The sequence below is a fragment of the Anomalospiza imberbis genome, chromosome 17, assembly GCF_031753505.1.
Source record: "Anomalospiza imberbis isolate Cuckoo-Finch-1a 21T00152 chromosome 17, ASM3175350v1, whole genome shotgun sequence".
NCBI lineage: Eukaryota > Metazoa > Chordata > Aves > Passeriformes > Viduidae > Anomalospiza > Anomalospiza imberbis.
The window spans coordinates 8,822,816-8,964,776 of record NC_089697.1 but is presented as its reverse complement, the minus strand read 5'-3'; the positions used below and the strand labels follow the sequence as shown (position 1 = coordinate 8,964,776).

At 46.2% G+C, this 141,961-nt stretch overlaps 3 protein-coding genes and 2 long non-coding RNA genes across 14 annotated transcripts; 2 read left to right on the top strand and 3 right to left on the bottom strand.

Moving 5' to 3' along the window:
- Positions 1-36,616: 36,616 nt before the first annotated feature.
- On the top strand, positions 36,617-41,525 carry LOC137484221 (uncharacterized). 2 transcript variants are annotated; one of them, XR_011004788.1, is made up of 2 exons: positions 36,617-39,306; positions 40,561-41,525. It is a non-coding gene; the product is annotated as an uncharacterized lncRNA (long non-coding RNA). The 2 variants fall into 2 exon arrangements; XR_011004789.1 differs by having other exon boundaries at positions 36,617-39,310.
- A 15,217-nt stretch (positions 41,526-56,742) lies between these two features.
- YTHDF1 (YTH N6-methyladenosine RNA binding protein F1) lies at positions 56,743-71,599 on the bottom strand. Of its 3 annotated transcripts, none has more exons than XR_011004786.1 (5): positions 71,205-71,599; positions 70,802-70,826; positions 69,255-69,334; positions 59,988-65,452; positions 56,743-58,245 (listed from the first exon to the last, which is right to left on the bottom strand). XR_011004786.1 is itself a non-coding variant. In XM_068207921.1 (5 exons), the coding sequence occupies exons 1-5, from the start codon at positions 71,229-71,231 to the stop codon at positions 58,219-58,221; spliced, it is 1,686 nt and encodes a 561-aa protein (XP_068064022.1). In that variant the 5' UTR covers positions 71,232-71,598; the 3' UTR covers positions 56,743-58,218. The 3 variants fall into 3 exon arrangements, 1 of the variants encoding a protein (XP_068064022.1); XM_068207921.1 differs by having other exon boundaries at positions 63,926-65,452; positions 71,205-71,598; XR_011004787.1 differs by lacking the exons at positions 70,802-70,826; positions 71,205-71,599 and adding an exon at positions 69,697-69,719.
- Positions 71,600-79,224: 7,625 nt separating this feature from the next.
- On the top strand, positions 79,225-87,755 carry BIRC7 (baculoviral IAP repeat containing 7). Of its 2 annotated transcripts, XM_068207916.1 has the most exons (8): positions 79,226-79,376; positions 81,609-82,137; positions 83,137-83,236; positions 83,825-83,906; positions 83,996-84,041; positions 84,950-85,168; positions 86,052-86,117; positions 86,618-87,755. In XM_068207916.1, the coding sequence occupies exons 1-8, from the start codon at positions 79,341-79,343 to the stop codon at positions 86,818-86,820; spliced, it is 1,281 nt and encodes a 426-aa protein (XP_068064017.1). In that variant the 5' UTR covers positions 79,226-79,340; the 3' UTR covers positions 86,821-87,755. The 2 variants fall into 2 exon arrangements, with proteins under 2 accessions (XP_068064018.1, XP_068064017.1); XM_068207917.1 differs by lacking the exon at positions 84,950-85,168 and having other exon boundaries at positions 79,225-79,376.
- A 2,648-nt stretch (positions 87,756-90,403) lies between these two features.
- Positions 90,404-141,101, bottom strand: NKAIN4 (sodium/potassium transporting ATPase interacting 4). Of its 5 annotated transcripts, none has more exons than XR_011004781.1 (8): positions 140,783-141,091; positions 116,548-116,685; positions 115,944-116,024; positions 107,540-107,737; positions 99,132-99,192; positions 96,015-96,099; positions 92,137-92,209; positions 90,404-91,687 (listed from the first exon to the last, which is right to left on the bottom strand). XR_011004781.1 is itself a non-coding variant. In XM_068207913.1 (8 exons), exons 1-7 carry the CDS (start codon positions 140,834-140,836, stop codon positions 92,181-92,183), a joined length of 642 nt encoding a protein of 213 aa, XP_068064014.1. In that variant the 5' UTR covers positions 140,837-141,092; the 3' UTR covers positions 90,404-91,687; positions 92,137-92,180. The 5 variants fall into 5 exon arrangements, 4 of the variants coding, with proteins under 4 accessions (XP_068064014.1, XP_068064015.1, XP_068064016.1 ...); XM_068207913.1 differs by having other exon boundaries at positions 92,137-92,205; positions 140,783-141,092; XM_068207914.1 differs by lacking the exon at positions 92,137-92,209 and having other exon boundaries at positions 140,783-141,089.
- On the bottom strand, positions 129,784-136,439 carry LOC137484215 (uncharacterized). 2 transcript variants are annotated; one of them, XR_011004782.1, is made up of 3 exons: positions 134,956-136,439; positions 132,307-132,411; positions 129,784-131,006 (listed from the first exon to the last, which is right to left on the bottom strand). It is a non-coding gene; the product is annotated as an uncharacterized lncRNA (long non-coding RNA). The 2 variants fall into 2 exon arrangements; XR_011004783.1 differs by lacking the exon at positions 134,956-136,439 and adding an exon at positions 132,576-133,113.
- Positions 141,102-141,961: the final 860 nt, after the last annotated feature.

Sequence of the window (141,961 nt, the reverse complement as noted above, 5' to 3'; positions counted from 1 at the left end):
TATGCTACCAAAATAACGGGTTTATACAGCAGGCATTGTGCCAGCTTTTTGGCTATAATTATAGTGTTTTCCTCTCTCAAGTTCTTTATTGATATCTGGATTTTTTTTTTTTTAAGGAGGAGGTGGAGAAGTGATTTTATACGTTCAACAAACTACAGCAACACTTGATGCAGTTAAAAAAAAAAGGGGGAAGTTTTAACAACCTGCCAGCCTCCAACTTCACAGGAAATGTCAGTGCCACTATCAGACTTTAGAGAAACCCCAGGGATCCATTACTGCAGTTTGAAGATGTCCCTGCACTTCCCTTTTAAGTAAACGCCGGAGCCGCTTGCTTCATTCGGCTGCTGCTGTGCTGCACAATATTCCTTTGAGGAGATGCTTTGCAGTGACAAAATAACTGCTGACAATGTGAATACCGACTTCATTTTAATTTTGTTTTACATTTTCTTTGGTATGTTTTGATCCTAAAAATCTTTAGAGCGCAATTTTTTTTATGATAATAAAGCAACTATTTATACAGTGCCACAGAGTCGTTGCTTCTCCCCACCACCCCTTTCCCTTTTCCTCCCCCATTTAAAGGGAGCAGGTTGTGAAGGAATGACACATCCTCAGCACAGGTTCAGTAAAGGAAAGAGGTGGAAGGGAAGAGAAGCACCCTAGAAAAAGCAGTGACACAAAATAGGGCAACACCTCTTTTTTTTTTTTTGCAAGCTGTAAAAACAAACACTGAAGATCATGACGTCAACGCAACTGTCAGGGAATTGAGCCCTTGCCACAGTCAGTTCTTGCAGAAAATGCTGCCTCTCCATCCTGTCTCCATCCCAAAACAGGCAGCCAAGGGCAGTAAGTCCCAGTTGAGGAATCTCTTCTTCAGGGATGCATTTGGCTGAAACCTTAAATTCTCTGAATCCAGGATATTAATAATATACCTCTGAAAACCACAGCTTTTCCATCATCTTTTATAATTCTGGGAAACTTCACAAGCACTTAAATTAAAATTCCATCAGCCCTGAACCCAGGAACAATTAGCCCAGCTGAGATGATTCCTGATAGTCTTCTGTATATAATAACCAATATCCAATATACCTCAACATTGTGAGGATCTCTGTAAATGAAGTGACATCTCTTGCTGGACAAAGCCTGGAAATGTTATCCTTGGGTGATAGGAATCCTAAGGGGACAACTATTCTCCCTTGTTCCAAGGCTTACTTAATTGTTCCAGTGGCTGGAAATTTTAAACAATTTCCCCAGCCGCTCTGCCAAGTTGCGTTAAGCTCTTTGTCTGGCTGATATGCCAACCAAAGGCACAGGGAGATAAGGAGGGCTCTGGGAATTGCACAAGCCGACTTACACAGCCAGAGTTCCCCCACCCCAGCTCCTGCCTTCAGCTTTGCCACTACTTCTACTACTTATTATTATTGTCACATCACTGGAACCAGCAGTTCTTTCACCTCCAGTGCCTCGGCTGCACTACATGAGGAGGACTCTAAAAGCAGGACACAGCATTTAACACCTTCTTTTTGTTAATTTCCTTTCTATATTTGCCTTATTTTCCAGCAAAAAAAATTCCTATTTATTTCAGTATTCCAACAGCAGAGTGGGCGTGTCTAAGCACAGATTCATTGACTGCATTGCACTTACTTTCCCAGGTCAGATTTTCAGTGGTGATAATGGGTGGGAAGCCTCTGTTTTTCCAAGAATTATCTGAGCCATAAATGAAACCAATCCTCTGGATTTTTGAGCAGATGGGCAGAGTTTGGGCTCACTCTCCTACGATGTTCAACAGCACAAGAGGTCAGGTGAGACCCTGCCCTACATCACTGATGAGAATACATTATTTTATGGCATTTGTTCTTAAAAATGATATTTTCTTGCAAAACAGGTCTTTATTGAGCACTTCAACACTTACCATCTTTGCCGCCATTTTCCAAGACCAAAAAAAGGTAACAAAACCCCTTTTCCAAGATTATCTTCTCCCAGGATCTACTTATGATGCAAAGGCCAGAGCATTTAGTAGAGGGTTGTATTCAGTAGCTCCGAGGAGCAAAGGTTGATCTATATTGGATTTCAGAAAGGCTAAATTTTGTCTGAGAAGCAGTTATGAGAATCACTGGGGGTTCTGCACTTTTAAATGGACCTTTCCCATTCAGATCCATGAGCAGGTCATTGACAGTATAGTGTGGGATCCTTGGAAGGGATTGATCACTGAAATTTCCAGCCCTAATTCTGGGCTTGCACGACTATTTCACTTGCAAGCTTGCTGGGAGCTTGGAGAAGACAGAGCAGGCTCTCAGACCTTCCCCTCCACTGACCTGCACTGTTGTTTGCCAGCACAGCCACACCACTTGTTTGCAACCAAACGACAGAGAAGCTGCTCTTTGGCACAAGACCTCCTTGCTCCAGTTTTGGCTAGATGAACTTGCCAAAGTGTTTAGCTTCCAGGCCAAAACAAACCTCTTTAGACTTCCTGACAGATTGCCCTTTACACACCCCATGGCTTTAGTTTCACCCCAAACCTTCATGTCAATATTCATATTTGTTTCAACATCAGCAAAGCAGAAGCATCCAGTCTCCTGGTAGTTCTGAAAATACTTATTTCTCCTAATCCGTTTTAGCACTGCATGAAGACAAACTTCAGGGCAGACCTTCAAACTGGCATGAACTTAAGCCTCTTCAGCACTGATAATATTTCTGAAGGTTTGAAGAATCAATATAATTTCGATATCATGTCCTGTTTTGCAGTATTATGTCCAGGTATCTTCTAGCTCTACACCATGAAAGGGAAAATTTCCTTTTCCATATCCCTTTTCCCCCATTATAACAATACCAGGATACAGAAGTGTGCAAAAAGGAAGCATCTTCTCTCTACAGTCATTTTTTCCTTCCTCCTCCAGGAAGAAAGTCAACAGGAGACAAGAAGGACCAGAAGAAATTGCTCTGCAGTCTGCCAGTTCAAGCTCGTTACTAAGTTAAAAATCAGAATTGATGTCAATACTGGTGGTACCGGCCCACAAGTGTTTCTCCTCCAGCAAAGTGGTTTTTTAGAACACCGTGATTTCCTATCTCTTTGAAATGTTTTCGAGCCTGAAAACTTTTTATAAAATATTTTGGGGCAACAAGTGGAACATTTGAGCTAAAAAAACCTTGAACTGTAGCTTGAAAAACCCCTTAACACTTTTTGCAAAAGCTGTTTTCAAAAGTGGGAGGTTTTCCTCCTCAGAAAATATGGAGAACATCATGTACAGGTACTTGTTCTGCTGCAAAGACATTTTCATTTTAAAAATTCCTAAAATATACTCCCTTCAGGAATCGGTTTTAAAAATACACTGATTTTTTGGATTTGTTTTGTTTCAGTGTGACACCAGCAGTGACTGAGCAGGGGTAGCAGTGCCTGCCCTCACAGCTACACACACAGCAGGGCATGTTCTCCACTGCAGATGCACCAGGCAGGACCACAATTATCCATACCTCTCCACTGCAGCAGAGCTATGGTGCTTTATAGCTGCAAACCTGACCCATGGTCCCTACTCCTGGACATTTAAAGCTCTGATTTGTGGCCTCCCATAGAAAAGAGCCCCACTGGTTTCACTGGGAGCATCCAGCCCAGTGGCATTAGAACCCTCCGTGCCCCCTGTGAGGTTTTCCCTGCGAATCAGTGACGCTCATCTCCCAGCCTTAAACCCATTTCATGGTAGGATGGAGGCAGCCTCTGACACTGGCCTCCACCACGGTGTCACAAGCTCTGCCACTTCAGCAGGATGGGTGTTTGCCAGCAGGAGCAGGCGGCTCAGGATGCAGCCTGTATTCCTTCCTTCAAAATAAAATATATTAGTTTTAAATGCAAGTCGCAGCTTACAAATGCCAAGAAATTCCTCTTGCCACATGAATGTTTCCAGAATGCTGTGCTGAATTAAGTGGATTCAGCTCAGTTTCAGATCTACACATACAAAGAGACAGCTTGATAGATAAATACATTTAGGGTGCAGACAGCTCTGGTCAGTGGACAATTAAGGATGGAAAGACAACGGTGCCCGGGTAGCTTCAGATCCAGAGCACAAATTATTCCTGCTAGAGAATTCTATTAGTAATATTTGCATCTTGCTAATAGAAATCCAATTACTCAGAATGACTCTGAGCACATTATCCATTTTTAGCAAAATTTGCCTTATTCTGCAAACAGATTTTTGCTTGATCGTCACTTTACTTTTGTTCCTGCAGTCCTCTGGGATGCAGCATCCTTCAAGGACATGTCAGAGGAGCGTGCTATCCCGTCAGCCCCTCGCTTTGAGGCCTAGCAGCTGAATCACCCCCAGCCCTATTTTCTTTTCCAGTGTTAGATTAGCGAGAGGGCTTATGACCTGCCATCTGTCACTGCAGTCTGCTGACTGTGAGGCTCTGCTCTCGCCACAACATTGCTGAGGAGGTGGAAGGCTCCGGCGGGGGAGGAGGGCAGGGGAAAGAGCCTTTCCATCCTGCTGCTGCTCCTTGCTCCAAAGCCATCCATAAAGCCAAGCCCAGCATCCTGGAGGATGCTCCAGGGAGGAGCAGCACCCAGCACGGAGGGGCTGTGCTTTGGCTGAGGGGATGCCGGCCGTGCTCGGTGACAAAGTGCGGCGGTACCTCGGAGGCAGGCGGCTCTGGACCTGCGGCTCCCGCATGCTGTTTGATCACACCTGCTGAAGCTTTCCCAGCCTTGCCAGGGAGAGCCAGGCAATGTGACCATGCATCTGGCTTCCTGGCAAGGAGAGGGCTGCCTCTGGCCCCGCGCCAGCACAGTCCATCTCCTCCTGAAAATAGTGCACCGTTTAAAAACAACCACCAGAAACCCGCACGCCCCGCTGCGCGCACAGAGCCAGGGCGCGGCTCTGTCACCCGCCAGGGATGGGTGACCCACGGGTGCTGCCACAGGAGCAGCAGTGCATCCACTGCTGAATTTTCCTGCCTGACTTAGAGAGTTCTGATTGCAAGGCTCCTGCCCTGAACAAGGAAATAACTTCTCATTGAAGCAAGGAGTCATAAGACAGCAACTCTCCTTGCAAGCCAAGGGAAGGAGTGTTCTCACCTCCTGTTGGTTTGCTTGGAAAAAAAAAAAAATCTCTGCAGAACTTCTCCAGTATTTTCCACTGAGTCTCAGTATAATTGTATCAAAGCTCACCAGCTCCATCCCTGCTACAGCAAATGGGACCTTTTCTGACCAACTTATTTCTTTCTTAAAAATAAGACAATGTACAACATAAGCAAAAACTAAAACGGTCCGTTTGTGGTATCAAATTTCTCCCCACAGAAGTTCCTTCACCCTTCTGTTACTGAAATGGTTTCTACTTCAATGTCCAGCCTAAATTCTGCTCTCAGTTTCTTAGCTGGGATGTGCTCAGGTCATTTCTCCCCAGCAACCTCTATTACTGTAAAACCACAAACATGTAAGGAAAACGCAGCAGTCTGAGGATGAGATCCTGATGTGGGATTTTGTGTGTCAGTAGCAAGAACAAACCCACCCATACATTGAGCTCTGGTGTTCAGGGAGGGGCAGCCCTCCAAACTGGCCTCCAAGAAGGTCCCCTGCCTTCTGACACCATTTGGGTCTGCCAGCACCGGGCTGCTCACATCCTCCCATACCACATGAGAAATCTCCAGAGATGTTTCCCTGGCTGAGAAAGAAGAAAGGACTCAGGAACCAAAGGAAGAGAGCAAGTCAAAATATTTCTCCAGCCTGAAATTCCCTGGGGTTTTTTCAGCAGAAGTTGACCCAGCTTTGGAGATCCAATCAGCCTCAGCCAGACCCCTAACCCCTGGAATAGGCTGGGACAGGGGTACACTGCCACCTGGCCAGAGCACTTCTTTATACAGAGACCCTTTTGTATCCACAGGTAAGCATGGCGATAAGCCTCACACGCCATGGTCAGATGCCACGTCCTGCCATCCCTTTCCAAGCAGTGATCCATCCAGCAGATGGTATTGTTGACAAGGAGCCTGTGAAACTGGCACTGCCAGTGCTGCCTTCCCTGCAGTGCTCTATGACCTCACCGCAGAGCTGCTCGGGATGTTGCGAAGGCACATGTGGGCAGTCTGATGTTCAGCAGCAGATATTTCCAGAGATAAGGTTATACCCCCTCCTAACTGATACCGGTATGTACCACCGAGCCAGGGCTAGCCTCCCCCTGGACACTGCCATCCCTCCTGTCTCCCAGAGCATTTTATCTGGATGTAGTATGAAGGTTTTTGGCCACATGGACACCCAGAAATCCCAGAGAAGTGGCCCCTGGACACACAGAGATCATCTCAGTGCATTCGGGTTTGCTCTAAGTGGTCAAGCTATTTTTGCAGCATATGTGCAGCAGGCCGAACACAGCTTGAAGAATCACTGGACATGTGTTACCCAGTGTTTGTGCACATATTTCTGCACCAGAAGCCTCCATCAGGAGCATGACACCTTTTATCATAAGGCAGCAGGACACAAACATCCAGCCCTGCTCCGAAGCCACACACACAATTTGAGTGCAGACACAGCAACAGTGTGCACAGGCATAAAATTAACTGAGCTGCATTATCCCCTCCAGCAACTCTGCATTCAGGGATGCTGCAAAAACACAATAGCAAAAGAGGACAAAGGACAAGGATGTGGGTTGTAGAATTTGGCATCAAACAGGAGCTGTTCAACTTCAGTTTTCCTAAGACAATCTGGCCTCTTGCAGCCCAAGGAGAACACAACAGGTACCGTGCAGAGCAGGCACTGAACAAAGCTGCTGTGGGAGATGCAGATTAGACCCATGCACAGGCTGTGGGACTCACTAGAGTGACTTGGACCTACATTTCTGGGCCCAGGCACCCTGTTTCAAACAGCTCCAGGAATTTCACTCAGGTGGGTGTTCAGGCACAGCTGCAGGCAGGGACACAGGTTTCCAGTGAGAACCTCAAGCTTCCTTGCCTGCCCAACACAAGGCTGATGCCACCCCAAGGGGTTGCATCCCACAGAACAGAAATGAGCTGGGGAGACTTTCTGGGGTGCAAGGCTGGAGGGGCAAAGACCACCGAGCCTCTCCTTCTCTCTTTGAGGGGCCATTACAGCCCGTTAAGCAATCCTGGCTCCTCTTTGCACCAAAGCCACTGGGGAAATCTGTGCCCTGGCTTTGCTGGTGGACATTCTGCAGCATGAACTGGGCACGTCAAATCCTTGTGCGTTAGACATGCAGAGAAGCCAAAAAGTCATTTGGAAAGAAGGAAGTGTATAAGTTACTCTAGCTTGAGGGCTCTAGTAATTTATGCACTGAGAATTTATACAGGTCATGTACCTATTTACATTGCTGTGCTCTAAAAAAATGCACAGTTACCTTAGCAACTTTAACATTGCAAGAGAGTACAGAGCTTTCTTAAAGAGACATTGTCCAGAGTGGTCAGCCTGACTAGCCACTGCCTCGCTTCCCTGTGTCTGCTGGATTCACATCCACATGTGCTTTTCCCCTCAAATATCCATGTTGTTATTTTAACAATGAAAAACCACCTCAGAATCTCTTGACATTGCCTAATAGTAAACAAAACCAAGCCTATCATGTGTAAGAATGAGGAAATGACATCAAAAAATAGACAGAATTTACTCATTTCATCATCCTGACATGTTCTGAAAGCTTAAAATGATTTTTCAATTTGTAGAAATTGCCTAGACTCTATAAAAACATAAAGCATGCTAGTTACACCTTGGGGCTTTCGGATTTAAAAAAAAAACATTGTCGAAGAAATCTAATAAGCTGACTAGGCAATAAGCACCCAACCTCTCTAATTTGTTTTAGTCAATTCTCCTCTCTCACCAGGATTTTTCACTAGATTTGTTCATACAGTGCTTTTCCCAAAGCCAAATTAACAGAGAGTCTCTATAAAATGTTCCCTAGTATCCAAATGCAAAAGTAGCTATTCAACAGATAAACATTTTCTCTGCCCATCACAAGAAGTCTGGTACAGTGAGGTCCCACCAAGTCTTTTGTCAGCCCTGTGACAAGTTTTACAAACTAGAAAATGATGTCTGATAAATCCCCCAAGCTGACAGCTGTGGAGAAGGACAGTGAAGTGGAAATCCAGGATGTGGAGGAGAGCACGGCCACCCTGCTCAGGGAACTGGGCAGCCCTTCCCTTTCTGACTGGAGTGCCCAAAGCAAGCAGTGACTGATCCCCAGCACACAGACACCAGCACAGTTCTCACTGGGGCTTCCAAAACACAAACTTGCCACCCCAGATGATTCAGGGTGCACTTCATCAGCTGCCAAAAGTCCTTCCTCATTTTCTGCAGCTTTCAAAAGCAGAGCAAAGCGATGGCAGGACTGTCAGGGAGGGACTGTGCTACAGAAAACAACTATGCTTTTTTAAAAAAACCTTTGGAACTACAATCCGAAATGGCCCAGAAATGCTGCACTGTGGCACTGCTGAAATTTTGAACCTTCTCCTCCTTCCTACTCACATCTACAAGCCATTGGAAACAGAAAACACACAATAAAATATCTCCTTTCCCTCCATACCTACATAACAACCATCCATCTTCCAGCGTTTAAAAAAAAAAAAAAAAAAAATGTTTCTCTTCCAAACAACTCTGGTTTTGCAAACCTTAGAGAGCACACAATAGATTTAAACAACAGCTTTTTTTCCCCCCAACAGCTATAAACGTGATATATTCCCTGCAGCATTCTGTGAATGGTGGAGGTGCCTCTTTTTTTTGCACACAAAGGTTGTGTGAGAGAGCAAGAGGAAAGCTATAAACCTCCTATTTTCTGGCATCCACTTTATTCCTACAGGATCAAAAAAAGAGTCAAACTGTGTCTCCTTGCAATCACAGGTACAAAAAAAAATGCAAAGAAGCAGGATATTGACTCTCCGTGATGAAAAGTGCATGTCCCCAATGGAATTCTACAGCTCTGGGCCCACACAGTTGGATTTTAAACCAGCTGGGCCAGAGAATTAGGGGAAAATCTACCACAAAACTCAGGGGGCTTGCATTTCCAACTGACCCTTTTCCTGGTAAGCATAGCACACCTTCAGGGCTCCATTTTAGGAAAAGATGTGGGACTGGATCTCAGAAATCACCTTCATAAGCAGCACAAGTAGACTCCCTCCAAAGCAATACAGCTGGGCTGGGAATTCATTCCTCTTTCCTCTTGCCCTTATGCTTATACACAACCAAACCTCAGTGATTTTCTTTTAATAATGCACCCAGTTGTCCCATCCACAGTGTGCTGCTGAGAGAGCTCAGCACAGGCTGGGCAGCAGCAGCTGAAGCTCTTATGACCTGCCCTGCCCCTGCAGAGTGAACCCCCCAAGGAAACCAGCAGAGGATAATGCAACTCTAAGCCATATCAGCCATTGCAAAGAAACCTCTCCTCTAAATCCAACTTCCAGACCTGCACTGAGGAACAAACTCCCCATGTTTCTGGGACTCCCACACAAACAGCACAGCCACTGTCCAAAGCAGCATCCCACCTGCCTTACAGGCTCCCTTCTCCCCCTGCCCTGCAGCAGCGGGGGTGTGGGAGCAGCCAGGAGGATGTGGAGATGGGGGCTGTGCAGAACCACTCCTCTCCCCATGCTCCACGCCGTGTCCTTCCCTGTTCTCCACAGAGGCAGTGCTGTGCCTGCCGAGCCCAGGTCCCACGGGCAGTGTGACACTTTGCCACGGCACTGTCAGCTCTGTGCTGCGTCACAACGAGCCCCTCCACATTAATTCAACTTGGTGGAATAAAAAAAAAAACAAACAAACAACCAAACAACCAACCAAAAAAAAAAAAACCACAAAAAAAAACTAGAGGGAAGGCAGGACGAGGCACAGCAGATGGCTGAGGACAGATACTGCATCCCCTTCTTTCTTGCTCTGCGAGGAAACAGCTTCACTCTCTGCTGTTTATCATGCTGCTCCTAGCTTTTTTCTTTCCACCTAAAAAAATGCAGAAATTGGTGTCCAGATACCCAAGGCCTTCATGTTTTTGTTGCCTCCACTGAAATTTTGTGGCTTTCTCTCCCCATTGCAGCTCTTGAGGCCACATGGCACAATGAGGGTGCGATTGCTATGAGATAATCACACCCTTGGGGTGTTATTAAGCACAAGGCTATGCCTCGTGCCTCTCACTCTCCAGGGATGTGATTATATCATGATAACCAAACTCCCCAGAGACACCTTATTGCAATTATGACATTTCTTTCAGGTTTATGTATGAATACATTATTCAAGGAAATTACTTTGATCACCAGAAACTTCCACTTAGTGTTCAAATACTTAAACTGGATGGTTTACCAGGATGAAGTTCCTTCCTTACAGTGTTTGACAGGGAGAGAAACGGGGCTTTTAATCTGAGCAGAGCAGCAGCAGGGCCTAATCACCAACATGCAGATGCACTCTCTCTTACTTAGGATGGCAGTTTTTCAAATATCCCAACTAATCCAAATATTCAATCCATACTTTGGCAATTCCAAGCCTTGGAGAACTCATCCCACAAAACATTTCTCTAAAGAAATGTTTAAGATAAAAAGAATTGAAGATGAAGCTGTTGCCTTCTGGCTTCTTAAGCAACTCACACCTGCTGGTTCAAGGATCAGAGAGAAGTAACAGCTCCTCTTACTGACTTCATAAACTCAGCTGGGCCACTGAACTGGCGTAGCCTCACCTATGTAAGGCACCTAGCATCCCACCAAGTCTTTCCAATGACATCTAGTGACTCTTTGCAGTGACTGGCCCAAATGCTCCAGCAAAACTTGTTAGTTTAATGTTCCCATCTGCCCCCCTTAGTTATGGACATGGCAGCAGCAGCAGGAGCTGTTTGTACAGCTGGTTTTCCACTTCCACTGGGGTGCAAGAACAATCAGATCTGCAGTGCTGAAGGGTTAAATAGTTGAGGAGCCAGAACTGGCTCTACAGATTAGTGGTGGGGCAAAATCAAGGTCGCACAGCAGACAGGTCACAGGAAAGGCCAGCGCTGTGTCACAGATGGATAGTGTCAGCTGATAAAAGGTGCAGTCAGAAGGTCTCCAAAGCCCATCAGATCCTTCAGGGACCAACTGAATTAAAACAAAGAAACAGAAATAACAGCTGCACCCCAATAGCAATGAACATTCCCTAGGGACACATGGGCTTAGCAGGAGGGTACTGTGGGCCTGTTCCTGTGTTTGTTTGAGTGACCTTGGCTGAGTGTTTATGAAATACATATTGGTTATCGATCACTGTCCCATCCCTCACCAGAGAGAACCCACAGTTAATGGCATTGCTCTGGTGTCAGAGAAACACAGAAAACACACAGAAGAGGGCAGAACCTTAGTGATTCATGGGAGGGATCAGAAAATACACATCCAAAATCAGTGGCATCATCCACGGGCTTTTTTCCATCATTTCTGTACAGCTGGGCTGTGTTCCACAGCAACATTCCTTGCTCCAAACACGCCTGCTATAACTGCTTCTTTGACGGCCAGCAATTCCAAATGTCTGTGCCACCTTCTACTGAAACAAAGATCAGACCAAGGGCTACAAAAAATATGTACCTAATTTCTTACGCTCTCTTTCAAACGAAAAGAAAAAGGGGGGGAAATGGTTGTGCCAGAAAAAAAAAAAAGCTCTTATTGACCAAATTCTGTCAGTTTGGTTAAATAGCTTGTTTTTTAAAAAGTCCTGAATGAGATGGGAATTTTAACAAGAGCTCAGTGTGTACAGTACAGCTGAACAACCTACAGGAACATTCCCACTCTGGGTACTGAGTTAATATCTTAATGATGTTATTCCTCCACTTGTGACCAACAGCCAAGGAAGAAATCTCATCATTGTTCCCAATTTCCTATGCCAAGCCTGTCTTTCCTATGCAAAGTATTAGTCCCTGATCACCTGTCTCTGCTAAACATAATTGCATCCTGTCATGAGCTTTGATCTCTAAAATAGAGATCATCTCTAAAATTGCCAGTGCTCGGGGGCCTCTGCCTTGCTGACACGTGCTGCAGCAGAGCTCCCTCACAGAGTGCTTTAGAACAGCAGGAATTTGGCCGTGCTGGCTGTGAGGTGGTTCAACCTTTTATTTGGGGCTTTAAAGAACAGAATTTCTGTGAAGCTCCCGACACCCTTGTCCATGATGGGATTCAGTTCCGTGGAAGTGCCTGCGCTGATGTCTCTTCAGCCCCAGATGGCTTCCAGGAAAAGGTTTCTGCAGGTACCAGAGGTCACAGACCATGCTCTGGTGCTCTTAAGGCTTTGGAAAGCCCTGTCCTGCTGGGCAATAGCACTGCCATGCACCTGCAAGCCCACCTGCAAATGGGGAATGCAAATGCTTCCAGTCTGCACAGGACCTTCTGAGAGCTGCTGCAATTCTCCTGTGCCTTCCTCAGCCTTTCCACCACCTTCAGAGCCCATCACACTCACACCTCTTCCTCTGAATTTGAGAAGCAAAGTGGAAGCGTCAGAAAATCTGTTACACAGGTGATGCTTCACTTACAACAGCCATGAGAACGTTTCTGCCACAGGAGCCAAATATATATATAAAGTGCTAAAGATAATGACAGAGTGTGCATTACCAGCCTCTCAACACTGTATAGTTATTGGTGATAAATATGAATCTGTGGTGAACTTCATATATCTCACATCCTTTACTGACTATCAGTAAAGGTGACTCCAGGCAGGGGCAGCTTATCTCCAGCAGTGTACCAAGTTAATTGAAATGAGCTTAAAACCAGCTCAAATGATCAAATTCCTACACACACGACTTTGTTTCTATCTCTTCAACAACGTGACAGGCGACCTGCAGAATTACAATGTGATGGAAAGTGCCAAGAGAGCTGGTCAGGCACATTTGAGGGGGGAAAAGAATGGGGAATTTGGTTAAGAAGTACATTTTATCGCTAAACAATCCCTGCTGTTTGAAAGCTCTGGATGATGATAAACAAAAATACTAATGCAGAATAGATTCATTAGTAACATCGCTATGAATTGTATTTACAACATTTGCACTGCTGTTCACCCAGCCTTCCTCAAACAGTGTTTTTCTTTACACCATGAATTTGAGCAGAAACCAAACATTTATGTGTTATCAGGAAAATTGCCTCTTGCTTATCCTGTTATCACAGCACGTGGGGAGTGACGCTGGGAGGCTGAAGCAGCCGGTCCCACAGAATAATTGACAAAGAGCATCCTTGGGGTTTCTGTGCACCAGGACTTGCTGATGGAAGCAAATGTGAATTATGGTAGAGCCCAGCCCTCCACAACTCTCTATATCAATTTTAGTACTGATTCACCCATCAATTCTTCCCCTTTATTTGACCCAAACTTTCTTTTTGTACATCAATACCTTTATTCATGTCCCCCACTAACCAGACGTGTAGTCCAGGCTTAAGCTGGGTAAACTGAGGCTGAGGAAGATCATGTGTAGAAACAGCCCTTTCTGTGATAAAAGAGAGTGGGAGACCCTGGTTTGTTTGGCCTCAAAAACATGAGGCTGTGGATGATGTCACTGACTCTCCGCTGGTTTGGAAAAAAAACCACACACCTTGGAAAGCTGCTTGGACCTTCCCTCAGAGCACCCAGTGCCCATCGGGAAGAGCCTCCCGTGTTCATCATGAATGCAAATTATAAATGCAATTTGTATACAACAAACAGTTCTTTGGACAATCAGCAAGAGCAATAATTATATTTCTAAAAATCACCCATGAATCAGATCCTCTCTTTGCAATGGTTGTATTGCTCAAGAGGAGGTTTTAGATCACTCTATTTCTCCAAGCTAAACCACTCTCCTCATGGTAACAAATAAATGCACTTGTTGGAGTGCACTTGGTTCTCATAAGGACAATTACGCAAGGACGGCATCAGTGCTGCCAGAAAACGAAATCAAGGCAGGCGGCAGTGGGTGCCAAAGCTGAGCCTGTACTTTATGAAATCTGATTCTCTCCCAAAGACACAACTCCAGCCCGGCAATATTTGCAGAGGTGACACAACTCACAACATATTCCCATGTTGTAAAATTCATTGAGGGCAGAAGAAGACAAAAAAAAAAATTAAAAAATAAAAAATTCCAACACTCCACCATTTAAGGAGCGGACTTTAAAATAAATGCACAATGAAAGGTTATGCTGTCATTAAAGGAGTAGCCAACACTTTCCAGCATGAGTTAACACAGTGCTGCACAGGCACTTTGCATTTGCAGCAAATCTGCCAATGATTAAATGAGCTGTTATTGAGCATTTGCCCTGTTGAACTAGGTTTTTCTTATCCTTATTAATCATTCATTTTACACTACAGTAGCCTCCTGTCTTTCAGCAAAACATCTTTTTTTTTCCTATTTTTTTTTCACTAAGGCAAATTTAACTTTTTTTTTTCTTTTCTTTCCTCTGGTGATGCCCTTTCTGATCCTAACAGCAGATAGCTGAGCAAAAGCATGGACAAAACCTGGGAGAGCCCTAAAGAGCGTGGGGAAGCAAATTCTTTTTGCACTCAAACTTCGGGAGTTGAAAGTAGAGGACATGGCTGGAGCCACTAAGCTGTGGTGTAAACACGGCCATTTAAGAGGATTTGCATACCATTTATTAACCTTCCAGAGGAACTACACAGACCCCAGTCAGGGAAAACAACTGTGTACACATGTTCCTTCCATTCTTGCTATCGAAATACAGCTTCTTCCAGCCACCCCCAGTATTTTCCACAGGCAGATAAATACTGAGAATGGGAAGGGGGTGGGTGGATCCAGCCTCATCCCTGTCCCCTTTGGGCTTCATGCGGTCTGGAGTTTATTTTTAACTACATTTTAAGAAGAAAGGTGTGAGCAGGCACCTGCTGTGCTTCAGGTATTTGTTAATGCCCAGAAAGGAAGGTGATCCCGTGATCCAGGCAGCCCTGTCCTGTCAGGAAGGATTCTGGATGTGAGTGCTGGGTGCTGGTGTGGATCATCTGCAGTGCTGGGGGCTGTCACAGAGCCTGCAGCACCTCACGTGTCCTCAGGTCCCTCCACCAGGCCCCAGTCTCACCTTCATCCTGATTTAGGATTTCTCCCTGTACCACCACAGTTTGTACCTCAGTTTCCTCAGGATCAAGTGGGGACACCAAGGCCTCTCTTGGGCACTCCCAGATCCCTCCTGGCCCTATAAGCACCATCCCTTGTGCTCTTTTTGCTGTATTTACTGCATACATTTCAAGGGGCTTAAAAAAAATTCTCAACAGCGAATTTCACAGCCTGCTGGAAAGACAATCCTCTCTATTCAGACATATTACTGACATTTCTTTTTGAGAAATACGGATGAAACAAAAGCAAAAAAAAAACCTGTCTCCACAGCAGTAAATAAATAGTGCATCCACACAGGGTAAGAGCAGACAGCAGGCACACAGCCACAAATGAGGTGGATGGAGAAATTCCAAAGGCACCAACTGCCCCAGCTCCCACAGAGCTGGAGCTGCATCTCCCCAAAACCTCCCAGCCTGATTTCTTTTGGGATGGCTGTGCTTCACAGAGAGCCACCATGTGCGAGGGGGTACAAAATACCCTGGGACTTAGGAGATACAGATTCTTTTCCCCATCCTACCACATATTTGCACAGCTCCAGAGTCCCTCCAGTTTCATCTGCACCACCAGGAGAAATGGCCAGAGCCTTGATCCTGCAGCCTGCACTTTGTTGGAACCATTGGTGGCTTTTAGCATGGCAGAGTCTTGGTGTCCCTGTGCCTTAGCAGGAGTCCTGGTGTGCTGGGTCTGCATGAAGATGGATGAATTTCCACAAATTGCCCTGGAAAGCCCAGATTTCTATCCCTGAGAGTTCTCTGTACCTTTCCAAAGAGTAAAGGCATGAGCTGAGTTTGGAGCTGGGGGTGAGTGGGGATGAAGATCAAACATCCTCATAAAGGCATCAGGGAGCCCTCGAGCCCCTGCTCCTTCCCCACCACACACACAAACACTCTCGTGCTTCAAAGCTTCGTACAAGGATGCTATTAGCTTTAAATAAATAAGTAGACAAATAAATAAAAACAGAAAAGAAAGCTTGTTAGAAGAAATTTTTTTTCCTCTGCATTTTTTTCTGTTTTTTCACTTTAAATACATGCTTCATTCACTTTACTCTTTGGTTTAGAAGTTGGATTTTTTTTTCCATATAACAGCATGTTGTAAAGTTAATCTGCAAGCACTGCATAGGAAAAGCTTTAAAATAAGGCTCTATAATTGATTTTTCATTGATTTTTTGTTAAACTATGGGACCTATGCTATTGTTATAGGGTTTAACAAAACCCTATTGTTACGTGTTTGTTATTCGGGTTATAATTTATTTTAAGAATAACTTCTTTATACTCTTAATGTAATAAAATCCACCTTCATAATAGCTAAGCTACCACTAAAAATCCAACAACACCTTCCAAAACCCAAGGTGATCATGCAATTGAGGAAGAAATCCTGCCATCCAATATGTTAAAGATATGTTTGGAAAGTGTAATTAATGTAAGACAGAAAGCAAAAAGGAAAGTTCTGAAATCCCTCCCAGCAATCACATACTTCACAGTGTAGTACAAATGCAGTTCCAAGAGCTATTTTTAGCCTGGCACACACGGGTATATTGTTACCCAGCCTGCTGCTAGAAGTAATTTAAAATATCTTTCTGATCAAAGAAGATGCTATATTCAAGAGCAGGCACAGAAGTCATCCTTATCTTGCATTCTCCATGAGAACATTTGACCTTCCTGATTTGGGTTCATTTGACAAGCATTTGCTGGCTGCTGGAAGATCTGCATCTCATGTAGAATGATTATAATAAAAGTTGGTATCACAAACCCTACACAGAGCAGCATTCTCTTTACCTACCAAAAGGTGACATTTTCCAAGCTGTTACCTAGAGAGCAAAGGACAAATGGAAAAGATCAGTCACATAAAAGCAGCATTATCATAACATCCCATGGCAATTTCAGGGTCCTTTGAAGGCCAGATGCTTCTGCTCCATATCTAAATTTCCTATAATAAGAGACTCAATGGAAACACAAACGTCGCAAAGTAAAAAATCCTGGCTAACCTGCAATTTCAAGTAATTTTCTCTTTAGAATTGGACAATGTTTTCCAGTGTGAGAGAGGGACGTTTTCCCTGCTGTGCCAAGGAGAGACAACAAAATATTGAGAGTGAAGTTGTACAAAACGCTATGGACAGATTGGAACTGTTGGACTGGCTCAGCTGGGTGGGAGCTGCAGCTGAGGAGCTGCAGGTGAGGCTGAATTCCCTCAAAGGGCAGGAATTGTCTGGCAGGATCCCACCTCATCCCTGACAGCTGCTTCACAGCAAACACAAGACACCCTAGGACTGATAATCCAAAACCAACCTGGACACAGGAAAAGCTTTGTGGCAGTTTCTTCCCACGCCAAAGTAGACAACTTCCAATGCTTTTTAAAAACCTTTGGTTCCACTGCAACGTATTGGGTATATCTGCTGATGGTATTCAGTGCTCAGACTCTTCTGAAGGCTCCAAAGTTTGCAAATCAAGGTTTAGAGTGAAACCCAAGAAAAGCCAGTGCCTCACAAGCCCTGAGTGTGGTTTGGGCTCAGCAATGAGCAGCCTCTGGGTACACCCCCAGCAAGCTGACATATTCCAAACTCTGCGAGCTCCATTTCCCTGCACAGATGGCAACCTTGCATGGAAGGTCCACAGCGAACTCTAAAACTGTCACTTCAACCAAACCCTCATGTCGGCCCTGCCTTTCTTAGGCCAAAATCATGCCAGACTATCTGCAGGAGCTGGGGAAAGAGACTGGCTTTAGGAGAGTGCAAACTGACTTCATTGGAACTACTGCCAAGCCAGGCTGATGGAAATAAGAGGAAAATCACTGTCCTCCAGCCTGAATTCCCAAAGGAAGCAGAGCCTTTGCACAGCCCTTGTTCCCACTTGCGCAGCCAAAAGAGAGCAAAAACAAATAAGGAAGGCAGGGGACAGCATCCACAGAGTCTGACCAATGTACGGATCTACCTGGCCTTGCTCTGCTAAATCATCTTAAAATATAGGCTGGTTTCTTGGTTGTTGTTCTTTATTTATATATTTTTTTGGGGAAAAAAAAAAGGAAAAAGAAAAAATCGATTCTTCTATGATTTACGGTGGGGTTAAGGCAAACGTGAAGCCCATGTTAAGGCTGTTCATCTCATGATAAGGCAGCAAAAAGGTCAACAAATTACTCTCTCCCTAATGGTTCATTTGAACCAATGAAAACAGGATATTTTATCCTCCCGGGTCAGGCCTCCTTAGAAATCCTACGTCCTCTTCCCTCCTTCCCTCCTCAGCCTCCCCCTATACCCCCTCCCTCTCTCCCACTCCCAGCCCCTTTCTTTTAATTCTCTATCTCTGATCCTCCAAGGTGACCTTTTCTCCCACTCCTAATACCAAGTTTTCTGGCTGAGTGCCTCTGAGCGCTGCTGCCGCCCTGGCCGGGGCTCCCTGGGCTGCAGGGGCCGGTTTGGAGCTGCAGCCCAGCCTCGGCACGGGCTGTGCCCCACTGCTGCTGCTGCTGCTGCTGCTGCTGCTGCTGCTGCTGCTGCTGCTGCTGCTGCTGCTGCTGCTGTGCGAGCAGCAAGGGAACCCAGAGCCGGAGCCATGGAGAGGGGAAAGCCCTGCGGTTCCTGCCCCGCTTGGGAGAGGTTTATTTGGCCATCGGAGCCTCATCAGTTGTAACCTCGCAGGGGATGATCCAGGGTTCTCCTGCTCTGGCCAGAGCTGGAGCAGCGAGTGCTAACTGCTGCCTATTAGGAATAACTATCACATCTAATTGTTATCCTTGCTGCTGATTGAGGGGGGATGTGGAGGGATGGGAAGTTCAGCCGGGTGACATGATGCAGTTTTAATGAGTCTCTCTTTTTCTTTCCCTTTTCTTCCTCCATTCCCCCCCCACCCCCTCCCCGGCCTGGCTGTTTTAATATGGAAATATAGTAAATTCTAACAAAATCAGGCTGGCACGCAGAGCACAGACCCAAGGCAAACCTCCAGGAGGCTTTCAGCAGCGGCTGGGCAGCAATAGCAATACAGAAGCAATTAGTTCCTTTAAGTTCTTTAGTGCAGGGCCTTTGGAAGGGGGTGGACACAAGATTAAGCCCTGCTTCATTTGCCTATTTATTCAACTGTCAGGAGGCTGAAAGGGTTAAATCGCGTGTTGGAGCAGAAAGCCTCCCCGGAGCCCTCTCCGAGTGACCGTCCCCGGCACACAGCGCAGCCCCGCCGCTCGCTGCAGCCTGGCCTCACGCATCAAACAGTTAAAAATGCACTTTTCCCCCTCTCCCAGCAGATGCAGAGCTGCGAGGTGGGGCGGCAGCGCAACCTGACTCAGCAAAGGCTCCTGGTGTCAGCGCAGCCCCATCGGTGCTGGAATTCACCCCAGCAGAGGCGAGCGGAGCCCGGGGCTGCTCCCAAAGCCAAACACGCTCTCTGCAGCATTAGCCTCACTTTAGAAAAAGAGGATTTCTGAGCTGGGGTGCATGTCTGACACCGGGAGAGGCTGGTACACAGCGACGGACTCTCCGTCTCTAAATAATGGAGAGATTAGGCTCCACGTTGGGATCTGGTGTGTATTTGTTCCTTGCCTTGCTCCCGTCCCCGCAGCCGTGCGTGTGTCCGAGCCGTGCATCCCAGGGCTGTCCTGCACATCCCAGCTCCTATTTTCCACATTTCATCCGAACTGGATTAAAAAAGTTAACTCTCCCAGTGCAGTTGTTTTGCTTTGTATGCCTCGACGCGCACACTGGGCATCAACTGTGTCTGTACCAGGGAAGGTTTTAATTACAGAATCATGTTTGTGGTGCATGACCAGTTTATCCCCAATATAGGTCACTAATTTGGATTCTCTTTTGGCTGAAGGATCCTGTAGTGCTGCTCTCTGTGATGTCTGGCAGCTCATACCCAACCCCAGAGCTTTTGCTCTTTCTCTCCGCGTTGAGATACAATTTTGAGAGAATCTGTTTGCACAATCTAAGAAATGTATGCTTGGCTGGTTGTTGTTCCAGGATTTTGGCTTTTTTTTTTTTTTCCTTGAAGAATTAAAAATGTAACATATCTGAAATGTATTTAGAGACAGGGCTCACATACAATCACACACTCAGAGGAGGGATGCCACTGCGTATGGACTATGATAGCTCAAAACACAGAGAGAGCATGTAATGTAATTTTGTTGCAGCATATCACTGAATTTTGTTGATATAATAACCTGAAATAAAGTATTAAGACAGATTGACATGCTTAGGTAGCACAGCTGAGGGTTCAGATATTTAAATCTAACATGTTCTAGCTTGTTCCTGCTGAAATCGATGGAAGTTCTCCTTCACAGCTGATTGCAGTGGAGAAAAATGGATCCAGCTTATGCAGAATAATGACAGGAAGGGGAATGGGTAAGTTCAGCTGAGTTTTCAAATGTTGATTTCTCAGCTCAAATCAGCTCTAATTTCCAGTTGGCTTTTGGTGGGGTTTGGGGGTGGGTTTTGGGAGTTTTTTTGTTAGAGGAAAAAAAGGAAGCTGTTTTCTTCAACATTCATAAATAAAATAGAAATCATCCCAATGCAAGGAAAGAGAGGGGGAAGTGAGTGAAAAACCTGTTTAATCTGCATCTTCCTTTCATGCCTTTCACTTCCTTTGCCACTCCTCTATTGACACTCTATCTCCCCAAAGGATGAGACCATATCCTGCAAGAACCTGGAGATTCTCTAAGTCTGCTCACAACGGACACAAAAACTTCAAACCCCATTTTTGAGCTCCAGATCTGAAAACACAAATATTGCAAAAAATGTTGTAGCCTCACGCTCAATTTATGGGTGGTCACATTCTCATTCCAGTCACCTATCTCTGTTCCAAGACCATCCTAAGCAGGCAGTCGCTCTTTTAGCTGCCTGATAACATAATTTTAAATTTTTTTCCAGGATTCTGCAGCTTCACATTAGCAATGTGTGTCTGGGCATTCAACCTCCAAACTGACTTCAAAGGATTTTAGCAACAAGGCACTGGTTTATACTTCCATCAATACAACACAGATGCCCCAGTTGATCACAGGAGAAGGAGGCTCCAACCCAGATCCCAAAAATCTGAAATCTTTCAAAAAATACTAAACCTATTGAAATTATTTCTACAGAGGGTATTTTCCATCACCCTTCCACAGGACTATCTCCTTTGATTGACTTTAAACATCAGGAAAGTTCTGGGAAATAGAAAACTTCTGTAATAAGACTCACACAAACACATTTAAAGCTCATTTATAGCAAATTCAAATTTCCATACTAAAAATCTGCCACTTCAAAATGCTTTCTCAGATTAAAAGTCGAGTTTTCAAAAATAAAGCTGCAGCAACTACAAAAGCAGACTGGAGAATTTTGCTGGAAAAAAGGAGGAAACACCTCCTTTCCTTCAAATAAAACTAAATCAAATGGATTAATGAATGGCAAGGAAAATCGACAGGAAGGGTCTTAACGTTTCCAATAGGAGCTTTGAAGGGAAAGAAAATAGCAATTCCCAGACCTCCCAAAACAAGCCAAAGGAATCCTTTCTGTGGCAGAAGTCTGGAAAGAGGAAAAATGCATAACCCAAAATACTGCAACACCGCTCAGGGAAGGGCAAGAGAAAACTCTTCCACTATTTCCAATCTCCTGACTGAAAACTCAAACTCTAAATAATTTCAGGTTTTATCCACAGTGTTCCTCCGGTTTGTTTTGCTCAGGTGGGGGGTTGGTTTGGTTTAGTGTTGGTTTTTGTTCCAATTGCGCTTGACAAAAACCACAAACTCTTCAGCTGCTGAATCCTTCCTGCACTGCCCGCAGCATTGCCGGCAAGGTTCATCTTTTGTGGGAAACAAAGACTTGGGGGAGGCAGGCGGGAGCAGCAGCCCAGCCCTGCTGCCCCATTCCCCATCCAGGGGAAGGCACAAACCCCTTGCAGGGTACGACCTTGCTCGGGATGTTCCCTTTGCATCTTGCCGGGAAAGGAAAATGCCATTCCCTGCCCGGGATGGCTCCTTCGGGCTCGCTTTTACATTCCAATCATCCTCCCAGGGCACGGGGCTGGGCGCTGACCCCAAGCCACGAGCCAAAGTGTAACTGTGTGTTCCTCAGCTGCAGGAAAACACTGGGAATACAGATTGGACCCCAATCGTTCCCTGGCGTTATTTCACTGTAAATTTAAATGGCCCTGGCATTGTGAAGCTCTCTCATTTATTTTAAAAGCAGGGAAGATTTATTCTACCCAGAAATCGTTCAGAGTGGGATGGAGAACAACCAGGACTTGGGGTTTGCTGTTTTCCTAGCAACAACCAAAGTCAGGGCTGCCTCTGGGGTGAAATTGCAGAGGGGTTTGGGGTACTTTTATTTCTCTTCCAAAACACTCTCACATTTTTCCTGGTTTTCCTACACATCATCTTCTGACATAACTCCTGGTAATCTGATGTGCCATTTAGCCCTTTAAAACCCACCTGGGTTTTAAGCAGCAGCTTCCAGAGCCATCCCTGTATTTCTTGTACATGCTAAACATAAAAGTCTCTTCACAGGAATTCAGGTTATTTCGGCAGACGTGGGGTCAAGCTCCTGGTCACAAACAAAGTGTTGCCGTTGAGGACTGTTCTGAGACACAAATAAATACTTAGCATTAACCTCCTCACTTTCAGAGATGGAAGAACAGGCTGGGGAAGGAAAAAATGACCCAAAGACAAAGAACAGACCTGCAGGGAAGCTGAGCTTACTGCTCATGCTCCTGGCTAGCAGCCCCATCCCTGTACCACTACTCAAGCTCTACATCTTTGCAGGGTATGCAACTGGCATATGGGATTTTCAAAAGCAATTTTGTAAAGATGGGCTTCTATTTCTGTGCATGCCATAGCTTTTAATCCTGAGGCAGAAACAACCAATGCCTGAGTTTTGCATGCATGCATATGCATTACCTGGAAAAGGCAGGCGAATGTCAGTTTTGGGTTTCTACCAAAATCTTCCCTTAGCTGAGTTTTTCTCAGAAACTAAAGAACAGACAGAAGCAGAGCCCTTAAAATATGTTTTCAGGATTTAAAATGCAAACTGCAGCTTTCTTCCCTTCTCCACTTGTATCTGGGGTGACATTCAGTGCTCTGGAGACACGCAGATTGTCCCCTGGATGCAGCACAAAGTGGCCAAGGTGGACATCACCCCACAGAGGTGAATGCTTAACTTGGGCATGAGCTCTCTGCTGGATAAAAAACATGTGCAGAGAGAGGCTGGAGAGGAATAAAAACAGGGATGAGAGATATTCTTGACTGACCTGCTGTTATTTGAATACACAGACTCAGCTGTGCAGAGAGGCCAGTGCTGGATATTAACACAGAGGAGATTTCAAGCTCTGCCTTCAGGGTTGGAGCTGGACTCTCTTTTGTCATATATTCACATCTCCCTTGTGTATAACCCATTAACTGAGGCTGTGCCCAGGCTGTCAGGGGTAGGAACAGAGCCACACACATGTTGGGTCAGGAGAGTGCAGCATCTCTGGTTTTCATGGATACTCAGCAGCCAGCCAGAGACACCCATTGTTGGACTCAGTTGTACATCACTGAGAAATTCCAGCACCACAACCATCTGAGTCACTCATTTACTGCCCACTCCAACAGGAACTGGCCCTGAAATCTGGGAGAGCTGTAAACAGCTCTTCTATGAACTAAGATGGATGTTTGCTCATATCTATTCTTTCAGATGTTTATTGCCCTAACTGGCTTTTCATTAACTCAAGAGCTCTGCTATTAATTTTAGTATTCATAGTATTTATGACCTTGTAGCTATATCATCTGATTCTCTCCATAGATACATTCTAGGTCATGAACAGTTTGTTTCATTTTCCCAACATTGGCATTTAAAACTATCTGACCAGGTCATGCAAATTCCTACAGAGGAGTTCTGAAAAATATTCAGAGCTTGATCTTTTCTGGGCACAGACACCTCACTGAAATTTGGGGTATGTATTCAGGTGTAGAAATTAGATTTGTTGAAATCATGCACCAAAAAAATAATGTTTTCCCTTTTTAAAAGAAATTTTAGAATTTCATGGTCCACTTCCACAGGGCTATGTCCAGTTTAGACTTTGGAGTATGTATAAACTTCATTCTTCAGACACAGAGGTCAGAAAGAAAGTAAAAAGAAAAAATACTCATATATTTGTGAGTGAACATCTTTTTTTCTGGTACTATTTACTCTGACTCCGACAAATCACTTATTTTTTAACCTTTTAAAGGTTTCTATCACCAAGACAGAAGCAGGTATTTAAAGTATGGATAACCATCACTTTTCCATTTGTGGCCTGTCTAGAAGCTTCCAGTCTTTGGATCAAACACCCCAGAGATATCGGTGTGGCCCAGGTGTCACCTTCCATCCTCGGCTCGCAGGAGCTGGTTAAGCTCTGCAGATTTCATTGGTATCTGCGTTCACTGATGTGAGGTTTTTAATCTTGTCCTTGGGTTGGCTCTAACTATGATCTGAGCTAAGTGGCAGCAAGGTGAAAGGAAGTGATTAATATTGTTTTCAGTGGTGACTGCATCGAGCCTCCCACTCTGAGGGTCTGTGAGCGATGGCCATGGTCAACTCTGCACCATGTAGGATTTAGCTCTGCTAATTCACAATTATCTTGAATTATCACACATGCGAGAGAACAACAGAGTCTGAGGGGAAGGAAAAGTCCAGGAATTAAATCAGGCCACAAAAGAATGAATTTTCTGCTGGGTTAGAACTGTCATGTCATGGGAAAGGAGCAAACTGAAGAGGCTGAAAATACAACTCCTCTCTCTTCATCAGAAGGGCGGTGGGGATGCAGAGACGGAGAGCTCTGGCTACCCCAGCTACCCCTAACACAGACCATCAGGCATGGAAAACACCCTTCAGACCTTCCACATCTTCAGCTTTCTTCTCACTATCTTCAGCCTCTCTCCTTGATTTGAGAGGGAGAAAAATCCACTTGGCATTTGCAAATGGCTGTGATTCAGTGCAGCGAAGGGTCTCTACCGCCGCCAGCCTCGCTGAGCCTTGGGAACTCCTTGTGCCATAATGAAATCACATCTGCTGCCGAGTAGGGAGTCAGTGAAGGATGGATGAGTGGGGAGATGCTTTCTCAGGCAGGCTGGGCTCTACTACTTCCCGAATTTAACATCCATGTGCTGCACCATCTGGGGTGTGTGTTGGCCCAGGCATCTGCCCCAGTTACAGTGACTCTTGGACAGGTGAGGGGGTGAAGCAGGGTGGCACAAGGACCTTTTTGCAATGGGGAGCGAAGGTCCTGATCCTTATAGGCACTCAGAAAACCCAGTGTCACAAATGGATGCCCTGATTCCAAGGAGAGGCTGCAGCAGGCTTGGGAAAGCCCAGAGAAGGGGATGTAAAGGCAAACAATGAATCTCATCATGAATTCATGGTAACAAGTGCCTACAGAAGTAGCACTCTTAACAAATTTCTCCAAGCTCTTAGAGCATCTTAAGAGGAGATCACTCTGTCACTTGCTTTATGGGTCTGTGGAGGATCCTACAGGGTAAGAAATGCACATATTTAAGTTTATGGGAAGATAAACTTAACATTTAGTGCCTGGCTCTGTTCATATTTAGCTCTGTGCGTTCTGGGGTATATTCCTGCCATATGGGGCATTCTGGCTGACCAGACCAGAATGGGTTCTGTAATTGTTTAATTGCTATAGCAGGATGATACCTGTTATTAATATTATAAATAATAAACAATATGTCTTAAACTATAAACCCCAAAGAGCAAGTCAGACAAATGCGTGGGAGAAAAAAAAAACAGCCATGTGAAAAATACATCTCTCCAGTAAAGATGAAACAGTGGCACTGTAGGAGTCAGGGAAGTGGAAATACTGGGAAAATAACAGTGTGGTCGCTGCCTTGTGCTGAATCTGCACAAACACACACGGTATGAAATAGACTCTGTCCTGAGGACTTAAAATTCATGGCTTAGGCTGAGTGAGAAAATGCCTTTATGATCTCTCTCTCACTTGTGTTTCACTGGGGAAAGATCTGCAGGGGTTGAAAGAGCCAAGCCAGTGGATTTTACCATCTCCATGCCCGCCGAGAGCAGCTCACTCACAGGAAAGGTTTGCAGAGGTTCAGAGGGCAGGGACTGCCAGAGAGAAGTGCAGGAGCAGAGACCAATGCAAGGGAAAGAGAGAAAGAAAAGAAAGAGGCAGGACAAGGTGTCTGCTCATCTTTTTACGAGGGACAATGGAAATGGTTTAGGGGGACAGGGCTGGAGAAGCCAAGCAGGGTAAGAGGCAGGGCTGGAAGTGATAAAGAAAGGTTTCATTGCCAGAGAGGGTGACATTCAGCTAATCTTTCCCTGCTGGCAGTGAGCCGAGCCTGGACCTGACATCTCCACAGGCAGGTCCTGCATGGGCTCCCTGCCACAGCCACCTCCCCAGCTCTCCCTTCCTCTCATGTCTGTGCAGAGCAAGAGAAGGGACAACATTTACTACGCTTTTGTTATGTAAAAAAACTACTCAATATCACTTTACCTCCCACCCCATCTCCTCTCCTAGAAAAACTCTTGCTTTTTTACTTTTTACTACCTCCATCAAATGAGAAGCAGAATTTGCCTCAGTGCTGGAGAGCCTGGTGTGGATTCCCATTCCTCTGCCCCTTCCAGCTCTGGAGGCACCAGCCCACATCTCTAGCAGCAAAGCCAAGGAAAGTGCTTTAACCCTGAGGATTTTCCCTGAGTACCTTGGGAGAGGCTGGGAATTTTGACAATGAGGAGGTAAAGAAGAGGAGATAATAATATGAGGAATAAGAATAGCCAAGCACAGAACTCCACATGAATGAACTGCTCCAAGGTCACCTGATAAATGGCATGGAGACAGGTGGGACAGATTTCCTCCCTGCTCCCTGTCCTCTAATGAAAGATGCACTTTAATGTGCTGATTTCATTTGCACCAACTTCTTTTAAGTGCAAAGCAAATGCAGAAACTCCAGAGATTTGCTGCACTGCTAAAAAAAAATCTTTAGTAAATAATTAGCTAAATCATGCATTTATGTATGTAAGTTTTGTGGAGTTTACAGATTAATAATAGAAAGAGACTTTGTGTGGTAAGGTCGGGGCAGCGGGTTTACACCTCATCCTCGATTTCATCAAAATTGTCCAGCAAAATATGTACTATTTTATCCTAGGGTGTTGGTAATGACACAAGCAGAGTGAAGAAATAAATCTCACCGGGACAGTGTGGACAGGAGTGCCTGTTTGCTCTGGAAAGAATTGGAAGAAGAAGAAAAGAAGTGGATTGCTGCAGTACATTAATTGTACAAGAACTGCAAAATGGCTGAAAACAGAGGGATGATATTTATAAAGCTGTCTAGTTTTGAAAAGATCAAAGGCAGAGGTAGAGAAATAATCCATTGGACGTGTGTAATTGCAAAGCGTGTATTGTTAAAAAAAAATAAAAAATAAAGAAATATCCCTGGCTGTTTGCTTTGGCTCCTGCCTCTGCCCAGGCTCGGTCCGCACGGCTGGGCAGGCGCTCGCCGGCAGCCGAGGCTGCAGCGCTCCCTGCACGCCCTGCCCGCTGGGACAGCGCGGTCACCGCGGGAAGGACAAACCCCGAGCGTCTTTGGAGGAGACAGCCTGGAGCAGGTCACCGGGCCACTGGCTGTGACACTCAGGGCTGTCACTCTGGGGACACACCAGCCTCGTCCACTCAGGGCTCGATTTAGGGAAAAAGCCAAGAACCCTTTGATGGGTGATGGGCAGAGGCCGGATCCCCTCGAAAGCCACCCCCGGGTGCTCGATGGCTGCGTGGGCTCTGCGCTTTATCCATCCCAAAGTGCAGCCGATCTCCATCCAACCCCACCCACGGCTGTCCCCACGGCTGTCCCGCGAGCAGGACAGCGGCCACTGGCTGGAGGGGACCTCCGAGGCTCAGGGAGGGGACAGGGACAGGCAGGGACAGGCAGGGCAGGGGCAGGTTGGGACAGCAAGGGCAGGACAGGGTCACAAACAGGCAGGACAGGGACAGGCAGAGCAAGGACAGGGCGGGGACAGCAAGGCAGGGAGAGCAGAGACAGGCGCGGGGGAGGCTCGGGTGGGGGGGGAAATAGGGTCTCTGTCCCTGCATTTTGGGCCAAGGACGGTGTCCGGGGCCGGCTGTGCGAGCCGAGCGGCAGAGCCCCCTCTGTGTCCGCAGGCGGCTGCGGAGGGCAGGGAGCGACGCCCGCAGCCCCTGGGCACCGCGGGGACAGGAGAACGCCCTGTGCCCACTCAGCGCTGCTGTTCCCCAGCTGCAAAGCGGTGAAAGCCGCTTCCCTGGGCCCTCCCCGAGCCCTCCCCGAGCCGGGAGCGGGGAGGGTCCCCCCGAGGGTCCCCCCGGCCCCGGGGCTCCCGTGGCCGCCGCCCCCTCACCCCGGCGCGGAGCTGAGGCACAGACTCAAAAGAGCAATTTCACAATCGCCTATTAAAATGAGGCTGGGCGGAATTGCATTTCCCCGTCCCTTTAATCCAATAAGTCAGAACTTCTTAACTGATTAATTACAAAATTAATGAGTAAAATGGCAGCGTTTGGGTGAGGCGGGATGGTGGGGGATTTTATTTTTTTTTAATGTTGTGCAAAGTTACCTCAAAGCATCAGGGTGCTTTGATGCCTATAATAGCAATTTAGTTATTACATTAATAGATTTCCTCTTTATTTTTAACAAGGCATTGTTAAATACGGTCTTGTTTTGTCTGAAGGAGGAACACTGGAGTTTGAATTTCCCATTATACGAATCCTCCCCGTGCAAAGAATTAGTTTGCATTATTTCTCTGCCTTGGATCTCGGCATTAATGTGAGATTATCATCGCATTTCACGGAGGGGAGCAGGATTGGCAAACCCCCACACCCGAGCATCCCCCGGCGTCCCAGCACCCCTCCCGCAGCACCGGGGCTTGTGTTCACATGCACACTTTTCCCTCTGGAAACTACAACACCCAACTCAGCCCAAGCAACCCCTGGGATGAACCCCTCTACCCACAATTCCAATTAGGGCTGATGGTTGGAGGCAGCACCAAAGCAGCAGTTCAGTGCACACAAAATGTTTTCCCCCGCTAAAACTCCGCTGGAGAAAATACGGAGGTGACGCTTCAGCAGCAGAGATGAGAGTTTTACTCTGTCTTAATCAACTCCGAGGTGCGTTCCTTTCGCTCAGATTGTCGCTGTTGTCACAGAGGAACGCCAGGCAGAGGTGTCTGCGGGGTGGTACCCGCAGGTACCTGCGCTGCCTTTTCCCCACCGCGGCCCCAGCTCAGGATGCTGCGGCTCAGGCGCTGCTGCAGCGGCTCGGAGCAGTGCCGGCAGCCGCTGCCGGGCTGCTCACACCAGCTGAAGGTGTTTGGGAAGCTCTCTTGGATCAAACAGGCTTCTACCTCCGTTAGGAGCTCGTATTTTTAGGGTAAATATATAAGGAGAGGTGAAACTTGAGGTGGGTGGGAGATCTTTTTTCTCCCTCTAAGTGCTTTTGGTAAATAAAGGAAGGGTGAAAGAGGAAGACAGGAATGCTCAGGAAAGCACTAATGAGTATTTGTCCCCTCAGCAGTTGCTTGGAGAGTGGCATCAGACACAGGAACGTGCCTGATCCCTTTACTGGGACCTTTGCTAGAGATGGGCTGATTCAGTAAGACAGGAGGAAACCCACAATGCCAACCCTGTTTTTACCCCCTTCCTTAGGGTAAAACGATCTCTCCAAAGCCCTCATGGCCAGGACCACATTCCTAGGGGTGGCTCAGGATAAACACATTTCCTAAGAGCAAAAAAACCAATCAGAAATGTGGTGCTTTTCTATTTTTTTTTCTTTTTTTCCTAGGAAAAAGCTCTTCCCATAGCATACCTGGGGGCACTCCCTAATATCAGGCTGCTCTCCCAGACACTGAGTATTGAGATACCTGCAGGAAGGGATGTGGGGTTAGAGGGAGGGGGCACAGGGCTGCTCCAGCCCCACTGAGTGGGGGTCTCCAGCTCAGCCTTGGCTCAGCCCCTGCTCAGTCACCACTCCCAAGTGGAGGAATGACCGAGCTGCTCAACTTCTGCAGGGGAAGCTGAGAGAACAACACCAGAATTCACACATGAAATGGGGAAATGACACCTCTGAGGGCAAGACATGTCCTTGTGTCTGGACAGATGGACAGCAGCACAGCCAGCCCGGCTCAGAGCCCACGGGAGCTGTAGGGATTTTACAGATCCATTCTGTAAAATACCTCCATGAAGTAGATGTGTCCTTCAGGCTCTGAGTGAGCCTTGCAGGCTGCACCAACACAGCTGGGGGGATGTGGAGCATGCAGGGTGTCACAACATGAACTCACACACAGCCTGGCCATGCAGGGAGATGTGCCACCCCACTATCTCTGTGTTATATAAGTATACAAATAAACTCCAGTTCACTCAGCATTCCCATGAGGAAGGAGGTGTAAAGCTGCCCCAACACATGGGCAGTGTCACATGCATGGGAGAGAGGCTGTGGCGGTGCCCACCAGAGCCATGAGGGAATTTGTTCCCATTTTCCCCCCCTAAGGCAGATCTGTGCTTGGCTGTGGGGTGCCCTGAGCAGAGAGTAGGGCAGGGGCACCAGGCCTGGGGCATCAAAGGCTGTGACAAGGGATGGGGGGAGCCCTGACCACCCCCCTCCTGCACCTCCCCACCCTGAATGAACATCCACAGCTGGGCTCAGTTTGGGGGAGTGCAGTGGAAAGCAAAAGTCAGAGGGATAGGGATGGGGATGTGGGGCAGGGAATTGTGAGGGTCCTTGAGTTGCGGGGGGCAGCACCAGCCAGGGATGTCTCCAGCCCTCGCACCCCCTTTCCCAGCATTCAGGACCCATTCACAGCCAGACCCCCCTCCCACAGCCCTCAGTGCAGGCAGAACCTGCACCCACTTTCCCAGAGCCATCTCCCAGCATTTTCCAGAAACCCTGTTAAATAAGGGGAGAGTGCAGTATTTAAACACAGCACTGTAATCATCAATTCCCCCCACACACCCCCCCACCCCAAACGTGAGGGTTTAATTGGCTCCAAGATGAGGGAGCCACAAGCAGTGTTATAAAATGAACTGACCCCGCGAAATGATGCAACATCTGGAGGCAGGGCAGGCGGGGAGGCAAGAGCCTCTCAGCGGAGCATCCGTACGTGCAGCCTTCCCTGCGCCGATGGGAAGGGCCCTGCAGAGCTGCAGCCCAGCTCCTGCCTCGGCAACCCCGTGCTAAGAAAGAGAAGCCCCTCGGTGCTTACCTGCCCGCAGCGAGGCACGTCCCCTCAGCACCTGCAGAACAGGAGCTCTCTCCTTTCAAACAGCCCTCAAAAATTTCCCCCAAGTCCACCCGGGTGATTATTTTTTTAGAGCTAATCAAGGAAATAAAGTTAAAGAGGAGGAGAGTTCCTCTTGTTTGGGGTCTGATTTGGGAGAAGGAGGGGGTGGGGGGAGTTAAAGAGACCAGTTGCTGCCCACTGCTTTGACCAGTGAGGGATTCAACCCTTATTACCATTTTGTTTTTGTCCAGATTTGCAAGTAGGGCCCCCTGCATTCAAATCATCTCCCTCCATCCTTATTGTAAAGGACAGGCCTTAGTGGGCCCCCTTTGGATTGTCCTCCATTAACAATCCCTTCTTTTGTGGAGGTGTTTCTTTTTCTATTCACACACATTGCTGATGGTACTTCAGGCCCAGCTCTTAAAGAAACTGTTTGCAAAATTATACCTTTCCACACACTACTCCACAAGGAAGCAGGGAACTGTAGTTAGGAAAACATTATTGAAGCTTGTAATTTAATTAAAAATGTTAAAGCTGGCAAAGGGGAAGGAAAAGAGGGGAAAAGAGCATAAGGGTGCAAAAGGAGGAACCAGGTTTATTTTCTTTTGAGCCCTGCGCAGGCAGGGCTGGGGGTGTGGGGCAGTGCGCACACTCCTGCCCGTGCACACCCAGAGTGTGCCAGCCTGCACAGGGACACGGGCTGCCCGCGGCTGTCTGTGTGCCACGCTCCCGGGCCAGGCACAGATGAGGCAGCCAGACACCCTTAAGCAAAAGATGTTTTTAAAATGTGAATGCAAGCTCGGACATGCGTGGACAGAGCCCGAGGGGCGCGGCTGTGCAGCGGGCGCCTGCAGCTGCCGGGTGCTTGGGGCAAAGCTCTGGCCTGTGCTGGCTGTGGGGGGTTGCACATTGCACCCCGGCAGCCTCCTCCTGAAAACCTCTCTCTTTACGAGTTCTGGCTGAAAGCAAGCTGGAGGAGCTGCATCCCGCTCAGCATCCTCGCTCTCAGAAAGGCTCAGAAGCGTGTCTGCAGTGAGGACGCCCTTCCTTTGGTTATTGTTGTTATCCCCACCACCAACAGATCTGTAAATGTTCAAAGAACAACACGACTTTAAAAAAAAAATCATAATAATTCAGCTGGCGAAGCAGGGCAGAGCCTGACCTCCGGCTCCATGGATGAGTGCTTCGCTGGGACCCCTGCTGAGCCAATGTGGACCTTCAACATCAACTCAGAAATTGGTGTGATTTGCCTGGGAAACCAGCAGTCATAGAGCAACTGGCCTTGACAAGATGAAGAGGAAATGTATAGAAGACGTTTAATGGGTCGCAAAAGGAGGGGGGAGAAACTCAGCCTTGAGTGCTGCATTTTAGATGTCTGGAGGGGCCCTTCTGCAGGAAGGGAAGGAGCAGGGCTGGGGAGGGGAGACTTTTTCAGGTTGGGCTTCATTTCCTAGCCGTCAGAAGCCATCCAGGAACGCTCTGCCCTGCAAAAGGTTATTTCCCTGTCCCTGGCTGGGACTCAGGCCCAGGCTGGGCTTGCAATAAACCCGGTGATTTCTTTAATGTCAGTGAATAGCTGAAGGCAGCCCGGCTGGCGAGGCTTTGTACGTAGACGCGCTGGGCTCGGATTATGCACGCCTAATCGCCTAATTTTCTTCGAGTGATCTGGATGCCGTACTCTTGGGCTGTGGAACATTTTATAAATAGCTGTGCTTGGAGTTAATATGATTTACTGGAGAAAGACCAGTTAAGCAATTCCCCACCTAAGTAGAGCAGTAATGAACAGGCTCTGGAGAAGATGCCTTCCCCACCGGCTCCAAGAGGGGGTGGGCAGGGAAGCAGGGATGCAGAGAGGTGATGTTTATTTGTGTGCGTGCACAGAGTGTCATTGATTTTTAATTGTATTAAAAGAATTGCAGTAGCCACAGGCTGCCTCTAGGACTGGACTTTTCCCTTAAATATGTGCAGTGAAGCTGTGGCCTCCCCCTCCTGCTAATGCTTGTACTACTGCAAAATCCCACAGTGGGAGCGAGCAGGGACAGCAGAGCCCTGCCCCACTGCACATCCCTTCCCCTTCCCCTTCCCCTTCCCCTTCTCCTTCCCCTTCCCCTTCCTCTTCCCTCAGCCCTTTCTCCTTCCCTTTCTGAAGCCATACCAAACCAGGAGGTCTCTCTGCTGCCCTGTTCCCCACTCTGAGGAAACCCCATTGTCAGGGGGTGCCAGCAGAGCCAGGCTGAGCCTTGAGGGACAGGAGAATCACTTGGCCTGTCCCCTCCACCAGCGAGGGGACAGTGGCTGCAGCCTTGGCCAGGGGAGTCAGCAGTGCCTGGAAACCCAGTGAGGCCACTGCTGAGCGCAGTGACCCCCTGCCACCACCACTGAAGTCCTGAACCAAAACCACCAGGATTTCAGTGAGAACCCCACTGGGGACTCATGCAGACTCTCTCCTCCCCATTCCTGGGAAAGATACACCCTGGGACAATGTCTTGGAGCTTGGGAGAGCATTGCTGGGATCAGGGGTGCCCCTTGGGGAAGAAGGGTAGATCAGCAGGTTGAGATGATGAAAACAACATTCTTCTCCCAGAAAATGCAAAGAGGAGAAATACACAAGCTTCAAACCTTGGGGGTGTTGGTGTGGGGAATCTGTGCCCAAGGCTGGTCCTGGCTCTGTGCAGCAGCCAGCAGAGGCTGGAGATGGAGACAAAGTGGTCAGGCCTGATGTCCCTAGCCCAGGCTGGCAGGGGCAGGGCAGGGGCAACACTGGTTGGTGGCTCATTGGTCACATCCCATCTGAGAGGCAGGAGACACCTCCCCCATGGTGGGGCAAGAGAGGGCCCCCCATCCCTGCCAGAACAAACCCCACACCCCAGTCGTGCCACCTCAGCAGGGAAGGAGCTGTGCACCCCCTGACACCAGCACAGGGGTGCCCCCAGGCACAGGGGAGACCCCAGGACAGCTCCTGCTCCCCCCACACCGGGGGATGTCAGACCCCACTCCCAACCCCACACCAGCGCAGCACACAATACCCAGGACCCCACCACGCCCCCAGCACCTCCCCGCCCTCGGCTGTGCCTTCCCGAGGTGACCAGGAAAAATTAGGCTGGAAAGTATCCTGGTGATTGATCCGACCAAATAAACATCTCTAGGGAAAGGGGGGAAGGAAGAAAAAAGCCTTTCTGCAGCGTGGAGCCCAAGAGGGGAAGCAGGTAATTAGCTATGTGATGGAGCAATCCTCTCCTGCCGAGGAAATATCTTGACACCAGAATTCTGCCCTGAGAAACCAAGTGTGACCCAAGTGAGGACTTTTTTTTTCCCCCTTCCCCTTTTTAAAATTAAGATCATTATATGTTTTTTAAATGTCAAGCCTAGGAAGAAGTGGCGGGGGTGGGGGTTGGGGAGCTGCGGGCATTCTTCACTTCAGAAGCTTGAATGTTTCAAAGTTGCTGCTGTGCTGTTAGCTGACGGCTATTGTGTGCGTTTAAGGCTGGGGGGGCCTGGGGAGGGGGCTCGGACCCCCCGTTGGTGTGGATTTGCTGTCCAAAGACCGTTAGAAAGAGGCAAGAATGAATGAGATTGAATGGAATTGTAATGCACAAGGCCCTCCTCTTTTCTCAAGGAGCTGGGAGGCCAGGAAAGCGAGTCGTGGGGAGAGCAGGCAGCTTTCCTCCACATAGGAAGAGGCTTTGCAAATCAGCAAATTGTATATTTCTAGGGGAAGAGGGGAAGGAGGGGGGTTATTTTTTTTTTTTTTTTTATTACAGATCTGGAAAAAAAAAATTTAAAAGCCCTGCAGCAGCTAAGAAGACCAAAAGGAGACAGAGAGAGAAAAGAGGGAGAGGAGACTTGATAGAAAAATCTGATTCCCAAACCTCTTGTAAGTGTAATTACTTTCTAAGAAAATGAATTGCTTTCTAAGAAAGATAAAAAAATTGTAGACGAATGTCTGAAATTATATCAGGGACCAAACTCTGCTGATGCCTTTCCTACACTGAGAGATTTCTGGGGCAGGAACCAGAGGCCTAGAACCCGCGAAACCTTTGTCTGAGACTTGAAAGAGATCTGGGCTTCATTTGAAAGAGATTTTGCTTTCTCCTCCAGGCTGTGGGTCAGCTCCGAGGCGATGCTCGGGCTGGCGACGGGGCAGCGGTCGCTCGGCGCTGCTCCGGTGCCTGGGCCGCGTCCCGGTGGCTACAGACAGACAAAGGCTGGTTATTATTGACTTATTCAGCAGAAATGAGGAGGGGGATGAGATTTTGGGGTGGTTTTTAGCACTCTGCAATGTGTGTGTGTGTGTGAGAGAGCACGTGTGTGGTGTCTGTGAGTGTGCGTGCGTGTCACGTTGTCCAGGACGGGGCTGAGCGCACGTTTTCCTCCGTTTGTTGTGCCGCAGTTGATTTGGGGTTCAATCTTGTATATTTTTCTAATGTGGTCATCTATGCATGGTGGAGCAGGGGCTTGGAAAGGGAAAGGAAAGTGGAGGCATGTTGCTTGTCTCTGGGATTTCTTTGTTCGGGCAACAGTAGGTGGTAGGTTTAAAAAGGCAGAGAGCGACAGAGGAGGAGAAGAAGAAAGAAACGAAAAAGGAAAAAAAAAAATGGCCCTTTACGGATCATCTGACTATTTTCTTCTGGGCTGGAGAAATGCTGCATTAGAGATTAAGGAAGGGCTGTGCTTAAGACAAAATGTCTCACTGGAAGTGTTGGTAAAATAGCAACCAAACCCAGCCTGCCTTTAAAGCCCGGGATCAGGAAAAGGCTGCAGGGCCGCACAAGCGGGGGATGAGCTGATGAGGGTATTTAATGGCAAACTTTAGAGGGGCTGAGCCGGTGGTGGGTTTGTTTTAAAGGAGAAATAAACCCTGCTGCCAGCCTGCCGAGCAGCAGCGCTCCCCCCCCCCCCCACCATATGACACCGCTCAGTCACTACCACGGGGCTTCGCATTGACAGGAGGCTCAAAATACCCCAACCCCGCTCCACCGGGGGAGGAGAGAGCAAAATCAGCCCCTCGGGTGTTCGGGGAGGATTCGCGGGGGGACGGGGGCAGGTGGAGGAGCGAGCGCTCGGAGACAGACAGACCGACAGAGCGAGCTCCCCGCAGGGCCCTCCGGCCGGGTGCGAACCTGTCGGGAAGGGCACGGAGCGAAACACCGCCTCGTCTTAGGCGAGGGACAAGCCGGGGGTGTCCCGTGTGTCCCCCCAGGGCTGACCCGGGCGCCCCCGCGCCGCTGCTGCGGCTCCGCGCCTTCAACACCATGGACAGCGAAGCGGGGCCGGGCCGGGCCGGGCCGGGGGGAGGACGGGGACCGCCGGGCTGGCACCGGGGACACAGGGCAGGGGACCGCTGACAGAGTGACCGGGGGGCTCGGGCAGGCCGGGCCCGGGCCGGATGGGAGGCCAGGGGTCGGGGCTGGGCAGGGGGGAGGCTGCCCAGCCGTCCCCGCATCCCGAGCATCCCTAGAGCCCCTCGGCATCCCTCGTCCTCGGCTCGGAGCAGAACTCTCGGGGCTGGGTGCGGGTACCGGGTCCGAGCCTCTCCCGGGGACAGGCCCCGTGCAAACGGTAAACCTGAGCGTTTTCCTCCGTGTTAATTTGTTTAGGTTGTTTCCTTTTAAATCGATAAAAGATTGAGAGCCTCGGTCTGGTGGAGTAAATAGGTCAATATGGAACAGGCTCTAAATAAGCAGATTTTTTTTTTTTTTTTTTGAGTTTCAGAAGATGAAAAGCGAAGGTAAAATTCCTTTTGCTGTGTAATGTCAAACGCTGATTGTCCCTGGTTTGGGCTTGTTATGAACCGCAGCATTATAAAAGAGGAAGAGGAAAAGGCACACAAACAGGGACAGGGGCTCTCAATGCTGCTGATGCCTTGTAAATATGGCTCTTGAGTTTGGGAGGTGATATTTCACCTCCCTGCAGAGTATTTCAGTAGGCAACGGGGCCCACCAGTTTTTTACGAGCTGCTATTTGGAGGCGGCTTCCCCTTCGGAGCCTGGCCTGGCATGGCACGGGAGCGAGGGAGACAACAGCCTCAAAACAATTGTTTTGCTCCAGCGGGGAAGGGAATAAATAGATACCACTTCCAGCGGTTGTTGCCCAGCTGTCCTGGAAATGCTCATAGTGCTGCAGCAGGGAGAGATTTCCAGCACTGGAGCAAGATACCTTCCATCAAAACAATTGTATCCTGCCTTCCCCCACCTTACACCATTCCTACCATGAAGGAAAATACCACAGTGTATAGAAATCCACCCAGGCAAATAAATCCTCACCTGAAAGCTCTGCCAGCGAACACGCACAGCACTGCTGGCCATGAAAGTTACTCTAGGTAGGGAATAAGGGCATGTAGAAAGCCACAGACCTGCACATCCTGTCACAGAAATGAGTGTGAATGTGCCTGTATACAGTTTTTTTGGGGGGACGTGTGTTTGGAGTGGGAGGGATAGATAACTAGCACTGAAGAAGAAGGGTGCTTACCAAAAAATTAAACAGATGCAAGGCTTCTAAGCAAGACCTCTACTCACTGGACATAGTCTGCTTGTTATTAAACATGATTTCTTTTCCCAGAGATTAAATTTGGTGGCCTGAGATAAATTAATAAATCTCAGAGCCTATTCCCATTGTAGCAGCCGCCCTGTGATGAGGTCTGTAAGTTTAACCAAGAGCTGCAGCAAACCTATCTCTGCTTCCCAGCTCACAAAATGGATGTGGTGGAAGGATATAGTGAGGCACCAGCTAAACTGCAAGTGCAGGATGCCTGAGAGGGACAGGGAGAGACGCCTGGATGCCACGGCATAGGTTAGAGCAGGTTGAGGGCAGCAAATCTATATGTGTTTTTGGCGTTTTCCAGTGTGGAAGTTTTAGCTTAAAGAAAAAAAATATACTCTCTCAGTTTTTCACTTGGAAGTCAAACCCATTTCCTTCCAGGTCCTCGCTCCTGTGAATCTGAGCTCATGCAGCGTTGAGAAAAATCTAGCATTAAACCCCAAAATATAAAATTCGTATTGTATATTTAAAGGGAGCCTCTTACTTTATATAACTCAGGACACATTGTCTCTTGTCGGAGAGAACGGGGGTGAAATCCTACACATTACTTAAAAAAAAAAAAAAAAAAAGGAAAGAAAACACGTTTTAAAATTACATCCATGTCAGCTCTAAAGAAAATTATCGCTGATGTCTTTTTGAGCTTGGAAATATAACTGTAGGATTCAGCTTTCCCCTCCCCCTCTGCCCCTCCACCCCCTCCCTTCCCAAGAAAAAAAAAAAAAAAAAAAGGGAAAAAAAAAAAGAAAAAGCAACAGAATATATAAAGCTCCTCTGATTAACAGTTTAGGTGCAGAACCCTATTTATAGGGTACACGTTCTCCTGTGCCGCCTCGATCCTCCAGCCCGGAGCGGTGCATTATTGATGCAGCTGCAAGTGCTCAAAGCTTAAACAATATTTTTTCCGAAAGCCCCAGCAGCCCGCCCGGGAGGAAGGTGGGGACGGGCTGGCGATGGAGTCCTGAATGTTACTCCTCCAGTTTCAAGGACATCTTGCTGATGAGGATTTGGTTAATGGAGGAGAACTTATGTCCTAGCGGTGACGTCATTGGGTCCCAATGTAATCCTCTTGTGCTGAACCCAATCAGCAGATGTGCTGAGAGCCGGGATGCGGAGAAGAAGCTCTAATCCCTTAGACTGGATGAGATCAGCTGAAACAGCCAGGACTAGACCCCAAACCCCTCTGCTAGGAAGATCAAGAGAAAAGGGATAAATTGAGAGAGACGCCTCATAACCCCTTTAAAGAGCTTCGGAGAAGAGAAGAGAAAGATGGGTGGTGCACCAAGTTCATCTTGCTTTTAAAGCCTAGCGGGAGCCTGGTTTTCACTCTGATGAGGTCCTTCTGCATTGTTCCAGGGCAGGAGGAGAAAAGAGGAAAAAAAAAGAGAGAGAGAGAAAAGGGGGGAAAAAAATGAGAGGGAAAAGAAAAGTCTGAAATTCAAAGATAATGAGAGACTAGGCGCCTTTCTTATTCATCTCCAGCTTGCCTACACAAAAACAAGCGTCCTGAGCCACGGGAGGGCGTTTGCACTGGATCTGAGCGAGGAGCGGAGTTTGTGCCGCCGGAGCCGCCGGGCGCCGCGTCCACGAGTGGGTAAATCCGCTACGAGCGGGGCTCCGGCTGTGAGCGCGGGGTGCGGGCGACAGTGGCGGGGAGCGACCGGCTTTATCGCTGACTTGGAACAGCATCAGGATTTTTTCCTCCCCTTGTGCAAGCGACCTTAATGGGCTTGTGATTTTTTGATTTTTTTTTGTTCTTTTTTTTTTTTTTTTTTGCTTTTTTTTTTTTTTTTTTTTTTGCTTTTGGACAAAAAAGAGGGGAGCAAGGGGAGGGGGTGAGAATTTTTCAGACGCGATATCTAGAGAGAGAAATCGTCCTAAATTCATAAGGCATCTCTAAATCTGACGGCGATCAACGAAACCGGTATAATTGCTTTACCCGTTTTCAATCCCTCTCAATTTTAATTTTTTTTTTCCTTTTTGCACTGCTATTAATTTTTTAAATGAAGCTATTATTGTGCCAACCGCGGCGGAGCGGAGAGATGGGAAACGCATGTTTAACCTCCACCGGTTTCCCTTCAAGAGGAGAGAAATCGGCTCCTTTGCCTGGCCAGCAAAGACAAACACACGAGCGGGATTTTCATTTCGCTCTGGGGAGGGAGCGGGGGTCCCCCGCATTCCCCGCATTCCCCCCCCGGCTGCCCGGGGCTCGGACGGCGGCGGCCTGGCGTGGAGGGGAGAGCCGCTCCCGCAGCCCCGGGACCGGGGGGGGCTGTGAAGCATCTCCGGGCGCTTTGCCGCCGCTCCTGCCTCCGTGCCGGGACGCGCCGCACGGCACCGGCAGCAGGAGGCTTGTTGCGAGATGTCCTCGGCGCTACCGGCTCCGTTGTTATTATTATTAATATTAATATTATTATTATTACTATTATTATTACTATTATATTATTATCACTACCAGCCACATTTTTCTCGCTGGTAGGGCCGGAGCTCGGGATGTGTCCGTCTGTCCGCCCCTCCGCCCCCGGGGCTGCTCCCCGCCCGGCGCTCCACATCAGCCCGGGCGCGCTGCAGCGGTGCGGCTGGGAGGAGGTCCGGGGGACGCTGCCGGCTCCGGCAAGGCGAGGAGCGGGGGGAAAAGGACGGCAGCGGCTCCCGGCCTCAAGGCAGCCCCTCCTCGCCGCCCTCCTCCGCTCCCCGCCGCCCCCGGCCCCGCCGCGCCCCCGCGGCCGCCCCGGCGGAGGGGGGCCCCGGGCGGCGGGGAGGGCGGCCGGCGGTCCCGGCGGGGTGGACCCTGCACTGACAGCCTCTCTCTCTCTTTCTCTCCCCCCGGCTCTCTCCCGCAAGCCCCGCTCGCCGCCTGCCCTGCTCCGAGCGGGGACAGCCCGAGCCCCTCTCTGCGTGTTCACAGCGGACCTTGATTTAATGTCCATACAATTAAGGCACGCGGTGAATGCCAAGAGAGGAGCCTCACAGCTTCATTTTCATGGAAATTGGGGACATAAACCCTCTAATTACACTTAACAACAGCCACGGAGCGATCTATGGAGCATCCTCGGCCTTTTGACAAATAGGAGTAACAATGCGCCAGCGCCCGGCGGGGCAGCTGTCTCCTCGCATTAACGGGGGCACGGGGGGGGGGCGGGGGGAGGCCCCGCTCCGGCCCCGCCGGGGCTTGCGGGGGCTCCCGGCGTACAAAGGGCAGGAGGAGCGGCAGGACAATGCGGGCAGAGCTGGGGGGGCCGCGGGCAGGGAGCGCTCCCAGGAGCGGGGCGTGGGCGGGGGGTGACAAGCGGCCCCTCGTTGCAGAGCGAGGGACCCCCCTCCCCTGCAAAGGGACACCCCCCACTTCTCAGCCTCCACAATGCCGTTCACCAGCTCCCTGAAAAAACACCCCTCTGCGGGATTTTAGGAAGGGGGGCGCTTTTTGCTTCATTTTTTCAGTCGCTCTTTTTTTGGTTTTATTTTTGCCGTTGCCCCTGCAATGCTCCTCAGTCGCATGGGGGCTCGGCTATGTGGCTCCTGCTGCTCTGCGGAACCGCAAGACAGGTCCAGGGTCCTGTCCTGCCCCTCTGAGCCCCTCTGCAACTCAACTATTCACAGAACTAAATGATGAGCCTGCTTTTTTTCCAAAAGCAGGGCTGGCAAGGTGAGGGGCTGCAGCACTGCAGCCTCCCCAGTGCCACCTCCGGCCCTGTCACCGCAGCCTGCAAGGTGGCACACATCCCCTTTCGCAGTCTCCAGCGAGACTGCAGCAGCCCACATGGGTTCTCAGGTTAGGCTTTAGACCTCAATAAATCTCTGTTGTAAGACTCGTGTATTCAACTTCCTACAGACATAGCGAGCCCTAAGTTTGAGCTCCCTGAGGACGGTGCTTGGGCAAGGGACGATTTGATTATTTGGCAGCAAAAAGCCACAGAGCCGGATTGAGCCGCATACACCCAATTTTCTATGCCCCCTCCCCACTCCATCTCTGCTCCACTTTTGTCAGCATTGTGCCTGTCCAAGGAACCCAGGCCATGGATGGCTCCATCCTCCATCCCTGCAGTGCTTGTGTGGGACACACGACCTTGTCTGCAGTGGAAATGTCAGTGGCAGAACACCCGCATTGCTTAGGATGGGGGGAAAGGAAAACCTTCCCGTACTTTGTGGGATTACTTGACTTCAAGCTGGTCTGTGAAAAGCAGGGACTCTCAGGTAGGTCTCCTGGGGGAAGCAGGGCGAGGGAAGAAGCAGAGGACACGGGCCGTGTAGGACAGGAGCGTGGTGTTGAGCTGTTCTGCTGCAGGGGCATTGCACAACTGAGAAATTGTGGACGGGTCATGCCTCCAAACCTGTCAGGAGACAGGAGTGAGGAAGCACCCAGTGCCTACAGGGTTCCATCGAGCTCTCCAGCCACCCATCCCTCTTCTGGACCTGATCCTGAGCGCTGCTCCATCAGTACCCTGTACCTGCAGCAGCTCATGGGGCAAGAGGCTGCGAGGTGCAGGATGGCCCAGCTTCACCAGGAGGGGCACAGAGATCCTTAAAAGAAGCTGGATTGTTCTCCTCCCTCTTTCCCAAAAGATCAGCACAGGTACTGAGGTGTTGGAGACCTGCTTGCTCTGACATCCATCCTGTGCTGCAATGTCACAGGACACATTCTGACCTCATTTGCCCCCGGGCTATGCGGTGAATGGATTCACTGATGTGGGATGGAAACACCCCACAATCTCTTCCATGCAACCCTGTGGGGGCAGAGCTCCAGCCACAGGGCAGTTCTACTCTTGAACAAGTCCTTGGCTCTTTGCAAAGCTGGTAGGGAGGAATAAGAGCCCAAGTGCAGGGAGACACATCCTGGTAAATCTAAAATTGACATTGAGAGAAGGGAGCGAGCCACTCCAAGGTAATCTGCAGTGCAGCAGGAAAGCTGCTGGCTTCCTCTGGGGCCACCAAGAGGCCAAGGACAGCTCTGGAGGAATGCAGGTAACTGATGGGAGCTGTGTGCGGCCGGCCCAATGGAGCAGACTGGGCCCAGTCCCCAGATTGGGATTGAGAATCAAGATTGGCTGTGCCAAAACTGTGCAAACCAGATGCTTATCCTGGAGCAGCTCTCTCTCCAGGTCTGCTGGGGAGGGTTTTGCACAGACTCCTCAGCAAACAGGACTGCCTCAATTCCCAAATGTTCTCCCTCAGGCTTTCTGTGTGCGCCCTTCTTAGACAAGAGGGGATTCATTAAATTTGATCACTTAGATGTAGCCCTCTTCACACAAAGCCCCCTCCTGTGCTACCACGCCTACTGCTCCAGAGTGCCTGGCAGGTGCCATCCCCATCCCTGCTCTGTGAGAGCCACACTAGGGGGGCCACACAAACCCCACCAAGCTCTGGGGCCACCAGGCTGCAAGGAGCCCTCCCCGTGTCACCGATGTGACACCCAGGGAGGCAGCAGCAGCCACATGGGCTGCGGCTGGAGGAGCGGGGAGGGCTGGCAGCGCGGCCGGCCGCGGTTTCATGTTGCACGTTGCCTGCTCCTACACTGACCCCTCTCTAGGTAAGTCAAGGCTCAGTCACGGGGAGCAGAGAGTTCCTGCAGAGAGCTCCGTGTGCCATGAACTGCTCTCCCAGGCCTTCTCCATCGTCTTTGCTGCTCGGTGTGGATTCACAGGTCCCTCGAGGATATGGTCCCACTTCAGTGCCAGCTCCTCAGCTGTGGTTGGTGGTGATCCTGCAGTGATTCCTGGTCGGCTCAGAGCCTCAGCTCTGCTGTGGTTCAGCTGAAGGCACCTCCTCCAGGAAGTCACACATCCCACAGGCTGCTCAGCTGAAAAAAGCCCCAGAGCAACACCATTAGTCACACAGCAAGGACAGCACTGCCACCAAGTCACCTCCAGTCACAGGCACCACCTCCTTGACATTCAGAAGGAGGATTTATCCAAGATCAGATATTCTCCTGTGCCAGTCACAGCTTTAGTCCAGTTTCCTGGTGGGAAAGCCTTGGGGAAAATATGAGCTGCAACAATGGGTCTGGATCAGGCCATTCTATGATAGAGTCACCACGGAGCAGAAATCATCTTCTTATTTCCCCTGTACAGTTCCCCCACACTCAGGAGTGACAGAATTTCCTCCCCACAGGGAAAAGCATGGCTGGAGCCAAGTTGGGGTGCGAAGGAAGCGTTACCTTCCACCCTCTAAGCACCTCTTGGTTGTAGATGTACACAAAGCACCAATCTCCACATCCACATGACAACTGCTCAGGGAATGGCTCTGCACATGACAGGCTCGTCCTGTACAAGTCCTGACATCAGCCACCAAGGATAGGTTAAAAAATAGGCGTCTTTTACTCCCAAATCACCACAGGGCAGATGGAGCCTCGTCAGCCCACCGTGTGTGCCAGGGAGGCCTTGGATTTGAGCTAAATTAAGAAATACAGGCACCACTTGCAAATAGGATAAGGAGAAACCAATGTGGGCAGAGGCCTGACTTTTGATGACATGAGGGTAAACCTAAGAAAGCAAGAGGGTAAGAGTGAAGAGCATAAAAGGCTGCTGCAAGGAGAGGGAACCAGCAGCAACCTGCAGCAAGAATAACTCAGGTAATAAGAAAATTCCTTCTGGTGGAAAGGATAGAGAAGCAGTGGAACAGCCTGAGAAGAAGGAGAAATTCCTGCCCTGGGAGGATAACTGGGAAAGCACCTAGCAGGAGTCCCAAGGTAGCACTGGTCCCTTCAGCCTTAAAGTGCCACAAGCAGAAGGTGGCATCACACATCTGTTTCTCCTGAAAACATGGCAGAGCCCCCAAACATCTTCATGTCTTTTCCTAAACCCAGAGGGTTCATCAGTGTCTCCACAGGGACCAGAAAAGTGCCACTGTTCAAGTGACAATAAAAGAATGCAGTGCCTTGTTGTCCTCATACAAAAAACAATGTTGAGACATCACAACAGAAGAGGTCAAATTCAAGCATCATTTTTTCCTAAAAAGATAGGAATGGGATGTATCTTCATCAGTCCTATGGAAACAATCCTATTTGGGATTACTTCCTCACATGGTTTGTCCCAAGCCAGCTCTAAACCAATTGAGAGCATTACCAAGGTATAATACCCTCAGGTGACAGCCCAGAGGGATTGACATTTTTCTGTCAGCTCCTAATAGCTCCCTTTCAATTGACTGCACACCTTCCTGGGTACATCTGCAGAAACACAGGAAAACATCGATAATCTGATGTGTGTAGCACTGTATGTCTATTATACAGGTGCATCTGAAATTAGATACTTATTATATATATAAATATATATGTATATATTCATATACATAATATATATAATTTGCAGCTGTCTCTTTGTCCAGAGGACTTGCAAAGGGATTCAGAGCACTCACTCAAGGACCCTGAACCATGCCCTACCCTCAAGGGAAGGGAGAGGTGATTTCTTTAGGCTGTCAGGACAATTCACCTCACCTGCAGCACAGCTTTCCCAGCCTGGGCTGCCAGATTTTTTGCCACCAGAAAGTGAGGGACCCTGAGCACAGCAGCCTCCCTCCTGCAGAGCTTGCCTGTATGTTACAGCTCTCCCGTGTTGTTTGTGGAGCTTCTCTGGGCCGGGGGGAGCGCAGGGATGGCTTTCCCAGCCCGCTCTCCCAACCCTCTCAGCAGCCCCAGGGCAGCTGCCGCCCAGCCCGAGCTGCAGCACCTCTTTAAACTTCTGTCACCTGTAGCACAAAGGGACAGCCGAGGCAGAAGCGGCTCCTGCAGGACAGAGAGGACAAGAGCGGGACAAAGCCCCCGTGCCTCCTGCAAAGGGCCAGGTGGCCGCGGGATGGCACCACTGTCGCTTCTCCTGCGGGACAGCAGGGACACGGTGCCAGGGCCGGGTGGCGTTCGTGTCACCGAGCCGCCGATGAATGATTCAGTATCCTGCGCCTGCACACGCCCTGGGCTACGAATTTGGTTTCATGACTGTGGCTCGAATTAAATTTCATTCTGAACTGAGGAGGCAACTCTGCCTCCTCCTGCCAGTCCAGCCCCGCTTCCCTCTCCTCTGGCATTTATCGAAACAACCAAAAGGGATCTTCTCCTACATTCTCACACCCTCAGCATCTTAGCCCATCGCCCCTGTCTGCCTCTGGCTTTGCCGCTCTGACTCGGCTCCATCCCGCTCTGCCCGGCAGCGCAGCACGCTGCAGCCCGGCTCCCACCCCTCCTGTCTCCGGGGCTGCTGGCCCCTCTGCAAGGGCAGGAGGCGCCTGGGGAAGGGACAGGGACCCCGTGCTCGGGAGGAGCCATGGCTGCTGCTGGGCACACGGTGGCACTCGCTCTCCATCCCAGCGGAGGCTGCGGGAGGCGGCAGCCGATGCAGGATGCGCAGCAGGCGCTGAGTTGCTCTGTCAGAAGATGTGTGCTCGGCTCCTTCCCTGCATCCCCCGGCCCTCTCTGGACCTTCCAGACACGGCCGATCTGCTCCTGCCCCGGGCATTTCTCTCACACGCAGCGGTTCTGGATGCCAGGGATGTTGGATGTTCGGGATGTTGGCCAGGAGCTGGTGTCTGAAATGGCACAGTCGGGATCGTGCAAGGAGCGAAGCCTTTCTTGCTGGTCTGCAAATAAACCAGACCCCATTAAAAATCACCTTTCTCCCCGTAGGGACGGGTGAAAGTTAGAATCTTCGCCTAAAAACTAGTTCTCCCTCCTCTCCCTCGTTTCCACAGGCCTCCCATCGCAGCTGAGACCCACACGAACACGCTCCTTCTCCATCCCCAGCGGCAGCACAAGCCTCCTCTTCCCCAGCCTTGCCCCCGACAAGTTAACACAGCCTCCAGGGAGAATGGATGTGCTGCTCCTCAGCAGTTCATTGCACAGCGGTAACATCCAGCCTTCCCCCACCTCATTCCATACAATCTTGCATCCCTTCCCATATGGAAATGCCAGCTGATTCAGAGAGGTTCATGTTTTGTGCAAAGCAGTGATCAAAGGCTTGCTTGCAGCTGCTGAGCCTGATTTGAGCTGTTGCACAACACACGAAGCTGCCTCCGAGCCCACCTTATCCCCAACAGCATCTCCAAACGAGGAGTGGTATTTAAATGAGACCTACAGAAATCACCTAATATGATGTGTCAAATCTCTTGCATTCACATGGGGGGGAAAAAAGGCAGAAGCAAGGGAGAGGAGGAGGTGGCATGTGCACATGAGAGAATTTGTCAGAAGCTTGTACGTCAACTCACAGAGAGAAGGCTTTTATCCCATGCTTGGAAATGGGCAATTTCCATTTTAGAGGGGTTACTTGTAGTGTGGCACCCTCATAAAAGACATCCCACGGGGTCCTGCAGCAGGAGAGGTTGTGCAGTGCTCATGCCAAGGCACAGGGATGCCAGATCCAGGGGCAGCCAAGCTGTAGGCTTGGAGCAAAAGGCACGAGGAGCTGACACCCAAGTGTCTGCAAATAAATCAAAGCAGGGAAAGGGAGGTGGAACTGGGATGGAGCAAAGCAGCACTGCAAACTGGCCGGTGAAAGCAGGAGGACATGGGGGCTGTTTTCCTGGGCTGCCCAGCAGTTTTCTGCTCTAAACCCTGCTGGCAGCACAAACTCTTCCCAGCCAAGGCTACTCCTTTTCCCAGTGCAAGTAACAGCCAGCAAATCAGACATCTACACTGTCAAATCCTGGTGCAAAGCCTTGCCACTGGAAACCTGTCATTCCAAAGCTACACTCAGGTGCAGGCCCCAGAGACAGAAAAGCTTTTGGCACTGTTACAGGAAAAGATCTGGAAATGCTGTAGGAAGTTATATCCCAATTAGCTTCACGTCAAGGTGGGGTAAGCATTACAAAGCATTTAAAAGATCAAATGCAAAAGCACAGCTTGAGTAATAGGGACCAAGGTGATTTCAGCAAGGAACAGTTGTGGTTAATCAGGTGGAGCTCTTTGAGGCTGGAACTGCTGCAGCAGCCAAAGGGGAGGGAACAGCACAGCACAATTAGGTTTGCTGCATAGAGTGGACAGGGCTTTGCAAAAGAAGCTAATGACTGAGATGTGGAGTCCCAGAATAAGTGGATGTGCTGTGGCTTAATGCTGTGGAAATTGCCCAGAAACAAAGATGCAAGCAGGAAGGTATTAATGGAAGCCCTCTGTGTTAGAAGGAAATTCCAGGGATGCAGCAGTGCAGGCAGCTTGTCTGGAGCAGAACAAAAGGCAGTGAGGGAGGACAGAGATTCCCAGGGCCCTCTGGCTGCATTTCAGTCCTGAACATCGTATTCTGTGACCGCTCATACTCCAAATGAAAAAAAAAAACAAAACTCCCCCTTTTTAACTAAAAAAAAAAAAAAAAAAAAAAAAAAAAAAACCCAAAAAAATCCCAAAGCAGAGCTGCTGGGACTTTGCTTGTTTATATTTTTTTCCATTTGGTCTTGGGTTTTTTTATTTGGCTGTGTTTTTGGATTTTTTTTTTTTTAATAAAATCAGAAACTACTTTCAGAACAAACTGTGCCAGTAGCACCCACAGGCCCCACCAATGTGGGGATGGAACAGTTGCATGGCTGTGATCACATCCTATACTTGGAAGACCAGGCATCAGCTATGCCAGATGGTGCCAACTGGGAGCTACATTCCCCATATCCTTCCCTGCATTCTGCAAATCTGCAGAGAAATGGGAATGGCAGGTGAGGAACAGAAAAGCCTCATTTTGTACCCTTTAGCTTTGCTAAGAGCCTTGCAATGCAATAATCTGACACATGTGAAAACAAATTCCAAGCAAATGGCACCTAAGAACCATCTCAATTCCCACGACTCAGCAATCCAGAGCAGGGACTTAAGAGAATACTCCAACATGACTAAGACTGGAGTTGAATTTTTGATCTAGTCCTTGAATTCACTGCTTGGTTGTAATTTTCACAAGCCAGGCTGACTCTCAGCTCGAGCGACATCCCTGCAAAGACCCCAGTCTGAGAGGTTCCCACCTTGTGGGAGCCACATCTGGAAGTCAGAGCTGAGCATGGCATAAGCTCAGGAAAAGAAACAAAGGGTAAAATACTCTTGGCTCCTGAAGCACTCAGCCCACAGGGAACAGAAAGCCAACCTGCCCTGAGAGCAGCAGAGCACACACAGGTTAAGGAATCTGTTTGCCAGAGGAGGATGCAAAGCACTCTGAGGGGGTCAGCACACTTACACAATTTACCACAAACCAGTTTATTTCCACTTCTCCACTTCACAGAACTCTGGGAACAATTTACCAACTACATCACATGACCTCAGAGTGATCCACACATACATTTAAACTAATTCAAAGGCGTTCTAAATATGCAGTTGGACCTATGGAAGGAGCCAATGCCCTGCCCAGCTCTCTTAGGCTCATTTAACTGAGCTCTGCTGATGGCCACTGAAATGGCAATGCTGTGAACTGCAGCAGCAACACCAAATTAGCACCATGGAGATGATCAGGATCTCTGCAGTTGGCTTCTTGGCATGAATTTGCTATTACATTTCCTCCAGCTTTGCTAATTCTGATCCTTTACCCTCCACTAGCTGTGCTAACTGTGCAGCCTGGAGTGAAGATCCAATCACTGAAATAAGGTATTTTGGGTTTTATAGTTAGAGTTCAATTAAAAAACAAAGTGTGGGCAGGATTGTAATGGGGAAGGGAGCAGCTCTCTGTGACAGAGAGCCTGTTCTGTAAGCCAGTGCTGCTATTAGAGAAAAGGTAACACTGAATAAAGCCCTTATCTTCCCAGCACTCTTACACTGTAAAAGAACTGCAGAGCTCCCCAAACCCATTGCTTTTTTTATTTATTGGCAAGTTCTTGCAGGAAGGAGAACCCACCCTTGCAGAATCCCTTTGTTGGGCTGGAACCACCCAACGTGGGATGTGCTTTTACAGCATGGGCAACCGGGCAGGCATCACACCAGACCAACTGTCTGAGAAAAGCTGTGAAAAAGGGGTTGCTTTCCCTGGTTTGCATCTCTGAGAACAGTCTCTGATGTGCACTGAGCCTTCCAGACCTCCTCCCTCCTCTGCTATTTCATTTCATTGTTAATCATCCCACTTTCCTCTTTGTTAGCATCATTAATACCTTTAATGCATTCTTATAAAAAGCACAATGAGATTGCCAGCTAGTGGAAATCAGCAGCATCTGGGGCTGTGCCAATTCCCTTCAGCTTAGACACACAGTGATAGTTACCACCTTCCCATTTGTGTGAAGAAAAAGCCATCACTATTTGTCCATGCACATCTCCTCTTGGAAGCAAATGCATGGATATGTGTACATAAATGTAATATACACACTGATGTACATAAAGCCATTATACAGCAGAAAAATCCCAGTGCTTATTCCAGAGTGTGATCTGTTTGAGAAACTAATAGCTTATTACATGCAGAACAATCTTATTCTGCTGAGGATGAAAAGTACCTTGGAGAATCATGTCTGAGAAAGCTGCAAAAGCAACTGCACAGGAAAGGATGACATTAGATCACAAAGAAAATCCATTTTAACTGTCCAGGACCCTAGGTCTGTGTTTGTACAACATTTCCTGTGGGCAGGGGTGTCAGAGTGGTACTGCCTGTAAACCTCCTTTTTTCTGTGCTGTGACAGCTCCTGTAACTAATCTTTCAAAGAGACTGAATGCTTGCTGCAGTCACCAGGCTAGAGATGCTCTGTGCCTCTGGACAAACCTCACCAGGCTGACTAATGGCACAGCTGGGATCCTGGGAATAATTCAAACACCACCTTTACTGCTCCATGAGCCACAACTGAGGGAGGCTGCAGCAGCCACAAGCCTCTCAGGAAAGCCCATGTGGGCTTCTCACTGCAGGTGTGCTGGGGAAGCTGATGACAGCACATACTGTGCACCACTTGTTTTCCCTCCCCTCCTCCTGTCTTTCCATTCATCTCTGACATAACCACACCCTGACACTTTAAAAAACAAATAGGAACAAAAACCGCAGGGTTGCTTTCACATTTGCCACCTTCCTCCTTCCCTCTGCTCAGGTTTCTCTTATTTTCTCTCTTCTCTTCTCTCCCACTTGCAGCACAGGATTTCCACAGACTGCTACTGACCTCCCTGCTCAGAGTATTTCTGAGGGAAAACCTACATCTGTTCCCTGACTGAAAGCACAACTTCACAAATGCCTGGTATGTTTTACTCACCCTCAATGGGCCACTCACTTTGTGGAGCATCAGCCCATCAGGAGGTGACAAGGAAAGGGGCTGTGGGCTGTCTGGAGTCCCAACATGGATCACAGTCCCCAGAAAAGATGACAATTTGGATTGTTTCTGAGGATGGCTGTGCCTCACAACCCACTCTCATTTCACCAGGAGGGTTTTGGAATTCAACAAGAGGAACCTCTGTGCAATTTGTGACCTGCAGGTCTACATCCTTGCTTGTATTTATTATTTAAAATAAAGCCTGATGGATAAATAATTTTTAAAAATCTGTCTAAAGATCACCCCATTTGCTGGTCTTTTATTAATACCCTCCTTTTCATCTTCCACTCTAATGCTCTTTGAAATAACTGAATTAGCAACATGCAGTGTTTTCCCGTCCTCAGCAAGGTCAGTAAGTTCAGGAAAAATCTGAAATTATACCTGACTCATAAAATTACTCCTCTTCCCCACCTACCATTTTACTCACTACAGGGAAATTACCTTTCCCATGGGGAGTCATTAGTGTTGTTCTTTCCTCAGCATCAGGAAATCTTCTGGAGTTATCTTCACTCCCAGTTGACAAAAATTGCTCTTTATTTCTTCTCCCAACTCATTGACCACGACTCCCTGATTCTGAAGTGGCATTTTCAGAAAGACAAAGATTTTGGACCAAAACACCCCACCATGCTTCTAACCTTGATGCTACTGCCGAGTGAATGAACGAGCTGTCGAGTTCTGCAAATCAAGCATTCAGCCAAGGCACCCTGAAAGAGTGTTCTTTAAGAGACTAACAGATTAAAACTAGGAATTCCTGTTCCTTGTCAGAGCAAACAAGGAATTGCTGCAGTTATAATGTTTTAGTTGTAATTTCTCTTTTACAGAGATCAAATATATAAAACTGGAGGATACAAAGCAGCATCCTTTGCTTTCATTTTTAAAATGCTGCACACCAGTGATACAACGCACAGCTACACCTCTGTAATTGCTTCCTTTGTTCCAAATTCCTGGCGGCTGATCTAGCATTAGTGAAAAAAAAGCATAGATCCCTGAACACTGTGACATAAGCCAGCTCAGTTAAGCAGGTACTACATATAAAGAACAGAATTTGGTGTGATTAAGTGTCTGACCATCCAACTGCTGCCAACAGCTCAATTTCAGTACAACACAATTTAATATTTTGATTCAAAGGGAGATCTCAAAGTGACAGAGTGAGGACTGAAAAGGATAAAATATGAGAAGAATCTCAACAATTTGCCAGTGGCTTAAGAAGTAAAACCTGCTTTTATACCTCAGAATCTAATACTGTCCCAGAAATGGGGTCCTTACCAGTAACTGCTCCTTCCTGACACCTCCAGAGCCTCCATGCTCAGCCTTTTTGGCTCATACCCCTGGTTTCTGCTCTGCCAGTGGGAAAGTACAAAATAGCTCCTTTAAGGATTAAACCTGTACTCTTTAAACAAAAGGTTCAAAAATCCTCAGCGGTGGCATAGTTTTGTTATCAGTCCTACCCTGCACCCCACTTCCAGCCCTTGTCCTACCCCAGTCCTGAGCAGCAGAGCTGGGAAGGATCTCAGCTTTTGTGTATCTCAGAGCACCTTTCAGAGGAGCTCAGCACAAGTTAAAGATTGGAACGGAGGTCTAGAAACTTTACAGATAGTTGCACTTCACAAATGTGAATTTTCAAGCCAGGTAACAAATGTCATTGATGTATTTATGGAATACAGGCCAAGACACCAAAGCACCTTGTCTTTTCACCCAAGTGTTTTCAAGGGCTCTGGGTAATCAGCTGTTTTACAAGTGGCCAAAAACCTCTGCTGACAGTTTTTGATGTTACAAGCAGGAGCTCTTTGCAGACCTCTGAGGAGGTCTTCCCCCAACAAATCAGACTATCTGTACTTAGATAAATGTGTACTGTCAATATTTTACAAATTTGTATGAAACAGATTTATATTAGAAAATGATTTTCATACACACCAATGGACTACGAAAGCTGAACAGTCTCCATAAATCCCCACACCTTCAAAAATCCATTCTTTCCTGAATGGGCTGATTATCCACAAAGGGGGTGAAGAAGAAGCCACTCTCCACCAGTAAGTTTAACTGCAAACTTGCTAAATCTGGGCCCACTGCAGGGAATGTGCAGTCTTGAATTAAAAAGTGACTCTCCATCCAGGTGTAGACAATGATCTGATTTGCTACTTCTGAGCCTAGTGACTCCCAGCTCCCCAAAGTTTTATCAGAACTGACTAAATACTATTTCAGCAAAGTGCCTTCAGCTGCAAGAACCTGAACATTCAATTTCTCTGCCCTCAAGTGCTTTCAGCTGAAATGTGTTGTCACAGGAGAGCAGCAGCAGCAGGAACGGTCCCTACTACATCAGTAGTTTCTAACTCAGGTGGGTTTGCAGAACACACCTTCCTTCCAGGGAGATGCTGAGCTGTCCTAGAGACTGAAACGTTATCACTCATCAAATTGCTCAACTTACAATTTGCAGGCCCACAGAGCAAAGCACAGAAATCAAAGTAGATATAAATAATGAAGAAAGCTCCCTAATAATATCCATATAAATCAATGTATCCTTTATTGATAAAAATTATTTTCTTCCTATTCTCACATCCAGATGGTGGTGGTGGGGGGGGGGGGAAATATTTAAGCATGTTGCCTGCAATATATATTACTGTCCAAGGCATTGCATTAATAATCTAAAAATACCTGGAGAATGTATATTTGGTAAAACAAGTATTTACACCTCTTTCCCACTGTCTTCATTATTGAAACCACAGCAAAACACCAGATCCTACTGATTTAGAAGCAGTTGGACATTAGAAATGCATTTGGTGAAGACTTTACTGTCTGTCTGTTGTCATGGTAACATACCAGGTAAAAATAATTTCTTGAATAACTTATAAACAGACAGATGGCATAAAACCTCCTACGCTCTCCAAACTGAAGGATATTCAGTAAAAGACAGTGATGCTGCCAGTTCCATGAAGTCCTGCATGTTGAAGAAGGCACATCTCCAAGGTCTTGCTCGTGCTGGCAGAAACTCACCTCAGGATGTGAACAAAAGAGAGATCAGGGATGCTACAGGAAGCAAATCGAGGAGACACAAGTTAAGTCAGCACTCTTGTGTGTAGCCTTTCCCAAAGGATTACAAAGGTGCCCTGAAATGATGCTCCTACATAAAACAAGGAAATTAATCCCATATTGTACCAGGGAACAAAAGCTGTTCTTGTAATTGCTGAAGCCCTGCCCTGCTCATGCTCTGACAGGGAAATGAGAAACATCCCTGACTGCCACCACACTGCACGTGCTAAGCAGCTCTGCATCTGCAATAGGCAATTTGAAAGCTTTTTTTAATCAACATAAGTTTTCTGAAGACAGGAAAGCTGTGAAATTGATAACATTCATACCCAAGACATCTTCCTTCACTCTCACATTAGGTCAAAGCACCAGGAGATGTGAATTGGGAAGATGCACTGTGGGAATGATGTCAGCTATAGAACAGTCCATCGGGCTGAACCACGTTTCTCGTGAAATCCAAAATCTCCCTTTGCCAAGTCACCCCCCAATTATGTCATTTCAACATTCTGAGTCAACTCTCTTAATTCTAAAAATAGGCTGAACAAGAGCTGTTCCTTCTCAAAGGAGCGGTGGACAAGGCAGGCTACAGCCAAGGCAGTGATCACAGCCCCAGCCACAGCTACACTTGCTCTGTTCTTGGGCAGGATCACAAATCCCAATTAGAAACCTGCACTTTCCCAAAAATAGTGACCAGCTTTCTCCTGAAATGAGCAGATGCTGAGCACTGTTGTCAGCAAGAACCAGAGCTTTTTCCAAGAGAAACAGATTGTTCAACATAAAGAATTCAAAGTAGCTGAGAGACCAAGAAAAGGAGCATTACATCAAAACACACCTCCCTCCATCAGATGTTTGTGCTTAGTTTTGCATTTATCTGCTATTTTAACTAAATTTCCCTTACTCCTCTCAGCTTCTTTTCTCAAGAGGTGCAGAAACCAGAAAAAGGCAGTAACATTGCATCAGTTATTTTCTTTTGATAGTTTTGTCCTATCTCTGCATACAATTTTTTATGGCCACATTTATTGGAATTTCCATCTTCTCTAGCCAAATAAAATCCTTCAGTTTTAAAGAGGAAAAGCAAAACACTTCCCATGCTCTGTAGTGCACTGTGGTCAGTAATGCTTAGAAATAAATACGGCTCTCTTCTTCACTGAGCTCTCACTAACACCCTTAGAGCAACTTCATAAATACCTTTAAGTTCTTCAAAGAAATATCAAGTATTTTGTGAAGAAACACATCTTTGAATATCAACAGCAGTGTAAATGGTGAAACAAACAAACAAAAAAAAAAGTAGAATTTTAAATTTTACATCTGCCATTTCCATCTCCCAAAAATGAGAAGTAAAAAATCATTCTGGCCTTATGAGCACGATGTGTTATGGAAGAGAAGTAATCTTGAATTTCTGCCCTCACATCTCAGTGTAGGTTTAACTTCATTGTTTTCTCTACAAGCTCAAGTCACTCCCAGTGACAAAAAATAATCTCCATAAAGATTTAATTATTCAGTACTATTACTTTTGGTGTGGCTACCTGCAAACAAATAGGTTTTTTCCCCCTGATGATGCATATTCACAGCTTTAGAGCAGTGCAATGTGCTGCCATCACCAACCAGTAATTGAACCAGAGACATACTTTTTAATCAGCATTTGGTGCTACCAGCTCCATTTGGCTTAAAAGTGAAAGGCAGCAGAGTTACTGTCCCACCCAAACTCCAGAAACATCAAGCAAAGCAGCTCATTTGAGTTTAAGCACCAATTCCAAAAGCCCACAGAACATTCCTTCAGAACTATTACTTGGACTAAATAAAGAATAAGCAACACTTGTGACATGAAGTTATTCTTCAAGAGACACTGGAAGAATGTTTCTTCCCCCTCACAGTGAAATGTGAACTCTGTGAAACACAAAAAGTGAGTCATCCCTTGGAATTGCAGTGGCAGGGGATTGAAAATCAGGACCAGCAGCCAGCACTGCAGTTATCTGAGCACCCAACGTGCTTGTGATGAACAGGATTATTTTACCCACTGTTAAATCTTCTCCCACCTCTCTGATAGGGCTGTACAACACTGCAGTGCCAGTAACAAATCTCCTCTTACTGAAGCTGTTTTCTGTTGCCTACTAAGCCAGACAGCTGAAACACATCATCCTATAATACTGTCAAACCAGTTTCAGCTGAAGGCTCCAATTATTATTATTTTTTTAGAAAACATTTACCTGAAGTCTATTGGTGTATCACAGCAAAGAGTGTTTAGATCTGAAAAAAAAAAAAGTAATGAAGTTGTCTAATTAACTTTTCAGGGTCCAGATGCAGCATTCTTTTTGGCCCTATGGAAGTGTTCTGATGTAACAACTGAAACTAACAGCAGGAGCTTTTATTGGATGGCAACACCTTTATAAAATGCACAATTGCTTCAATAAGTCAGTTAAAAAAATATATCAAAGCAAATGACTGCAGTTAGAGCTGAGAAACACAGCCAAGTGCTGGGAACGAAACCGGCCGGGGCGTTACTGGATTTGGGAAGTTCTTTTCTCACCCTGGTGACCCAAGGCTGTGCTGCTGCCTCCTCAAGGATGCAGCACAACTTCCAGTCCTCTCCTCAGCTTCTCCACCGTACCAGGAGAAAGGGAAGCACAAGTGACAGCCACTGCACATGGATGCAGGTCCTCTGAAGAATGGGAGCTTAAATGTGCTCTGTAGAGTCCTGTGAAACCACTGAGGTGTGCTGAGAGCAAACACCTGAGTTAATCAAACCACTTCTCAAGTTAGATTTAATTGAGGAATCAGCATAAAGCACAATTGGAACAAAGGAAGACAACTGAGTGCAGGGAAAAAATGAAAATGACATCAAGCTTGCTAAATATGTATTGTTTATTAAGGCTTGTATTCTCCTAGAGGAAAAAGTTAATCTGATGCTGTCCATTACTCCTTACAGGCAGTAACAGTCCAGAGACAGAGTTATACGTTCTAAATACAAGTCTAAATGATACAGATTAAACTTTATTTAAATTGGAGGTCCTTTTGGAGTAAATAGTATTCAGAAGATACTTGCTTTCTAATATAGTAAAAGATCCTCTACAATAAACACGTGCAGATTCAGTGTGCTAGAGCAGCGGACATGAGCACCATTTCCATGCTTAACTGGAACTCCAGTTGGTGACAGGTTCTCCGACGGTCCCCTCACTCCACAAAAACATGACAGCAAATTCAATTTCTTAAAACAGGTTTTTTTACTCATCCAACAGAAAAAAAAAATTAGACAAACACACTGTCAATTTTAAACATCTGAGGCATAATCCATCATATTATCCGTACTATTAGTTCCTACGTTAAAGCTCAGCATTATTGGTATAAAAACTTTAAATGGCATTAGGATCTGGGGGGGTTGGGAGAGAGTAATGGAGGGAAGGATTAAAAATGATCTGCAATTAACTAATAACACCTGAAAGCTGAAACAGGTTTAAACACATTGTTTAAAACCCCTGCAATGTCGATAGCATCACATTATTATTTAATTAAGCTACAAAAACCATAAAGCAGAATTATGGCTGAGAGAAAGCGTCTTGCTCACCCTCGGCAGGATATGGAATAACAGATGCACACTGAAGCACTGGTTAACAGAATGTGAAAGGGAAATATTTTCCAGAGAAACAATTCCACTGACAATTTGATTTTCTACTAGACAGAAAAAACCAACATGGCGCATCAGCAGTTTTAAAAGAGTAATTGTACAGATAAATAAAGAGGCAGAGCAGCTGCACAAAGTGATCAGAAATTTGGGGTTTTTTTAATTTTAAAATTCTTAAGTGCAGTATCGTACGAGTTTTTTTTTTTTAATGATGAAAAAAATATCAATGCATGGTTTCTTACTTCTGCCATGAAGATAAAGGGACTGGGAGGAGGATAAAGGAAGATTTGTCTTGTATTCTCCATAATCTCTATATCTGGCTAGGAACATAATTCGTGCCAAAATAAAGTCTTTGGGAAGCACTGACACTTTAGTATGCTCATGTATAGGTCCACATTAGGTTAATATAACTGTTTACCAACTTAAAAAAATAAAAACAGACACACCTTTATTAATGATTTCTACAGAATTTTACATAGAAAAAAGATACAAATTAATGCAGATCCACTTGGGCAAAAATAAACTACAATGTACTTAAAGATGCAACAACTTAATTTCCCCTGCACGAGAAGATATATTGGAACTGAAAGCTTTAGTTTGTCCTGATGCCAGGATACAGCACCAGTTATACTTAATTTTGTTTCTCATAGTCGAATCTAATATCAGTTCTAGTATATATATCAAACTGTTTATGTTTATTCTTATTGTTTGTTTCGATTCTGACGTTCCTGCAAAGAGAAAAAAGTTAAGATTTTAGTCAAAGGAACAAGCAGAGTTTTTAGTAGTTTAACAGAACTAATGTGATCCCAGATAATTACACACTTAAAACAATGCTGCTACATTTTATAAATATACTGTTCATACCCAACAAACCCAAGGACTTGATAATTTATTGTTTTTAAGTGCAGTCTCAGGTGGAACATCTGGATGAATACCTGCAGTCAATTCAAACCAAGGTCACAGAGAAAGGTATGAAATATCAACGCTCCTAAGGAGAACCAGCATCTGCAATATTCTGCTTTCTGGATTATTTTAGCTACTGCAGTAGCAGCACAACCAATACACGAGAAGAAAGCAGATGGCAGATTAGTGAACTCCACAGAACTGGTCTCATTCTAAGCACTCAAATGACTTTAGAGTTTAGTCACATTCAGTAAAAGCAGGGATTTGAGCTGTCGAGAAATTCTGTCCCTAATTCTTTCTACTGGTGCAACTGTTCTGGGAAGCACTGGGAAATACCTGGGGGTAAGAGACAGAAACAGTATCAGGTAGAAGGAAAGTTTTGTGCTTCTACATGGTCTGATAAAACAAACCCAGCACAGCTGGACTGACCAACCCCACCCAAGGGTGTCCCAAAGTGCTGTTGGGAGGGTTTTTGAGCCTTTCCCCCAAGTTTCTGCTAACCACAAATATTGAGGCCAGTAAAGGTCACCTAAGGGATACAGCTGGGGGCTGCCTGCAGGTGATCTCCACATCAGTGACCACGTGCTTTTCCAGCAGGGAAAAAGACCCCGTGCTTTCCCAGCAGGGCTCCAAAGACACCTGAGCAGTGCCCAGCAGAACAGGGCACTTCTGCACTCAGAGCTCCAGGAACCCCACAAGTGCAGAACATGCAATGACAGCAGGACAGAACCAGGCTGCTGTGTCAGTCCTGCGCATCCTCCAGCTAGGGCACCACTGCACACTGAACAGAAAGGGCTCAGCCTTCCCATTTTTGCTGCTTACAGTGCAGAACTGGCATGGAAAGACTTGACTCTGCACTGAAATGCATCAACATGGTACCAAATCCTATTCCAAAGGAAACTGTGAACTAGCCCAAGCACCACCACCAGCCAATTCCTGAACTAACACCTTCATATTTTGTCTTGTGGACTCATTCTGTAGAAAGTTCATCTCAGAGTTGTTTTACCAAATCAACAAAACAAGCTGAGTAAAGTGGTAGAATTTATTATAAAAAAAAAAATCTATATTCCTCCTGTCTTTTACCTCTTGACTATGATGAATTATCAGCCAAAGCCATTTCCTAATGGCAGAACATTACATGTTGTTAAAAAAAGAGCTTATGTGTGCCTGACATTTCAAACAAAAGGTGCTTACAAAGTATCTAGAACTGAATCATACCAACTCCATTTTCAGGCTTCCAAAAAGAGTAATGGTTTCATCCTTTTTCCAACTTCCATTTCCAAGGTGGCACATCCCCTTCACGGCCCTACCATGTTCATGAGGCCACTCTTTCCCACTGACACCTCATGTAACTTATGGAACCTATTTTTAGATTTCTGTGTAGTCATCCACTGACCTACCTAATTCCACTTTCTTTTTCTCATGGACCAGCCCCACATAAAAAGAGGCAGGCTAGCACCTGAGACCTCCACCTGAAGTGCTCATGGCATTCAGAAACTCAGCTCAGACCCTGTAATTCAGTAAAAAGTGCTCTTTACTGAGCAAGTTCCCAAGCAGTTCCTCCTACCTTGCTTTTTGCTTTCTCTCTTGGGGGCTAATCTGCGTCTTCCTCTTTACAAATGTCTGAAACCACATAAACTGACGCAACAACTCTTCGTGCTCTTGAGAATGGCTGCTTTTTAGAAGCTCTAACTCAAATTCTCTTCCTTATTGCTACTTAGCACTACTGCAAGCAAGAACAAACAGTTTTGTAAGCAGCTAACAATGCTGTGCTCATTTTGGTTCTGAAGCTCCGGAGCCTTCAGCTTCTCTTCTCCAGTGGAATACTCTTGATATCTCACAGGAGAGCTCCAGCTGCATGCTTCTCCTTCAGGACACTAATCTGTATGGTCTGCAGACACAGGGAAAATGGGTTTCCACAAAACTTGCAGAGATTTCCACCTTGGAGACACTCATCCCTGTCCAACTTCTTTTCTCTTCACCTTAGGCTAAAGTAGCTTCAACTTTCCTACTAAACTTGGTTAAAGTGAGTGGGAACAAAGCATTCATCTTCAGACACAAAACCAGAAATGTTTTCTTTATCTCAGGAACATGGTATTAATCTCAAAACACGCTTTTTAACTAGAGCTTTGGAGGAAGGACAATATTCCATCCTTTTAAGTTCTGTGATTGTGTTCACAGAAAGCTCATCACTGAAAGGCATCACCCAATGCTAGGAGAAAATTAGTATTTCCAAGTACCAACATGCACCAGCCAACACTTTTTAGTATTTAATCACCTGAAGCAGAACTGGTTATCTTGGTGACTCAGGAGCTTTCTGAGACTGTGCAGCTCTGCCAACACAACACCAAGGTGTAGAGCTGAGTGCCTTGCCTGGATCAGAGCTGACAGCACAGCAGCCCAGTACAGCGACTGGGACCATCTGCTTTGGTACAGATCCAGGAGCAGGAGCTGCTGACAGCTCATCTGTCACCTGAAAAGTACCAAGATCTGCAACAAGGTTGATTTTAAACTTTGGAAGACAACTTTGTTAGAGCTCTGATGGCATGCTTTTAGGAAATATTAATAACTAATGCCACATTATACTCTATATTCTTTTTTAAAAGAAGCTGTCTCACACATCAGAACTTTTTTACAGTTTTCAGAGCATGAGCTTTGATGACAGAAGTAGCACTCTGTTGGCACTGTAGCAGCTCTGGAACTGACTGAAAAAGGCTGTGAGGGTCAGGTGAGAATTCATGCTACTCACTGTTTTGCTATTTTATTCCAGACCCCAGTCCTGTCCCAGGTTCTGGGTCACCAGACTGGGTTTAAGTATTTCAGTGTGGCAAATCAAAAGCTGGACTTAAATCCCAGCATGACCAAATCCTCCCCCAATTCTGGAGGGATACCCTCTTTCAGCAATGCTGCAAAGTGATGAATCTTTGGCACTGGAAAGAATTTCATCCAGCATTGTACCTGCCAAAGCCTCACTGGATGATTTGGCACTGACACTGAGGCTCCTACTTCAGTTAAACAGCAGCACAAGCTGGAACTGGCTCTGCACACAGCAGCCATGGAAATGCTGGTTAGCAACACACTGGAACCATCTAAAGAGCTGAAATGCCAGTGGCTTACCCAGCACAGATTACATTATTATTCTCTACTAAATATTTGTGTATAAATGAAATTGTATCATTTAAGCTCTCCATGTAGAGCTTCTTAAGAATTGTGTCCCTTTGTAATCACAACAGCAGTGAAATGGAAGCACAAAATTTCAATGATTTTACAGCTAAACAAGAGTATAATGAGTTAAACCTGAAAACCAATTAAGATGGCACACACACAACTATCTGAAAATGCAATTAGGTTGTAAGATACTTTAAGTGGCAGTAAGATTCTTCAAAAATAACTGTCATAGGAAGATTAACTTTGTTAACAGGATGGTTTGAACTTCAACAGCACAAACATCTTAACAATAAGAACTTTAGGTGTGTGTATATCCTGTAAAAAAACAAACTCTTCTAGTAATCAGCTGGACTTCTAAAATTTATTTTATCAATGAAGGGGAAAAAATAGTGACTTTACAATCAAGTACAGAGTGCAACCTGACAAGCAGCATCTTATTTTTCATTCCTTCATTGCTGCTCTGCTTTAGCTCTCTAGCACTATTACCTTCCTCGGTGTACTTTGGTGTCCCATTTTCTAAGCTATTAAGGGGAATTAAGAAATATTAAATTAGACTTCATAGTTTATTTTGTGAATGTGTAATAAAAGCCAGAGCCTCTGTTTTAAATGAGGATGGAAAATGCATTATTTTGAAAAAAACTGATCCTGTTAAAAAGAAAGCAGTGACCTGGGTAAGAATATTTTTGTGCAGATAGTGGGAATTAGTTGTGTTTATTAAATCAACCCAAAATGAGATCAACTCAAGAGTCAAACACCAGCCCTCTGAGATCCCACAAAGCACAAAATTCTGCTGTTTGTGCTACCACTGGGACCTTGCTGAGGCCAGGGAGTTATCTGTGCAAGAGTAGATCTGTTATCACTTACTCTGTGCTCTCACTTCTTAAACACCCACAGCTCTCCCCTCCAGCCTTGGCAGCAGAGCACAGGGAGACAGAATTAAAAACCCAAACCAATCACACCCCACTACACCACAAACCCTGGGCAGAGGAAGCCAGGCTGCCTCACTTTGTCAGGACTCTCTCCTACATAAGGGAACACCTCTCCAAGATACAGACCACATTAAATATTGAATTGCTAATTATCTACTGAAGAAATGAAGCGTTCAAGTAAAGCCCTTTAGGTTTTACCTTGTGGAACCCCACAGGGAGTACACAAGAAAAACTTGCAATTTTAAGCTGTCCTTCCCTGCTGTGCTGAGGTCAGCTATGCACATCTATCATAGACAGGAGAAGTTCAGCCACAAAGTTTTAAAGACACCGAGCTCCTTTTCTCATGTAATTTAAGGGTACAAGCTATGAAGACAGTTTAAAGTAATTTTATCTACACTTTAAAATGGCAATTTTAAAATTTAAGCTGCAGGAACATGCATTAAGTCTTTGCTTTAAAAACATCTTAAAACAAGTGTGAGCTACCCTAAACTAAACCAGCCTGTCAAACAAATGCTGTATTTGCAGTGCTATACAGAAAAGGTCTAGGAAACACTATCAACACCAAACAAATTTAAGTGTCACTTCAGTTGCAACTACACATCCTGACACTTATTATTTTGTCAGGTCATTACTTCTAGACTGCCTAATTACAGAAAGGCATTCTTGAAACTGAGGTCGTGGGACAGAGAGGGACAGAGATCCCTTGTGACACACTTAGAGCCATGAAAGTGTATGGAAAGTTTTACTACACTCTCCCAGTTACTGCCCAGACTTCTCTCACTACATCTTCACTCAAAACTTCAAGAATTAGTAGACAGATTAAACCTGGGAACTGAAAACCTTTATTTATCCAAATAATACATGTGACTTCAGCAGCATAAATGCACTCTTTCTAGCACTGTTCCAGCAATATTATGCAACTCTTTCTTTTCCAGAGAGATAAACTGAATAAACAAAATAAGGTTTCTTATTCTTAAAGGTGATGTACAAATTTTAAATACCAATACAGGTATCAATTTTGATAGTCCAGTTCCAGTCAAACAGTGTTGAAACCCCTCATATTTAAGGCAAAAAACTTAAGTGACAATCACTGGCAGAACCCAATTCCGAAACAGAAACTATTTTCTATTAACCATTTTAAGATAAAAAAATAAATCAAACTCCAATAAACTGGACATAAAGTCCTTTACCCGTATTACTGCTTAGCTTTCTGCTTTGAAACTCATTGACTTGTGAAATTTCACAAAGAAATATGCATTAGATTTGTGTAGTTAAACACACAAGAAACCATCAAGTTGAGATGTATTAAAAACATTTTGAATTCCTACTTACATTTTTCCACCATAGCAGCCTTCACATTTCATTTTCCCCATATCTGTGTATAAAATAAATTTTTTAATAAGTTTACCTTCCGCACCACCTCCTCCTCTTCCTGGCGCTTTTCATAATGAGAAAAGTCATCAAAGATGGAGGTCGTGTGCTTGTAAGTAGCAATAATTTTAAGCACTTGTTTTGCTTTTTCTAAGGGCACCTCCTGTGTATCACGGGAGTTTGTAACGGGTTTGTTGTCATTGTTCTCCAGCCTGATGTGTCTCAGTTGGTTGTTGGGCACATCCTTCACAAAGATCCACTTGACATCAAATTTCCCCTTCCACTTGTCCTGAGACCAGACACCTGCACTGGTGCCATAGTCCACAGGTGATTTCATCTCTGCTACTCCACAGAAGTGTCCACTGCCATTGACACTGAACAGCAAGTACACCGGGCCCTTGCTGTTCATGGAGCGAAAAGCGCTGTCCAGGCGTTTGTTGCCGTGTTCCGTACTACACCAAATAGAATACTTAATGGAACGATGAATATCATCCTCGGAATAGCTCTTTATTATGAACACACGTCCATTTTTAAGGTTCCATTCGAAATCTTTAGGGTTATAGCTGTGAGCAGCTTTCAGTTTTTCAAGGACAGGATGGGACTCACCGCTCGGAACGGGGTTGGGCTGGGTGCTGCCAGCTGAGTTGGTGTCGTTCCCAGTTCCTCCACTTTGGCCAAAAGCTGCATTTCTGTTGCGAGGAGCTACCCAGCGGTTCTGGGGTGGCTGCTGAGGGGTCTGATACTGTGGCTGAGTCAATGGAGGAGGCTGAGCTGGAACAGGCTGAACAATTGGTTGCTGTGGCTGTGGAACAGACTGAGGAGAAGGTATCTGTTGGGGGGCAGGAACTTTTGCCACAGGACCCTTATTGTCCCAAGTACCTATGTCCATATTATGCTTTATAGGGGGAGGAGGCAACGCTCCTCCGATTACAGGTCCAGTTTTTGTTTTCATTTTAGGCTGTGGTTTTGCAGGCTTGCTGGCAATAGCAGCCCAAGAGGTTGGTTTTGATACTGGCAAGTTTACATTAGAGCCACCATTCCCAGAGAGGGCGCCTGTCATCCCAGCACTGTTAACAACAGAACCTACTGTTTTCACTGCAGAAGTTGTAACATCTCCACCAATCTTAAGTCCAACCATTCCCTGTTCAATACTGTTCATTCCAGGAGCTTTATTTAACGTATCATTATGAAATCCTGTTTGTCCATCCACAATGGTACCCCCCAGAGAACTGGGTGGGTAGCTGTAACTGCTCCCATATGCTGAGCTTTGTGTCTGCTGTCCTTGGGATCCGCTTGTTCCCCAAGCTGAGAAGGCAGGATTTTCAGGGAAAAAGTTAAACCGGTGTTGATAGATATTATTTCCCAGACCCCCAGGCTGTCCAAAAACGGCATCGTGCATGAAATGATGATCCCCATTACTGAGCTGTCCATAGGTGGTGAGATAAGGGATAGGAGGATCTCCTCCTGTAGACCATGGTGCTTCACTGAGAGAATAGGGGAACCCAATAGATGGTGGATAATAACTGGACAGATAAGGATCAGTCATTGATGGATAGCTACTGTTCTGTTAAAGAGAAAAAACAGTCACCAGATAAATAAACCCTTCATTTATAAATAGCCACAACACCCAACAGAAAAGAACACTAGAGACAAGGTAATGTAATTTCTAATGACAGATCTTAGCTCGCATTCCAAGAAGGATTGAGGGCTAAAATGAAGTATCTGGGCATTTATAATACCCCAGGACTAGAGGCTCACCTTGAGGTTAGTACTTGAGATGTTGAAACAATGTAATCTCACTTACACTACTAAGGTTATTTAGTAGCTAACACCCCAAATTATTGCAAGAAATATATCTAACTATATTTTGTAGCTCACAGATCTAAGGATACTTAGCATTTCTAGACTGCTACATGGAAGAATCTTTAGATTAAATCCCAATACATATAACATACTGTTACAATCCTCATTATGGAGTTGTTTTGAGGGGCCAACAGTCTCCAACCAAAACCCCACACCTCAAGCAGTAGAACATACACAGGCTACTTCTGACACACATGCCAAGTTTGCCACAGGTAAGAGATACAAACTGACATTACAGGGCCTGGTGCACCAGAGACAAATCCATGCCCAGAGGGGCACATGACACAGGCCATGCAACCTCTTGGAGAAAAAGCCTTTCCAGCCTTTTGCATGTCTTTTCTTCCCTCAGTAGTAAAGTTACAACTGTGCAGGAGTGTTCCTGACTGTCCTTCCAAACAGGACATCTCTCCCACTTGTGAAATAAGAGACCAAACATTTATACACCAACAAGACACCCTCTGAAATTTCCTCCCCTTCAACTGTTTCTTAGACCAAGCTGAGAAGCTTTTTCTCTCACTAACACTTGGCTGGCACCTGATTTTGAAGCATGCCATATAATTCTTATATTCAGCAAGGCAAAAGAACATAGCCAGGATGTTCTAAAGTAGGTTTTATTCCTCTTCAAATCAACTTGAAGCACATATATTGGAGACCTTCCAAAGTGACACTCCAACCATAATTACCAGAGAGGGGGTGGGAAGGTCAACATCTCCTGTTAATGAGTCAAACAGTAGCTCGCCTTTCCTTACTCATAAAGACTATTTTAAGAAGAGGAACCCTTCTTTCAAAGTGCTAGATTTCAAACTTGAAAAGAAAAATATATCTGCAAAATTAGGAAAACAGCACCAGAACTTCAGGCATTCTTACAAGAATCTGATTATTTCTTAGCTTTCTTTAAAAAAAAAGTAAAATCTCTCCTTGCTGAAGACAAGTCTAATATCCAATTGATACAGAATCATTTTGACTGCTCATTTTTCAATGACCTCTTTTCCATGACACCCCAAAGCCAGAGTAATTCAATAGCCTTATGTTTCATACACAGAATGATATCACAATATGCCTCCAAGACTTTCATACAGTACTGCAAACACTTCAGAGATTCAAACAGTCTAAATCCAATGTTATTGATTCAAAAGAAATGATCTCTGCCACTATTCAAGCTGCCTTTATTTACACACAAATTCTACCACTAACAAGATGTACAGAAATCACCTTCCTATGAGATGATCCTCTAAAATACACTGAGTTTTCTGAGCCTCCCAAGCTAAAGTAATCAATATTTAGCATAAAAACCCATTTTTCTTAAAGATTTTGACACTTTGGCTGAATGTTGTATTTTAAAGTGGTAATTTAAGGAAAAAAAGTTAAAAACAAATGCAGATGAAAGGGAGAAGATATAAGTAGTTCTCTGAGATACTTATACTCATAAATTCTACAAGCTTAGAATTTAAGACCAAAAAGAGTAAGCCTAGAGAAAAGCAAGTGTTTTGTGTCAAACATATTTAGGCTAAAGAATTTTAGACAATTCCTGCAGCTGTCATCTCTTCACACAGCCTGTAAAGTCTCCACAAGGATTCTAACAACATTCAAGGAAAGTTGCAGCAGCCATCCTTACCAAACATTCAATCTTATTTTAACTGGCTTTATGCCAGAATGTGTAAAATAAACCCTGACAGAAGTTCTTCCCTTCAAGAGCAGAACATTTATTTCAATATCCTTGACCCTTCTGCACCCTTTTGTATCTTTTTTATTAAAAACCCCAAAACAAAACCAACTCAGCCACTCTGTTAATTAGGAAACAATCTCCTTTCCCCCAAAATATGCTCCTTGCTGGGGATTCCCTGTTCCATAGGAATGATCTCTTGGTTCTCACTGACTTTACAGGAGGATGCTCTTGCTGAGTGTAAATCTGTATATGAAGAGTCTACTTGACTCAGTTCCCTCTGTTCTTAAAAGTACTTTTAACACAATATTACTCACCTACATTTGATTTTTGATGTTAAATATATTATTGTGTCAGCTGGGGCTTTAATTTCTTGAGTTTATTTTAAATATCCAGTTGGCTTCAAATCTTTTTTTTAAGTCATCTGTACTTTACAGTAATTTTCAAGGGCTGAATAAATCTGACTGGATAACTGGATAATAAGGCTTTGTTCAGCAACATGGTTGTCTTCAGTACAAAATCTCACAGTCCTAATTAATGCTACTGTCACTTTCCACTTAAAATTGTAAGAGGACCTACACAATTGTTTGTTGTGCCATGCCAATTTTTCACTGCAGCATAAATAAATTGGTCAATGGAGCTACACTTCCATAAAGAAAACTTTTATTATAATTATGTAAATTCTAACAGCCATAGCAATTTTTCTATTTAATCCTAATAATTTGGCTTGTTGACAGCAAAGACAAATTTCCCAGAATAAAACTGTAATAGATGGGTCTATTTTTTCCATGTGAACATTCAGTATATTTCACAGTTTAGTTTTAAGTCATTAAAAAATACATACAAATGTGACAAAGCACAATTTAAAAAAAATCAGAGGGAGGTGAAAACCATAATTTCATTTAGAATTGATTCTGCATTAAAAATTAAGATTTTGCTTCTTTTTTTCCCCCACAAAGGCTTTTCTACCTTCCACAGTACATTAACTCCAAAAGAAGGAATGCCTCCCATTAAATTATTTTAAGTCTGGAGAACATGTCTATGCTGCAAGCAAGCTCAGTGATGTCATCAATTAACACTGGCATCTGACAGCTTCAGGCTGAATTATAAATTTCCATTTTAAAACATAACACTTCGCCATCCCATCATTTACCTCTGGTAATTGTTTCTCTCTGAAATGGTGTTTCACACTTGTGAATGAAAACCTTTTGCTGCTCCAGTTTCTATAAATTTTGTTCCCTTTAAAGATTTCAATGTGAAGTCAAAAATTACTTCAGAGAATACTTTTAATTATAATAGTATTTTAGCCATGGATGTTGATTTAATGTACATTAGAATGAGAGTTTACATTACAGCTCCTTACTCTCAAGTAACACATCTTTAATTCTTAAAATATATCAGAGGACATGAAAAAACAACATTTGCTGAAGTGTAAAAAATGGGACAACTCTACAAAGTACCTAGGAGCATCCAACCCAAATCTCAACTACATTAATTTCTATGATTATATAAATAATAGAAATCAGAAGAGCCAAAAGCAGAATTTTTAAACTCCCACAAGCAACTGGCCTATCAAGGAACTGTAAGATCAGGCTGTCCCAGTCCAGCCACACCAATAACCTGCAAGGGGAGGAGGAATCAGCTCCAGCTCCTTGGAGCATCAACTTCATTTTCACTTGTGGCCATCTGGAAATGCAGAGTAATATTAGCTTTGGGAACACAATATGCTGTCATTTCTTTTTCTATTTAAGGCATTTGCTCCCTCCACACAATCCTATGAATGGAATGCCAACAGCATGCCTAAGGAAAAAAAAAAAACCTAAGTTAAAAAGACACTAACCTGATTTGACTGCCCGGAAAGGTAAGGTTCAAAATCGTTGTCGTGAACTGTGTCCTTCTGATGTAACGAACCATTTTGTACTACAAAAAAAGGGTTACAGCACATTATAACAGCAGCAGCAGCAGCATTGCAGAACTCATGCTCCACCCTATGCTACTTTAGGAAAAGCCATACTTCTTCTGCAAACCAGAAAGACTCATAAAAAGACCAAGGGATGACACATCCCGCCCCCCAGATAGTTTCTCTTTATACTACTGTTCATAAAACAAAGTTTGAGTAAATTAAAAAAATTAGTAATTAAAAATTCTACAGGTGAGGGTGAGTAAACAACTCATGTGAATTAACTCCCAATAAAAAAATCATTATTGAGAACAATTTTGTGAAAAAAGATTGGGAAACAACATCTATTGTTCTGGCCCATAATTAGAACACACAAACTCACAGTTCTCCCAGCGTGTCTTATTCACTGCTTAAGCTGGCTAAAATAAGATGAAGTGAGGTTACATTTAATTATGAAATGAAGACTGCTAAGAGCTTTAGTATCCTGATATTTTCAGGAAAACTTAAGTTTCAACATTCTCATCTGTAAAAAAAAAAAAATCTGCCATAAAGTTCTACTTCTGCATAAAAGAATGTCTGATAAGCATTTGAAACCCATTACTGAATGATATACAAACCCAAAACAGCTATTAGGTCCTTCAAATAATTTCCCATTTGCTTTAAATTTGAAAAAACAAGGTCAAATACACGGTGTGGTGGTTGTTGTATTTACCTATTTCACAGAACAGCTGAACTAAATATAATACTACACTAAATAAAGTGTTTAGCAAACAAGTTTGGGAATTTAGCAGAGTATTTCTGCAAAGTTTGTCAAGGGGAGTAGAGGTAAAAGAGTGTTTACAAACACAGGGAGATGTGCTTCTTCAACTAGAAGGAGCTGGATTTTCAAGGCAGGTTAAGATACATGAAAAAGCATTTATGAGTTGGATATTGCTACTTTCTAAGTCTTAACAGTTACATATTTGTAAGCAATCACAGTAAGACTGTAGTTCTTAGATGACTTGTTACTGAGTTTAATTTTAATTGAAGCAGAAGAGTTATAAAAATGCCTATTATCTCAACAGAAGTTAGCCATCTTTTAAGTTCCCAAAATTATTAAGTTTATGGGCTTAAGCAAGTATCTCAGCCAACAGCAGAGCAGCAATGCAACTGCATTCACAGAGCGTGCAAAAGTAGGCAGAAATACATATATTGTACAGGGATATCCTCGTGACTTTACGTAGCAACTTGCTTCATCTTAAACGAGAATTATTTAGTACCAACACACAGTCCTTCCCACTGCAAATCCAGCAGCAGTAAGTGGGGTGCAGGCAAGCTCGGATGAATGGCAGTCGATGTTATTTTTGAAACAAAGCACACATTTCCTCATTGCCAGATGTTTTCCATGCAGAGTAACAGCGATACATTTCTGCTCACCTACAGGTACCTGTGTAATTGATCTCTTACAGTAACAATTTAAGCGACCAGATCACAGCATGATTTCTCACCTTTATTATCCTGTCCTTTCGGTCTCTGGGAAACCGCAGCACGTGATTACAGGAAAAAAAAAAAAGAAAAGGGAAATAAAAAAAGTTAATTTTAGAAAAACGCTTATAGGCACTCCAAACCCCACAGCTTCTGAGGACGGGGAAGAGACTTATAAAAATGGCCAGCAGCATCTCAAGGTTTGTTTGGACCACGGCTGGAGCAGCGTGTTCCACGTATCACTCAGCACGGGCCTTCCTGAGAAAAGGCCCCGGCTCCGGGGAGGAGGCGGGAACGCGCTGTGCCCACGGGGGAAGTTAAGGAGAACGATGGAGGTCTCCGAGGGGGAGAAGAAAAGCCTCGCGGGGCCTGCAGCCGCAGGCCTGGGAATCCCCCCGCCCCCGGGCCGCCTCGGCACTCACTCACCTGAGGGTCAACGCTTGTGGCAGACATAATTCATGCACAGGGCCCCGTGGTTCAGCAGAGAGCGCCGGGGGACGAGGCAGGGCCGCTCGGCGCGGCGCGGAGCTCCGGGGCCTGGCGGAGGGGCGGCGGCGGCGCCTCCTCTCCCCTCAGGCGGCGGCCGGGCGGGGAAGGGGCCGGGGCCGAGGGGGAGGGAAAGGGGCCGCCTGGCGCCTCCTCGGGGCGCCTCCTCAGGGGACGGCGGTGCAGGCGGCGGCGGCGCGGCTCAGCCGTGGCGCTGCCGGTGCCGGTGCCGGCCCGGTCTCTCACATGCCCGCGGGCCGGGCCTGGGGCCGCAGCGAGCGGGGCAGCGGCGGCCGCCGACTCCAATGGCGGCGGGCGCCGGGCTGCGGTGACGTCAGCGGCGAGCGCGCGCGGGGCGCGCCGGGAGCGCACGGGGCGGGGAGCGGGGGAAAAGCGCGCGGGGCGGAGGCGCCTCGTGCGCATGCGCGGCAGCGCTGAGGGGGCTGAGGGGAGGGAGGCCGTGCTATGGTATGGCAGGGCATGCGGTGTGAGGCCAGGCCGTGCGATATGGGGCCCGGCGTGCTATACGAGGCCAGGCCGTGCGATATGGGGCCCGGCGTGCTATACGAGGCCCGGCCGTGCGATATGGGGCCCGGCGTGCTATATGAGGCCAGGCCGTGCGATATGGGGCCCGGCGTGCTATATGAGGCCAGGCCGTGCGATATGGGGCCCGGCGTGCTATATGAGGCCAGGCCGTGCGATATGGGGCCCGGCGTGCTATATGAGGCCAGGCCGTGCGATATGGGGCCCGGTGTGCTATATGAGGCCAGGCCGTGCGATATGGGGCCCGGTGTGCTATATGAGGCCAGGCCGTGCGATATGGGGCCCGGTGTGCTATATGAGGCCAGGCCGTGCGATATGGGGCCCGGTGTGCTATATGAGGCCAGGCCATGCTATATGATGCTGGGCCATGCTGTATGAGGCTAGATCATGCTATATTATGGTGGGCCATGCAATATGAGGCCAGATCATGCTATATTATGGTGGGCCATGCAATATGAGGCCAGGGTATGCAGTATTATGCTGGGCTATGCTATATTATGGTGGGCCATGCTGTATGAGGCTAGGGCATGTGAAATGAAGGTGTGTCATGCTATATGAGGCCAGGCCATGCACTATTATGCTGGCCCATGCTATATGAGGCTAAACCATGCTATATTATGGTGGGCCATGCGATACGAGTCCAGGCCATGCAATATTATGGTGGGCCATGTTATATTATGCTGGGCCATACTATATGAGGCCAGGCCATGCACTATTATGCTGCCCATGCTATATGAGGCTAGGCCATGCTATATGAGGCTAGTGCATGTGATATGAAGGCAAGCCATGCAATATTATGCTGGGCCATGCTATATGAGGCTAGGCCATGCTATATGAGGCTAGGGCTATGCGATATGAGTCCAGGGCATACTATATGAGGCTAGTGTATGCAATATGAAGCCAGGGCATGCAAAAGAGGCCAGGCCATGCAATATTATGCTGGGCCATGCTATATGAGGCTAGGCCATGCTATATGGGACCAGGCCATGCAGTATTATGCTGGCCCATGCTATATGAGGCCAGGGCATGTGATATGAAGGCAGGCCATGCTCTATTGTGGTAGGCCATGTTATATGAGGCCAGGCCCTGCTATATTAGGCTACACCATGGAATAAGGACCTAGGCCATGCTATATGAGGCTAGGACATGCTATATGAATCCAAGCTAGTATTTTCCTAGAAAATACTATTTTTCCCAGACTGGTTTGTGTTGGAAGACACCTCAGGGATCATCTTGTTCCAATCCCTGCTGTGGGCAGGGACAGCTCTCACTAGACCAGGTTGCTCCAAGCCCTGTCCAAGCTGGCCTGTTCCAATTCTGTCTGCCTTCGGTGTAATTATGGAGCAAGTCAGTAAATCCCTGCTGTGGGCACTCCCTGAGCTAGTTGGAAAGTCTGTCCAGAGAGCAGAGCTTCAAGAAACAGGACCAAAAAAGTGATCAGCATGGCTGGAGAGAGGACCATGTGTGCAGAAGGAGAAGGGAAAGGCTGGGTGCCTGCGTGATGGGCACTGCTCTGAAGTCCATGTGATTGTGTATGTTCACATCTCGATATAGAAACGATGTGACTATGAATCATCCTTGCCAGGAGAGCATGTGGGCAGAATGTTAGAGCTCTCTCTGCTTCAGCATCCCAACGCACAGGGGGCTCTTAGGCTCCACCTGTTAGGTTAGACCCAAAGGCAGCATGGCACATATTTACATGCATGTACACATCAAAGTCTTTGTGGGATATTTTTTTTCTGTTGCATTTGGAAAATCTGATTTTTTTTTCCTCCTGGTAATGCTAAGAATGATCTTGTCTATCCATTGAGAAGTCTTTTAGAAATAACACCAGTGAGATGAAAAGTCATAGTTGAAGGATATGGATAAGGCAATATTCATGTTTTTATATATATTCTATAACTTAGGATACTCTTGGAGTGTAACACTGTAACCCAGGGGGAAACAAGGAGTTTGGTTCTGTCTTAGTTGAATGAAATGTGTTCTTCTAGTTTAAGAAAAAGTTGTACTTATCTTTTTCTTCTTTGCTAACACTCTCTGAAATCTCAGAAGAGTTCATGTGTAAACTACAGCGTATTTTTGTTGGTGTTTTTAATTCAGGTTTTACAGGAATTTTATGCAGCCCTCTCTGATACGAGCATGGAAGAAAACAAAATATTGCCGTAATGGAATCATCTCCCTCCTGCACCCTACACCCCTGTGGCATGTTCCCAAACCAAGGATCCAGCATTCACTTCCATCATTTTAGGGTGAAAAGTAAAAGCAGACACACAGAGAAATTGTATCTGTTCTCCTCTCCTGTTTCTCTTGTCACTGACACATTGTTTGTGAAAACATGAGGAGGGGAATCATATGCAAAGAGTGTGGCCTGTGAACAGATCCCATCTGACATCAGCATCACACATGCTGTTCCCTGCAAGACAAATTCCTTGGAAAGCTGTGGCAAGGAGCTCAACGTAGCCATGACTGAGCACAGGGATTCTCCCCTGTCTCACTCTTGATCTTCATCCTTGGCAGCTCCTTCTTGCTGCTGTCCTGGGGTTTCTATGGAATTGTAAGGTCAGCCTGTCTTTGGTTCCTTTGTTGTGCATTTTTCCCTTCAGCTCTTTGCAGTGACTTCAGGTTGCTCTGTTGTCTTTCTTCCTCATCTTTCAGTCTTGCTATTGATTATTGATACAGGGACAAAATAAACTCAGTCCAAGCCAATTTGCATGGAAAAAAGCAGATAACTGTAGTGTGAATAGCTCAAGAATAGATCTTTCTGCCTGTTGCCCAAGCAATATTCAGGCAGCCAGGCACATTCTCTGCAATAAAAACACAGTCCAAACTATAGCAGGATTTAATTGGAAAATCAGATGTTCTGTGATTCTTGATGGCTGATTTTCTGCCAATTATAAAGTAGGATGAGCTCCATTAGAATCACAACAATGCCTGACAAATTCTTCTTTACAGGTAATTTAATGGCTGCATGGTGGAACTGTGGCCACAAGTGGGTAAGGATCTCTTCTGAGGAGCTGTTAGTTTTATAAATGAATAATTTGGAGTTGCAGTGCCACTCAGTTTACACGAGGCTCCAGGTCTTCTGCTTCTCTACCTCTTGGCTTGAAGCAGGTAAAGGGAATAGAGCCCAAAGAGGCTCCTCCATGTCAGAATCAGAAGGAAATGATCAAGGTCAGCCAGAGGGAGAGGAAGAGGTGCAATTCATCTTTGGAGAAACCTACCAGGTGCTACTTAGGAAGGAAAAAAGCAAGGGAATATAATTTATATTTTCCATACTCACGGTGGGAATGTACTTAGCACTACGGTTTTCCTCCTCAATTTTTAATTTGTATTTCCAATCCCTGTGCTGCTGCTCAGGCCTCTGAGCACTCTGCATGCTCTTTGGGTCACTGGATTGTTTATCTGCTGAAAACTGAAAATAGATCATCCAATTTGCAGTGGCAGTGAATTTTTACAGATTTTTTTAAAGTATTTAGAATGTTATGGGAAACAAAAAAGACAACAAATAATGGATGGGGTTTGAGGTTGCTTTTAATTTTTTCTTTTTTTTTTTTTTTCCCTCATGATTATTGGGTTCACCAGCAGGGGCAAGAAGGGCTAGAAGACTGAATAAAGAGAAAAAATAATCCTTGAAAAAGAAACTCACACTTTCCAGCTCCAAAAGACACTTAGAAAAATAAAAAAGAAGCTATTTTCTACAAACACTTTCCTTTGAAAAAGAAGAGAACAGTCGTGCACCCACTCTTCAATAGCAGAAATATTTTTTATAATAGGCTGGACACTGAAACCATGAAGTTTTTTAGATTTTAAGGCCAGTTCCTCTACTGATTTTTTGTGTATCTGCTGTGCTTTGCAGATTTTCCTTTTCATATGTACTGTGTTCTGTTCTGTGGGCTGGGATATTAATAGGATTTGATTTGAAGCACTTTCATGAATCACATTGCAGGCTACATTTAGCTATTCCTAACTATTACAATACCTAAAGTTTTGAGGCAATCAAATGCCATAGTAGTGGGGGCCAGGGGAAAGAATTAGGGCAGGAGATGAAAAGATTTGGATCCCTAGGAAATCACTTGACAACACAGGTATTTGTTACTGACCTGTGTGTTAGTTCCAGCAGTCTCTATGTATCGTAAATGGACTTTTTACAAGAGCATGCAGTGATAGGATCAGGGAGAACGGCTTTAAACTAAAAGAGGAGAGGTTTAGGTTTGATATTAGGAAGAAGTTCTTTACTCAAATGGTGCTGAGGCCCTGGCACAGATTACCCAGTGAAGCTGTGGCTGCCCCATCCCTGAAGTGTCCAAGGCCAGGTTGGACAGGGTTTGGAGCAACCTGGGTTAGTGGAAGGTGTCCCTGCCCATGGCAGGGTGTGGAATGACATGAACTTTGAGGTCCCAACCCAAACCATTCTGAGATTCTATGATTTATTTCATAGCAATATTTTCCAAGCTTCCTGAATGAGTGATTGTTAATGTGTGGAGAAATAAAACATTTATTATTAATAATGTGTTAATTTTTTTTCATAATTATTGAAAAGTCTGCTGAAGGAAGTGCAGTGAGGAAGCTGTTGATAGGCAGAGAAGATCACTGTGGATGTATGGCGGAACTTGTTATGGGAAAAGAAAAACTTGAGCTGCATGAAAAAGCAAAGTGAGGCTTCTGAGCTTAGCCTTGCCCTGAGGAAATGGCTTTGTGTTTGTCCCAGGGGTGCTCAGTCACTTTTCAAGGTGCTTTGTCACTATTCACTGAGTTGGATCCTGTTTCCTGTCCACAGTGGATTTGTTTTAGGGATGCTGTGGAGCTGTGTGTCAACATCCAGAGTGTGCTTTGGTCCCCCAGGGCTGCCCTGGGAGGCAGCTGAGCAGATGGGCTCCTCCCGGGTGTTCCTGTAGCAGGAGCTCCCCAGAGAGCAGCAGTGCAGGTGCTGCTCTGCAGGACCAGACCAGCAGGCCCTTCAGGGGAAGGAAGGGGGAGGACAACATGCAAGGAAGAGGTAGTCAGAAGAGGAAAAGAGAGAGACCCTAAATGGAGAAACAGCAGCAGTCATCTGTGTCTAGGCCTTCAGCTACAATGATTTTGTCTACTCTGCTTCAGGCTGCAAAGCAGTTACATCACAGGATCTGAATGTTTTATTCTGAAAAATGGATCCACATCTTAATAGTGGCTAACATCTGAGCAAGTGGGAATGGGAATGATGCCATAAATTTGCTCGATACCCAGTCCCTTTACTCATCAATTGCAGTGACAAGCTATGGTGTCTCCTTTTGTATTCCAGCCTCTTCATTTCCTCACCAGTGCCAACTGATACCTTTTTTGACTCCTGTTATAAAAGCCTCTTTCCTCAGTAAACTCTTAATTTATTGATGAAAGCACAATAGTCTACCTCAAGCTAAGCCACAGAGAACAGCCTCAGCCCCTTACAGCTGTGCAGCACCTCGAGGGTGGAGATGCTGAATTCTGCTGGAGCTTTTCCAGGGGCTCCAGTCACTTCTGTGCTTTCAAGCTCTTCATTATGCTGTCTCCAGATGTACCCTGGCCCTTGTATTTATTGACTGTTTTCCTTCTGAATCAGGTTGATAATAGCAAGCAGATTTTTGATTAATTATGTTTATATTACTTTCTTCATCGAGTGTTTCCAATCACTGTCTAGTGATGGCAGTGTTGATCATTATCACTGATCTGTCCTGGACTCCTGATTGATGTTTACTGATTCCCACATTTGTTTATCACTAGCTCATGACACTCCTCATTTTAAGAAGCATTCAGAAGTTCAGTAGGACATCTTAATGCTCTGAAAAGAAAATGAAAATGTATGACTTGCTAAAAAAGATCAGTATAAGTTGCATAGGACAGATTACTGAATATGTTATTTGCTTTCCAAATTTTGATATGCTAAAATAAACCCCTATCATTTATACATGGTGACTTGTTTTTACTTGCTTTCAGCACCACACTTGGGAGTCATTTCATCTTCTACACTACAGTCATCTCACTGGTCCTCCTCAGCTTTCCTCTGTTGGTGAAATGTTCCCCCCAAAACCACATGGATGTATCCCTGCACAAAATCAACCTTAAACCTGTCCTGAAGTTTTTATGCTGGAAGAATGTTATGTATACAAGAAAAATACCAAAACAAACAACCACTGCCAGAAGCAGACCAATGTTGTCAACTTCGAAGCTGCTTTTGAGCTCCTCTGAGATTTGTACAGCTTTTCCCTCTTTAACAATCAGGCTGGAGCTTCTCCTAAAACAGGTGGAATTGTGCACACCTTTGAGAAGCCAGGTGGTTACAAGCAGTAGAAGATGAGGTCACTGCTTGTAAAATGCTTTATCAAATCAGAATTATCAATCACTCTTATTGTTTAACAGGTGATTTGCTACAACCCATCAGCAGACCCCAAGCAGCCTCTGCAGGAGGGATTTTGTTAACTCTGTCCTTTGGATTTTTAGGATGCATTCTTCAAAAATCAGCATAGACTTAGAAAGGGCAGGACCCACGGAGTGCAAGATAATGTGCAATTATCTTTATATGTATTTTATTACAGAGAAATTCACTAAGGACAAACCTCCCCAGCACATTCTCTTGTTGCAGCATTCTGTAAATGTCATATAAAAGCACTGCCCTCTACTGCTCAGGGGCTTTCATTAACGAGTATTTAATTAGCAAAAAAACCCAACACTTTTTTTTTTTTTTAATGAGAATGATTATACGGGCTTGCCTGTAAAAAAAAAAAAAAAAAAAAAAAAAAACAAAAAAAAAACTCTGGATCTCTTTATTAACAGAAAAATGCTAATTTATCATATCCACAAAACATGAGCCACCTAAATTCTTATGTTTACATGGAGAACTGATAATTTGTCAAGAGTTTAGAAGAAGCTTTATACATCTTCTCAGGCAGTGGTAAAGGAAAACACATTTTCAAGTAATTGCACCTTTCAAAACTATCCTTAAAATCTTCCATTTTGTGGAATTGTGACCACAGGAAGGCAAAGGAATAGGAGGATTTCAAGCTGTGAAGATGCAATTGGAGAAAAATACTTGATTCCCAAAGTAAAGGCAATGCAATCTGTTCAAGCTGTCTGGAGAAAATTCTTGTTGCTATTTATCTGCTAATTTTACAGTACATTTTCTTAAGAAATGCAAGGTACAAAACACATGTTAAAACAAGCTGAAAAAGATGCAGAAATACTGTTCATAGAGGCACAGCAAACTAGGGATGTGACAGCCATTATAACACAGGAGTCAGGATGTCACACCTGGCACTAGACTAGGCTTTAACAAGATTTTTCTGGAGAAAATTTGAGCCTAACTTTGCCTTGTGACTCCTTTTTATAAAGATGAAACTTGGACTCGTTAGCCAATAGAGAACTTCAGCCCATCCCAACCAATGGGGGGCAACTAAGCATTATAAAATGGCTTCTGAGGCAGGTGGGCTCACTTACTCTTTGGGAGTGTTTCTGCTTTGGGGGAGTCCTCTGAGGAGAGAAGATTTCTCTGTGAAGTTTGTGGTGTCAAGAGAGTTTTAAACTATGGAAGCTTTCTGGGGTTTAGTTAACATGTTTCAGGTAAAGCTGGGGTTTATTTTAAGGAATATTTTTATTGTGCTAATTGCTGGTATGAGCTCTAATGTTGTTTTGGCTTTGTATTCCTATGTAAGTAGTGGCTTGTGGTAGGATATGGGTTTTTAGTGGTGTTATAGCTCTTTAAAATTTTAATTTGCTTTGGGGAGTCTCATTAGCAGAGTTAAGGAATCTTCTGCAGAGTATGTGAAGGTAAACCATAATGAGCTTCCTAATAAGCAAAAGATAAATATATTTGTTCTCCTATGTTGCGCCTCTTATTAAAAAAAGTCTTTTGTGGAAGAAATAATTTCCTTTGTGAAGGTAGAAAGCAAAACCTCTGAAGCTTGCTCTCAAGTGCTTTCTAGGTGGAGGAAGGCTAAGATAATCTGGCTATCATTTCTGTGAAACCCAAAATTTGTTGTAGCTTAAGAGTTACAGCTTTTGCTTTGTTAAGGCTCAAGATGAGCGCAGCATGGATTGTGGAGCTGTGCCTGATGAACTAGCTTCTGTATTCTGGGAGCAAAATCTGCTGTGAAGGCAAACAATCTGCCTCTCCTCAGTCTGCTTAGCTTGCAGATTCTGCTGGGCATCAGGGACTGTTGGCCTCAGAGCCTCTATGGACTTCTCCTTATACCAGTGACATAGCTCTTGAGTAGCTTCTTTATTGTATTAAATAAACCACAGTTTCTGAAAGAGACTTCTAGAGCCTTTTCTTCCAGCCCTGGTTTCTGCCCCTGTCTTTATAGAAGGGAATTCTGGTTGCTAATGAACTTTCTCTTCCTTGCTACCTTTTGTTATGAGAGACATGTAGTTGAGTAGGTTTGATTTTGCTTTTAAAATCTCACTAAATATGTAATAACTATGGAGGACAGCTATGGGTTTTGTGACTAAAATAACCTGTAAGCTTTTTTCCCCTCCCTGAATGTGCGGTAGCTTTTAATTAAGAGAAACAGTTCTTTAGAGATGCTACTGGCCTGAGTGTTTCTTAAGCCTCCTCAGAGTCTCTGTGATGGTGTTTGCTGCAGACTAGCTGCTGCATCTATGGTCTTCACTTGTTTGTATTTTACTGTGCCCTGCTGTAGTTATCTGTTATTTTAATGGGCTGTACCAGCCTTGAAAAATGGTACGTTTGAAAAATGTGTATTTATATTTTTTCCTCTTGATGTGACATTTTGGGGGCTGTATTCTAATAATGCTTAACCCTGATAGCCAGTAAATAGGAAGTTGCACTTCCTTGAGTTGAACTCACCTATTGAGTTGGGGGGGGGGAAGGAATTTGGAGGGCCCTAAATTTTAAAGAAGGAGGTTGGTTGCACCTTTAACTTAGTCACATTGTGTAGAGACTTCTCTCCAAAGGAATTAAATTGTTCCTGGTTCTCAGTTGTGTCATTGTAGGGCCTTTTGAAAGTGTCTATGCCAGCCATAGGGAAAATGTTGGAAGCAGTGGCTGAGTTGCAGTTCAGCTTAATCACCCAGTGAAGGGCTGTTACCTTAAGCAGGGTGAGAGCTTGAAGAATCAAGCACTTGGAAACTTGTTTAATTTTACTCTTCCTCTTGCACAGACATAGCACAGGCAGAATGTGACAAAAACTATAAAATCCTTGATTTAAGGACACCACCTCATAGAAACTGTACCTAATTATTTTAGGCCATGGCTTTGAAGAGTTCTCTTTTATAGAGCTGTTTCTAGATGATCGCTGCTTAATAATCATGACAATAAAAACATGAGAAATGTGATGTTTTATGTGGTGTTTGGCTGTAAATGGGAGATCGAGACATTATTTGTTTGGGTGTGGCTGTTCTCTGTTTTGTTATGACATGCCTGGTTTAGGGAATAAAAAGCAGAGCCTTTTTCATGCTAGTTTAAAGGCTTACAAAATGGCTGGGGATTTATCTTGCAGATCAGATGCCAAAGGCTGGCTTGGTTCAGCTTGGGAGGCAGCACAGGTTTTGCCCTCCCCTCTCTGTTCCATCTTTCCTGTAAATTGGCAGGGGGCCTTGGAAAGCACTGGACTCTTCCCATCAGACACCAGTGAAGGCTCAGCAAAAGTTCAGCAGCAAAGTACAGCAACACCAGATCTGTGGCTGGGCTGCCGTTCCGAAACAAGCTGGGCTTTGTTGCCAGCAGGAGCTTTCTGGAATGTGCATGGGGACGAGGAATAATACCGCGGGGTGAGTGCTGCCTGGGGCTGGGAATGCAGCTGACCGCTCTGGGCTCTCCATCCTCTCTTGCAGAGCACGGCCATGGGGGATGCAGCACCAGCAGAGCAGCCTGAGCCCAGGGCTGCTCGCCACCGGCTCTTCGATGCCAGCATGAAGAGCGTGGCCAGGAGGCTGAGGACTTTCCAGCAGTGGCCCCGCAGCGCCCCGGTGTCTGCCCGGGACCTGGTGGAGGCTGGATTTTTCTACCTGGGCCCCAGGGATGAAGTGCAGTGTTTCTGCTGTGGTGGTGTCCTGAAGGACTGGAGACCTGGTGATTGCCCTGTAATAGAGCACCTGCGTTTCTTCCCTTCCTGTAAATACCTCAGTGGTGAGGATGTTGGGAACCAGGAGGCGCTGTCCCTGCAGGAGATCTTTGACACTGTGGATGGGCAGTTCCTGAGTGTCTTGCAGGGGATAGTCAGTGAGGAGACAGCCCTGCCCAACGAGCCGGAGTACCCTGAGATGGTGACAGAGGAGATGAGACTGTCTACGTTTGAGAACTGGCCGCAAAATTCCAGCATGCATCCAGAGCAACTGGCTAGAGCAGGGTTCTTTTACACAGGTAGGTACTCTGGGGAAATGTCCTTAACTCTTATTCAGGTTAACTTCTGAAAGTTTCACTGTTTTATTGCTCTTACAAATACCTGTGTGTATGTGTATTGTAGTTAAAACCCATGTCCTTCCTTCTGCCTGTGCTGTTTCTCTTGCTGCTTGTGCAGAATTTGTTTCAACATTTAACTCCTGTTTGAGTACTGAGGGCTCCATGAGTAAACACCTCCTTGCCAGCAGGAGAGGAAAAGGTGATGTGTATGAAACAGACGTTTTACAGACAGGAAAGTGTGTGCTTTAAGATCCATTGAGTGAATTTATTCCTTGCACTTCTAAAAGGACTTGAGGAGCTTGCTTGGTGTGTTGTGTTTTGGATAGGCTGTGTCTTGCACTGAAGCCTTTTCTTCTCAAAACCCCAAACCTGTATGGAGTCAGCCCCTCTGGCTGTTGCTGTGGCTTGTTTCTCTAGGGACTCTTCATCTGAAATACAGAAATCAGATACTTTTTTTTTTTTTGTTGCAGAAAATTGGCAATATTTCTTGTAATCACATTCATGTGAATATCAATATAATGCTATTCTTTCCCTTTGAGAATGCTGTGCTGGTTAGGTAACAGGTTTGAAGAAATAATCCTCTCTGAATTGACCAGCCAGGGGAAATATTGGCACTATGGCAGATTGTGGTTAAAGTGTGAGCAGTGTGCTCACAGGTGTAACTAATTAGAGCTCTGCTGCAAGGGCAGGCAGGGGGATTGGCTGGGGGGTTGTGCATGGGAGCTCAGCTGCTCCCATGGATGCTGCCTGTTAGCTTGTGATCCCCTTCTGGAATCATCTCAGCCAGCTCTGGGAGCTCAGACTGAGTTCCTGCCCCTGTACAATGTGCACTGTGTTAGTAAATTGTCATGTGTTCATCTCTTCTGTCCAAAGCCTGCGTTTTGTGCTGAGTCTCACCCAGGGTTAGTGTGGAGCATGTAGTGTCTCAGGTGTCAAATAATCTCTTGATCTCCCTTTCAGGACGAGGAGATGTAGTGAGGTGTTTTTACTGTGATGGAGGCGTGAGGAGCTGGTCCTTTGGAGATGATCCTTGGAGAGAACATGCCAAATGGTACCCAGAGTAAGTCAGTCTTGGTTAACAAATACCCCAAAAGACAGGTCATGCATTTCACACTGATACTTTTCTTCTTAGGATAGCAATGTTTATATCCTCTCACCTTAAAAGCAAAATAAAATGTTCAAGCTTAGGTGGAATGGCACAGTTCAGACCTGAGATTCTCTAATTTGACCTGGCGTTCACCATCTAAGAGTTCAATTAAAATAACTTCCTTTGGCATCAAAGAGCTTTCAGTGCTCCTACTCTGAGGTACAAGAAGAAATGTATTGTAAGCCTTGAGTTTCTGCAGCAGTTCTTGTTTCTTTCCTGTGAACTGCTCTCTCATCACAGTTCCTGTGGTTCATTCTAAAGCATGTTACAACTGAGCTCATCTTGGGCCAAAATGAAGACTGAATTAAGGGGGAGGGATCATGATCCTCTTACTGTCAGCCTTTGTGCAAGAGGTGGGCAGGTGAAACACCTGATACCCTGTCTTTAATGGATATATGGAGTTTTGCTCATTGCTTGTAACACCCTTTGCTTCTAAATTTCAAATTGCTGCTTTCACTTGGGAGATGCTGTACTAACGCATTTCAACTTTTCTGCTCATAGGTGTGAATTTTTACTGCACTCAAAGGGGAGAGAATTTGTTAACAGCGTTCAGGCGACCTTTTCTAGCACCCTGCTGGCTCCAGTGAGTTGTGAACACTTTGTGTGTAGTGGGTTAGGTTTGGCAGATGGGAGAGTTTTGAACACATGCTTCTCTTTTTGTATCATTTTCAGAGACATTCCTGGGATCAGACTGAGCAAGACTCCTCTCCTTCCCAGGGTCAGTGCTGTAATTCCATGGTGTTTTATCTTCTGGTGAATGTGGTGTAGTCTGAGTTCCACCAGCCCACCTCAGCTGCTCTGCCCTCTGTAGACACGGTGCTTGTGAGATGTTTTGATAATTCTAGAAGTTGTTGCAGTTTGGTTTTAGGAAATGGTCTCTGGCTCAAGAAGCAAAATCACTTACTCTTGTGAGACCTCTTAGACTAAGGCCAGAGACACTTAGCTAGTCTGGCTCATCATGTGAGTTTTGAGTGCTTACCTAACTTACCTTTGGCTTCTGATGCTCTTGCTGTTGATGTCTGTCTGTAAAGCCCTTCACTACAACACTTTAAACATGCTTGATAAGAAGCTAGAGAACAGTAGAGTCTAGATGTTCATGAAAATGTTGTTCCTGGATTTTTTTCCCATTTATCAGATGTTCCCAGAAATGTAAGTAGGTGAAGTTTGGGTCCCATAAGCTTAAGCAAGACTTGAGCCTTTGCAGAGACTGCCAGCTGAATTTCCTACTTCTGTTGTTACTGATGAATGGGTCAGGTAGGAGAGGTTTCAATTGGGATGTTCTACTTGATGTTTATGAAAGCAGTTCTGAGGCTTCTGTTCTGGGATGTGAAAACAGAGATAAGGATTATGGACTGATGCTGAACACAGGAAAGTGTTCACTGATAAAGTGAAATAAACCATCCAAAATAAGTGTCTTGGCTTTTATGAAATTGGCTTTGATTAAATTCCTTGTGAATTATGTTTTGAAGTAAAAAATAAATGTGGAAGTTAATCTAGCTAAATGGGTAGCTTGAGGAGTGTTCTAGGATATATTAATGCCATTTATGTAGAACACCTTCAAGGAATGCCACACTTTTTGCTCAAAGCACTGCCTTTTTGGTAAAGTACCTGTTCACTGCTTTACAGATACTCTGAGGGACTGGAAATTGCTGGCTCATCCTTCTGATGATCAGAGTTTCATAGTGCAGAATGTCCTGCAGATGGGCTTTGACCCCACCTGGGTTGCAAACCTGGTAGAGAATAAATTTGCGCTGACTGGGACTTTCTACCTGTCTGAGTCTGAGCTGGTTTCAGACCTGCTGCAGTCAGGCTGGGGGGCCAGCAGCAGTGCAGGAGGAAGGAGAGGTAGGCCTGACTCACAGCTGGGCTTAGGGGGTGTTTAAGCTCTTCCTCACTGCACCTGGAGCACTGCTGGGAGTGTCCTGAGGGTCTGCCTTCACTCTGCCCAGGCTGGAACTGAGGGGTGGTGCCCCCAAGCCTGCCATTCCTTGGGAGCCTGAGCAATGAGGTTCTGAGTTAAAGAAACCTGGAGAAGCTGTGGTTGCTGGGATGTCAGTGGCTGTATCTGCCTGCACTGGGCTGTGGTGGGGATATCCTTGGTGTTTCCTGCTGCACTCAGACCTGCAGTAACTGGCACTCCATGATGTGCAGGCTTGTGCACAAATTCACAGCTGATCCAGGCAGAGGCAGTTGTCTGAAGCAAAGCTCCTGGGATGGATGATCACTCCAAGCCTATTGAAAGTTGTCATTAATAACCTGTTTAGAAATAGCTGTAGTTGTTGTCTGGATAATATATATTTTCCTTAATTTCTGTCTTGTGTTATCTGTTTTGTGAAGTCTGTTTGCCAAGTGAAGCTTACTTGAAGATGCAGTTCCAAAGCTCCTGCCTCCACAGCATGGTCTGCCATTTCTGTAGCTAACATGGAAAAAATCCCACAAAACTGAAATTTTGTTTAAAGAGTAGCACAGGAGCTGGAGTGACCAGCTGATGTGATAGATGAACCACCTTTGAGGAGAGAATGTGATGTGGACAGACAGACCTTGGCAAGGAGGTGTGAATTTAAATAGCCACTGAAGCACCACAGAGAACACCAGCCATGCCAGGCTGAGATAAGAAATTTTTAACCAAATGCTTCTGAGGTCCTGGGTATTTCTTCTTTTCACACAGCACCGTCAGGAGATGGATAAAGGAGTGAGTTGAATACCATCTTCTTTTCTGGTTGTACAGGTGCTGTTCAGAGAGAGACTGGAACATCAAGACAAGAAATGCGATCTGTGCAGCAGAAGGAATCAGGTGCTCTGGGCTGGCAGTGTGGGGAATTGAGCTTAAACATAATTGGGAGGAGTTCTAGAGTAACAGTATCAGTAGTCATTATACTAAGTCATTTTTTGAATTTTGAAGGGGACTGTGTGCTTGTTTGAGTGGCACTTGAGCACAGGAACCCTTATTCAGGGATTGGAGTGCCCCTGTGAAGCAGCTGTTACAAAAAAAATCCAGTTTATGGGGGTAATTAACAGAGTAAATGCTGTTGATCTGTGTCCCTGCTCAGTCCACTGAGTGCAAATAAGCTGAACCTTGTGTAGATAAGCCAGTCTACAATAGCTGTAGTTTTTCTGCTTAAATGAAACTTGCCTAAGAGGTACTTTTGCCATCTTCACAGTCTCTGAACAAAACAATGGGCAAGTTGCAGTGTGACTTCCTAAGCTGTCACAACTGGCACTCTGGAGCTGTGACAAAACACTAACAGTTTGGGCTTTTTTTTTTTTCTTTTCTTTTTTTTTTTTTTGGTAAAGATGAGTCTCAGCTGAGCACAGAAGAACAGCTCCGGCGCCTGCGAGAGGAGAGGATGTGCAAAGTGTGCATGGACAAAGATGTGTCTGTTGTGTTTGTTCCCTGTGGCCACCTGGTAGCTTGTGAAGAATGTGCCCTCAATTTGAGGCTGTGTCCCATCTGCAGAGCTGTCATCCAGGGCAGTGTGAGAGCCTTCATGTCCTGAGCCATGGTGCACCCAAGGGGAAAGATAAGTCCCTACAACTCATTGATAACTCAGCAGAGGGAGAAAATAAGTAAATAGTTTGCTGGAGCAATCTTATTTGCGGGGTAGCTTGGCATAACTGTAAAAACTCACTGAATGTGTCTCCTGTGCACAGTGTTTCTAGGAAGAACTGCTGGTTTGATCTACTCTTGCTTTAGGACTGCTCCAGGAAAACTGCTGGGTTCTTTTGTCCTCCAAAATGAGGCTTTTATTGAGAGAGGTTCTCCTCCACATTTTTGTGTTCTCAAGTGAATCTTTGCTCTGTGTTGAAATCAAAGACTGTTTTCAGCAGACTCTCTGGTTCTTTCTCACTCAGCAGTTGTCGAGAGATTGTTCTCTTAGGGTTTCCTTCAGGAAGTTTGATTGAAAATTGGAGTATTTTTTTGTACAAAATGCATTCCATTGGGACTAGAATACTCAGCAACAATGTGTTGTGGGGGATGGAGAATCTACCTTTTTCTCCCCTTTTTGCTGTCTTTTTTCTCCTCTTTTCGTTGAATTTTCAACAACTGATGAAAAGTTTCAGTCACACTCAAATTTGCATAACTAAGTGGAAAAGTCTGGCCTAACTCTCCAAGCTCTCTGCTCTCAGCTGACCTCCCCTGGTGGAAGGCTCTGTGCTCAGGGTCACTCGATGGTTTCCTGGAAGCTTCTTATGGCGCTCTTCCCTGGCTGTTGGGTATTATCCTGGTGGAAAGCAGCTCTGGAAACATACCTTTTTAGAACCTCTCTTTGCTGGCTAAACTGGTGATTTGTATTTAAAATGGAATATTCTATCATGCAGCCAAAGAAAGTAAGTTTCAATCACACTATCCCTTGCTAAGTGAAGGGAAAGGAAATACATTTTTAAAATTAAACTGTTCTTTTTCACTGAATAAATTTTTTCCTTTATTTAACTTAGAGGTCTGAGTATCTGATTCTAGTACAATTCCCTGCTGGGGGAGGGGTGTGGTGGTGAGCTGAGATGTTGGAGTGACATCAGGTTGTAAATCACATCTGTCCTTCAGTGCTACATGGGCATGAGTAAGAAAAGCAGCTGTTCTTACCATCCATTAGTGTCCTTTGGAACCTTCCAGCCAGCATGTGGGTTGTAGAGCCTTAGAATGGTTTGGGTTGGAAGGGACCTTAAAGCTCATCCCATTCCCACCCCCTTCCATGGGCAGGGACACCTTCCACTATCCCAGGTTGCTCCAAGCTCTGTCCAGCCTGGCCTTGGACACTTCCAGGGATGGGGCAGCCACAGCTTCCCTGTGCCAGGGCCACACCACGCCCAGAGGGAAGAATTTTGCTCCTCAAAATTCTCTGAAACTGCAAAAGAAGGGATAAGGATGGAGGAGAGTAAGGATCTGATACAGGAAACTGTGCAGATGCAGAATGATTCTGAGCTGAAGTCTTTGTAGAGTTTTGGTAGGTGGCTCTTTTTAGTGTATTTGTGGTTCTGGAAGTGCTTCTCTGGTTCCAGCTCTGGTTACTAAACAGCTTGGTGGCTTGCCTGTGAGTCACTTTAAGGTGTCAGGATCTGTAGATCCCATGGGTGGGCAGCTCTCTTCATTCCTGCCTTCAGAAGAAGGGAATATTAGCACAGTTCTTGGCAAAGATGAGAGCAATTACAACTTGAGTGGTTTAAACTCTGCAACTCTTGGAGGAATTGGTTGGGTCTCTGCCAGACAGCAGCTTTCCTAGGGAACAGAATGTCACCACCATGCCAGTTAGGTCTTGTCTGGATTCAAAAAATGATTGGCTTTGTTTTGCCTCTATAAATACAGCAGAAACCTATAGTTTAAATAGATGTGGTAATCTGAGAAGGGGAAAATACCAGCTCGGTGCTGCAACAGTGTTATTTCCTCCAAGCTCACCCGAGTGTGACTGGAACCTAAGTGAGGCTGGAACTGCACCAACTATTCCTGGGGCTAACCCTATTGAAAATGGTGAATGGCTTTTCCACCCCATGGAAAGGGAGGAGCTTGTTTGTTCTCCTGCAGGGAAATGTCCCTTCAGAACCAGGTGCCACATTGTTCTTGGAGAAGCATCTCCAGCGATGTCTGGCCCCAACAGAGGGCACTCTGAAACTGGAGGTAAGGGAGCCCACTGCCTTCAGCTGCTCCTGGGTCATGCTGGGGATGGAATGGGGTGGGGTGGAACAGACTGGCAGCCCCTGCCCTCACAGAGCTGTCACCTTGAGGGACTCAGTGAGTCTAGCACAAGCAGACCACGAGAGGAGTTCTCAGGGCATGAGGAGGAAGGGCTCTGCTAATGAAACCTGGAGGAGATAATTAATTGTCGAATATGACCCTTGGTAGGGATCATATGGTAGGTATGACCCTTTGTTTCTTCTCAGACCCATTTTTTTTTTATGATGAGTGGCAGTCACTGATACTGCATTATTATAGGCTTACCTGAAGATGGGCTTGGTGTTTATTTCACTTCTGTTAATTGGTGCTTTATGCTACAGTGAACACAGGCAATTGAGTGGTAGTTCTGAAGTGACTCAGTCATCGCACTTTTATTTCCTTGATCTTTACCAGTGTGCATGAAAGCCAAGGGGCTTTAAATGCTGTTAAGTGCAGAGTTTGATGCTTTATCTCTTTAGAGTGCTTGGTAAGGGGTTTTGATCAGTTTAATTGGTGAAAGTGGCATTAGAGCTTGGTCAGCAGGAGAGATGTAGTGTTAAAAACATGTAGACCTCAATTCCAGAAATTCCCTCCTCTTACCATCTAGAGGAATTGCTTCCTGAAATTACCAGTAAAGTGTTTCAGGTATTCAGAGCTGAAACTTTGCTTTTTCCACCATCTATGCTGAATTTTGATTGCTCCCAAACAAGGCTGACAAAGACTGCTGGTATCTGATTGATAATACTCTCTCTGAGGAAAAGAAATCATGTTAAACCCAAAATGTGTGAAGTCAGTGCTTAATGAGAAAAGGAAAGATTAATTTGAAAAGCCCCAAACAAATGCGAACTTTCTTGGGAAAATCTCATTGAGTAGAGAATGTGTATTCTTTGTCTCCTTTTTGTTTTTCTGCCTCTCCAGGGAGCATCAGGGGGGCAGACAGGAATGAGTGTGATCCATAAAGAAAGTGAATAAAGGAGAGGTGGAGAAAGAATTCTAAGTGTGTGCTCACTGCTGTGTGTGATCTCAAAATGGAGAGTAGCTTGTGTTTCACTGGTATTTTTTAATTTGGTAGGGAGACAATATTACTAATAAGGGAGGTACTTGTCTTTTGTCATGCAGAGCTGTCAAGGTTGAGCTTTTCTCTTTGAGGTATTAAACTAGGATGAAACTAGTTGTCTGTTTTCTCAGTCAGAAGCTGTGGATTTTGGTGCCGAAAATAAGGGAAAAAACACCCTACAGAAAATAGCATTTTTACTTGCAGCGACACCCAAGCAGAACTCAGGATATTTGGGTATATGGAATAGAAGTTGCACAGAAGCAAAAAATACTCTCTCAGTGCTTATGCATTTGGGTTTATAAAAGAGGATTTTGCTTCCTGGGCCCTGTGGAATGAGCAAAAAAAAAAAAAAAAACAAAAGCTGCATAATTCTGTCTTTGATTTAGCACTTAATGTTTTTATTTTTGTTTTTAATTCTTCCCTCACACTTCTCCCTAGCATGGCTTCAAGCTTGACCCTTCTGAAAAGCATTTCTCAAAAAATGCCAAGTAATCCCAAACAAATTAGGCAAGACAATAATGAATTACAACAGCACTTGGAAGTATCAGCCCAAAAATGCCAGGGCTGGCTGACAACTGCTCCTCCTCTGCTTTTGACACTTAACATGCTGGGAGATACAGCTAACAAAACTGACTTGGTTTTGTTCTTCTTAATCAACTGCCGCAGCTCATTAATGCAACTTAATTACACTTGCGTTGCCCCTTCAGCCCTTTCCCTCCCCTCAAAAAGCCTGTCACAAACGAGACTCTTCCACCAGGCTGTTACCATGGAATAGGTGTGGCCCAAGGTGAAGAAGGCAGGTGCAAACCCACCTCTGATCCATGAGGAACTGGGCCTTTTCCAGGGCCTGCAGCGGGATTCAGCTACACCAGGGTTAATTTAATGTAGCTGGGCAGACCCAGAGTAAGCTACAGCTGCTCCAAGAATGGCTGGGCTGGTTGGAACAGGGTGAAGCTGCATGCTGAGTGAAGAGCTGATGGCTGCAGTAGTTTTCAGCTGTTCAGCATTACAGGAGTCAGGCCACAGAACACTGAGCTCCAGGACAAAAGCCTACTGCCATGTCTACAGAGAACGAGCAAGGGGTCCTGGCTGGGTGGGGACAAAGGAGGGAGAAGTTCTCATCTCTAACTTAGAACCCAACAATGCCTAAGTAACTCAAGTGTAAAGAGCCCCCACCTCGTTTTATACAGGCAGGGAGGATGTGAAGTTGTGTTAGGGGATTTAGGCTCTGTTCAGAAAAAGGGGAGGAAACTAACTACAGAAGATATGAAATGTCCCAGGGAGTTATGCAGTGCTTCCTTCTTTCTGGATCCGTGGCACAAGGAAGCAGCTCCGACTTCAACTGTAGCTCTTGAGAGAGGCTCTTGGTGAACTTGTTCTGCCAGAGGTCTTTAGGCCTGTGCCATTTCTGGGCCAGTACCAGCAGACTGTGGTAGGAAAGGTTCGTCAGGGCACTTGGAGGATTAAAAACCAACTGTGTGGCCATTCTTTGATGTACATTCATTGCGTTTGAAAAGACAAGGAACCAAAAAATGGAGTGGAGTTCACCATCCTGCATTTCCTCTGCCAAAGATCCAGGCCCCAGGGGACTGTTTCCTGCAGCACCTTTGGTGGAGTGCAAGGTTTATCCATCCTCTGGCTCCTCTTCACTTACGCAGGCCTATAAAAAGGGGAAAAAAGGTGAAGGCTGTGAGTGTGGAGCAAGTACTCAACTGCATTCTTTATGTGGCAGAAATGGTGTGGAAATAATGAGGACAATTTTTTCTTTCCTCTTCTGGACTTTTAAATATGATTGACTGCAGATGAGGAATAGGATTGAGAGCTCAGAAGTAATGTGGTTAAGTACTCTTCAAGCCTGGAAAGAATGCAATGCATATGTCAGACCTGAATATGCTGCAGTTAGGCTCAAGTGTTAGATCTATGGATCCTCAGCGTTTGGAGCTGCATAAACTTTGGTTAGAAACTTAAAAAAACTAAGGGTCATCTCTAAGATAAAGGAGCTGCTTGAAATTACAGTGATGTGCTTTTTGTGTAGGTGCAGCAGGATAAGCAGATCTACTTCTGGAGCCAGCAGCAAAGGTGAGTGAATGCTTTTGCCTGAAACATCACCTCTTACACATGCAGCTTCAGGATGATCAGAACAGTTTGCAAATTCATGTTGTTTGTTTGGGAAAAAGTCTACCTAGAAAGAGAAGCAGAAGTGTTTTGTTTTGTGTTTTTTCTCTCCTTAGAACAAAGTGAGATTTTTTCCTGTTTAAGTTTCCTTTGTAAATTATTCTGCTTGATAAAGTTTGGAGAAGATAGCTGGAAGGACAATTCTGAAGGAGTTTTCCTTCCCCTCCTTCTTATTCCCGTGTTTCAGTCTTGGACTGACTTTTTGACTTAATGTTATTTGTGTGCTTGTACATATTGACGTGTTGAAGAACTCCCTTTAAGCCAGCAGGGGATGATGGTTGTATGGGGACAAGTCTTTTAATGCTCACAGCTGCTTCGTGCCTGTGGCCAGCAGACTGTGGCCCACAAAAGATTGATCAGGGACCGTTAAGGTGAGCAATTGCCAACTGGAGCCTCAGATCCCTCTATTAACCAATACCTCCTGTTGCTGCCCTGTCAATACTGAGGTCTCCATCTGGTAAAAGTCACACCCTGTGTTAACACAGGGACCTTTCCATTTGTAGATCTGAGGAAAGTCCATAAAATCTGGCTACACAACTCAAATTAAAGCTCTGAAGCCCCTAAAGTGATGCAGTAGCTGAGGTGCCAGATCAGCTTTAGGGGTGAACTCACCTTTGTGAGGTGCAGTTCACTGCTCAGCCTTACAACCACAATCTTAAAAGGCAGGAAGATCTAGTGCTTGTCCCTGTACCTTTAAATAAACAGAGATCACCTCCTGTCATCCAGCAGGTTCTTGATTTAGCACTACCCTGTGTACAAAATCACGCTTTGAGGCTTTTCTGCTTCATAATTGAGATTGCACAGTGCTGCTTTCCAAAACAAATTTGGAGAGTGATATCAGGAAACTGAAAGGATTCAGCAGGCAGGAGGGGCTGACAAATGCTCAGGATGCTCTGGGTACTTGGCAGGTAGTGCAGGGGCTTGGAGAGAACAGCTTGAGTGAGAAATGTCAAAGCTGGCTTGGCCAGCACTTCCAGTTATTGGTGCAAAAATGCTTTTTTGCCTCGAGTGATAAGAATTCTGTTACTACAAATGAACAAACAAGAAGAAAAGCAACCCAGAGCTGAGGTCCTGAGCTGTGCAGCACAAGGGGAGACAGTGGTGCCAGCAGGCACAACCTGAACTTGTGCTTCAGTTGAGGGAGGAGAAAGAGTTCAACCCTTTCTTCCTAAAAACTCAATGGAAATACTCTTTTAACCTCAGGTGAGCAACTTTGTCTTTCCAGAAGGCATTTACTATCCCCTGGATAAGTACTTTGACACAGAAACTCAGGCACTGAAGACTTTAACATGTCTTTTATCATGAGTGCTAATATATTATTATTATTATTATTAAATAATTAGTGTGGTGCCATGATTGGCAATCAGCAGTGAGTTAAGGGCAATTCTTTTGCGCAGTAAAACTTCCAGAACCATTTTTTTCACGATAGTTTGAGCCTCTTTTACTTCAGGTTGTGACTTCAAACAGTAACTATCACAACCAAACTTCCCTGGAGTCAGTGAAATGTGGGACAAAAGCAGTTGTAGAACTTGAAACAGAAATAACTTTATTTTTAGAATACCATTGTTGCTGTGTGAGTGTTCAAGGTGTGAATTGTGATGAGCACTCTTAAATCTTGCCTTTGTAAACAACAGCACAAAATGATGGTTGATTGTTGTTGGTGTCTTTTTTTAAAGAGAAAAATAACACCTGACTTGAAAAACCTGTGAGGTTTTCCACTGACTGGAGGCTGAAAGCTGAGGTCAGGGAGATCGTTATGATAAAGCTGGGACATAACTGGATTATGGTGTGGAAGTACCTATTATCAGTAGCAGTTTGGGGAGGTGTGTTTTCCTCCTGGCAGGAGGCAAAGGTATTTAAGAACTTCTTTCAGTGCTGTGGCTGGAAGCTGAAGGCCAGAACTGGGGTGCACAGTTTGAATACTGAATTCAACAGCTCATGTCATTGTTCTGTGGGGTCTCAGATCTCTAGAAACTCATAAATTCAGAGATATGAAAAAGAGAGACTTGAGAAAAATGCAGGAAAGGGCACAGTGGGAGGAAAGAATGTGATCTCATCAGAAAAGGATAGGTAAAACTGGAGTGAATAGGATCATTCCGTTAGGGAATGAAGGAAAGTGATCCTGTTAGAGGAGTGTGGCAGCCCAGAAAATGCATCTGACTGCAGCCAAGGGGGTGATGCCATCCTAAAATGAAGGTTCCTGCTTGCAGTCAGCTCCAAGTGATCAGTTGTAGAATAAATTTGGCTTCATTCAGTATTTCCATCAACAAAAAGGAGTTCAAACCAGAAACCCCATGTTCCAGATCCTTAGCTCTTCTTAAACTTAAATTTCAAATAGGTTGGATGCATTTGTTGTTTTGCATCTTCTTGAAGAGGATATTAAAAACAAACAAACCTGCCTTCAAGTCATCACTAAATGATTTTCACAGCTGGACAAGGGCATCTGGCAGTCAGTGCCCCAGCCTGCAACACTCCTTGGCACCTGGGAATGAATTATCCCTTCTTTCCCTCACTCCCATTCACACACATGGAAAAGAGGCAATAGGCTGAAATAAATAAACAAAAATTGCTATTTGGTGGCTGCTGAAATTTATAGAGGGTCACATTACAGCTCAGCAGCTGTTTTCACCTTCTGTTAGCCTGAAAGAAATATTATTTTGTGCTGGCAGAAAATATCAACGGAGAAGTGATGGGCTAAAGAATGGGAGGGAGGAACAGCAAAATTATCTGTGGATTTAAGCAGCAGCTTCCCCTCTTACTGAGGCCCTGGAAGAAAGTTTTACATTGCTAACTTCTTTTCATATTACAATCTCCCTATCTAGGAATCTTCATTTAGAAGTGATAGCTTCTTCCACAGAAAGCAGAATTGGCCATTTCAACAATAAAGCAGCCCAAACCCTGTACTGTAAAAATATGATGCTTCTTCAGCATGCTGCTGCATCCAGCTAGTAAATCAGGGAGCTGCTTAAAGCTGCACAGCTTCTGCAGACTATGAAAAATTCCACCCCACTGTGACAAAATGAGAGAGAAATCAATATTTAATCTCCTGTAGCATCCCTTGTAATAACACTAGAGAACCCCCAAAGTTACAGGGAATTCAATGGCCTTGCAGAAATTACTTGTATTCCTGATCTTGTGCTGCAGTGACAAAGTGGGCAGCAAGTCCTTATGGAATTAGAGGGGCACATCTACCACTCTACCTCAAGGAAGTTTTTCTTCCCTCAGCCCCACTCTTTTCCACCATCCTCACATCTTTCTTTTTGGCAGGATTCTGGTAACATTGTTCCTGAAAAACAGCCTCCCTCAGCAGCTGTTGTAAAAAACTTCCATGTGTTGAACTGCCTCTTGCAGATCAATTTAAAGAATATAAAATCAGATCTCATTGCTTCTTTAAACAGACAGAACTGGCCTTTGTGTTTGAGAATTTCATTAAGAACCACCTTATAAGTGGACAGAGTGGAATTGTGATCTTGTGCCTCAGGGGGCAGAAATGGGAATTCAACAGTGGCCCTTCATTATTGGTATGAGAGAAGCTGCTGTGGACAGCTCCCCTTCCTGCTCTCAGCTGAACTCTTGGGCTGCCCCACATGTGGAAGGCTCAGTTCTTGGCGGCAACATAATTTAAAATTATTTTGGAGCTGAGAAAGAGCAGCTTCACCCCTTCTGAGTACCTTGAACACCCATTTGTTCATTCCTTCCATGCCTGAAAACCCTGTTGGAGAAATTAACCTGCAAGGATGGAAAAAACCCAAACCTGTGGTAACCTTGAAACCAAGAAGCACGTGGAGTCTCTTAGCACAGGTGATACTTACAGATATGTCTGCTTGAACAAAAGGTTGGTGGGTTTTTCATTGACATGGTAGAGAGGAAATGGATCAAATCCACCAATGAAATCAACTGAAAAAAAATCAAAACTCAAATAAACAAACAAACATGGCCAGAAAGTTGAAAGGAAATGAAAGGAAGGCTTGGTGAATGTCATGGCATAAACATAAAAATTAATGACAGAACAGAAAAGTGATTTTTTCAGGTATGGATTTCTGGGATCTCCTGGGATGGGTAAGCATGCCAAAGAGGAGATTTCAGCTAACACAAAACTTAAAGCAGAGCTAGCAAAGACTCTAGAAAAGCCTCCTTGGGTATTGCCACCCGCTGTGACTGCACGTGAGAGGAGCAGACAAAGCCAGAGCCGAGGGGAGGAAGCTGGAGATTGGCTCCTGAGCGAATGCCAGGGAGAGTTTGGCAGCACAGCCCTCCCTGTGTAGGTCACACAGTGAAGTGGGAATTTTCTTGCCCCACTTGTCTTTCCTGCAAGACAACAGCAGCTTCAGAAAACTGCAGCCAGCTCATTTCTCCAGCTCTGGTATTTTTTGCATCCCCTCTGCCAAGTGAATTTCTTTGAATTGTGCACAGACAGGAACAATGCTTCCCTTCTCCAGGGCTCACGGAAGGGCAGCGTAACTCAGCGGGGAGAGCTCTAAGTGACAATTCCCTTAGTAACCAGGGAAGAATTTTCCAAGGCTGTCTCAGTTCCCTGGACTTCAGGCCCAGGCTGCAGCACAGAGCTGGCCAGCACAGTCAGGGCAGCAGGGCCTGAGGTGCTGTGATTTGTCACTGACCTCGCAGGCCTTGCAAAACCCTTTAAAACTGACCCAGTTTGGATCATTTTTTGGTGCCAAGTTAGTACATTTTGTATGGAAGTGTGAAAACCATCCTGTCCAAGTGCCATTTAAAAATAACTGGAGAGTTTTATTAACTATTTAAGTGCCTGTTTATTTTTCTTTCCTGAAGGTGGCACTATTATTTTAAATTTAAGTTGAAGATGTTTGAGGTTTTTTGCTGATCAAATAATAGAAAAAATATTTACTAATATACTGGATGTGAAAAAACCCAAACTTCTTAAAATATATTTAGAAACCTAAGGACAACAGATTCTGACACAAATTCCATCTTGATGGAGAGCTTCAGGCTGATACTGTGATTTTGGGACAGCTGAAGGTAATGGGTGAATTCTGCAGAGGTTCTAAGTTAATTGTGGAGATAATTCCCAAACAGTTTCAATGAAACTTTACCTTTTCTCAGCCACTTTTGAAAGTGTTTGAGTATTCTAAAATCAAAACAGGCTGCCATTTTTAAACAAAACCAAGACATTAACTTTATTACCTCAGTTGTGGAACACCTAAATTGGGAAACTTTAACGAACTGCAATTTTCAGTAACTATTGAGTACCTTGAACATACAAGTCTTATCATCTGAACATACAAGCAGGAGGGCACTCAAAATCCAAGACACTTAAAAAAAAAAATCTTAAGTGTGGTTTCTTGTGATTCACTACATGGCATTAGCACATCTAAAATATTCTTGCCCACAATTCAGCATTAGTAGGTCCCTACTGCTGTGTTTTCTCATGAAAATCACGTTAGCATGAGCTTCCTGATTAATGTGCCTCTGCACTTATAATTACTTCATGCTGCATATCAAAGCAACATTTAAAGGAATCCACAAATGGAAGAGAAAATTAAAACGCAGCTCAAATTTATTCAGGTCATTGGAAGGATCTACCCCTGTGAGTGTGAAATATTGATGGTTTGTCATTGTTAATTATTCAAGCTGGCATTTTAGCTCCAAGCTGGGGAACTGAGAGGGAAAGTGAATTTGTTAGTGGGGAAAAAAATACATATCCTGAAATTACCAGCTCTGTGTTTCCTAGATAAAGCTTCCTTCCATGTTGTTGCCTCTCCTAACAGATCCCTACTATAAAAATTAGTTCTGTCAAGTTATTGCTTTACAATATTCAGCAGGGGCTCAGAACTGGAGCTATTTAGCTAATAGAAGAGCTATAGCCTAATTTAAAAAATATTACTATAATGTAGCACCTTCTCTAAGTGCACTGCCAAGCTCTAAAGAAATGATCAATAAAGCCAGGAGAATGAGTTCAGCCAGGAAGGAAGGAAGAAAAAAACATAAGGACAAGGCAGATAAGTAATGCATCTCCTCTCACTCCTATGAAAACACATTCTTCACATACTTTCAAATATTCAGTTCAAAGCTGTTGTTTTCCAGCTCTCCCCCATGCCAGCTGCTCTTTAAAACAACAAAGCTACTTGCACAAACCTAACCAATGCCTTAAAAGAATTGATACTTGGATGTAAAACCTTTGGATGAGATCCTTTGCTGGAGTAAACTTGCCTAGACCCAACACCTTGCCAAACAGATCTAGCTTTGCATTTACTTTATGCATCCATTTTTCTGTTTGTAAAATTATTGGTCTCAAGGAGCATTTTGGAGGGACAAAGCAATCGAGGAGCAGCTGGACACCTGCACAGGTCCCACAGACCTGTGGGTCTTTACCCTGACACGTGTCACAGTGACTGACTGTCACTGAAGAGATTTGTGTACCCAATATGAGTGAGCTGGCTCCTTCCTCCTCCTAATTCAGCACTTCCTCTGCTCTTAAATTAGTGGTTAGATTGGTTCTTGGCAAGAACTCTCATGATCTGCTTCATCCTCAGCTTGTGCCACATGAGACTCTGCAGGTCTCCCACTTGAGCCCTGGGCTGAAAGCTTTGCTGTAGGTGCTTTTAATCACAGCGGGAATATTTCAGAGCCATTATTCTCAGGCTATAGCAGCTTGAGAACAGAAGCAGCTGCCCAGTTTCTCCAAGGCTTAGTCCAGCTGAGAAGCCAAAACCAAGCTCTTTTTGTGCTCTAAGTGTAGCAGAATTACAGCATCTAACACAGAGTGACACAGGGGAAAAAAAACCCTCAGAGTAAAAATAGCTGATCCTTAAGGGGTAGTTTGTGCCATAACACACAGAGGCAGAGATGGAAAGAAGTCTGATGGCAGCTCAGTCCTAACAGACAAACATCTGAGAGAGAAATAAAATTTACTAAAACTTTTGCCAAGGGATCTGTTGATAAATACTTACAGCTGTCTTCTTCTTCTGTAAAAACACTAACCACGTAACAGGCGTACACAAAGCCCACCAGCTGGAAAAGAGAGAGAATAAATCATTTTAGCATCAGCCAGTGTGAGCCTGGTCAGAACCCACTGGGCACAACTTCAGCAGGCACTATTTACACTCAGCTTGGCAGCATTTCTGTAACTGTGGAGCCAAGCCATATTTGCTGTAGGGAGGGAGGCAGGTGTGGGTGTCAGGGAAGGCACTGACGGAGCACACCCAAAGCTTCAGAAGGAAAACTTGTAAGACCCATCCTCACCTTCAGAGTAGCACCTTCAGTTGCTTGAATTATTGGCAAGAACATGGGTTGGCTTTGTTGAAACTGAAACTCCTGTGCTAAGTCTCTGTAAGAAGTGATGGGGATACAGGAGAGGGCCTTGTGGGACAGACAACAATGTACAGGAGACAGAGCTTGAATGACAAGAACTCATCAGCTCAGCATTCCTGTCATATGGGGTAAATTACCAATTAGAGGTGAGTCGTTTTTATGCAGATGAGATAGAAAATTAGTTAACCATAAGAATGGTGCTGTACTGGCAGAAATGTTCAGACACCAAAATCTTTAGTAACTTGGTGGTTTCTAGAAGCTCTAAAGCATCAGAGCTGCCTCCTTCAGGCTCACTATCAAGGTGTTCCTCAGCCTAAACAGAGAAACAAACTCCTGCTACTATGGGAGTTCAGCATTCCAGATGCAGTGGGGTCTTATTTTGCTTTGCCTTCTTCCTGCTAATCAAATATCCTCTCCATCCTTCATTTCACATCTTTGCATAACACCCCACTTAGCGAGATCTTGGTTGACAGTTAACTGCATTAGTAAAGTTATTGTGAGGCATAATTGTTTTCCACTGTGAACTCAATTCCTTGGAACAAGAGTCAGCCTGTAACACACAGTGACTCACTCCAAGTGGAGACAGAATGATGCATGGGAGGGCTTGAAAAGTAGAGTCCATTCATTTCTAATATGACAGAAAAATACATCACACCCGAAAACAAAAGGCAAGATAATGAGATTTCTGCTGGGGAGTTTTACAGTATTTGTGGTTTCTCCAGCTCTCCCTGACAAAACATGCCTTGTTGGGAGGAAATGGAATGTTTTTTTAGCATCACCAAACCCTGTTTTTCCTCTGAAGATTTTTCTATAGTCATTTGAAAGAGAAGGCAGCTTACTCCTTTCCTCTTGGGTGAGCCTTATGGGAGCACATCCCAGAAGCTCAGTGGAGGAAGGGTAGCTCTGGGGACTCCCTCATTCCTCTGCTGGGCATTTCTGAAACCAAGGCTGCTTCAGGATAAGCTCCTGTGAGCTACAGGGAAGCATAAATCCTCTAGCCACATGCAGTGGCCAATCTAATTGTACCTGCTGCCTTCTAGAATTGTCTCAGAACAGAACTATCACTGTATAAGGCAGACAAATCAAAACCAAACAGAATATCAGAGATTTTTCCTCTCTCCTATGGCTTGTACTGTAGTACCATAAAACCTGGAAATTGGTTTATTTTCCTGAAGTTTGTGGCAGTTTTTGGGCAGGTCAGGGCAGCAAAGCTGGGGAGGGCTCTGGAGCACAAGTTTGATGAGGAATGGCTGAGAAGGCTCAGGAGAAAAGGAAGCTGAGGAAGGACCTTAATGCTCCCATTGACTCCCTGGAAGGAGGTTGTAGCCAGGTAAGGACTTTCTTCTCCCAAGAAACAAGCAGGCAATAGCAAATGTCCTCAAGCTGTGCCAGGGGAGGTTTAGATTGGATATTGGGGAATATTTCATAATTATAAAAGGGTTATCCAGCCCTGGCACAGGCTGCCCAGGGCAGTGGTGGAGTCACCATCCCTGGAAGCATTTAAAAGACAAGTAGATGTGGCACCTGGGGACAGGTTTAGTGGTGGGCTTGGCAGAGCTGGGGGAGCTCGGTGGTCCTGGGCAGCTTTCCCAAGCCGAAGGATCGCGGGGCTCCCGGCCCGGGCTCTGGCCGTGGTGCTGAAGCCCCGAGCCGGGAACCGCCCGCTCCTCCCCGGGCTGCGGGATCTGACCCAATGCTCTTGGGAAAACAAGAGTGCTTCCTGCACGTCCCAGCACTCCAGGAGAGGTGCAACCAGCCTTCTGCACACCCCGATCCCCAGCATAAAGGCATTGGAACCCAAGTAACAAAGTCGGACTGTGCTCACAACACATCCTCTGTACTTGCTTTATCATTTTTAGAGTTGCAAGATCCAGCCTCTTACATCAGGTCAAATAACACAATTTACACTCACACAAATATCCAGGCAGGAAAGATGCACCCTTGTTGGAATCCTGGATGCTGAGAATGTTAAACTTTCTGTGCTTAAAGGCACAGACCCACAAGACAACACTGCATTTGACCCGAGGTCGTGGAACAGGCTTTTAAAATTGATTAATAGCACTGGGATTACGGGTGTGTAGTTGGTTAGAAGTGTGTAATATCACAGGGTGGAAAACTTAGAGTTTGGGATTTTAGAGTACAGAAATAAATATGAAGCAAGATGGAGGTTTTAGGGTGGAGGCAGGTTGTTCTTTTTTACCTTCTTCTTCCTTCTTCTTCATGGGGTTGGGTGATGTTTTGTGATTGGACAGAAAAGTCCACATTGCGGACTTTAAGGGATCAGTTATTGGGTTAAAAGGGAAGACAATCTAGGTGTCATTTCTTAATTGGATAGTTTAGTTTTAAAAGACATTGTAACAAGAGATAGTTAGCCATTTTGTGCCTTGCTAATGAAAAAGCTGCTGAACTCAGGGTAGCGAGACTGTAACATAGATAAGAAATAATAAACACCTGAGTCTGAACATGAAATACCATCTCACGTGCCTTCAATCCCCACCTCGAGAAACTGATATGCCCTGAATACACACCCTGATTCCACGGGAACTCCAGGACCGTTTTCTCCCTCCCCAGATTTCCCATCACCTCTCAGAGTGGGAACTTTGGGTTAACAGCCATGCAAAGTGCCAGCCCTAAATCCACTCACTGTTATTATACTCTATAACACGCCAACACAAATCTTATGTGGTACCTGTGTCAGGAGACTCCGGATAGAATTACCAATGAAAATGATTTACCTGCCCGGTTTATGAGCAGAGTCAGGAGCGATTATCAGCGGTACTGTCACAGCAAACCTGATAAAGCTCTGGACATTTTTCACGGTTCAGAAGCACCAAGCAATGTGGTTGACTTGGGAAGTTTGTTTTGCACAGAAATTAATGCTCCATAACCCTCAACCATCATTCTGCTCACCCCATACATTTTTCACTTTATGACTAAGGTGACTTTTTTTTGCATTCAGAAAAACAAACCAACCAATCAAAACCTAGTGAATTAAGTGAATCTCCCTAAATCTCTAATCCCAGCTTCATTGGAGTGGAGGGTTTTCTTTTTTGATTCCTTCCATCTCCTGACTTTTTTTTCAAAATCATCTGCCTAGTGTTTAAAATTTACTTTTTATTGACTTTATAATCCCTTCCTTCTTGAGATGCATTTCAGCAATAAAAAAAAAGTGTTTATTTTGTGGAACTTCTTATTCAAAGAAGCTTTGTCTTGTGATCTGGCCAGAACAGGAAAGTCTCAATGGCAAGGGGGGAAGAGATGTACAACATAAATATGAATTCCAGTTTTTTATGTGCTGACCTGAACTGTAATTAAATACTCTAAAGGATTCATCTGTAATTAAATAACCTCAAATTAAATAATCTCAAGGAATAACTGAACTCATGAGAATCCCTGTGTCTCACCTTCAGAATAAATTATGAATGAAATACAGCTAAGGAGGAGAAATGCTGCTCCTGTTGGCCAGTCTTTCCCCTGGAAGAGTCTGCAGGAGTTTGGAGTGAGCAGTCTCCAAGAAGCACCTGAAATTCTCTTCTGACTGCATCTTTGATAAGGATGTGTCAAACCCCCAAACATCACCCTGTTTATCAGCAATTAACACACAACAGGAAGCTTCACAGAAGCCAGCAATTTGGAATCATTTCACCCAAGTGCCACCCTGGCTGCTGATTTCAATACAAAGGAGGAATTTAAGCTCTGTATCCCAGGGAAATACCAATAATTCCTGGATCTTTGCAAATTACATCAGGGAAGTGGAAGAGGAGGGAAAACGTCAGCGATGTAAAATGACACTAAGCCACTGCTCTAATTCCCCAAAGAATGTTCTAGGGCTTTAGCCTCTGCTGCTGTTTCTCTGCTTGTTCTGCATGTGCAGTACCAGCTTCTCCAAGCTGCAGAAGGATCTGATTAAGCTTTTTATTAGGAACACATGTTGAGGGCAGGTGTGTTCTGTCAGCCTGGGAACGCACACGCTGCCCCACCAGAGAGGATGGAGCTGGGGTGCCCCAAGCACTCTGCAGGCAAACAGAGTGGGAAAGACAGGAGAAGACAAGTGTGCCACAAGGGAATGGGGGAAACATATGTCTGAGCATCCCCCTGCCCCTCAGTCCTCTGAAGTGAACTTTTTAATAGAGAGTTGAAAACTGTTCATCAAACAGCAGCATTGAATGAAGGTGCTGGAGCCAGAAAGAGTAAATTAGAGAAAGAGACCAGCTGGCTGCAAATGTGCAAAATACACAAAGGATGGGAAGGCAAATTTTAGATGTTACTGTTACTTGTGTAAGATCTTGGCTTTAGTCTACCTCTGTCCTAGTGAAACTCTTCTCTCAATAGTCAAATTTGCCACTGCTTTTTCCACCACAGAGAATAGGTGGAAAGACTCTTCTTTCAGGCAGATGCATTCTAGGTTTCACTTCTAATCAGAGCTAATGAAAGGTGCACACTGACATCAGTGCAAGAAGGGGAAATGAAGGGAAGTCTGCTATGAGAAAGCAAAAATCCAGCTTGTGAAAGAGCTATTGTGACCAGATAGCCAAAGAAAGGCAATCAAAATCCTTTAATTCCTTGACCTTCTTTACTCTTTGGATGCAATTACAACCACTGAAAATCTACCTTCTGCCAAGAGCAAGGCATCTCTTGCACGCTGGTTCTCACATAACATCTGCTGTCAAGGCTTGCCTTGCTGCCTCCCTGGGAACCTTCCAACCTGTCAGTCTGAGTGAAAACAACAGACAGGCAGGCAGCGAGTTCTGGCGCCTGGGAAGACATTTCCAATTTCTACCCCATTCAGTGGAGCCTCAGGAAAAGCCCAAGCCTCCCCACTCCCACAAGTACCATATGGAGAGCCCAGAGCTATGCCAGGTATTTCAGAACTGGCAATCACTCCTCTCCCTGCTGGCTGCCGAGCTGGGGACGTGCAAGATGAATCCTTGCTAAGGAAAAGCAAAGCAGATTCTTATCTTGACAAAGTTGCTGCTGCATTTCCTACCTGGGTTGGTAGGATTATCTTTACAGTTCATTTCTATACCAGGACAGATTTTTAGACATTGCCTCAATGAACTTTTACCTCCTTTTACCTCCAATGTGTTTTGTGCTAAAGTATTGAGGAAGATTTTCATACTGGGCCCTACAGCAACTTGTATCATGTGTGGTGACTAATATGCCCGAGTTTGATTGCATTCCAGATTAAAGGAATTGCTTTTGCCTTCAAGGAGTACAGACAAGCTCTGAGCAAAAGCAGACTGAGACCTTATGTATCCTCAAATGTATGCCCAGGAGCAGGATGATATAATCAGCAGGAGTCAAGCTGACAGCCAACACTGTGCTCACCAGATGGGTCCAGGTTTGCTTTCCTTCTCCTTTGGCATGCAAGACTGAATTCAGGGAGCCTTGCCCCAAGTACACAGCACTGCAGTACAGTCCCTCAGTAGTCTCAAGGAATTGGAACTTCCAGAAAAAAAAAATTAAAAAAAAAAATCAAGCGCTCACAGTTGGGCACTGCATATTCAAACTGTGTGGATTTCACAGTGCTGTATTTGGGGTGAAAACCAAACCAAGCAGAACACACCCCCCACCCCACAACTTCTGAAAAACATTAGACAAAGCAAAACCAAACTGCTGAAAGCAAAATTTTGCCTGTCCCTTGCCCTTCCTAACAGGGAACTGACTATTCTGGTCTCAGACACGGAGGGAACGAGGTCATGTCTCTTGCTGCATCCCCTGAGCCTTCAAGTTGCTGGTTGTGTTTTTGTGCTATTGATCTGTGTCCCTGCCTGTCTGCAGCACTGTACCTGCCAGCACTCTGGGGACAGCTGCCCGTAATAAAACCTGCCTCAAAGTGAGATAAAGAGAACAGAAAAAGATACTGGCAGGGATCAAAGAGTTTGACCCTCAGAGAGTAAAAAGGGAGAGAATTGGCTGACTGCTTTCAGGCAAGGTCTGAGGGAGAAAGACTTGCTTTTTGCCTGACCTCAGAGGAGAGGGGAAAAGCTCCATTCCTTCCACTACATGACAAAATTACACGAGCATTTCAGAACAAGCAGCAGTTACAAACCTGGGGCTTCAATACTGTCCTTTTATTACAGGACAAGTAGAAATTTAGTTCACTGCATAGCTCAGCCCATATGGTCTTCTTGCCTATGAGTATTTTAACCCCATTTCCAGGGTTTAGGACTCAAAAATTTATTGCACCTTAAATCTCAGGGAGAAAGAGAGAGACAGAAAGTATTTCCCTAAATCCTATTTTGTATTATATTTCCCTCCTGTCTCCCCATCTGGCCCTTAGCAATGTTTTGCAGATGCACAGAGAATGTTGTCATGTGCCTTTGGGAAGAAGCAAAGGAAAAGCCACTGCCAGAGACAGAGTTCTATATATCAGAGTGATCACTTAGCCCAGGGCCACGTGCCTAAGTCAGTAAGCTGCCAAATTGAAGATCTACTCCAAACAGACTCAGTACCATTTGTTGGCTCAACCTCTGGCCCAGGGCACAGGGGCTGTGCCAGCTCAGGAGTTCAGGAAGGATGCTAAGACTGAGAAACCTCTGTGCTTTAAAAGGGGATGTTATGACTGCAAAGTCTGCCCTTGTTTCACCAAACTCAGGTACAGCACCAGTCCTGTTCCACCTAAAAGGCCTCTAAAAGACACCAGGCTGTATTCTCCTGGACACACAGGTTTGCCTTTCTCACACACGGGCATGGCAGCAGCTCTCAGACAGATTCATGCAGATCATTTGGCCTGAAGGAGAACTGAGGGAATATTAACAGCCAGCACACGTGCCAGGGAGCTCATCCAAGTCAGAAACAAGAGCTTCTGCCTCTGCCTCTTCTCTGTGACATGGCAAGAAAAGGGCCTGAGCCTTCCTCCGTCCCTGCAGTTCACTGGGTCACACACCAGCCCGGCTAATAGGAAATGCAGGATCAGGACAGTAGAAAGCTGTACCAAAAATGTGCAGAGAAGTACTTGGCACTCCAGAAACGTGAAAAATCTCTGTTATCCTTCAGCATTTAAACAGGGCAAGTCGCCTTTGTTTTTTAAGCCAAAACTGAAAGCCAAAATGCGAATGGTTTCCCAGTTCATGTTTGTAACTAAAGCCATTAACCCCAAAGTAACAACTCAAGGCAGATTAGAGATGTGGGCTACAAAATGCAAGAACAGCACCAAAGTGAGTGGCACAATGGATATTTTGTTTCAGTTATTTTCACAGAAAAGTGAGAAACAACTAACAGTGAACGTTAAGGACTCTGCATTTTTGCAGTGTACTTTAAAAAGCCTGAGGAAGACTGTGATAAGGAAAGAGTGGATGAAAACATTTAAGGAATATATCTTGGGTATCAGCAGAAGGAAAACATGCTGCTTACTGCCTCCTAAAAGTTGTTTTCATTTTTCTGGAGATCGCTCACAACAAATGTGTAGGTATGTGCTCCACCACCCATCACTGAGCCATGGGGAGTAAGAGCAATCCTTCATAGAAACATGGAATTAAGGTTGGAAGAAGCCTTTTAAGGCTTCAAGTCAATCATCAACCCAGCATCACCACCACATTCATCACTAAATTATGTCCTCAAGTGCTATAACCACACATTTTTTGAACACTTCCAGGTATGGTGGCTCCACCACTTCCCTGAGCAGTCTGTTCCAGTACTTTACAACCCCTTCTGTGCTGAAATTGTCCCATTATCCAAACTACACCTCCCCAGTCCAATATGATGCCATTTCCTCTTGTCTTGTCAAAACCTTTTCTTTTGACCCTGCTTCAGAAGGGTCTCTGTCCTTGTCAAAATGTGAATTCCCACACCCCAACAGAGATTCAGAACCCTTTGTTGCTGTATGGTTGCACAGAAGCATTACTTCAGGCATCAGGCTGCTGATACCCATTTCCAACTGTTTCAAGCAGAACAGGAGAACAATCCAACAAAACACTTTTACAGAGGCTTTTGCAATCAGGCAATACAAAAAGTGTTGGAAAATACAGGCCAACCTCTGTGTCTGGAAGAGAACAAAACCAAACCAGCATCTCCTGAGGAACTGCTCCCCTCAGGAGGCACTCACCGCGATGAGGATCTGGAAGGAGCTGTGCATGACCTCGATGTAGCGGTACTCCAGGGCACAGCCGATGACAGAGATGTAGGAGTGGGTATCCAGCCCCTTGATGCCAGACATTGAAGCTTCCTTTCTCACACAGCCAGGGCCATTTTCACTCCACCAGGATTGGTGTCGGGAGATGTTGAAAGTCAGGAGCTCGCTGTCCTAAAGGGAAGAGTTGCAAAGAGAGCTCTGTTTACTCTGAGAGTGCCAGACATGCTGTCAGATGGAGTTTTCCATTAAATCAATGGAAACCTTAGTTTCTGAGATCCCCACTCCCCAGAAATGCTAGCACAGATCAAAGCACATTGGCTTGATATGCCTTCATAGAATTCATGGAATGGTTTGTTTGGAAGGGACCTTAAAGAACCTTCCACTATCCCAGGTTGCTCCAAGCCCCGTCCAGCCTGGCCCTGAACACTTCCAGGCGTGGAGCAGCTACAGCTTCTCTGGGCAACCTGTACCAGGGCCTCCCCAGCCTCACAGGGAAGAATTTCCTCCTATTATCTAATGTAAACATATGTCCCAGGCAGGCTGCTGTGGTGAGAACCACTCCTGAGGCAGCCCTGCAACAAATCTATTTCACCATCCTCCAGCAGCACAATTTGGATGCAGGCTGCAGACCCAAGAACATTTTGCTAGTGCTTTCTTCATCCAGAAAAGAACTCTCAAGTTCTGGGTTTGGGAGATGAACCCTGTAACTCCAGAGGAAAAAGGTAAGCAAGGCAGCACTAAGTGTCCTGCCAGGCTCTTCCCAGAACAGGAATCAACACAAGCACCTGGAAAACATGAACTTCATAACCCCAAAGTGAATTTCAAAACCCAACAGATCTTCCTCTGTTCCTAGCTTTTAACATGTCTGACAAGATCCTGTACCATTTTTACCTGATTTCCTTCCACACTCTTCACATCTGGTGCTTCTGCATCTCCTGTCAACCCCAGGGCAGCCTACCCAGCCCAGCTGACCTCACAGTGCTGACTGCAGCTTCTTCTAAACTCCTCCCCTGCAATTTCTTATCAACTTTACCTCGAAAGGGTTTTTGTTTTGCTCCCTTGTCTTTCCTAGGTAAATGCTTTAAACCACTTGAGGGGGTTACAAAGTGAAATGCCACACAAGGAGTGCAGGGCTTTGGTGTGCAGCCAGCTACTTTTTTTAAAATGACCACACTTTCCTCACACTTGAGAAAAGCTCAGTATTTATAGGAATACTCAGAAGAGCTTTGGGATTTTGAGCTTGCAGGACATGGCAAAGGTAAAAGACAAACTCAGGACTGGCTGAAGAGCTGCAACCCTTCATGGATGAGTGCCAAGTGCTGGCTGCCCCTGAAGGCCTCTCAGGTCACTTTGATGCGGAATCAACAATTCCTTTTGACCATAAAACAAGGCAAGGGGTTGGAAGTTTTATTCTGAAGAATAGATTAAAAAATTTAAAGGCAGAGAACCTGTATCTCTACAGAGAGGGATGAATGCTGGATATTCACACGTCACTCACCCATTACTAAATGTTTTAGCACCTATCCATAAATTATTTCACACTGCTCATGGCAGGGTCCTACACAGTCCCAGGAGGAAAGCCATGGCTCCCAGAACAGCAGCAGTCAGAGCTTGGGGTATTCACACTTCCCAGCATGGAAAACCTCACATGGCAGCTCCTTTGTGTCAGCTCCCCATAGAGTCAAAAGGAAAAACAGATTCAGAGCAGCTTATCCAAGCCCCTGCTCCAAATCACCCTCCAGAGAGGGCCTGTCTCCACAGCCAACACAGGAGCCAAGCCAGGCAGTCCTGCAGATAGAAAACAGACACTGAAAAGCACGTCCAGGGCCAAACTCGAGTCATGGGGGCAGGAACCTGAATGCCAGCCAGAGAACCAGTGAACAGTCCCCAGCTGCCCTGCTCTGCACCTTGTGTGGGGACCCTCTGTCCAGCACAGACACCCCAAAGCAGCCTGCAGAGCCCTTATTCCAACCTGCTGCAGGGAGCACGTGCTGAGAAATGTGGACAATTAGGTGAGAAGACAGGTGCCAAGCTCCTGACATAATCACCACAGCAGATGGCATGTGCTGTGCAGGAGATGGAGGAGGGCACAGAGATGGAGCGTGGCACCGGGGCAGCAAAGACAATGGGAAAAACTCCATGAACAGTTGGGAGTTCAGCCCTCTCCTGGGCTTCACCCTTCAGTGGCCCACACATAGCTCAGGAAGTCACCAAATCACAGCTCTTCTGCAAAGCTTCTTCTTCTTCCCCCAAGTTTGTGTGTTATGAGACTGATGGATTTTCCCCAGCCTAAGCCAGGCCTCCAGGCTGGGCTCTCCTCCCACTTACAAAGCAGCGTACTCGCTGCTTTGGCTGGAGAAAGAAGCAAACATCTTTCTAAAAAACAAAACAAACTCCCCCAAACAAACAGAAAGAAACCTCCAGAACAACCAAGAAACCCCCCAAGTGAATTCCTGTTTCTTTGCCTGGGGCTCCCCCCATTAGCACTGAACCAAAGCTGCTCCCCAGGGCACCACAGGATCTGCTCTCAACCTCAGTCCCCAGGGCTTCCCTCTCCCAGCTCACAGATGGTGCCTTCCCAAACCTTCTGCCTCACTGATGCAGACAGAGCCCTCAGTGTCCTCTCTGCTCCTACAGAGGCATCAGTGTGTGTTAGGCAAAGTAAGAAACAGGCTGCTTTCCTTCTAGAATCTCCCTTTTGTCAGCCTTCAGAGATTTGGCTCTGGCTTAGCTTTGCTGCTGAACTTGTAAATTCAGCCTGAAAAAGCAGAACAGGTGTGGCTGGAGGTGGAGGAACAGGAGGTCCTAACCAGCTAAAAAGTTCTACATCAGTGCAGATTGGCAAAACTGAGCACATTTGGATTCTAAAAGCACCACAATGCCTCGGACTCATGAGCCATCCATCTCACAGATGTAAAGTGAATACTGATTGCACACTGGGATCAGGGAATGTCTCTGTGCTCAGAGCCACCTTCCTGAACCAGCACCTGTCTGGAGCAAGGGCAGCACGAGAGGGTCTCAACATGCAAAGCAGAGCTGTTCCTTTGCCCGTGTCCCTGGCTGGGTGCCCTTGGGGGATACCTGTGTGATGGGGCACAATAAAAAGAGCACTCGAGAAAATCCCTTAATTGACCTCCCGTTTCTCAGAGTTTGCTGGGAGACCACAAAAACAACTCCAGGACGTCTCCAGTGGTTTGCCAGCTTCGTTTGTGAGAATGTAGTTGGAGAGAAGCGAGACCATGAATAGAACAGCACACAAAAATCAGGAGAAAAGAGCCAGTTTCAAGAAGGGTTAGGGAACAGCTGTTTCCCAAAAGCTTTCTGCGATGCATTTGAAATCTAAACACACTGAAATGCTCCCAGAAGTGGAATGTGGTTGGGAGATGTTAATCAGCCCCAGCAGTGAGCCAGCCCTGCTGCGGGGAGAGGGATCAGTGTGTGCCGGGGCACTCCTCGTCCCTTGCCAGGGCTGTCACTGCCTCTTTAACCCCCAGCCTGGAGGGAAACACGAGCCAGGAGCCACCCAAGCTCCTTCTTGGAGCACCTTGAAGGCCAGCAAAGAAAATCCCATCTCCCTCTGAGCTGCTGCAGCGCCTGGCTGCCCCCCGTTTGCACCGGGGTGAGAGGGAAGACAAGAGCACTGAACCTGCAGCACCTCCATTTCCCAGAGCCTGTTTCCCCCAGCGTGGCCCACGGGAAACTCACACCTACCTCCAACACCCACGGAGCCAGCTGCCCTCCTTTGCTAAAATAGCTTCCTGAAAGCTCTTCTGAAATTATTTTCTAAGGGACACTATCAGAGGTGGTTTTATTTCTTGTTGTTAACAGCATTCTGAATTGCCTCCCCCGAATTTCCTTAATTATCAGGCAAAACCACACTAGGACAGCTCTGGAACAAACTGAACCTCGTTTGGGAGCCACCAGAGCTTGACAGCAGAATCATTTTGAATCTTTTTAGATGGAAACATTTCTTATTAAAATAGGAAATATAATGTTCATCTTTCAGTCCTGCATCACCTTGAGACACAGAAAAACACTCCCAATGTCTCTCAGTGGGCTTGTTGACAATGCCACAGCATTTAAAAGCCGAATCCCAGGCTTCCAAATTCTAAATTTAGAAGGAGTTGAGGGACAGTTTTACATACACATAAATTTATCCATCCTCCTGGTATTTTAGCCAGGTACAAAGTCATCCCAAGATGCCACCCAGATTCTCTGAAATACAAATAGCCCTGTTTGACTCACAAGGGCTGCTTCCATTTCAAGAGGAGATTTAGACCACCACAGCTCTGGATTCAGATCAAAGCAGTGCACAGACAAGAGAGAATATAAAGGAAGGATAAAAACAAAAATTAGAAATCACCAAGAAGGATAATTCCAGAGGGAAAAGACAAAGGAATACATTGAAATACAGGAGACCAGTTCCTCAAACCTCTCTGAATATTTCTCAAGTACGTGATGAAGAGTCAGTCAGCATGGCAGCTGGACAGGCATATGCTCATATGTCTTAACAGCAGGATTTTAATAATTAACTCAGACTGAGGGGTTGCAGGAGGGATGCGTTTCACGCTCGAGTAGACAGCGAGAAGCTTAACATATTATTGCAAACACAGCCTGGAAACTGCAGAGCTAGCTCCCAGCAATTCACCCACCCAAATGGCCAGATGGACACGGGAAAAAGAGGGAGATGGGACAGGAGGAGGAACAGCAACCTGGAAATTGGGCTGTAAGCCCCACCACGGAGCAGTGGCACAGCGCTTGGAGCTGCAAGTGTGCTCAGGAGCACGAGCAGAGCAAGTCAGGAAGGCAAGGCTGCCAGAAGCTGCCCAGAGCACATCACCACCTCCTGCCAGTGCTGAGAAGCAGCCCTGCAAATCCAGGCTGCTCCAGCCCTCGCCTGCTCACTGGCAGAGCACTTCCAGGAAAGCTGGCATGGGCTATGTGCTTGGGGAGGCCCTTCCAGCAGCAAGGGAAGTGCTTCCTCAGACACTTGTGCTGATCCACCTGTGTCTGGCCACCCAAGGAAGTTCTGCTGGGCCATATTTCACACTCTTGCTCCTGCTATGAAAAGATTCCAAGATAAAAAACCCTGGCAGGATAGAGAGACAGAAATCAAGTCAGTTTAGCTCTTCCAAGAAGTAGGGAATAGATTCAGTGATTAGTAGGATTTTTCTTTCCAATAAAAAAATCAGCATAACTGGTGATTGGTAGCTGGTCAGTAATTAGTTATAACTCCCCCGAGCAGGGCTGACCAGAACAGCATCCTCAGCAATTCCATGGCCAGGAGACATGGAATGGACATGCTGGAATAACCTGGAGGATAAAGGAGCACTTCAAGAAATGTGAAAGACAGGAGGAAAGAGAAGGTGAGAAGTGGAGGGAAGACACAGCAGAGAACAATTCCTTGGTAAGGGAAAGCCAAACTGCACCTACCAGCCCTATTCTACTGGTGACCTAAAGTTCATAACTGAGAGATTGTCTCAACCCCTTTGCCAAATCATTCATGGGCTGACATGGGACTGTGGGGTCCCTGGTTTCTGTTCATTAGATCAGCCAGGCACCCAAAGCACGGGGGGCACAAGAACAACATCCCTGTTCTTGTGAACAGCCCTTCCCTGCTCCCATCCTGCATCCCTTCGCCACTGTGAAATCAGACCTAGGCAGCAGAGCACAAAGAATTGTTTGCAATGAGTGCACATAACTGTTTCCTCATCTTTTCAATTCCCTGTGATTTCCTTAAATCTGTTACATTGGAAACACTTGAATCCTTTCTCTCCTTTCTCACCCCACCTGAGTTATCACCTGTCTCAGCTGCACTGGGCTGTCGTTTCCAGGCACCAAGTTACCAAACTCCATTCTCTCCAGTTCCCTGCCCTTTCTGCATTCTCTCACTGTAAATAAGCTGCTGACAGAGCCTGCCCTGGCAGGCTGCCCTTGTCAGAGCACAGCAGGGTCAGTGCAGGGCTGGCAGGAATGCCACTCTCCCACTCCCCCAGGCTCACCAGCAATCACACAAGAAACAGCACCCTAAGGACCTCCAGAGCTCTCAGCCCCTTAAGGGACTTGCACAACCCTGTCCAAGCACTCCCCAGTGTGCTCATGCTCAGTCTAGTAGTTAATGAGTTTGTGTTTGTCAGACCAGCTCCATCAGCCTCCCTCCACCAAAGCTCTTCATCCAATATTTGCAGCTTCCCTGCCTATTGCCAGGCTCATGATGAGCTTTGACTTTGACTTCTGGTCAGGACTGGAGGGCAGCCTCCTCCCGAGGGCGCTGGGGCACACAGAGGTACCTGCAGCCCTGCTGCCATCCACTCCTGGCTGACACTGCCCTGCCCTTGCCCAGCACTTGTACAGCCAAGCCCAGATGTCCTTCTGGGGTCTGATCCCACGACTGACATCAATAAAACACCAGCTGCCTTTGGATCAGGTTTCCAGAGATGCAGCAGGTGGGCCCAGCCTGTGAAGTGTCCTACAGAAACCTCTGCTCCTGCTTCAGGTGGATCTTTTGGTCTCTCCTGGAAGCGAAGATTTGTTTTGCCACTACAAAGACCCAAATTAGTTCAGTGAAAGTGGAAGAGGATGGAAAGCAGCATCATTAGTTTTCCTTACAAAACAGCTTTTTAAAGTGAGAATAGCTCATTAAGAACAGAGGCAAGGCTGTCAACTACTTTACAGCCAAGCAAGCACAAATTCTCTCTTGGTTTTGCTGGTTGCCATTAAATGAACTAATTTCTCACTGCACCCTGAGAGGGAAGTCCACTGAGTCAGTAACAACTTACACTGCAGCCCAACTCTATAAAACATGTCCCCACACACAAGTGTCACCCTGTAGGCTAAATAAAGCCTCTCTGTGTGCTGGCTTGGCTAAAATGAGCCCCAGCACAGAGCAAGGTTACCAGGTGTAGCTCTTCTGTGGCACAAAAGAAGGAGTTTGTGGTGCTGTTTGAATTGCAGAACAGCAACCTGACGTGTTGCAGTGCAGGTTGGGATTAGCAAACGCGAGTATCCAGCTGGCTGGAAGAAAACACTGGCTCTGAGAAGCTCCCAGAGCAGTTTATCAAGCCAACATTTGCTCTGCAGAAGGGAGCATTTAAACAGTTACATAAAATTCTTTTTTTTTTTCAGTTGGTCACAGCCAACATCGAGATCATCTCAGGCTGAGATTTCAGACTATGAATAATCACTGTTTTGGGCAAGAAGTCCCTCAAAGTTTATGGAGTTAATTGAGAGGGGAAATGAAGATGAATTGAGACATTAAGAAGTCACATTTTCTTATCTGCAAAGGATTTAGGCTGCCACTCTTGACTTGCTGTAGGCCTGATAAAACCACAGGGCAATTCCAATTATGACTGCAACTCCAGTCCATGACCTGGAATTTGTGCCAGATGTGGAGTGCTCTGAAATGAACCTGCATCCCACAATCTGAGTCTGCTGTGCTACAGCAACACTCAGAATTCATTGCTTACAGCCCAGGCTTAATTTAGGGCCTGCCTTCCATTTTTATTATTTCTGACTCACCCCTCATTAGGCAGACAGCAATACTCAGCTAATCTAGCCTTCAAAGAGCTTTGCATATTAACTCACAACAGCCTGGCCAGCAGCCATGAGAAACTACTACTGCACTTAAAAAGGAAGAAATAAGGCAGGGAAGCCACATCCCAAGGAGATGAGCCAGATCCCTCTGGGGAGGGATGTTCTCTGCTCAGCAGACAGAGGAGTCTCTCTCCAAAGGTCCAACAGGAAATATTTTGCCTGGTGTGGCAACAACCACAGGCAAAGCAAATCTTCAGCAGAACTGGGAGGCACAAAAATATCAAGAGAGGGTCAGGTGTAGAGTTCCAGCAAAGTCCTTGCTTCAGGTCAACCCAGGCAGCCCCTGCTGCAGCCCTTCCCAGGGACAGGCTGGCAGAAAGGCCACCCTCAGTGCTGCACAAGGGCCCTCCCCTCCATCACACACCTTCTTGCCAAGCTGGGCTCAGATCCCGAGAGGATCACCTGCAATCTGGTGGTCTCCTAGCCCTCCTCTACATCACTGCTGGGAACTGGCCCTCAAACCCCCTCTCCCCTCAGGATGGCTCTGCTGCCAGGCCTGCTCTCACCTCTGGAAAGCAAATGCACTCCGGCTGCTGTGAGGGCAGGGTTTATTCCAGCCACCACCTGCACCAACCAACCAAGAGCTCCAAAAACCAATAGTGGCTCCTCAGTTTCCCAGCAGTATCCCCATCCTTGATAAAGCAGCCCCCTTCACAGGCAGGAGGGCAGGACCTGCTCCCAGGCAGCCCCCAGCCCTCACCTCAGCCATGCCAGCCCTCCCCTTCCCTCCTCTCCCCTCCCCACTCAGCTCCATGCCCTTTTGCTGCAAAGCCTGGGCACTCACCTTTGAGAGCCCTCCCACTTCTAAGTAAAAGCAGATGATGAAGATGTTCCAGGTGACCCAGACTGCAGTCCAGATGGCATACTGGGAAGGAATGGGGTTGGGGAGAGAGAAGCAATAAACATTAGGAAGTCACTGGAATTAGTGTGTGTACATATATATATATTTATATTTATATTTATATTTATATTGATGTATGTGTGCTCTAGCTGGGGGCAGTGGAATGCTCTGGGTCAGCACTGAAATCCTTTCTCTCTTCCTCTGTTTGTTTTGCATATTCAGATGCTGCCTTGCCTGAAAAGCCACACAGGGGCAGGAGTCTGGAGGGATGCACGGGTTTCTGTGCTGCATTTGTCCAGCCCCTCACCCTCCCTCTCTGCTGGGCAGCGTTTGGGCAGGGCTCCCTTAGCACAGTAAGAATGATGTGAAACCTTCCCAGGTTGGCACAAGCAGATTCCTGAGCACAGCCAGGCACTCTGGCTAGAGCAGCGTGCAGGGCTCGTGCCTGATCTCCCAGGGCCTTTGCTCTGCCCCTCATCTGGTGCCACATCCCCCAGAGCACGGCTGGGACAGGCTCTGGGTGCTGGGAGCCCGAGGTGTCACTCACCACCACGATGTAGCGAGGTCTGTACTGGATGGTGCCGAAGAGCCCCAGGATGACGATGATGATGTGCAGGAAGTTGGCGAGGATCGGGGCCCACTGGTATCCCAGGAAGTCGAACACTTGCCTCTCTAGTGCAGCGAGCTGGGAGGGAGAAGGACAAGGAGAGTTACAGTCCTGCACCCACAGTGTTTGAGCTCAAGGTTTTCACACGCTCCCTGAGCAAAGCCCTGCGGCAGCTGAAGGTGGGACTCCGTTCCCAAAGCAATTTGCTGCCCCTGAACCAGGTCAGTAGGACACAAGGCTTGTTTGCACACCCCCCTTCCCCTCTGCTCCCATCCCAGCTCCTCTGCTGGCTGAGCTGCAGGGCTGTGTGGGGCATTCCTCTGTGGTGGGCACCGTGGGGCTCTGGCAGAGGACAGAGGGGAGCAGAGGGACGGAAACATCTTAAATGTTGAACGTGAAATACGTTCACAAAGATGTCAGTGTAACTTTCTAGAGCTCATTTGTCAGAGCCTTCAGCATCACTCCATCATTCCTGACACCTCCTGTGTCTCTGCTCTCTGGCACACATCCATCAAAGTGAGGGAGAGGAGGAAACTCTCTCCTCCACTTTCGCCCCTCAGAAAATGCTGCCACCAGTAAGGAAATTCTGCCAACACATCAGTTTTCCAGGACAGGCTGTGCTCCTCTCCAGCAGTAATAACATGGTTCAAGGCTAGTACTGTGTTCTAGACATAAAACTCCATTACTGTTGGAGTGCTGGGGCTGATTTTCAAACCATATCTGCATAAAGATGTGTTTTTTACCTGTAGCCATCATCTGTTTATCAGACAACATCTGGTCCCCTGGCCCTGAGCCTCCGTGCAGTTGAAAGAGCACAATGGACATGCAATTGCCTGCTGGCCTTTGCATGCCCACAGCCTTTAAATGATATATCTATAGGAGAAATCTATAGGAGAAATATAGTGAGTGTAGGGGGAAAAACTGCTAATGCAGGTTTTTCTCCTGTGCCCAGGCTTGTGTGGAGAGACCTTCTCTTTTTTTTTGGTCTTTATTAGCACAGTGCAAGCCCCTCCATGGACCTGTGTCTTCCTTGTCAGTACAAGATTTGAAATATGTTTAATTATCACAGTAGGCCACTGGGATTGCATTATGGCATTTCATATTTATTTTTGGCTAAATAAATAATTACAATTTACTATCGACAGTCAATATTAATTTAACTCCTAATCAGGCATTAACCATGAGTAATCCTGGTCTGCTGTGTGTAATCAGCTATGTGACACCTTTTCCTGGCTGGGATCTAAGCAGCAGTGCTTCTGTGATGGCTTAAAGTATTTAAGGATGTGAGTGGCTGCAGGTTCCTCTCGAGCCCCAGGATGAGAGAAGCCACATCTGTTAGATGGCCATTATTCCTCCTTCTTCCTGGCTCAGTGGGGAAATTGCCTTCACACCTCTCTTGGGCTAGGAAGGTATTGCAATTCCCAACACTACTTTGAAAGTTCAATAAAAATCTGTATTTCAAAGAAATCTGTGGTTAAGGGCAATCAGTCAGGGAGGGGGTAGGCAGCTTTCCCTCTATGATATCCTATTCCCAAGAAGGACAGAGAGTGGGGAAGGAATGGAGGCAGTCACCAAATCTCTCTCTTCTGCCAAATAATCTTCCCTGAGAAGCAACACCCTCCGAACCCTCTGAAGCACCTGGAAGATGCTGTGGCCACAGAGGGGGCTGTGGGGCGAGTGCTGCTCCCCCAGCACAGCGGGTTTGCCACACCAGCCACAGGTTAAACGCTTAATCCTTCAGGAGGGATTAACGCACGTACCTGAACGACATTGGGACATTTGGGATCCTGAGTGGCTGGCAAAGGGCCCCCTGACTGTGACTGCTTCATCCAATCAGGCATTTAATTGGCTTTGTGTGTTCCAGCAGGAGTGTGAGCGCCTCACCCGGCCCGGGGACACAATGGGGTGTTCACTGAGGTCCAGCCTCCCCTCCTGCCTGCAGGCTCTGAAAATCAGGATGAGCACAGAGCCCTCCTACCCAGCCTTCTGCCATGAGCTCTCCCACTCCAGAATCAGGGCAAGCCTTGTCTGGAGGAGTGATTTCTTCTCCATTCTACTCCACAAGTATTTATTATTAGGGCTGTATAAAAAGGGGAAAGCTTGTCCTGCCACAGCCTTGTTTTATTTCCTGGTGTGTTTGCACCAGGGCTGTGAAGTGACAGATAAACCACCACCCTGGAGATGGACCTGCCCATCTACACAACTTCAGATTTGGGCACAGCTCCTCAAGAAGTCTCTGGATTTTCCCCCATAACCCTGAAAATTATCTTCACACCATACTTCCTTCTCCTTCATCTCTCTTGTCTCCAGGTTCTTTCCATCCTGATTTACTTTCTTGTGTCACTTTCCCAGCATTATTAAACTGGTTTTGTGTACCTGGGAGCTGCAGGCAAGACTCAGCTGCTCCAGAGATGGGCTGTGCCCATCTGCTGGCTCAGGGAAGGAGAGGGGATGTGGGATGTGTGAGCTCACACAAGCTGTTTCCTCATCTATAAAAGAAAAATTATGATTTTCTGTAAAACATGTTGGTGACAAGCAAATGCTACTGATGAAACTCCAACACTGTGTTAGTGAGAGGGAGTGAGTCTGTGCTGCAATCCAGCCATTGGAAATGCAGCCTGAAGTTATCCTGGGCTTCCCCCTGTTCCCTCAGGAATTTACCATAATGAAGGACATATTTGCTGAAAACAAACTGATAAACACCCATTTCACTCGTTACACTGCAGGTCTGTGTGCACAGCTTAGCCACAAAATGCTGCTGAGATTTGCAGGTAAACTGGGCTGATGCTGCGGCTAAGTTGGCCTTGATTTGGGGTTGGGATGTGCAGAATGTCACAGTGTCCTTCAGCCCTGGTCCCTCCAGTCCTGCTCAGAGAAGGCAGGGTCAGGGTTTGCCCTGATCTATCTGTCCCCTTGTACTGAGCCTCTCTGGGTGCCTCTTGCTGAGCAGGGAAATGCCATCTTTCTCTTGTGCTGCCAGGTTTGTGCACAGCAATATCCTCACTGTGGTGGTCCTTACCATGATTCACACTGTCCTATTGAAAAAGCCTATTATATTCCAGAGATACTGGTTGTAAAGAGAAATGTCACAGATTGTGGCACAGGTTTCAACCCACACAAAGCTGACAGGACCTTTCCATCAGGGAGGACAAATTTTTCTTCTTTATGACTGTTCTTATCAAAACCAGGATTCCTCCTGCTCCTTTTGCTTCTCTAACCCCTAGTATACTTTTACCTTTCCTTCTTTAAATTAAATGATTTATTGCAGCACTAAAATCAGAAGAGTTGTGGCAGAATTTTCTCTCCTGAAATAAACCCCGTTTCTGCTGATCTGAGTGAAACTGGAGTAGCAAATAACCACGTGAAGCAATTGTTAGCCAGGCAAACAACACAAGCCAAAGCTCTCTCTTGGGCCATCATTCATTTATACAGCTGGGGAAGAGATGAAAGGCAGAGGGATGTTCTGCAGCTCATGGAGCCCATCCCATAGCCCACACACAGGGAGCACAGAGAGCTCTGGACATGCTCAGGGGCATCACACCATAGAGCTCCTCCAGAGAGGGAAGCTGTACCTGAGCTGGAGGGGTGCCCACAGCAAAACAGCAAAAAAGTCCTAGAAAACATCTCAAAACATGGGACAGTTTCTCACTGGGGGTTCAAACCATTCCAGTTGCTTTTCCAATGGCTCTGGCAGGACAGTGTCACTGGCAGATGTCACTGCCAGCAGGACACTCCAAGCTGGTTCAGCATGGGTTGGGGGTGCTTGTTTAAATTCCAGTCCCTCAAATCTTTTCTATCCCCTCAACTTTGTCTTCTGTTGCTCCTCTCCTGCTGATAAGCTGGAGAGTCCAACCTGCTCCCCTGTGCCCCCATAGTGCTGAGGAGGAAGGGGTGCTGCTGAACAGTCAGGTACCTGTAATTCCTTAACTCCCTGTCCTTTATAGCCTACTATCAAAGCCATGTTATCAGCTAGATTTGCTCTTCTTAATTTATTAAGCTTTTAAAGCCTTTAATCTTATTTGGTTTGTATCTGTGTCTTTCACTGCATTTCTGAAATCAGTTGGGACACAAAAGAAAAAATAACAGTCTCAAGACATGTTGACTCATGCAGACACAGGAAAGGTGCTCAGAAAACCCCACAACAGGTACAGTCACACATCCTTTTGTATCTGTTTCTGTAAGCAAACCTGCTTTTAACCTTTTCAAGTTAAGTTTCAAAATGAAATGTTAGAAATAAATATCCAAGAGGGCAATAAAGGGAACAAATAGGAAAGGCTGATCCTACTGCCGCTGGAAAAAAAAAAAAAACAAACAAACCCAAAACCAACAAAACAACAAAAAAGAAAAGAAAAAATGTTTCACCCAGAAACCCAGGCAATTTTCCACTTGACCTATAAGAAAACAACCTGAAAACTCCTTTGCTGCTCCTGTCTCTCAGTTCTCTTGCTCCTCCTCCAGCTTCAGCTGGGACTAAATTTGCCACTTAACCCCCTGTTTGTCCTTTCTCTCCAGCCTGAACCCAGCAAGAGCCTCGGCTGCAGCCCTGGGTCCCCCCTGCACTGCTGGGATGCTGTGCTGGCTCCTGGCTGATCCCAACACCCTGATCCAGGGTTTGATTTCCAGCCAAGTGGTTTAGCTTTTCAAGAAGATGCTCTTTCTTTGTCTGCTGTGCAAACACCATCACAGCTTTCACTGGAAAAGGCCTTTTCTTGAGGAAAAACCTGCACTGGTTTCCTGAGGTATTTTGGCCATGGGATGTGATAGCTCAAGCTCAGGGCAAAGTCTCAGTGCTACGACCCCTATGATGGAAATTTACATCCTGCTACCTGAAACAGCAGGAAGAAATGAAAAAGTCACAGATTGTATAATTTAAGAAGTATATCTATTTAGGTTTTGAACACAAATATTTTTTTTTTTTTGGTTCTTAAGTTTGGCAATACTAAAGACTTGTCTGCTGTTGAATATTATTAATATATTGGTATTATTATGATATCATGTTTAATTCTACACAGATTTCTATATAATTCCTTTGACTTTGTAAATGCTGGGACAATGCTAGAACTAAAGAATCCTAAACCTAAGCTGCTGTGTGCTGAGACTATCAGAAGCGAGCAAAAAAAAAAAAAAATCCCTTCTGTGCCAGTGCTTATTCAAGGTGGAGAAGATTCTGTGAGTAGAAAAACAATTAAACAATGTCTGCTTTTACCACAGTGGCTGCATTTCTAAATAAATAAGAATTGTTGCAATAACTCTTTAATTAAGTTTATCTGAAAAAGCAGCTCAGTGAGCCATTACTTCCCATCCCCAAATGGAGGGGCTCGTTCTGCGAGGTGCCACGTCCTTGTCTCTCCCAAAGTCAGCCTCTCACGTGCTCACACCCGCTGCATTCATGAAATCTCATTTTTCTTCAGTAAGTGTTGTCAAGGAAACCTTCCTTGGGGCCTTGTGATCCACAGCTCCTTTCCCAGCATCCCTCTCCCCACCACAGAGGTCAAGAGACTAATTGCACAGGAGGTCTCTGTTTGTCACTTGGTCTCTCAGGCATCTTTGGTCACTCTGGCCACTGCATACAATGTGCCCCATTCTCTGCTCCTCTGCTCTGTTTTCTCCCCAGAAGCTGCTGAAACCTCTTCTGTTCACACAGACATTAAAGAGGCCTCCAGCAGCAGGGCTGGTACCTTGAAGTCATTTATATTTCAGAAGAAAACTGGTCACTGTGCTGGCCCTGCCAAAGGGCCCCACGGGCCAGCAGGGGAGGTCCCCATCATGGTCCCCACACCAGGTCACTCCCTGCAGCAGGGCCTGCCTGCTCCTGGGCATCACACTCCGGCAAACACAACTTTTAGGCTGCCTTGTGCCACATCCAAGGATCAGGACTTCCCCCAGCCCAGAACCATCCTGTGCAGAGCCTGGGCAGGTGTGAAACCCTCCCTGTGTTCATCACAGCTTCCCTGCTGAAGCCTGGAGCATCCTGCTGTTAACCATGCCAGGGCTGAGCCCTCACCTCCTCATTCCCCCTGGCCTGGCGCCTCTGAGCTCTGAGTCCTCCCCTCCCAGCATCATTCTGTGGGTGAGCAGTGACGCTCTCAGGAGTGCCACTGCTGTGACCTTGAGCCCTGAGCTTTCTGCTGCCAAAGCCTCCCAGAAACATCTGAGCTGCAAAGATATGTCATTACTCAGTCCCACATGCCCAAATGCTGCTTAGCATTCCAGGGAAGACACAGTCCTGCTAAACATAAGGGATGAGACTGGCACTGAGCAGTGCAGAGAGCTGTTTGTGTCTGGAGCTGAGGCTCTGGCTTCAGGGAGACTGAGGTTTCCTAAGTGCATCTTAGAACCACCAGCTCTGCTCAGCTGAAGACACAGGCCATGCCCAGCAATTCACAGAATCATGGGATCCTTTAGGCTGGAAATTACTCTAAGATCATTGAGTCAAACTGCTCCCTTAGGATAGCCAAGCCCACCACTAAAGCGTGTCCCCGAGTGCCACATTTGAACATCTTTTAAATTCCCCCACAAATAGTGACTCGAACACTGCCCTGGGCAGCCTGTTCCAATGCTTGAAAACCCTTTTGGTGAAGAAATTGTTCCTCATATCCACTCTAAATCCTCCCTGGAACAATTTGAGGCACACATCCAAGCAAACCTCTTAAGCCTTTTTACTCCAAGTGTTGGATTCTGCCACGGAACTGGCAAAACATCAGGAGCTGGCAGTACTTTTTCTAGCAAGGGACCACAGTCCATGGTCCCTGCCACATGGCACATCCAAAGGTGCTCTCTCCTGACCCACAACCTTCTCAGCAGGGTGGTCAGCAGGACAGTGAATTAACTGAGGTTCTGAATGGTGCTCAGAATCCAGCTCCTGGGAAAAAGACTGATTCCTAGGAATGCTTCAGGAAAATTATTGCTCTGGACTGCCTCAACTTCTCCCAAATCAGGGTCAGTCACATGTCTGAGGAGGCTTTTGCTCTGTACCCCTCACAGCCTCTGGCCTGCTTGGTTTCATGGATCCCATTTCCCCTTGGTGCTCCAAGCCCAGGGGTGCAGGCAGCACTGGATATGGGAGCTGCTGTTCCCTGTGCTCCTGCCTGTGTCTCCTGGGGGCACCTCAGCTCTGCACACTGCTGTGATTGCTGATTGCTGGGAGCAGCAATCAGGCTAAATTATTAGGCAGGTGCCTTTGTGATCCAGGCAGAAAAGCACTCTGACAGGAATGACAAACTTGTTTTATTTGCAACCTCTGTCAACACTCCAACCTAAGCTGCCCAAACATAATTAAATTAATCTGTTGTGCCCACAATGTTCTCCCCTAAGCCCCTCCAATATTTTTCTCCTCCCTCAGTTTCATGGCTCAGCTTTGAGACAGAGAGAGGAGGCACTGGAGTGAAGGGGATGTGACTGCATTTACAACTGACATAAAACCCAGTGAGTTTCTTCAACAAGTGCCTGATATTTTTATCACCCAGATGCTCAGGCTCAGGCTCCACACTCCTGGCTTTCCCTCACCTGTTGAAGAACTTGCTGAGCTATCTTAGCCCACCTCATGATCCTGGGCAATCATCCCAGCTGCTCCCCTGAACAGCATCCTGGCATGGCTGACAGCTTCAGCTCTGGAGGAAACTTCTCCCACCAGGAGCACAAATTTCCCCGTTGCATGAAATAATATATATTAAATGTGTGCCATTAACTCAGCAGCCGTTTCCCTCTGGAGATCTGCTACCAGTTATGAACCCATCTAAACACTCCAAAGGCTGTGAGGTAGAGCAGTGCTGGAGATCAGCAGGAATTTAATTTTCTAATAGAGAGATTGATTCCCTACCAACAGGGCTTTATATTGTGTGATCCCTGCCTCTGCTCAGCCATGAAGGCTGAGTTTGGGCTTGTTCCCATGAAAGGGATGCAGGGGGAAAAAAGTGAAAATACTTGAAAATTAGCCAAGGGGCTGTTGTGTTTAGGGAATATAACCTATATCCTTTTGACCTGCTATCCTAGCCATCATCTGCTTACCTAACAGAGAAGGGAAACCATCGACAGGGCTGCCACAGAAGGCACAAGGCTGCCCTGAAGCACTGCTTGGGCCAGCACTGCCCAGCCTGTCTCCTCCTGATGCAGCCCTCTGGAGTCTCCTGGGTGTGGGAGCAGCAGAGTGCGAAGAGCTCAGAGATCCCACAAACTCTCAAGTGTACTAGAAAGACTTTAAATTCTTCAGGGGTCTGACCAAAATTCTCAGTGTATAAAGCCCATGAGACACCAGCTGGACTCACCCAGTTTAGAAAAAAAATCTCTCTTTGCTATTTTATAGGCACTTACTGCAAACTGCAATTTTATTTCACTGTTGTTTACCCCAAAGCAGAATTGTGGCTGTAAATACACCACTGGCAGTTTCCCCAGGGGAGCAGTAACTCTTGCTTCAGGCTCAAAAAGCCTAGCTCAGTTTTCCCTCTGTCCTATCCATGCACAGCTTAAGACTAAAGACTCACTGTGGCCAGGTGACACTGAGACCACCCCCTGCTTTTGGCTTTATGAACAGAAATGTTCACTGGTGTCCCCTGCCAGGCTAATTCATGGCTGGCACCTGCAGCACCTCCTCTTCAGGAAGGGTCAGCCGTGGCCTGAGTGACAAAAAGGCAAAACACCTGCAGAAAGCCACCGGAATCCCTTTTTCTCATCCTGCAGAAGATGAGGGTGAGAGTTTTTTGGTGCACAGCCAGCAAAGCCCCACTCTCTGCACAGGTCTGTGTCACAGCAGCCCTCAGGATGCTCCCAGCACATGGGGCAAATGGTCCCTGTGCTGCTGGACTTTTGTTGGAACCCTCCAGGGCCTTGTGAGCACAAGGTCCCTGCTCTGTCCCCTCCCTGCACCCACAGCTCCTGCCCCACTCCCCCAGCTCAGCTCCCCCAGCTCCTTCCTGCACATGGCACTGGAGCTCCAGCAGCTGATCCCCTTAATTAGGTCACAAATGGATCACGTGTAAAACACTTGCACCAGCCAGCTCTTCTGAAAAACATGCAAACCCTGCAACTGGGGTAAAAGCTCGGGAGAGGAAAGATGCCAAAGCTGAAATAACTCTTCAAAACTTCATCCAGAGGAGCCTTGGTTCAGTTTCTGCTTGACAGCTGGGCCCTGCTCCCTGACACTGGAGCTAAGTGGTGGCTTTGCTTTAATTTCCTCTTGCTTCTGCTGCAATGCCAGATTGCTTGGATATTCGTAAACAGAAGGAATTTAATGAAAATTATAATTAGAGCCCTGCGGTGCTCTTGCAGGTCGCCTTTACACTGGGCTGCCTATTTACATTACAAATCAGGCTGGTGTCACTGCAGAGTCTACAGCAAGAGAGGAGAATTCATTAAAAGGGAAGCGCAGGGTGGGTGAGAAATAGGGGAGAGAGAGAAAATGATATTGTTATTATTAATAATCTAGGAAATTGGGATCTGCCACGGTCTTGCTGCAGCTTTGCTCCTCGAAGGAAAGCTCATCCTAATCAGCCTGAAGCAGGAGGGGACACAGCACAGTCACCCAGAGACTTCCATGGCAATTACTGTACAAATGGACCCTTTTTTCATAGAGTGAGGCTTTCTCACCTCACCATGACACAGAGAAGTGCTCTTAGCACCTAGCTGTCAGTTTGGGGGTGTTAGGAAGAGACAACATGAAGCCAAAGGGACGCAATTCCCCTTATTTTGCAGCTTTCCCTTTCCACCTACCAGCAGCTCCATATGATGCTTTTTGCCCCCTGTAATGCCACGGGCAGCAGCTCCTGCTCCTGCTCCTTCCACCAAAGCCCTCCAGCACAGCTGGGGACTCTCTGTCTTCCCATCTATGCAGTGAAATTAGAAATAACAACCTCGTTTGACACAGAGGATTGCTGCAGACTTGCAAAAAGGTTCTGTAACATCCCACACCAATAATTCTGCCTCAGCACTAACAGCATCCTCACTGCCATTGTGGCTGTTTGGACACCCACCTGCCCGTGGTGGCTACAAGAGGTGGCATTTTAGGTTGGGAACTTCCCATAATGACAGCAGCACCCACCCTAACCCCTCACCTTTCCCTTCACTGTCACATTCTCAGCACAGAGGTGAACTCCCCCTGTTCCCATACCTGCATCCCCCAGGTTAGAAGCTGGAGGTACTTTAGGAGCTGTGGTGCAAACAGGCCAAGTGGTTTGTTTGCATTTCATCCACACTATCATCATATAAAGTGACCCATCCTGTGCCAGCTGGGTTTTAATCATCACCAGTAACACTGATGTTTGTGCTTTGCCCCAAAAAAAAACCCAAAAAAACCCAACCAAAACACAAAAATGTGTTTATATCAGTTAAAAAAAAGGACAAAATAAAAAATTATAGTTGAAAAAACATGTACCCATTTTTTCAGCTGAAAAATAGATATCAGTGAAGAAATACTGACCAACTCTCCCCTAATTAATGTACCAGCAAATTTCCAGGCCTGTCATCAGAGCATGAAATGAAAAAAGAACTGGGAAGAAAATAGTATTTTGGACAAGAAAAACATTTAGCAGTTCAGCTTCTGGTTCCAGTAAAATGCTTCTGACAGGAAGAGTTTTAAATTGGAACAAACAGGAAAACAATGATTTTGTTCAAAACAGGGACTGTCAGAGGCTTTCGGGGTATTGCAGGAATTTTCCAATAACCACAATCCCCACAAAGAACTTCCCTCTAAGAAGTGGATAGAAAATGAATCAATCACTATTGATTTTCATCATCTGATTGCTTCTCTGGAAGAAAATCAGTCCTACTCAAGCAATTGATTCGTTACCTTAGCAATTACAGGTAAAAACCCTGGCTTTCCTTGCCTCCTTCAAGGCATGCCAATTAGGGATATTCCAGTTTTCCAGCCATTTCAGGAGGCAGAGCCAATTTTATGTGATCAAAGATGAGATCTGAGCTGTCACCAGCACCCTCAGCATGGTCCCTGAGAGGTGAGGAAGGCTGGGCAGCTCCTGGGCTTCTTCCTCAGCTGCACCTCCCCAAGAGCAGTGCAGGCTGCAGAGCAGAACTCCAGCTCTATTTTCCTCAAATAAAAGCAAGAAAACATGGACACACAACGTGCTCAAGCAGATGAATCAAGTAAATACCTAAAGAGGGAGCTGGCAAAAAGTTTAGGCATGATTTGAGGCTGAAGATGTGCCTCCCTCTTTCATGGGTGATGGGAGCAGTTTGGGAACTGCAATCTGCTCTGGGCAGTCATGGAAGGATGAGATCACAGCTCTGCTGCAAAACATAGTCTGAGTGCTGGGAATCAGGGCTTCAGGGTGGATTTTCTGGGATTCACAGAGTGAGAGTGGCTGTGGGGGAAGTCACTGTGGTTTTCTCATGCCCACTGTCCCTGCACCGCTTGTGTTTCCTGTTATGCTTGAGAGGAGCTCAGCAAAACCAAAGATTCTCATCAGGGATTTATCAGCAATACAGAATCATGCTGAAAACCCACCAAGGTTTACCAAATCCTCCTACTGGCACTGACAGCATTGACCACCACACTTTTGGTGCTGCGTGCCCTTTGTTTTTGCTCCTCAGCCCAAGTGGATGATGAAATGAGAGCCATGACGTTCACTTTGATGGAGGCGAGCTGCTGGCTTTCCAACAGGGTAAATAGGGATTCAGGGCCTTTTAAAAAGCATTATTTTTAAAGGAAAGCCCTTTTGAGTGAGGGCTAGAATGGGGTTGTTTTCCACCCGACCAAGCACCAAAAGGAAAGCAGCAGCCCAGTCCATGCTCTTATCACCCTCCCTGAGTCACCCACTGGATAGATTTGTCACAAGGTGAAATAAGAGCAAGTCCTCAATTTATTATCATTTTCTACTTGTCCTCCTTAATGCAGTTCCTGCCAGGATGAGTTTGCTGTGGGAAAGTGGAATGAAACCAGGCCTTTCAGTTTGCTGCTAAATGGGACTGGGGGGAGGAGGCTTGCAGGGGGGAGGGAAAATCTTCCTCATTAGAAGGGGAAAATGTGCAATGCAGAGTTTTCATCGGATGCTGCCCAGCCTCCCAATTAGGGTGGCTGGGACAAACAGTGGTGTTATTATATGTAACTGTTTATCCAGTGTCACTCAGCCATTGTTTATTTTATGAGCATAATCTAGCTCCTCCGTTGTGCTACCCAATTTGTTTGCATTTTCAGTCCACTCGAGTGTCTCTCTTTCATTGTACACATCTTTTGGCCTCCCACCAACCAACTCTGCAAGTTTCCAGGAGTGTCACACAATGGCCAGGCCCCTCCTGTGCTTCATTTTTCGCATGACATTTTTGTCCCCTTATTTCTGCGCTGCCCCTGCCCCTCCCCTGCTGCAGACCCGCAGCTCCTCAATGGCTCATGGTTTATTCAACAGCAAAGCTGGATTTCTCTTTTCCTTCTCTTTTTCCACTTTCCCCTCCTTTTGGAGACAGAGGCTGGTCAATAGATGCCGCTCTGGCAGCTCTGGAGAACAAAGTTCACTTGCAGAAAATCTTTGTGATCTGTCTCCATAGGGCAAGAGTTTGGTGACCCTGCAGGGGCTGAGTCCCAACCAGCAGCTCACCCATGGGGCCCCCACAGACTCTTGTGTCTCCTTCAGCCATGGAAAGGGACAAAGACTTGTCCTCTATTAGCTTGTGACACCAAAGCTTCATCCACACCTCTCCTTGGAGGTGTGAGATGATTCCTCATCCCTGGAACAATGGCACCTTTGGTTTGCTCCTACTCCAAAATTCCTGGCCATTTTTCCCCCCAAGTCCTGTGATCTTCTTGCTTGTGGGTCTGGCTGCAAGGATTAGCTAAAATAGAAAAGTGCTAATCCACATTAATGGAAATTCAAATCCTTGCTGCTACATTAAGTAATTTCAAGGAAGTTTTATCTGGCAGGACTCGGAGGCGACTCCAGACAGTGACAACAACATCTGTGCATCGCCTCTTCCTCCAGCCTGGTGACACTGCAGCAGGAAGATGCAGCATTTTCCTCCCTATTGTAGCAGGACCCTATTTCTGATGGGTTCTGATGAGTTCTCAGCCCTGGCCTGTAGCTGAACCTGGGGTTTACTGCTTCTTCCCCATTGAGTGTGCCAGGATTGGGGTTCTGGGATTTCTGATAGAAAATCTGGACAGTGTCTCAGCACCAAACCCTGGAGCTCTATCTGAAATGCCCTTTGTTTAGAGGTTAGTGGCCAAAACTGGGAGTGAGGAACTTTACATGGCCAAGGGAGGCTTCATGAGGAAAAAAAGTTGGCAGCCATGAAACCTGGGATACGTCTCATGCAAGGAAAGCATCCTACAGGATACTGCCCTGCCACCTCCTGTCACTGTGAGCTGCTCCAGAAATTCATTGTACTTGAAATGATTCACTCAAGTATCCATTCAGTCTCAGTTCATGGATTGCAGAGCCTTTATTGCACACCCATATATTTAGCACTGGGAGAGTTCTCAGCAGTTCTAACAGCCCTGTCATCCAAGGAATAAAACAAAGAGCCATTATTCATCACAAGGGAGACATAGTCTTTATTGTCTGAAGCCATGGCAGAGCTTTTCCATCACCCTATCTATTCTTTCTCACCGTCACACAACTCAGCTTTAAGCTGTCTCAGTGGCAGCCCTGGAGGCCCAAATTTTTTGCAGCTTCTCTCAGTGAAGGGCCCAGCTAATGCTGTGTTGGACTGACAACAGGACTGACCCTGAGCTTGCAGGAGCAGGAGGAGGAACCTTTCCAGAAAAGCTTGAGGTGGACATTAATCTCTGCTAGGTCAGGAGTAAAAGCCAGGCAGGGTTATTTCAAGACATGGAGAAGCACAGCTACAAGGAGATGGATGTGAGTTTTGGGCACTGATTACACCCAGATCTGGGTTTGGACCTGGCCTGATGGCAGAGCTGTGTTGGCTGTAGGACACACCAAGCTGTGCACATCACCTGTCCCAGCCTCCCAGCAGCCCTCCCAAATAGCCTCAGGGTTTCCTTGTTGGATCTGTGTCCAGCATGCAGCTGGAGGAGCCAGACTGGTTCTCTGGATCTGGATATGTGGGGATTAATACCTTGGGACCTAAGCATGAACCACCCTCCATCCTGCTTAGCATCTGCCTGACTTGCTCTGTGCCTCTGGAAAAAGCAGGCCAGAACTGGGGCCACAAGACCCCCTCAGTGGTGCAGATGAGCCTATTAAATGCAAACAAAGCAGCACCATTCAAAGAACCAGCTACATCATGGTCTCCTCAGGCTTCAGGAGCATTTGAGGCTGTGCCTGTATCAGCACAAGGCAGGACAAGGAGTAGAGCAGATCCCTCTGAAAAGTTCTGTGCAGGGGCTCTCACCAGCTGTTTGCGGTAAGGCAAATTCTTCCTTCCCCTGGATGTCTTTGCTCAAAATAATGAGATGGGAAACTTGGAGACCCACAATCCTAAAAAGTGTCAGACATCTGAAAAAAAAAATTACATTTTCCCAGCGTTTAATTTGTTTTAAGGTTGGCAATCACATCTCCAAACATCCAAGCTCACTTTTCTCCACATGCTCAGACAGCAAAGGGCACAAAACAGCCTGTGAACTCCCATCACACTTCTCCCAGCACCCGCTCTGCTCCCTGCTGAACAGCCAGCAATCTCCCAGGCTAATTAGCCAAACGGTATTCTGCACATATTTAGCGTTTCTGAGTAATTAGGATAATCAGATTTCTCTCCTAATTCTGTACATCCACAATACAAGCAGGTGCATTGCCTTTCCCACAATGATATCACAGAAGAGTGTTGTCTGCCAGAGCCAGGGGTGCCAGCAGCCTGGCAGAGCCCATCCCCATCTCCCACATGGAATCTGCTCACGGATTACCAGCAGCCATGGGGAATTGGGAACTGGCTTTGTGTTGGCTGAGCAACCAGCAGTTCAGATACTCATGCAAGTTATCTAAATGCACAGTCCTCAAATCTGGCCAGGGATCCGGATGTTCCCTCACCGTGCTCAGGGATCAGCTGCGGGAGGTGTTTCGTGCTGCAGTTGAGCAGCAGGTGTTTGGCCCAGAACCTCAGAGGTGTTTTGGATTTTGGGGAGGTTCTGGGAGCCTGCCCAAGACTCAGGACTCAGGTCTTGGTCATTCTCCACGAGGTTCATCATCCCATGGGCCTGGTCCTTTTCTCTGTGAACCTGTGAGCTGACAACCACTTATCTGTGGTCTGTGCCACTTCCAAGGTCTCCTGAAATAAATGACCTTAAATGAAGGTCCAAGACAGTCAGGCCAGGCCAGCTCTTTCTTGTCCTGCTGAGGTGGGTCTTTGATTCAAGAGATTTTCCTCTAGCCAGCTTCCCTCAGTAATCCCTTCTCAGGGAAGCAGAAAAATTTTGTTGTTGTTTTTTTTAAGTGCCCATGAATATATCCTGGTTCAAGGAGCATTTGGATGTGGTGCTTCCACCAAAGTGGGAGTTCTTAAAGGAGTATCAATGATCCAGCATCTCTCAAAGAAGGAAAGGTTGCCCCCAAGCCCCAAAGCACAGAGTTACATTCTCCCAAGTATCTGGACCATAGCAGTAATATTAAGCAAAGACCCTGCCACATTGCCTCCACAAAAACACCATCAACCTGCTGAGCTTCAGGTAGGGAAGAAGTTTACTTGAAGACCTTAGAGTAGAACCCAGTGTACTCTCAACTCAAAGAAATTTCTAACATGCAAGACAATGCTCTTGTTGTAGTACTTTACAATAACATCCAAACTTCCTAAATATGAACAAACCTGAGTAAGGCCAGGACTTAAGATTCCTCCTGATCTCCAGGTAGGTCAACCATGCTGGTAGTGAGATTGAGCTCTGGTTACTACAGAGGTAATGTTCAGGTGGAGCTGAAGATAGACAGTGATAAACTGTTAATTGTGGGGAGCCTGTTAATCCGTGATGGATGACCACAGCACTCAGAGCACGCCATGCAAGGCTACACTCAATATTTTATAAGTTGTGTGTGGGTAATAAGATGCTCCATCCCCTTCTTTAGTGTCCTCTATCTCACCTTCCTGTTCACATGAAATGGTGCTCACAGATGAACCATCCCCAGGGAACAGCACTTAGAAAATATAAATCAGCACCAAATGCTTTAATGGGTCCAAGGCTGTTGTGAGGGTCACCACAGACACAAGACAGGTCCCTGGTCCCCTGAGAGGTGTCACAGGAGGCATCTTCCCAGGTTTTGTATATTTGCTGTAACTGTGTATTCATCTGAGCACCCAAATCCATTTTTATAAGGTCTTAGGACTTCAGGAGAAATGGAACTGAACTGTCCTCAGTACTGTTCAATTCTTGCTCTTTCCTCTTAGCCCAGGTGACCAGTTGGCTCACCAAGGAAGGACAGAGTGTGTCCTGTACCATTCTGACCTCAGGTCAGTAATGTCCCAGGTCACAGGGGTGGCACAATGACAGAGCACAGCACATCCAGTCCTCCCACCCCACCACTGGGCACTGGGATGGCTCTGCTGCTGAAACAGGGGGCAACCTGTGCTCCCACACCCATGAACATCAGCACTGGGCATACATCTGTGTGCTTGCTCCACTGGTTCAAAAGAACATGATGAGGATCCTGGTTTACTTGAGTTTTGAGCTTTGGAGGGAAATAATGGAGGGTAAAAAAAAAGGAAAGAGGGAAGAAATCAGATATTTTGCTGGACAGAGAGAGCCTGGGGAGCAGGTGGGAAGCTGCCTGCAGGGCTGGCCAGTAGCTGAGAGGTGGCAAAGGAAGCTGGCACAGCAAGTCCTGATGTCTGCCCGCCTCGAGCAGGTGATGAAGACAATCTGTTGCCTCAATTCCCACAGTATATTTTCATTAGACCCAGGCAGATGGCAGCTGAGGTCATTGCTTCCACACCACCATCCTTTCAGCCCAAAGGTGTCAGGGAATCTGACATCTCAATTACTAAACCTGGAATCACCCAAGCAGCACCTGGAGGATGATGGGGGAGAGGGGATCAGAAAAGCTGTGCTCCTGATTTCCATGAATTCTCACCTTTGAGAGAAAACCTGGGACATGCTCTTCCCTGATAAACAACATATTTGTGTCCAACGTTCTGCAGAAAAGCAGCTGTGCTAAGAATAAACCACAGACACCAGGAAAATGGTGTCTTGTGGAAGGCCTTGTGGAAAATAGACCAAAAAGCACCCCTTGGAAAAGACCTTTGATGTTAATGAACTACAGCAAAGTCAAGGGAGGAGATATTGATCTTGCCCCAGAAGAGATCTGCTGCTCGCTCCTTCATAGTCTGTGAAGCCTCAGAACACAGAGCAAAATAAAACTTCTGTTCTTCACAAGGATTCTCAGATATGGGGCCAGGGCTTAGCTAAGGCAGGAGGAGCCAGAGCAACACCACCGTTGACTTTTCTGTGCTCAAGGTGAGATATAATTCTGATATGCTGGTGAGAAGCAGCAACTCTGCTGAAACATCATCTCAGAGATTTCTACCAGATACTTCAATCACTTCAGTTTCTCTCCTCCCTATTATTACCACCTACTCTCCTACTATTACTTTACTTCTACTGATTCTTGACTTTTTACTCCTGTTAATCCATACTTTTGTAATCCCTACTATTATCCCTGGCAAGAAGAAGATGAAATAAGAGTCTGACTCTTACCAAAGATCAATAATCAAACAAAGCAGAAGTTGTTTATTCTTAGTCTGAAATCTCATGAACTTTAAGGTAATATTATGACTCTGGAAAGATTACAAAATATCTCAGATTCCAATTTCCACAGGGCGTTTATTCACTGAGTTTCCTTCTGAAACAAAAGTACCCCAAACCACTATGAGCAGATGAGTCACTGCAGCAGAGCACCACCCTGAACAACACCCAAACCTGTGCTTTCCCTTTGAGGATTTTTCTCCTTAAACCTCACCATGAGCTGGGTTTGGGGGAGACATAATGATGTCAGAGATATCTGAAAGGTGAGAACATCCAGGATGCACAACCCCAATGAAAAAAACCAACAACAAACCACCTTCTTTTTGGGGAGACTTTTCAGCTGTTTTCAGAAGTGTTTTGAAGCTTCTGTAAAAGTTCAAAATATTTGGGGTTTGGCACAATAAGCACCCCCATCATTTTTAGCAAACATTGCTAAATGCCAGGGTATTTTCTTCCTTTTTTGTCCAGAAATGTCATTTTTTCCCTCCTCGTGTTCTTTAGACAGGGAAGGGGTGAAGAATGTGCTGCTTTGAGACAGAAGTTTCCACTTGGTTAAAAACTCTCTTTCTATCAAACTGAAACACAGAGACACAGCCTGTGCAGTTGAGTGTGCTCATCACATCTACTGTGGGAGGACTGGGGACAAAGGGAACATTAAATCACAAATTATCCCTGGTTTTGGGGGGTGTTTTAACAAGAAAGAAAGGTTCAGTTCTACTGACCTCAGACCCAAAGTTTTGTTAATGGGAAAGGCAATGCTACAGCTGGGGCACTTGCTGCTCACTGGATAATATGCATTTTCTTAAGTGCTCAAAAAGCAATGGGCTAGTCCAGGGTTTTCCTGGAGGAAAAGAGATCACAATCTGGCCTTTGTTATCCAGTTTGTTCTCCAAGAGTTCATACTTGAGGGCCCCTGGAGCAGATTCTTGGAAGAGCTCCACTTTGCACCCCAGCCAAAATGATCTGAGTTTCCATATATTATTAGCACACAATGGAGCAACGTCAGCTCCCTTAACTCCACACCAGCCAGAGGGAGAGGGTCCCCATCAGGGAAAACCAGCTCCTTCTCTTCTTCTACTGAGAGGAAAAGGGAAAGCCAAAGGAGCAGAGAGTGACCGGGAAAAATCAGAGTGGTCAACAAAGACACTGTGTCAGCCAAAATAAAACCCCAGCTCTCCAAGGAGAGTTGACTTCAACACCACCCTGCCCTCAGCTGCTTTTTTGGCTTGGCTTTGGCCAAATTTCATTCCTGGTCTGAGTGGGTTTGGTCAGAGGACACAGTTCCTGTGAGTCATCTGTAATCTCCAGTACCACCATAGGAAAGGCGGATGTGGGGAGCCAGGAGACCTGGGCACGTCTGAAACACAGACCCCAGACTGCTCCTCCCTTGTTCTTCCCTTGTGCTGCAGTGTACTGACTCCAGCTGCTCAGGAAAAACAGGGGGGAAGAGGGAAAAAATCTCATGCAAAAATTCAACTTTTTGTAAGAAAAGCTCCACCACTCCAAAATTAAAAATGTTTGCCAGCACAGCAAACATTTGCCAGCACATTTTTGACTTTTCGCCAAAATATTCTGGCCAAAACTTGGGAGAAAAAGTCAGGATTGTCTATGGAAAGCAGATACTTCTCATGAAAATATTCATTTAGTCAAATCCCCAGGTTTCTACTGAAAGTCAGCTTCAGTGGAAAATGCTGACGAGCTCTATTATTGGCACAGCTTTAATTTTCCTTTGTCTGGAACAGACAGGGAGAAGACAGCATCTGTCAAACATAGTCCTTAGTCTTACATTATTATTTAGCCTGGAATATTGTTCAAGGACTTCAGGCTAGGTTTGAGCCATCACAGAGCTGGGTGCTGTGCACATCCACCAAAGATGGCCCTTTCCCTGGAGGGGTTAGGATTTAAGCAGAAGCCGTGGAGAAGATAAACAGCTGGGGAGAGCACAAGGTAATTTTGGAGGGGTCCTGAGCAGCGTGATGAGCAAAGGGACGCTGTGCTTCCCCTTGCACCTGCTCTTCCCCCCAAGGCTTTGTGCTCAGCCACACGGCAGCTGTGCAGGCTCACAGCTCCCTCAGGGCAGCCTGACTCTGCCCTGGCTCCAGAGGCAGCTGCAGAGGAGAGGAGAGACAAGTTATGCTCTCCTCTCCCAGCCTCCAGCCCAAATGATCCCTGGGGTGGAGAGGAGAAAGCCAAGCAAGTAATTTCTACAGCCCCCAGACACTGCAATCCTGTCTCCTCACCCTGGAGAGGGACATGCTCTGCCACCCTCCCCCTGGCAGCCCACGTGTGCTGAGGGATCAAGTTGGACAATCAGGATCACAGAATCCAGGTTTGGGCTGGAAGGGACCTTAGATCATCTCATTCCAACCCCCTGCCAGGGCAGGGACACCTTCCACTGTTCCAGGCTGCTCCAAGCTCCATCCAACCTGGCCTTGGACACTTCCAGGGATGGGGCAGCCACAGCTTCTCAGGGCCTCACCACCCTCACAAGGGAGAATTTCTTCCCAAAATCCAATCTAAACTTACTCTCTTTCAATTTAAAGCTATTTCCCCTTGTCCTATCACCACATGCCCTTGTAAAAAATCCCTTTATTCCAACTGTTTTAACTCACACTTCATTTTTGCCCAGATCTGGCCTTTCCATGGCATCCCACCACCAGTCTGCCACCACACTCCCCTTCTGCCCTCACTCCTCACGTGCTCTGCATCATTTTATGCCTCAATCAAACCAATAAAAGACTTCAAGACAGTAGTGAGAGAAGGATCTGTGCTGGTTTCAAACAGCTTCCAGAACTGGTCACCCTCTTCTGTAAGAGATTAAAAAGGAATCACTAAGAAAGGAGCAAGGCAGAAAGAGAGCATGAGGAAATAAATAAATAAACAAAGAAAGAAATAAATGTATATAGTTACTTTTGGTTAGTCTCGATGTGCAGTCCCATCCCAGGGCGCCTTGTTCTGTGCTCATTTGAAGTATTAGTCACTTTTTCCATTAGAAGCTGTTATTCTAGGGGGATTTATAATGTATCTGTAAAATTGTCTCCAGGCTTTGCTTGGCATCTGAGCTCTCAATCCATGGACAGAATGTAAAGAAACTACAGTTGTTTGATTTATAGGGACAGGGCACAGGGAGCCAGGGAATTTTTCCATGCTCAGTGGAAATAAATTCACATAGTGCCTCCGGTGCACAGGCACTTACTGCTCCAGAAAATTCACCAGTTGGGTGCAATCTCACGCTGGCCGAGAGGAAAGCAGCAAATCAATGATTATTTCATATCTCCCTGCCTGAGACCCAGCCCTGGTCTGCGGCTCCTCACCAGGACTCACCCAGCCCACTGGTGGGTGTGACAGTCTCATTCCACTTGGGTTCAGAAATCCTGCCCTTGGCAAAACTTTTTCAATTCTAATTCCTACAAGGGGCATTTCTTAACCCACTACAGAGGCTCCCTGACAGAGAACCTCATGATTTTTTTCCCGGGGATGCCTATGGCTCATTTAAACTTTGCTCTTGTTTCTTAATATGCATCTGCCCAAAGGTTGGGAGAGATGAGGAAGGGCTGGTGATCTGATACAGGTGGCAACAGCTCCTGGATGGCAGAGGTGTTTGGGCAAAGTGAGAACGGGGAGGTGACAACCCCTTTAGGAATCACAAACCCTGGAAAAACACCCAACACTTTGCTGATGGTCCTTCTCCATGCCATCCACGGCTGAGGATAAACCCTTTTGCAGGGCAGCCCTGACCTGGGCCATCTTTCACCCAACTGTTGCTGGAGGTAGGGCTGGACTGGGAAAAATGGAAGGATTAGGGACAGGGGTGCACACCAGGACAGAGGAAGGGAGAGCCAGAACCTTCTTGCACCTTCCCTGCAGCACCGCTCAGCAAAGCACCGAGCCTAATGTGGACGCTTCAAGGAAACAATAATCTAAAATTGGAGCGTGGCAAATTATTTATTCAAACTACAGCCTTCCCTCCCCCCTTGATTAGCAAACCGCTGGGGAGTCAGCCCTGATTTTCTTCAGACAGATGCAAACGCTCTCCCCCTCTCCCTGTGCCACGAGGCTCAGCCCGCGGGGGGCTGAGGAGCTCGTTGGTATTCGCATTGTGTAGCAGCTCCTTCAATTCACACGTTGTTCTGCTCTCCGGCTGGAGCACAAACTTTTTCTTTGGGAGCACACACTGCAAATGATGAATTTGTTTGTTTTCTGCCTTTTTTTTTTTTTTTTCCCAGGGAAGCATTTAGACTGCAGTGTGCAAACACTTCCCTGCATGCTCGCTCAACTACTTGCACCTAATAATAAAACAATCTAAATGAAGCATTGCAACTCAGATCCCTGAGTCGAATTTTCTGGGGGATTGTTCATGTTTCCATTCATCATTTATATAAAAAGCCCTGTGAAGATTTGAGGAACAGACACGAGAACATGTAACAGATCTCAGAAGTGTGCTGCAGAAGTAAAGTGGGAGATCCCAGCACCAAAATCCTCTCCCCACTTAACTCAGAGGCAAAATGTCCACACAAGAGCCAGAATTTCACCCTTGGGACTTCGGCAGTGGGAGACCCAGAGCTTGGCAACAAACAGGGAAGGCTGTGAAGGGTTCAAAGTATCAGATGAAGCTGAGCAGAGACATGAGAGGAACAAAGGAAGTTCACGTCATTATAATTTATTGATGATCTTGGCCTGATTGCTTCAGTGTTTTGTCTTAGCAGAGCCCACCCTAGGCAGCAGCGAGTCCTACACGTCACTTGGCCCTGTGGATGTGGAAGTGATGTGATGATTTACAGACAAAGTTTGCTTAATTAAATAATAAAGTAAATAACAAAGCACCGCCAAAGCTGGATTTCACCCTCACCCAAGCTCTTGCTGGGAACTGGCCAGGATCTCCTGACCTCACCCCCACCAGAGCACAGCTCCAGAAATTCCCTCACCATAGTTCACATTTTTCCAGCTCTACCAATTCACCCAGCAAGTGCCATGGGAAATCGCTACAGCTTGAGGCATCCAAACTTGCTTAAGAATGAGCCAAACTGATTCTTTTCTTCAAGGAGGAGGGTCTTAGGGAAAATAAAATGCTGGGGGTTCTTTGTCCCCGTATCTTGGATACAAGAAAACTCCCACGCTTGTCAGAAATCAGAACAGCACCAGCAGCTCATGCCTTTTTCTTTTTCTCATTCCCTCCCTTTTTTTTCCCCCGGTGTGTGCTTAGAGCAGGATGACATAGTGATGGGTTTAAGAGACTGAGTGCTGAGACACCAATTTCTAACGTAATACAGGGTGCAACTTCTTTCTTGTGTGATCACGGGTGAAAAATCAAAAGAAATAATCCAGGAGACTAAATACACTCCCCAGCCATTCAACTCGCTCATAAATATGCTGAGCAAGACACTTTGTGCAAGAAAACCCCATCACTTCTATTCTGTATTTTGTTTAACGATGAGTCAAATCCTCCACACTCGTCTTCCAATTGTGCTAGTCTGAGTTCACAGCGGTGCATTCCCATCCTCTTCCCTTGCAATTTTAGGCCGATGGGTATCATTTCAAAACTAGCAGGTTCCCAGTTTTCCTCTCCCACCTTCAGTCCTGTGTCTGCTCCCTGACTCTTTGCAGGAAAAGAAACGTTGTCACAGCACCAAACTCCAAAACAATGACTTTTAACTAAACTCACCCCTTGGCACCAGCAAACTATTCAAAAGAACTTCGCAGGAAGCCTGCCCTTTCCTGCGCGCTGCTAACGCTCCAAAATAAAGCAAATTTGGGACACGGCAATGAAATTAAAACCCTAGATGCTGTCATTTCCTTTTTAAGGCTGGAGGAGCCCTGGAGCCCATTAGCTGTTGACAAGAAGGGGACCCTCCAGATCCAGGCTGGATGCGCGGACACTCAGGGAACAACCAGACCTTTGTTTACCATCAATGCAGATGTCATAAGGACCAGGAACCCGCACTCGCCAAGGACCGACCCGTGCCCACCAGGGACCGCACTCTCCGCACACTGGGAAGTTTATTCCTACATAAATACATTCGTATTAACAGGCACATTCTACCTAAGCACTTCATCCCGAGGAGGATTTGAAAGAATTCCTTCCGAGCCAGCACAAACCCCAGCAGGGTGGCATGTGGGCGACCAGGGTGGGATGCGGACCTCTCCATGAAAGAGGCTGAAGGTACCGATGGGTTTGTGCACGTATGAAGTTTGCTTTGGTTTGCAACATCGCCACCGAGCCGCCGGAACTCCTCTCAAAGAGTAATTTTCTTCTTTTTTTCAGTTGCATTTTATAAGCACAAACTTATTAATTGAAAACTACTTTTTTCCCCCTCCCTTTTTCTTTTTTTTTAAGTTCTAAGCACCGGTAAATCCCCCCTGGCACGGCACAGCGTCCCCGGAGCGCAGCCCGACATCCCTCCACCTTGCTGCTCCGAGCCGAAGTTGCGGAGGAGCGCAGCCCTGCCCGGGGCAGCGGGCACCGAGGCGCTTTTGTTCGCGGCCCCGTCCCGGGGAGCCGAACCCGCAGGTCCCCGCCGGCTCCCCCCGATGCCGAGCGCCTCCACTCACCAGCTGCAAAGTGCAGAGGAAGATGAGGGTGCAGCGGCCGGTGCAGCATCCCATGGTCCCCGAGCAGCGGGGGCAGGGCAGGGGCAGCCCGGTGGCCGCCGCCCTGGGGCTCCGCTCGCTCGGCGGCCGCGGGGAGCGAGGCGGGCGCGGAGGTCGCTCGGTGTCGCTCGGTCGGTGCCGGCTGCCGGAGCCCCTCCGGGAGCCGGGGAGGAGGCGAGTGGGGCCACAGCTTAAAAGGGCAACGCTCCGGCGGCGCTGCCGTCCCGCAGGCTGGGCGGGCTGGCGGGGCGGGGGCTACCGCCAACGCCGGGATGCGCCCCCCGGGCCCCCGCAGGCGCGCTGGGATGCTCCGGCCCCGGCCCCGGCCCTCCCCCGGGAGGCGGGGGCAGCTCCGATTCCCCGGACGGGGCAGCCCCTTGTTTTTCCTTTGGCCGGACGCGGGAGTGACCGGTCCGTGCTGGGGCAGAGAGCTGTGCTGGCCAGGTGTGCGTGCAGGACATACGGTCTGTGGAGCTCCTCTCCTCTTCCCACATATGCTCCCCCGTGCAGGTGCTGGCACGTTCACCCTGAACATTATGAAGCCCCAAACTAACCTAAAACGCAATGGTTTTTCTCATAAAACTTGTCAGAGAGGATGCACACGGAAAACAAATTCCTAAAGGGCGATAAGACATGGGATTCTTTAAAATGCACGGTTATGGGTATTTTACAGTGTAGCCAGGCTTGAGAAGGAATCCCTGACTGGGAGCAGAGGGATGTAGGAGAGCATCGCTCTACTTCCAAAAGTGCTTCTATCTGAGCACCTTGTATGCACCACTCGCTGTACCCTGCAGCTGTAGAAAAGCAAGTCAGTCGACTTTAATTGTGAACAGCAGAGCAAACCCACAAGCACACAGCCACCTCCTTTACATGCCCGAGTCCTTCCCATTGCCTCCCCTGCCGAAGGAGAAGCAGGATCCAGGAGCCACGGCTCATGCCAGCCCACCCTGTGCACGCACTTGTGGCCGGCCTGAGGAGCAGGTCACACACCACACACTGTGATTGGGACAGACTTGCTGCTAAGCTCAGCACAACAGGATAAGAAGCTTTGGGAGAGCCTCATCTGGTGACAAGGTCGTCTCTTTGCAATCTCCGGTGGCTCCAGCGTCTGCACAACAGTTTGTTCTGTCACCTCTGGCT

Coding starts and splice junctions, on each gene's coding strand:
- YTHDF1 (XM_068207921.1), bottom strand. CDS start 71,231: ATGTCTGCCACAAGCGTTGACCCTCAG. Junction 69,335..70,801: donor GAAAGGACAGGATAATAAAG/GTGAGAAATCAT, acceptor CTTTTTTTGTAG/TACAAAATGGTTCGTTACAT. Junction 58,246..63,925: donor AGGAGGAGGTGGTGCGGAAG/GTAAACTTATTA, acceptor TTCTCTTTGCAG/GAACGTCAGAATCGAAACAA.
- NKAIN4 (XM_068207912.1), bottom strand. CDS start 140,836: ATGGGATGCTGCACCGGCCGCTGCACCCTCATCTTCCTCTGCACTTTG. Junction 116,686..140,782: donor TCCTCTGCACTTTGCAGCTG/GTGAGTGGAGGC, acceptor TCTCCCTCCCAG/CTCGCTGCACTAGAGAGGCA. Junction 116,025..116,547: donor GACCTCGCTACATCGTGGTG/GTGAGTGACACC, acceptor ATTCCTTCCCAG/TATGCCATCTGGACTGCAGT.
- BIRC7 (XM_068207916.1), top strand. CDS start 79,341: ATGGAAGCTTTCTGGGGTTTAGTTAACATGTTTCAG. Junction 83,907..83,995: donor CTAGCACCCTGCTGGCTCCA/GTGAGTTGTGAA, acceptor TATCATTTTCAG/AGACATTCCTGGGATCAGAC. Junction 84,042..84,949: donor AGACTCCTCTCCTTCCCAGG/GTCAGTGCTGTA, acceptor ACTGCTTTACAG/ATACTCTGAGGGACTGGAAA.